The following is a 141,894-nucleotide window of genomic DNA, read 5'->3' on the forward strand; positions in this document are numbered from 1 at the left end:
ACAATACCTACATGTTTTGCTCACACTTTATAATGTTTTCATGCATTTTCCGGAACTAACCTATTAACAAGATGCCGAAGTGCCAGTTCCTGTTTTCTGTTGTTTTTGGTTCCAGAAAGGGTGTTCGGGCAATATTCTCGGAATTCGACGAAACAAAGACCAAATATCTTATTTTCCCCGGAAGGTTCCAGATCACCGAAGGAGAGTCGAAGGTGGGCAGCAGGGGGCCCACACCATATGGCGGCGCGGGTGGCCCCCTGGCCGCGCCAGCCTATGGGGAGGGGGCCCCGTGGCCCCTCCGACTCCGCCTCTTCGCCTATAAAGTCCCTCGCGACCTAAAACCTCGATACCAATTGACGAAACTCCAGAAAGACTCCAGGGGCGCCGCCGCCATCGCGAAACTCCAATTCGGGGGACAGAAGTCTCTGTTCCGGCACGCCGCCGGGACGGGGAATTGCCCCCGGAGTCATCTCCATCGACACCACCGCCATCTTCATCGCCGCTGCTGTCTCCCATGATGAGGAGGGAGTAGTTCTCCCTCGAGGCTAAGGGCTCTACCGGTAGCTATGTGGTTAATCTCTCTCTCATGTACCTCAATACAATGATCTCATGAGCTGTTTTACATGATTGAGATCCATATGATGAGCTTTGTATCACTATTAATCTATGTGCTACTCTAGTGATGTTATTAAAGTAGTCTATTCATCCTTCATGATGTAATGTTGACAGTGTGTGCATCATGTAGCACTTGACGTGGGTTATGATTGTGATCTCTTGTAGATTATGAAGTTAACTATTACTATGCACTCTAGAGGTTACTTTAATATGAACTCCGAAATTACTCTCCATGGTGTGACAGTGACAGTGTTTGCATCGTGTGTGATTCCTTTATGACGTTGTGGAGCTTGTTTACTCCGGCTTGAGGTGTGCTCTCGTAGCCCTACACGATGAATGGTGTTTGTTATCCAACAATAGAGTCTTTGAAAGTAGTACAAAGGAAGAGAACTTATTTATTTATGTGATTATTGTTGAGAGTGTCCACTAGTGAAAGTATGATCCCTAGGCCTTATTTCTAAGCATTGAAACACCGTTTCCATCAAGTTCTGTTACATGTTTGCTTGCTGCCATCTTTATTTCAGATTGCAATTACTACTTACAATCATCCATATTACTTGTATTTCACTATCTCTTCGCCGAACTAGTGCACCTATACATCTGACAAGTGTATTAGGTGTGTTGGGGACACAAGAGACTTCTTGTATCGTAATTGCAGGGTTGCTTGAGAGGGATATCTCTGACCTCTACCTCCCTGAGTTCGATAAACCTTGGGTGATTCACTTAAGGGAAACTTGCTGCTGTTCTACAAACATCTGCTCTTGGAGGCCCAACACTGTCTACAGGAATAGAAGCGTGCGTAGACATCACTTGACATAAAAGATTTTCCTCCATAAACCCCAGTGGGGATCAATGCCGAGGAAAGCCTCGCATACAGTGATGAAAATGGAGAGATGAAGAATGGAATTTGGGGTCAGCTGCCAGAGCTGGATCCCATAGAAAAACAGAAGGGAACGAAGAAATTCATGGGCAAGAAGAGAAAGCCCGTGAAATAGGAAGGCGACGAACATAACAGTGAAGCCTTTAGGAGGCTTTGGGCGAGAAGATGGACCTGGAAGATGAATGTCGTTGTCGAATGAAGAGATGAGGCCGAGGGTGCGCAGCCTGTTCACCTCGCGATTGGAAATGGTGGAGGCGCTCCAATCACGGCTGGCCTTGCTCGTGCCTGATGCGCTGGTGCTCTTCTTCTTGCCCATGGCGTTCGGAGTTCTTGAGAAAAGGGGCGGAGGTGAAAGAAGAGGTTGAAGGAGAAGATCAGCAGTGTGGAAGCGTAAAAAGTAAAAAACAATGGGAAGGCTCCTTATTTATAGCCTAAGTTGATGGGAAATCGTGGCCATAACTCCGAAGCCATCGTGGGACGTGGATAGAAATCCAGTCGTACACGTGTCGCTCTAAAAAGAAAACGGAACCGGCGGCCCATTATTCCCACGATGTGCGGAAATCGTGGAGATACCTCGGTCAACGCGCAAGCACTGGTCATTTCCTAAAAACTGCCCTCGCAGAAGTAGAGTGGGCCCATCAGGTCACGTCTTGTCAATTAAACCACATCAGTGGTGACGTCATCAGTGATGTCATGAAAGGTGTCGACTCTAATTGAAGCATCCGAGGAAATATTAAAATCATTGAGTGGATCAACTTGAGTCTATGCATGGTTGCGAACATCCGCACCTAGACTCGGGGGCTACTCCCATCGGGAGCGCTAGAATCGCACCCGATAAATTTGGACTCGAAGAAAGATCGAATTGTTTGGCTCGAGTCTGCACCCGGTTGCAAGCACCCGTGTCCAGACTCGGGGGCTACTCCCATCGGGACCGCTGGACGCGCACCCGACAAACTTTTTTGCACTCTAGGATCATGCCCGGGGACTTGATTCTGTGTAGAGTAGCGTTGTTTTGCCATCGACAGTTAACCAGCAAAGCTGGGCACGTTACTTAATATCCTTTACGCATTGCAACACTTACTTAAAAAATTGAAGCCCCGATGCAAATGTATCGGATGACCTATGAAGACCTGCAGAAAGCTTCGGCAGAAGAAGGCATTCGAGTGGCACAACTTGAGTCTACGCACGGATTGCAAGCATCCGTACCTAGACTCGGGGATACTCCCATCGGGAGCGCTGGACGCGCACCCAATAGAAGAAGATGATGATGTTACAAGGAGGGCAAGAATTATCAAGAGAGAAGAACATTCCGTGGAGGCATGCATTAGTCTCTACCCGAAATATCTTTGGCTAGACACTCGGGGGCTACTGACGTGGGCATTACTCTTCGGGTAACTATTATTGCCATATCCTGTACGGCCTAACTGGAGGCCCATGAAGATCCGACTGCACATAACCGAACCGAAAAAAACCTAACCGAAACCGAATTTCAGTTTTTATGGTTTTATGGTTAGGTTTCAGTTAGCAAAACATCAAACCGAAAGGACTTCGGTTAATTCAGTTTTTAACCGAAAAACCGTGGTTAAACAAAGAAACCAAACGTCTAACCTAGCATAGAATCGCGCACTCTAGGCCAGAATAACTTTGCTCAGATCTTTAATATAGCACGTAAAGTGAGTTAATTACACGTTAGCTGTTGTAGCGTGTTGGTATGTCCCTGGTTGTTCTATCGATAGGTTGCTAGTTCAAATCCTACATACTGTATATCTCATCTTGGTCAATTTTATTTTTTGTTTTTTCTATCCCTCTTTTGCAAAACCTTTAGTATGGTCATACAAAATATATATATATTATTGTTTGTCCGAAATTTCTTTATTTCTTGTTTCCCTCATTTCCAAAATCTTTAGTATGATCATACAAAATACAAAAATGAAATATATGACCATAAAAGTTAGTTTGTATTCTAAAATTCGCGTCAACTTTGGTTAATTTGGTTATTACCGAAACCGAACCGAAGTTTAATGGTTATTACTGAAACCGTACCGTATTTTTATACGTAACCATATTAACCGAAGTATTGAAACTGTATTTACCGTATAACCGAATTAACCGAACCGAATTAACCATATTAACCGAATGCGCAGCCGGACATGAAGATATCCGATGGCAAGGTGGGCCACTACGTCGGTGCCGAAGAAGATTCCTTGAAGAACAAGACGAAGAAACGAATCAAACAAGGAAAGTCTAGAACTAGGGTCTTTTGTAACCTAGTCGTACCCGGACAGATCTCTCGAGACCTGGCCCCCTATATAAGGGCCAGGAGAGGGGCTGCCGAGGGACAGAATCAATCTTAGCAACTTTAGCCACCATAAGTCTAGAGCTAGGTCCCCGTAGAACTTAGTCTCTCGACGAGATCACAACCGAAACCTTCGGCACCCCATTGTAACCCGATATTTTCATAATCAAAATCAGACAGGCAGGACGTAAGGGTTTTACCTTATCGAGGGCCCCGAACCTGGGTAAATCGCTTTCCCCGCTTGTTTGATAACCGATGTCTCGTGTCAGCCTACAGGATTCCATCTACCCTAAGCCCCAAACGGAGGGCATTGCCAAGGAGTACCCTCGACAATGCGACATTACATTTCATAAGGCACCACCTCCATCTCGATTTAAAAAATGAATATTTGATGGAGGAGGATCCACTAGCTTTATGGAACTCCCTCAAGGAGAGATATGACCAACGAAGAGCGGTAATGTTGCCGAAAGCCGAGAGAGAATGGTCTCTCATAAGGTTCCAGGACTTTAAGTCCGTTGCGGCATACAATTCTGCCGTGCATAAAATTAACTCCAAACTGAGATTTTGCAACAAGCAAGTTTCAGATGAAGATTTAATCGAGAAAACCTTATGCACTTTCCATCCCTCGATGAGGATATTGCAACAGCAATATCGTCAACACAAATACACGAAGTATTCTGAGCTTATATACACATTACTTGAGGCCGAGAAGCATGATGAACTTCTCATGAAAAATCACAATGCTCGCCAAACGGGTGCCATGCCGATCCCTGAACCACATGCTAATGCTCATTTTACTAATAAATTTGGAAACCGTAAGAGGAACTTTCGAAAATTCAAAGGAAAGTGGAAGAATAATGGTCAAAGGACAAATCGTCAATTTAAGGGGAAAGGTCATTTCAAGAAAAATGATCGAAATGACAACTCTCAAGTTTGTCAAAGGTGTGGATGTGCGAATCATCGTACAAATAAATGTCGTATTCCCAAGCACCTAGTGGACCTATACATGAAGGATGGAGGAAAAGGGAAGCAAGTTCATGGAAATAAGGCTGAAGCTCACTTCAATGCCGTTGAAGACAACCCTCAAGCTAGTCCTTCTCAAAGTGCTATTGAAGCAAGCCAAAGGATAACGTCATCCTCGATGAAGACATACTTGTGGACTACACCCAAGATGTTTTTGGAGACCTCAATTGATCTCCTAAACAATTGATGTCACTTAGCTATTTAAATACTACGATATATTATATATTGTATAACAATAAGTAGAATAAAGTCTTTCAGACTACTATTGTATTATGTGAATCAAACATAATATTGTAATGTACTTATATTTCGAATTTATAATATAAATACTATGTATGTAATTTGATGAATATATGAATAAATTAAATTTATTCTAAAATATTCTCTTTCTATTTTTAGAAATTTTACGGGAAAAATCCGATGGAAGAAGAATTATGTTTAGTGGATAGTGCTACCACTAACACAATTTTAAGGGAAACTAAATACTTCCAAACTCTCACTAAGAGAAAGGAAGATGTTATGACTATAACCGGGAGTAACAAAGCAATAATTGGTTCAGGAAGAGCCACATTCACACTCCCTATGGGTACTACTATTGTAATTCAGAATGCACTCTTGTATCCTAAATCAACACGTACCCTTATAAGTTTCAAAGATATCCGATCAAATGATTTCATCTTAAAACTGTTAAGATGGATAAGAAAGAATATTTACTTTTAACAAAAAGTGACGGATATGAGGAACAAACTCTTGAAAAATTCCCTTCATTTTCTTCCGGATTATACTTTACATACATTAAACCCGTACCTTATGTTGCGTACAAAATAATTTTTCAAAATCTTGATAAATTCAAGACTTGGCACGATCGCCTTGGTCATCCTGGAATAGTTATGATGAGAAAAATTATAGGCAATTTTATTGGTCATAATTTACCAATTAAAAGATTTCTCAAGTCATCAGATTTTGTATGCACCGCATGTGCTACAGGGAAATTAATTATTGGGCCATCCTACCTCAAAGTTAAAAATGAGTCACTTCATTTTCTTGAAAGAATTCAAGGAGATATATGTGGTCCAATACAACCTTTATCTGGACCATTTAGGTACTTTATGGTGCTAATTGATGCATCTACTAGATGGTCACATGTGTGTTTATTATCAACACGTAACCATGCCTTTGCCAAAATAATAGCTCAAATTATCAAATTAAGAGCAAATCATCCTGAACACAGGATTAAAACAATAAGAATGGACAATGCGACTGAATTCAGTTCACGCGCATTCAATGATTATTGTATGGCCTTAGGCATTCGTCTAGAACATTTTGTACCTTATGTTCATACTCAAAATGGATTGGCTGAATCTTTAATCAAAAGAGTAAAATTAATTGCTAGACCGTTATTGCAGAATTGCAATTTACCAACCTCTTGTTGGGGATATGCGGTTTTACATGCCGCAGATCTGATGCAAATCAGACCAACTGCATATCATGAAACTTCCCCATTTCAAATAGTACGATGCAATCAGCCAGGTATTTCCCACCTGCAAAAATTCGGTTGCGCTGTATACGTACCGATATCACCACCGCAGCGTACCTCCATGGGCCCGCATAGAAAAATTGGAATCTATGTGGGATATAAATCTCCGTCAATTATAAAATATTTAGAACCCCTAACAGGGACCTGTTTACAGCCCGGTACGCTGATTCAATTTTTGATGAGGATCATTTCCCGGCATTAGGGGGAGAAACAAACCACAAAGAATGCCAGGAAATAGATTGGAATGTAACACGCATCCAATCCTTAGATCCACGTGCTAAAGAATCAGAATCTGAAGTTCAGAGAATAATAGATTTGCAACACTTTGCAAATAACTTGCCAGACGCATTTACTGATCACAAAAGTGTCACTAAATCATATATCCCTGCAGTCAATGCACCAGAACGAGTAGAGGTACCAAATAAAACTACTCAACTCCCAATTGCAAATAAAAAGGGGAGAAATCTGGTCTCAAGGGAAAAGGCTTCTCCAAAGCCACCGCGAAAACAAAGGAAATCTATGATGGTAAATGCAAATCAACCTGAAGTTGATAGACACCAAGATGATGTTCAACATCAAGAACCTAGCATAAATGTGCACACAAATTCTAATGCTGGGACATCGAAACAACCAGACGCCGTTGTTATGGGAAATCACACGGTGCCTGAAGAAATCAATGAAATTTCCATAAACTATATCGATTCGGGAGAATCATACAATAGAAAGACTACACTTGTCGACACATATTTCTCCTCTAAAATTTCTAAAACCCTTCAACTGGATCTAGAGCCAAAATCTATGAAAGAGTGCCTCAAGTGCTCGGATTGGCCTAAATGGAAGGAGGCAATTGAGGCAGAACTGCGCTCGCTTAATAAAAGAGAGATATTCTCTAAAGTAATACCTACTCCTCAAAAATTCTTCCCTGTGGGAGCTAGATGGGTTTTCGTTCGAAAAAGGAACGAAAATAATGAGGTGGTGAAATATAAAGCGAGACTAGTAGCACAAGGGTTTACGCAGAGACCCGGTATCGACTACGACGATACATATTCTCCTGTAATGAGTGGAATTACGTTTCGATACTTAATATCATTGGCAGTACAAATGAATTTATCAATGCAGTTAATGGATGTAGTGACTGCATATCTATATGGGTCACTCGATGCGGATATTTATATGAAAGTCCCTGATGGACTTAAAATCCCTAATCCAAACACAAATCGCAACATGTATTGTGTAAAATTACTAAAGTCACTCTATGGCTTAAATCAGTCGGGTAAAATGTGGTATAACCGGCTTAGTGAGTTCCTTCTTCAGAAAGGATACTCAAATAATGATGATTGGCCATGTGTTTTCATAAAGAAATCCTCAAAAGGATTTTGCATCATCTCAGTTTATGTTGATGACCTCAACATCATTGGTAACGCGGCAGATATATCTGTAGCACGCAATCATTTAATGACGGAGTTTGAGATGAAGGATTTGGGAAAAACCAAATCCTGCTTAGGTTTACAACTTGAGCATCTTCCCTCAGGAATACTCGTTTATCAGCCCGCATATATTTAGAAAGTTTTGGAAAATTTCAATATGGATAAATCATATCCATCCAAAACACCCATGCTCGTTAGATCCCTTGATATGGAAAAGGATCCTTTTAGACCTAGGGATGATAACGAAGATGTATTGGGACCTGAGTTTCCATACCTTAGTGCGATAGGAGCACTAATGTACCTTGCTAACTGTACTAGACCAGAGATTGCCTTCGTAGTAAATTTACTGGCTAGACATAGTGCAGCTCCAACAAAACGCCATTGGGCAGGAGTAAAGAATATCTTTACATATTTACATGGTACTAAAGATCTTGGTTTATTCTATCAGAAAAAACAAGATATCACCTTAACTGGTTATACTGATGCTGGCTATCTTTCAGATCCTCACAATGCCAGATCACAAACAGGTTTTGTATTTTTATATGGTGGAACTGCTATTTCATGGAGTCAACAAAACAGACTCTAGTAGCAACTTCCACTAACCACTCTGAAATAATTGCATTATATGAAGCTTCACGGGAGTGTGTATGGCTTCGCAGAGTGATTAATCATATCCAAACATCATGTGGTATCGGTTCATTAGAATCACCAACTATTATCTATGAAGGTAATGTTGCATGTGTTGCTCAAATGCATATGGGATATATTAAAAGTAATGTCACAAAACATATTGCTCCAAAACTGTTCTTTCCTCATGAATTACAGAAAAATGGAGAAATTGATATTTTGCAAACAAAATCATGTGATAATCTTGCAGATTTGTTCACTAAGTCTTTACCAGCAGCTGCATTTCAAAAATGCATTCATGGCATTGGTACGAGAAGACTTAGAAATTTGCAAAGTTCAGGGGGAGAAATTTCCCAGGACTAAACTTAGTATTTATCATCCGATAATAATATATTGTACTCTTTCCTTATGAGTGCTCCAACGGATTTCTCATATAGGTTTTAATGATACAATTATTATACCAACGGTATATCGGATTCCTATATTTTCTCCTTATAATTTTACATGATTCGTTAGAGAATATCAACTCTACAAGGTCAAGAAAAGTCAGTTATTCAAGATCGAGAATCATTAGGATCTTACAAAGATTTTCCATCACTCCAGATATGTGAAGATTATCAAGACAATGAAGATTATAATACAGCGTTGTCCAAGGGGGAGTGTTAGGAAATATTAGCGTTAGATCTAGGCTAATATAGCAGTTAGGATTTCCCTTACATAACTACCTAGCAGTTAGATTTTTGTCCAATCGTTGTGCATTGTGAAAAGTTGCGTCCCGTCCGAACAGACGCATGTAAAGGAACCGACTTGTAATCCAACTGTTCGGCTACTATAAATAGCCAACAATCCTAATCAATAAAGCACTTCATTCTCTCAGTTCTTCTCAACAACAACTCGATGAGCAGGTAGAGCTTGACGCCAAGAAGTTTGGGTTCTGTGTGGCGTGTTCTTGGCGTTTAAAGTTGTCACGCCTTTTATTAGGCTATATTTGTTGATGAATGGAAACTCTACAGGTGTATAAACATTTACTAATTGTATGCATCTTCAATGCTTGTAACAAAAGGAAAAAAATAACAATCAACCACTAATGCACACTTTCTGATTTATTTTATTTGCAAAAACACCGGTCATGTTTGGGACAGTGATACCGAAAATTGGTTTGAAAGCTTACACGATTTCTTCACCAGTTTCGTCTAGAATCAGGAAGTGTGCGTCAGTGGTCCTCTAGTTTTTGATACGACAAACATCGTTTTGACTTACGTTTCAACCATTTCGCTGTCGATTAGATAGTGTAGAAACCGTGGACGCCAAATTCTAGAGGAAACGCGTGTACTCTGTTGACCAGAGACCAGCTAAGATCCTATAGACAGGTTCACATATTGCATAGAAAATGCAACACGGCACGGAGTGGTCAGTACCTAACTAGTCTCTAATGGAGGTTGCCTTCTCTGCGCTCGTAGGTGAACTCGCCCAGCGATCCATATCCTTCTTCATCGACAGACTGTCGAAGCCGGAGAAGCTAGCCATGCCGACAGAGGAGACCCTGCGGCGCAAGCTGCTGCGGGTTCACGTCGTGGTCGAGGAAGCGGAGGGGCGGCAGATCACAAGCCGATCCATGCTGGAGCAGCTCAAGCTGCTGCGAGAGGCGATGTACAGAGGCTACTTCGTGCTGGACAGCTTCAAGTACCGATCTTGCCAAGAACCAGAGAGCAACAAGGAGGACAACGATGGTGATATTGGTGTGACACGCTCTTTTGCCCTATCTAAGATCAATTCTGCGAAACGTGTTCAGTTGCTCCTAGGCAGAAGTAGCCGCGGTGCGATCGGGGAAGACGATCTGCGGCGAGTGCTCCTCCGCCTCGACGCCATCATCACCGACACGGGTGAGTTTGCCTCGTTCTTGGCTGGTTATCCTCGCCTGCGCCGACAGCCTCACGACACCTACATGCTGTTGGAGAGGTGCATGTTTGGCCGCCATGTGGAGATGGAGCACATCATCAACTTCTTGCTGCAAAGGGGCACTGGAGACCTAGAGGTCCTGCCCATTGTTGGCCCATCAAAAGCTGGCAAGAGCACCCTGATCGAGCATGCCTGCAACGACGAGAGGGTACGTAGGGCCTTCTCCAGAATCGTATTCTTCACCGAAGATGATCTCGGGGATGAAGAAGGGGGTACTATAAAGCACGAAAGCCGTCGCCGCGCCCTGAAGGACTGTAAGATTCTGGTTATTCTAGAACTAGAAGGAGATATCGACGACGATGCGTGGAGAAAGTCGTATGCAGCATCCAAAAGTTATCCTGCAGGTGATCGCAGGATGATTATTTCTAGCCGGTCCGACAAGATTGCAAGATTTGGGACAGCACAGGCTCTCAGGGTGCGATTTCTGACCCCAGAAGCATACTGGTACTTCTTCAAGGCGCTCGCATTCGGAAGCACGAACCCCGAGGCCGAACCGAAGCTTGCGTCGCTGGCCATGGAGATAGCCGCAGACCTGAATGGCTCCTTCGTAGTGGGGAACATCATCGCCAGCTTGCTAAGGGCCAATTTCAGCGCCAAGTTCTGGCGCATGGCAATGTCGACCGTGAGAGAATGCAGACGGAGGTACCCTTTCATGTTTGGTGCACTTGCACTTCCAGTGAGTCCATGGCAGCTAGCAGAACAGGCACAGTTTCCATTGATTGGTACGACTGGTCAGTGCTTGTCGATGTCTAATGATCGTCAAATAGTCTCTACTGGAGTTGAAGCTCCCCTGATAAAGATGCGGGACGTTATGACTGGAAGTGTGGTACTGCCTGATGGGAAATTTGAGGCACTTGCTTGGAAATCTACCATACCACCTTACTACAGCTATACTTTTACATGTGAGATGCAGAAGCCACGACCTGTTCCAGTCAGGAAGAAACGCGTTTATGATCTGACTTTCAACTGTTGAATTTGGTACTGTACGTCAGTGGGAGGCTTATGATCATCCCTCTCTTGTCTCCACAATATATATATGTATGTTGTCTGTTTATTTGTTTCCATAGTAAATAACGATGATACACGTTGTTTCATCTGTCCATTTCTCCCATATATTAATTGATAGAAATTTGTGATCATGAAAGTAAAATTTGTATAAAACTACTTCATATAAAGATCATTTTAAATTTGCATAACAAACATGGTTGCGTGGGTGGAGAATGGTTTTTCTACCGTGCACGGGAGGGTCCGGGTGCAAGTATCCTCCGTCGCATGTGTTGGAATAAATGCATCGGCTACCTTCTTATCTAATTATTATGCTGAGACCTTATCTAGCATCAGGGAGGGGTCGGCCTACCAGGAATGCAAAGGAAAAAGAAAACTATGATGGTCATATCTTGGAATTCAGGATTTTGAAATTTCTCTTCTACTTATTTAAGCACATGCAGGAACAAAAGAGTAAGTGTATGATGGTCATGCATGACAACAAGTGCAGAGCATGGCGAGATGGTTAATTGTCCAATAAGGAATTGGCCTAATGTGTTAAAATGAGACTAAATTTACTATATATCAAAGCTGACCCTATTTGCTAAAAGGAGAGCGTTTTGGCAACTGTTCATGGTAGTTTTCTATCCAATCAACTTTTGACGCGTGTGCGCGTTTCTACTGTGCACGAGCTCTCGGTTACGGTTAATTTTGGTCGTGTCCCACCGCTTATATCTAGAGAAATCGGCAATTCTCCAGGCCCGGTTTGACCGACCAAACCAGACCATCGCGAACTGTCCACCGTTTTGTTTGTGCCGCACGCCTCCCACGCCTGATTTTTCTCGCCTCAGGGGCGTCCAGCGCTTGGTGGTGCTCGTGGCGGCTGCGGCTGCGGCTGCCGATTTAGCCGCTGCGCGACCTCGGACGGCGGCGGGGCGTCGAGCTGGAAGCGGGAGAGTTGGAGATGCCCGCATCGACCACGGGTCCGGTGGCGATGAGCGGCTGCACGCGTCGAATCGCAGGTGTGTCGCCTCGCCGCTCTCTTCTCTACCTGACCTCTCCTTCCCCGCCTCACTTTCTCTTCTCTATCAGTTGAGCATGTCGACGGTTGTTGACGCGTTCTTGGATCCACAGGCTTCTTTCTTCGTGGCATCCGATTGCTCCGTGCCGCGTCATGAATTGCAGTTGCAGGATGATACTGCTGCTACGCCTGGAGGTCGGGGTAGGCCTCTGTCTCGTGGGCGTGGGCGCACTGGTGGATGCCCCGGCTCTTGCAATCTCCTTCCACGCTATTTGCCACCGCTTCCATAAAAGGAGCGGAAGGGCCTCACAACATTGTTCGGGCAATGGCAAGAAGGAGTCCCATGTGACTACAGATAGCATGGCCGACCGGCCGACTGGCCGGCAGTTTGGTGTCGACGCTCCGTCAATATTTCGTCCTCAATACAGTTTCCTCCATGCTATGGCCGGATGTAAGAATCATCATCAGTTTAATCTTGACACTACTACAATCTCTCTGATTTTGCGAATAACTATGGGATTGCTGGCGCTACACACATGCTCTTGGATAAATAAGTATATTGCAGATGTATACGCCTGGTATATGCTTGATAAAATTCCCAACCATACCCTTAGCTTCAAGTTCTGAATACCCTGCAAACAACATTTATTTTTTAGGTCCTGTAGATTAATCCACCACTCGATTGTTGATGCAGCATAGGAGGACGTGGTGTACCAATGGAAGTTTCAGCCAAATCAGTGGCCTGTTGTGGTTGGGTAATTAGGATATAAGTACTGTGGTTTGCAACAACAGATGCTGCAGGCACTTCCAATGGTATATTCCAGAAAGACAAGTAAGAACTTATTAGTTCAGTTGCTAAATTCTTATTTCAGTATTTTGTTAAACCAACAATCTAACCTACCTCTTCTGCAGTTCTTTGTTATAACCTGTCCGTTCTAAGTCATATGTACTTCCTCTTCAACACTATGATTTGTACCAGTTTTCAGATAAACAAATGTTCTTGACCTCTCTTTTCTTTAATAGGAATTCGTGGAAAATATTTCCTCTCAACATATTGTCAGTTCTAGCTTATGACTTTCAGGTGGATGATTGCTCAATTTCTGAACGGACTATTTCTTATGAATTACCTCAGGTATGCTACACTGCATCTCTTATATCCATGGAAAGAAAATGATACTCATACTGTGATTTCTCTTTCGCAATCATTTACATTTTTCAAGTTTCTTTTCTTCTTTGATAATTTGTTTAATTCCGAAGGAAGTTATGCTATTTGAAGAAGTGCTACACTGGTAGTTAGTTTTGGTTTGGAAAACCAGTTTCAGCAATGCCCTCGAATTTCAATTGAAAACTGTGCAAGCAGAGCAGCACTTATTTGCTTAATGGAATTGCAATTGTAGCTCTTTTGCAATTAATTCTTATGGTAAATTGAGGGTGTCATTCATTTAGATTGCTTCACAATATTTGTGCAGCAACAATGTCATAAGTTGGCAGAATGCAAGTTAAGACATTTGTTACAGTAGTTAAAATCATATTTCTAATTTTGCTATACTATGTTAAACCAACAAATTAATCTACTTTTTACAAAAAAAAATTGATACATTCATTGAACAAGTAATGATTTCAGGCGATGTATCAAAAGAGGCTCGCACATTTGATACAAAAACATAGGGGCATGAAGTATTGATGCTATCTAACAGATTTCGCTATGGGTCCATCAGATTTCATTTACATTAAGTTCTCGATGTTTCTTTTATCATGACACAAACGGTTGTATGTTGTTTGCTCCTTTCTCACCTTGATGACTTGATCATAGCATAGCAAATCTCAAGTTTAGCTACTTAATTCATTTCACTATAAAGTTGTGGCCTTATTTGCATCAGAAAAGGTTGAGGCCCTTGGCCGGTGTCATCAGCCAGATGGACAATCTAAAGCTGGAGCTTTGAGACAGACTAGATTCTTCTATGACTGATGTACATATTCCATCTATTTATCCGAACTATATCTCCTTTGAAGACAGAAGTCTGATATAATCGTTTCATCAGTGGTTGGCATCGCTACATGCTATACATCTTTGGGCAGACCATTTTGAACTTTATCAAAGAGAGTTATATTTTAGTCAGAGATTGAGGTTGCTATTGAGCCACAATTCCTTAGTGCTCCTATGAAACACTAATGTATATTACATTTGTATAATTGTTTTCTGGCAAGCTTCACATGAGTATGACTAATTGCCAAGTCCATTCAAAGTACTATGTAAAATATATGGCGCATATACAAAATAAAGTTACACATTGTGTGGTACTCCTAAAAAAGATCCAGTGTCGGACCTCATCTTTCTGCCATTGAAAGTTCAGATAATCCATCCTCACTTGGATATGCAGTGGTGGGAAATGACGTCGCTTTGCCGGCATCGTAGCCACATCACACATGCGCGGCGTGCCGCCGCGCGTAACTTCCTCTTAGTGCAGCAACCCTTTATTGTTCTATCAACCACACCTCTTAATTACTGCTGGACCTTCTATTCAGACTAATGGATTGTTTTCATAAGATTCAAACTGGCTGTGAGTAACTCATAGCAAGCTGAGAGGACAAATAATTGGCTATTGTCTTCTCCACTGTGTAGGTAATTAAAAGTGCAACGTATTGGCTTAATTACTTATACATTTCTTTGGGTACTTTCGATGTAAGAATATATATATGTATTTGTAGTGCAATGTTTTACTTCTCCATTTGAATGTCTTTCCTAAGGTGTCTTCTTTCCAGTAGTACAACCATATGCTATGCATTTCAGCTCCCAGGACACGCATACAGGCAATTCAGTCATGAAAACACTTTTGCAACCAAATCTAAAGCAACATTCCCCTAGATACACAGACTAGCAATTCAGCAGCAGAGACAGAAGAAGTGTACCAGGCCATCGATTCCTTCACGGCAGACAGTGCCGACGACGAGAAATTGATGCTCACACCGAAGTCGACGGGCGCCGCCCCCGCCCAGGTGTAGCTTCTCCACTCCTCCATCTCCATCAGGCCGAACTCCGGCTGGAGGATTGGCCCAGCGGTGCCTCTTCATCTGCCCCTTCCTCCACTGATCCACTCCTCCCTCTTCCTCGAGCCGAGCTCCACCTCGAGGAGGCCGGGCGGCGCCCCTCTATTTCTCTCTCCCTTCACTCCTCTTCCTCGGGTCGACCTCCACCTAGAGCAGGCAGATGACCACGGGCGCACTGCAGAGCCTCGCCTCCAGGCCGATTATCGTGACTAGGATGTGCATCACACTGGGCCGCTGTGGGCGACTGGGCGGAAGCGACGAACGGAGATAACCTCGGCATCGGGCGCAGGAGCACGGCGCGTCCGCCGGTCGCCTGAATTCGAGCTAGCTAGGTACTGTTACGTTCTTCTGAACACTACCGAGCTAGACAGAGGTAGGTGACGGCAAGCCGATCTACTCTTTTTTTTTTCTTTTCCTGAAACAAACACGGAAGCCACTCACTGATTCACCGGCGACACTCCCACTGCTTCCTTATTTCACACAACAGCGGCCATCGGCAATGTCACGTTACACTCTAAATGAGTCTAAAAAACGGCCCGCCTGCAGCCTTCTAAAAAAAATACGAAACCGGCTGTTCCAGCCATACGTTTTAGATGTTCCTTCATCAGTTTTTTTTTTTAAAATTAAACTCCAAGCCATGTGATAAACTTTTTTAATACAAACCCTTATTCACTATCTCTATGACTATCTATATATTACCACCATTTTCGGCAACTTTTCAACCTCTACACTAGCCACGTGTACAGAGATTCATAAAACATGCATCATATATAATACAGCATGAACATACTTAGAATATGCTCTTGGATATAAATAATGAACAGAAAACCACTGCCATCATAGCAACAACGCGGTTATTTTACTAAACACAAAGACAATTTCTACACTGAACGTAAGCCCTAGCCAATATGCTTCTCAGCTACTTGCTCAAACTCATGAATACCGTCATGGACTACCATCGAAGCAAAGTTCTTGATTTGCTGTTATGCTTGATCTGCAGCTCCTACGTGACAATAAACATATCCATGCTTTGTGTATTGTATCCACTCTAAAGACACCATAACTGAACAACAAAAAGAACTGCACATGAACACATGCCAAAAAATATACCCGCCATTGCCAGCCTCATATTAATAAAGATAAATTCCTAAAGAATACAAAATTCGCTAAACATTAACCTTGGCATATTTTGCCAGTGTGTTAGCCCCCCATGCAACAACACCATCAAACCGACGCACATCACTCTGCTAAAAAACAACAATGGTTGATGAACTATTGGCTTTCTTCATTATTAGACGATAATAACCATCATCAATAAAACATTTCTCCCATAACGTAGACAGCACGGGCGCGGCGTGCGCCGCGCCGCACACTTCCTAGTGACCATAAAGGAGGACCCTTCTCCCTTGGTGGGAGGGTGACTCATTGCTTGATCGGTGATCCTATGTACCATGTTCATGTATATGTTGTGTAAAATCAAATCAATTACTTCAACAGATTAGTAAAACGGAGGCCTTTCCTTTTCGATGTCTAGACTAGTGTATGGGTCTACTACCTGCCTATAATTGGTACGAGATGTACATGCCAAATACTGGTATTCTATAAATAAGAAGAAAAAAAACTACGGACTCTCCCTGTTGACTGACATTGTAAAATTAAACCATATTACTTAGTGGGTAAATTCATGACGATTGAAAATGGAAACACCACTAACGTTCAGTAAGATACATGGTGTCTACCATCTCCTTTGACAATCAAGACCTGTTTGGTTTCTAGCCACAATTTATCAAGTTAAAGTATGGTTAGCCATAAAAGTGTGGCTTAAAATATTGTAACCAAACTTTAGTAAAAGTTAGCAAAACAATTGACTCTATGACAAATAGATTATACATGCAATAAAGTGTGCAAAAACCAAACACATGCAAACTATACTATGGCAACCAAATTTTGGTTTGGAAAAATATGGTCGTGAACCAAACATCTCCTCAATTTTCTAGGTTATTTGAAGTCAGCAATGATAATTGATTCTCTACTGAGAGGGTGAGGTGGCTGAGAGAAATTGGCGATTAAGCTTCAAGAGGTGGCTAAATGAGAATTTACGCATATATAGGCCTCTCTACTGATAAACCGGTGGGGGTAGTCCTAAATGACGGCGATGAACCAATTAAAACGGAATGTACATGTTTAATTCCCATTAATTTATTTCAGGTTTACGTATAAGCAGAGGTGACTAGCAATAGTCCTAATATATCCTCTTGGCCCTTTTGGGCGGCAATATATCTTTGAAAATCAAAATTTTGTATGCTGATTTAGCACAATGGCATTGCCACAAAATATAACATGGGGGAATAGTGTATTGTAATGGGGGACAAATCATGTAACCCCCCCCCCCCCCCCCCCCATATAGAAAAGAAGCTCAAAATGAGTTTCAGAGCCCTTGCAAACAAAAGCATGAAGCCACCAAACGGCTGGGTCCAGAGAAGGAAGAAACTACAACAGAGTATTTTGTTTCTTCTAGCTAGTAAGTCTCCGAAGTGTAGGGCTCCACCCCTTCGATGCTCGAAAAGCTTCACTTGACACCGCACGGACAACTTGTCTCCCCATATGAGTGCATCGGTGGTGGGCCTATTCGCATGTCAGTAGGGGTGGAAAAATGGTAGCGGATAATCCGTATTATCCGACATTCGTATTTGAAAAAAAAAAAATGGAAGTGGTAATATCTGAATCCGGACGTCCCTGGAAATGGATATGTTAAAATCCGAATCTTTTTTACGAAAACAAATACAAATGTGGTATTAAATTTTGAAGCAAATATGGATATGAAAATGGTATCTATATCCAAATAAGATTTTTTGTTAGCCAATTTTAGTAATTCAACCCCAATATGCCAATTACCTAACCTAGAGAAACTAACAAATTAGTCAAATGTTCTTTATGTGATTGAATTTGAAACTACTATGTATTATATCAATATATTTATCTCTCCTACAATTTTATAGTTGGCTCATTATAAGATTGACTCTATTATTTTCTTACATTCGTATGTGCTCCGAATTGAGCAAACATCCGATTTGTAATCGTATTCGAGTAACATCCGCTCCAAACTGATATTCGGCAACATCCATCCATATTCATTTTAAAAATATAAAAACTAATATGGGAATGGCACTATCCGATCCAATTCTCGAGAATTGCTGAAGGGTATTTTTGTACAAGACTTTTGTTTTGCACCCCACACACACCCCCACGTGTTCTTTGCAAGCCGTGCCACTGGAGTGCATTGCGGTTCGTTTCCTTTAGAGTAAAGTCTATTTTAAACCTTAAACTTATAGATCGGGTTGAAGTCAAACCCTCAACTTCCGATCAATGAAATCAGCACCCTATACTTAACGATCCCGGCCAATCTCAATCATGTACCAGGGTGGACTATTTTGGCACAGCGAGAACCAGATAACCTCGGCAGAGATTCACTCTACACTCTGAGTGACTAAAATGGCCCAGATGTCATATTCATCTTCTACCTCCTCTCTCTCTCCCAATCATTTTCTCTACATAATCTGGACGTACCTAATTAATTCATTTTGACATGGGAGAAGTATGGGCTAGGCTGCAAGTAGGTGCACCCTACCCGTGGTGTACAACACATGAGTTTCCAACTTCCTTTGCGTGCCAACTCGCCATGGACCCATGGTCCACGGCTGCACGAGCTCTCCCTAGCCGCCCAAGTGGACCACCTCAACGAGCTCTAAATCTCCGATACTATGCCCTCGCGGAAGGTGCATATATTGTTCGTACACTCGAGGAAGATGCAGATCGCACGGTGGCACTACCTCCGCGCTCTCCCGTGTGGCCTCAGCGGGATGTACTGCAAGTATGACCATAATACGCGCCTCCGATCCTACCGGCACACATAGACAACACGAGTACTCGTCTTCCGTCGGGGGCGGCCTAGCTGCTGGGGGACGTTTGACTCGACGGCAAAAAATCTAACAAGAAGGCTAACAAGTGGAAAGGTTGGAAGAGGAAGATGAATATGACAGGTGGGACCGTGTAGTTGGCAAGAGTAGCTGTGATCCCGGTCGGTATCTTCATTTTCCTAGTGCGGCAAACAGCTACAGGGTCGAGGTTTGACCCGGAACCAGAAGTACAGGGTGCTGACTTCAGGGATTAAAAGTTCAAGGTTCAGTTCAGACCGTGTCTATGAGTTTAAGGTTTAAATCAAACTGCAAAATAGCCCACAAGAAGACCAATTGTGCAATCATATTAGTCACTCGATCAAATATGATCATCAGGTCTAATTTTTTTTTTGAAATAACCAATATATTAAGCTAGCAAGCCGCCTCATTAAAAACCTTCCAGTCCCCTTCGGTACCCTGGAAGGAAAAGAGTGCGTCAAGAACTTGCTGCTAAAGAATCAAATGAGTGTTACATCGCCCAGGAGTTTGTCCAGGAGGAAGCTAGGGGGTTCATCGACCCAGGTACAAGAAAGATTATGTAAAAAGCTCTCCCTAGCTAAAGTATGCGCTACTTGATTAGCATCTCTCGAAATATGACTAAAATTAACCCTCCCAATGGACACAGCCATGTCAACGCAATCTGCAAAAATCGCCGATGATTCACTCCACCAAGAATCTGCACCAGTACAGGCCTGAATAACATCAATCGAGTCAGACTCCGCAATGACATTGTTGCACCCCAGGGTGACTGCAAGTGATAATCCTTCCTTCATTGCATGTGCCTCCGCCATAACTACTGATTCAACATTTGCTAGAACCTTAGCCGAAGCCGCCACGAACTGGCCTTGAAAGTCACGAAGGACCGCTCCAACTGCTCCCATCTTGGAGTCATTGTGGAAAGAAGCATCCACATTCAGCTTAGTTTGTCTATTCTCTGGTCTAGTCCATCTATCTCCCATATTACTCTGTTTCTTCCCGTATGCCTTGGCTGCATTGGCAACAATACTCAGAATTGAGAATTTGCACTTATGAAGAGGAGGTACCGACTCCCCATTTGTACGCCGACGTCGCATCCACCACAAATACCAACAGGCTGTCAACACAACTTCTTTGCAATTAACGGACTGAAATCCTTGCAAGGAATTATCAGCACGGTTTATAATATTTTCCAACACAGCCGACCCCTCTCTGTCTTCATCCAAAGCATCCTCTATTATTTCATGTATTCCCATTATCTGCCACATATCAATAGCAACTGGACAAGTAAAAAGAAGATGCCTCATATCTTCCGCGTGTAAATTGCAAACCGGACATTCAACACTGGTTCCAACATGCCTGTTAGCGAGGATGCACTTGATAGGGACAATACCATGCAGCGATCTCCAAATGAATATTTTTATTTTCCCTGGCAATTTGAGCCGCCAAAGATTTTTCCAAACTGGGTTCATAGCAGATCTTCCAGGCAAGGACAATTGAGCCGCCCTATGGCCAAATTGGTGTTTCCACTGAAGATAGTAACCAGACCGCACCGTATATCGACCATGACTAGTCATTCCCCACGCAATAAAATCTTCGAACCCTTGATCATTGAGAGGGATTCGAAGAATTCTTCCAACATCCACCTGATTAAAAAGTTCATGGAGTAGCTGTACATCCCATTGCCCCGTAACCGGACTAATGAGTTCACTTACTTTTGTGTAGATCACATTATTTCGAGGGGAGATCACCTTCCTATCCGGGCTAGAGGGGATCCATGGATCAGACCAGATTTTAATGCTTTCTCCATTACCAACACGCCAAAGATAACCTCTTTTAAACGTTGCAATGCTTGCAACAATACTCTTCCAGGTGTACGAGGAACCCGCCTTAGGGCCAGCACTCAGGATGTCACCATTGGGATAGTATTTCGCCCTGAGGACCCTTGCACAGAGAGATTCCGGGTCCACAATAAGCCTCCAAACCTGCTTAGATAGCATAGCTAGATTAAAAGAATGAAAATCTCGAAACCCCATACCTCCTTCCTTCTTTGGATAGCATAGTTTCCACCATGCTAGCCAATGCATGTGTTTAGTATTTTCATCGTCCCCCCACCAGAACTGAGAAATCGTATCCATCATTCTCTTGCAAATTCCTTTTGGCAACAGGAACACAGACATGGCGTAAACTGAGATTGCTTGAGCCACTGCCTTCAGTAAAATTTCTTTCCCACCTATAGAGAGCATCTTTTCTTTCCAGCCATTAATTCTCTGAATAATTCTCTCAATGAAGTGCTCAAAACAGTCACTCTTATCAGCCCCTACCAAGGCTGGGAGGCCAAGGTACTTATCAGAAATAGCTTCAGTATCAATATGTAAAATCTGGCAAATCTCCGCTCTCATCAAGACATTAGTATTAGGTGAGAAATAAATGCTTGACTTAGCTAAACTCACCAATTGTCCTGAGTTTGCACAATACGTATCCAGCACTTGTTGCAAGGAAGTTGCATTATCCGTGTCAGCTTTCATGAGAATAAGGGAATCATCAGCAAAAAGGAGATGTGAGACTGACCACACCCTTAGCCCATCGAGGCCACCAACTTCTTCTTCATACAACAAAAGGCTAGATAAGCCCTCCGCACACAGCAGGAACAAATACGGTGAAAGGGGGTCTCCTTGTCTGAGTCCCCTAGTAGGAATAAAAGTATCAGTTTCTTCAGAATTGAATCTAACTTGATATTTAACAGATGTAACACAAGCCATCATTAGTCCAATCCATCTCTCAGCAAATCCCAACCTCCTCATCATGCTCTCCAGGAATATCCATTCAACTCTGTCGTACGCCTTATGCATGTCCAATTTGACCGCACAGGACCCTGTCAGCCCATTTCTTTTATTTTTAATAGCATGAACACATTCATATGCCACCAGAACGTTATCTGTTATAAGCCTCCCGGGAACAAATGCACTTTGCATTGGAGAGATAACATCCGGAAGAATACCCTTTAGCCTGTGAGCCAACATCTTAGAAATAATTTTGTAGATAACATTGCATAAACTGATAGGGCGGAACTGGGTGATATTCTCCGGTTCATCAACTTTAGGAATAAGAACAATAGTAGTGTCATTCCACCCCGCCGGAATAACACCAGTATTCAACGCTTGCAAGACTTCTTGGGTAATTTCAGCCCCACATATATCCCAGAATTTTTTGTAGAACACCGCATGAAGGCCATCAGGTCCCGGGGCTTTCAGGTCCCCAATGCTGAAAGCAGCCTTCTTTACATCATCAGCTGAAAACGGAGCCAGTAGAGATTCATTCATAGGATCATCAACTCTTGGGTGTATTTTCTCTAGCAGATTTTGATCAATCACCTGGACTTTCGAAGTAAAAAGATTAGTAAAATAATTGAGGATTAACGGTTTCAGCTGCTCCGTACCTTGAACCCAATCACCCTCAGAGTCCTTTAATTTAGTTATTGTATTCTTTTTCCGCCGAGCCGATGCAAAGTTATGGAAATAAGATGTATTACGGTCACCGAGTTGGAGCCAATTAACTCTGGATCTTTGCGCCCAGAAAATCTCGTCCTGTTCAAGCAGAATTTCAATCAGATTAGACATCTCCTTTGCTTTCTCCTCATTTTCAGCATTGATCGGGCCACTCATTGCTTTGTCAAGATCCCTCTGAGCTTTCCTTAGCCGCCGTTTCGGCTTCCGAAGGATTTGACTATCCCATATATGCAAAGCTTCATGCATGCGCCCCAATCGGCCCAAAACCCCTCCTTCATCAGTGGTCGACGCCGCTTCCCACGCGTGCACCACCTCTTGTCTAAAGTCTGTTTCTTGAATCCACTTCGCTTCGAAGCGTTTAGGTCCAGGGTTTACAGGGGGGTAAAACTCTTTGTAATCTGTATCAAGCAGAATTGGGCGGTGATCCGATTTAATGAACTCCAGGTTCTGGAGTATTGCACCTGGATGCATGGTGATCCACGCACCATTGGCCACCGCCCTGTCAAGACGTTGTCTGATTCTTCCCCGACGCCAGGTATAGCAGTCACCAGAGTACCCCAAATCTTCGAGAGAACAATCTTGTAATGCATCACGAAATGCTTGCATATACCTATAGGGGCGTGGGTTCCCTCCTTCCTTCTCCTCATTGAACAGAATCTCATTAAAATCACCCACGGGAGATTAGAATCGTGATGCAGCTCACGTAGTTTATCCCATGTTTTATACTTGTCCTCCCACCGGGGTTCACCATATATACCAGTAAGCCTCCAGATTTTATCTACCCCTTCAACCACACAAACATCAATATATTTTGGAGCTGAGAAGATCAATTCCACCTTAACTTCCTTCTTATAAAACATAATCAGACCACCACTTCTACCATCACTAGGATTAACAATTTTGAAATCCATCTTTAACCTCCTTTTTAGACACTCAGTCGGATAATCATCAAGGTGTGTCTCAGATAAAAACATCACCTCCGGGCAACATCGCTTCTGGAGATCCACAAGCGAACGCACTGTCGGGTCGTTGCCCAAACCCTGACAGTTTATGCCTAAGATCCTCATTGCGACCGGACGGGAACCTCAAGGGAACCCGCCGATCCTAGTGAAGGGGAGACAGCTCCATCCTTCTTTGTCCTCTTGTTACGATCCTTCACCGAGTTACCATTCTCATCAATCACTTCCTTATTAGCCAAATTAGCCTCTGTTTCGAGATCAACTGTTTCAGAATTTTGGTTTGTTTGTGGCACCTCTGAAAGTGCATGGAGCCCCCATGTGTGGTTTTGGTAATTAATGACAATCCCTATGGACTAATGTTTGCATTGAGTTATATTTGTAGGAGTTGTCCATAGGCAATGCTTGAACCATATGTTGGCTTCAAGGTTGTAATAAGAAGAAATTGATGAAGGATATCAAGTGTCAAGTATGTCTTGAAGATGAAGATGAAGTGAGTCCTCAAGTTATCTCAAGACATCAACATGATGAAGAATGAAGAAATGATGTGCAAGTTCAAGATGAGCCAACTCGAAGAGATCATATGCTTGAAGCTTGCCATCCATATGGTGTTCATGGATTTGAGAAGATGCGCCGAAGAAGAAGCTCTCCCATGGTGGATTATGGGGGAGCAATCTACAAGACTTCGTCAAGCAAGCACAATTAAGAAAGGCGTTCCATCTTGTTGCGGTCAAGACCATCATCATCAAGCTCAAGTGGAATGCGCAAGGTTAAGGTTTGCTCTTGATAGGGTTTCTTTCTCACCGGTCTCATGGTGTAGTTGGAGACCGGTTCTTAGTTTAGTTGCCGTACTATCAAGAGGGCTCTCGAGTGAGTAACTCGATCGTATCATTCGGAGAGAGCTCAAACCTTTGCATCCTTGCATCATCTTTCTTGGTTGTTATTTGGATCTTATCCATGTGATGTTTTAGAGCTTGTGCGTATTCTCATGACAAGCTCTAGTTCATCAAGAATGGTTTTTTGCTTGGGCAACTTGTTGCATTTTCGAGGTTGGAGGTTTTACCGGTATGTCTTTCTTAGATAGGTCAAACCTTTCATCATTTGTTTCTATACTCCTTTGCTGGACTATGATGGTTCCCTGCATGATCTTGTAGAGCTTGTTACTAGCTTCGAAACGAGTCCAAGATCATCAAAATCGGAGTCCGGATACTCAAGTTATGCTTTTTCTAAGTTTGCCAAAAAGGAGGAGTTTGGGCTGAGCGGTAGTACCGCCCGAGCACGAGCGGTAGTACCGCCCGTGCACGAGCGGTAGTACCGCCCGAGGTACCGCCCGTGGTACCGGAAAATGGCCATATGCCACAGTTTTGTTCCAGGGCGTTGGGGAGGTTCGGCCGGTACCTTGGCCGGTACCCCGGCCGGAGGCTCCGGCCTCCCCTCCCGGCCCGCGCGCCCCAAGCCTCGCCACGCTGCTCTACCATGGCCGGTAGTACCGGCCCTTCCTGGCCGGTACCTCCGGCCTCCCCCTCCCAGCCCACAGCGCCTCCAACGGGCAGAAAAATAGGGCCTGCTATTTAAGCCCCTTTCTCTCACCTTTTTGGGTTGCTTCTTCCTCCTCTCTTCTCAAGCTTTGCTCCACCATTGTTGTTCATACTTGAGCTTGAGATCTTTCTCCCCAACCAATGTTTCTTGCATCTACTTGAGAGAAAGTTTGAGGGGATCTAGATCCACACTTTGACCAAACCAAATCACCTCTTTGTGAGTGAATCTTTGGGATCTAGATCTTGGAGAATTTTGTGTTCTCCTCTTTGTTCTTCCTCTCTTATTCCCCCAATAGCTTTTGTAGCTTTGTTGGAATTTGAGAGAGAAGGACTTGAGCATCTTTGTGGTGTTCTTGCCATTGCATTTGGTGCATCGGTTTGAGTTCTCCACGGTGATTCGTGGTGGTGAAAACAAGGAAGTTGTTACTCTTGGGTTCTTGGAACCCTAGACGGATTCTAGGCCTTTGTGGCGATTTGTTGGGAGCCTCCAATTAAGTTGTGGATGTGTGCCCCAATCTTTGTGTAAGGCCCGGTTTCCGCCTCGAAGGAAATCCCTTAGTGGAACCGTGACCTAGGCCTTTGTGGCGAGGGTCACCGGAGATTTAGGTGAGGCACCTTCGTGGCGTTCGGTGTGTGGTGTGAGTACCGCATCTTGGGGTGAGGCCTTTGTGGCGTTGGTGTGCATCGAGCAACCACACCTCAAGGTGAGCCTCTTGTGGCGTTCGGGAGCACTAAGCAACCGCACCTCTCCACCGGAGATTAGCACTCGCAAGAGTGTGAACTCCGGGATAAATCATCGTCTCCCGCGTGCCTCGGTTATCTCTATACCCGAGCTCTTTACTTATGCACTTTACCTTGTGATAGCCATCGTGCTTGAAGTTATATATATCTTGCTATCACATACTTGCTTGTATTGCTTAGCATAAGTTGTTGGTGCACATAGGTGAACCATAGTATATAGGCTTTGGGCTTGACAAAGTAAACGCTAGTTTTATTCCGCATTTGTTAAGCCCATCTCGTAAAAGTTTTAAATCGCCTATTCACCCCCCCTCTAGGCGACATCCGTATCCTTTCAATTGGTATCAGAGCAAGGTCTCTCATTCTTAGGCTTCACCGCCTTGAGAGTAAAGATGTCGGCTAGAGGATTTGTGCACGATAACACTCTTATATTAGATGGCACAAATTATGATGTTTGGAAAATTTGCATGCTTAGTCATTTTCGGGACATTGACCCTCATATGGAGAAAATTGTAGATATAGGTTTTTCTCCTCCTATGGATTCACAAAATCTATCTTTAGAGGATGAGAAAAATTTATATCTCAATTCTCAAGCTTCTTATGTTCTTATGAATGCTTTGCGAGATGTAGGTCTTTTTCCATACTTGCCTTTTTGGAGCGCTCATGAGTTATGGACAAAAATTCAAGATAAATATGATGTGTCCAATATTATTAAGGATGATTGCATTGCTTCCACTTCCGGCCGTGATGTGTTCTCATCTTCATCCACTTCACCAAAGTGTGGTAAGACACAAGGTAATGATATGGTGAGTGGTGATGAAAATTGCAATATTGATATTGAGCTTACTATTGATGATTCTTCATCTCTATCTCATTGCAATGCTTCATCTTTGGACTTAAACACATCTAGCACTAGAAATGATTTACATGCTTGTGTTGATAGTCCTTGCATATCATGTGTAAGTTGCTTGAATAAATCTCATAATGATATGCTTGATTTGTCTTGTGGCCATGATAAAAATGATTCTATTCCCTCTAGTTGTTGTGTGTCTAACAATGTAGAGGAAACCAAGGATTCTATTAGTCAAGACAAGATCGTGAAAGGAGCCTCAAGTAACTCCTCATCTTTATCTCACGGTTCTCATATGTGCCTTATGGCCAAGGGTTCCACGGTATCTTCTACCATGGAACCTCATACTTCTCGTGGTGATAAGGATGAGGATGTTTATGAAGAAGAGGATTGGGTTGTCTCTCTACGCGATAAGGGTAAGAGTGTATTCAAGATTATTTGCAAAGATAAAATTGCTAGCACTCACTTCTTTGAAATCTTGACTACCGCTATTGAGAGCCAAAAACTTATTTGGATGCATGAGAACACCATTGATAAAAAGGGTGCTCTTGAACGAGAGTATGCCGATGATGTAGCATCTTTAAAGAATGAACTTGAAGAAGAACAAACCATCAAGGAAGCTCTTGAGGAGACCTTTGCTCTAGAATTGTCTAGAGAAAAGGAAAACCATGATAGAGCTCTTGAGATGGCAAATGAACTAAAGCTAAAAAATGATAAGCTTGTGTTTGTTAATGCTAAACTCCTTGAGGATTTTGAGCAACTCAAAAAGGGCTCAAGGGTCATTGAGAGTGCGCTCACCAAACTCACCGAGTCGCATGAGCAACTTAAAGCTTCTTATCTAAAAGTGCATGCCAACTTGCCTTCTCCCATTGCTATTAATAATGATGCTTGTGCTACTAACTCTACTTCTTGTGAAGCATCTATCTTGAAGGAGAATGTTGAGCTAAGGGCTCAACTTGATTTGCTAACTAGCAATTATGGGAAATTGGAAGAAAATCATGGAAAGCTTGCTAGCTCCCATGAGGATCTTCTAGCCTCTCATGATAGGCTAAAGTTAGCTCATGAGGCTATCATATCTAAGGCAACACCTTGTGAGCCTCATGTGGGTACTAGCACTACTACTCAAAATGTTATATTGCCATGTGCTAGTCCTAGTAATTCATCCACTCATAATATTGCTAAATCTTGTGATGAATTATCTTCCTTGCCTTGTTGCTCTAACAATGAAGGTTCTACTTCCTCTAGTACTTGTGTTGTTACTAACCATGTAGAGGAAATCAAAGAGCTCAAGGCCCAAGTCTCTTCTTTGAAGAACGACTTGGTAAAGGGTCATGAAGGGAAATGCAAACTTGATAAGATGTTAAGTGTGCAACAATCCCCCAATGACAAGAGTGGACTTGGATTCAACTCCAACAACAAGATCAAGTCCAAGAACAACAAGAAGAAGAAGGGCAAAGTACAAGTCAAAGACCCGGCCAAGATTGTTTGCTTCAAGTGCAAAATTGAAGGGCACCATGTTAGATCTTGCCCTTTGAAGAAGAAGCAAAAAGGAAGCGGCCTCAAGCTCAAACTCACATTCAACCTCAAGTTGAAGAAATTCCACTTCCCAAGAAGAATCAAGCCAATGCTCCCATTGTGGAGAAATCTAGTGAGAAGAAGGAGAAGAAAAGAACTTGCTACATATGCCGTGAGAAGGGCCACATCTCCTCCTTTTGCACTATTGGTACCTCATCCAACTCTATCACCGTTGATGATGTTTATTCTCTTCGTAAGGATGAGGGTGGCAATGTGTTTGCCAAATTTGTTGGTGCTCAAAGTGGTGTCAAGAAAAGAACCATTTGGGTTGCCAAGCCTATTGTGACTAACCTCTTAGGACCCAACTTAGTTGGGGACCAACAATCCAAAACTTGATCAATAGGTGCTTGTTGGAGGGCATTGGAGACTTGGCTACATCATGAAGAATTAAGGGATCTTCATCATTTATATTATCTCAAGCCAAGTCTTTTGGTTATCTTACTTCTATCATATACCCAATGTTCCCCCTTGCGGTAACATGTGCTCAACTCACTTATATTGAAAGTTACTCGCCCCTTTGCATGTGTTAGTTTTGTTCCTAACATGTGTTTGTATATGTTGTGCTTCCTACTTGCTTTTCTTGAGAAATCAAGTCTATGTATGTTAGGTTGTACACCATGTATTTGTGTTTGTGTTGGAGCCTCTTTGCATCTTGTTGTATCTTATATGGCTCTTATGAGAGATTAATGGACTATCCCATTTTGGGGGAGTGATATTCCTTTGGGAATTTCATGATCCTAAACAATGTGTGTACATGAGGAATATCACTTAGAATTGATATTGCAAGATTATCTAGTCTCTATGTGGTATGTCATCTTCATGAGAAATTCAAATTATAATGTCCATTAATATCTCTAGTTGGATCTTATTTGCCTCTTGTGAAAATAAATTCCTTATCACATTATGGGGGAGTAATAAGCTTTGTGCATATTACAAGCCTAGAAAATGTGAACATTTGAGGTTGTGTCACATAGAATCGATACCGTAAATTATCTCTCTCCTATGTGGCATGTTTGCTCAAACAAGTTCCAATTTGCTTAAATGGCTTCATTGCAAATACCTTTGTGGATCTTATTTGTGAAAGTTGTTCTTGGCATGGTCTTTCACAACTTGTCCCTCAATACATTTTTGGAAAACCATGTGCTTCAAGTCATACTATTAATTGCTTTGCATGTTGGTATGAATACTATTAATTGCTTTGCATGTTGGTATGAATACTATTAATTGCTTTGCATGTTGGTATGACTAAATGAAGCTATCAAGAAACTATCTTTGCATGATGGCTAACTCTTATCTTTTACCATATGCTTTATTCGTTGTAAATATGATCTCATGAATTCTTACAAACTACAACCGGGAAATATTTCCTAATACCTCTTGTCCTAGGACAATTGGTAATCTTTATGAGGTAGATTTTTATTGATCATATTTACATTGGCTCTTGTGTTCGAATTGCCTTATTTATTGCCATGAATTTGTTTTGCTTTGACTCCCATATGTCTTCCTTGCATCTTATGGATCTAATTTGTCTATTCAACTTTCTTGGCATTTTAGTATATATAGGTAGCGTGATGATCCTAGTTTTGTGCATTTTGTCTTCATATGAAAAATCCGAAATAATGCACTATTCTTGGGGGAGATCTTCTATAGTTGTTAGAATTCTTAACATCTCTTGATCTTTATCAAAAATTTGGTTTTGGGAGATATAAAATTTTCTTTTTGGTACTTTGTGCCATCATAAAAAGTGTCGAGGGTTTGGTTTATTTGTTGGAACCTTGCTCTCTTGGGAGTTGGTTATCTCATTCTTTGTGTTTAGGGTTAATTAGCTTCTTATAATGAGATAAGTCTTTGGAGTCAATATTGTGTTGATTTGATTCTTTGATACAATTTGGGCAAACATTGTCTCTTGATTTATTTGGTGTTTTGTCCAAATTGTATCTCCTTTTGGCTCTTGAAAGTTTTGTGCATGCATATTTAATACATGTATATCTTATGTCATGTGTTACTTTCTTTGATCCAATATATAGGGTAAACTCCATCAAATCCTAATTTGATTAAGATGTGCATGAAATTCAATTTCATATCTATATGCACATAGAATTGTGGAGTTTGTCCTATATGTTGTAGTGTGTCTAACTACTTCGGGCCCAATTAGTTTGGGGACCATTTTGTACTTACCTTTGTGTTAGGTACAATGGATATGCATTGGATGCTTGTCTCACTCTTGGAAAGAAGTGGTGACTCAATGGTAACTTGAGGCAAGCTAGGATGGTCAACGAACACATATCTACTACATCCACACCAATGCTATCGTGGTAACAAGTATCTTCTCATGCATACTTTTCTTGTATCCAACCTTATGGTTGCATCTTGCCATGAATCTCTTGATTTGCAAATGTTGTGCTTTTTGCAAAAGTCTTAATGAAACCTCTTTATTGTGAATGTGAGTAATTTGAGATGAGTGCATTTGTTGGGAAGTATACTAAATCATGCTCATGATTCATCCATCCCAACTATGCCTATCTAGCAATTTTATTGCATATCAATTCCTCAAGGCTCTCACATGTGCAATATCGATGATAGTGCAAATTGAGTTATTTGTTGTGGTATCCTTTCTTTGTGATACTTGTTGCTCCTCTCAAAGTATCTCAACTATCTTCTTTCCCGTGTTGATATTTGTGATATCTTTGATGTGTTTGTGGTTGAAGTTCATGAATGTACAATAAGATAAAATTGAGCCTTTGGCCATGCTATTACGCAAAAATTCTTATTGGTATATTGCATGAATTCATTTTGGATATCATACTACATGTCTTGTGTGTCTATTTTGTGTGTGCATGTTTCTTTGTGGATAAATATCTTAGTGATGTTGTCCACTTAGAGAAACTTATACACATAAGAGATGATACATCTCCATTTTATATCTTATTTATTTGTTGCATGTTGATTGGTCATGCTAAGCAATATAATTCATTGAAGACTATGATGATGCTTTTTGCTCATCCATATAATAGTCTTATAATATGCTTTATCATGCCTTTCACATATCCTCTTGGTTGAGCCTTTTTATTATGGTGCCTCTTACTTGTTGCTCAACTATTTATTTGTTGCAAGTGTTAAGCTTACTTTTCTATCTATGATCTATTGTAAATGTTTGTGTTTTAAATGATAATGAGGGAGTGAGGATTCCATGTTATGCATATTGTATTCAAATGCAACATCTTAATTTATGCATGTACCTTGGGGAGCTTCCTCATTTAATTTAGAGCACTATCTTTTGGTGATCATTAGAGTTTGATTCACTTGGTATACTTTGTTTTTGAATGATATTATGGGAGTGATGATTCCATGTTTGTGCACTTTATACTCCAATGCAAATTGTCTTGTTTTGTGCACAAACCTTGGGGAGCTTCCTCATATTATTTAGAGCAATCTTCTTGATCTTATCATAATATCTATCTTTCTTTTGGTATCTTCTTTGTGGTTCATTTGGTTGCTTGCTTCATTTGTTGAAGCGTCTTGACTTTTTTATCTTTTTGCAATCTTTGATCCTATCTATAGTGTGATTCCTTCCGAATATTCGTCATTGGATATGTGCTTTTGATTCCACTCAAATTATGAGAAATGCACACGCTATGGAGGAACTCTCACTATATTGGCCTTCTAAATTTTTCACCCATTTCGGCAATTGGTGCCAATGGGGGAGAAGTTTAGAGGGTTTAAGGGAATTTGGTTATGTCTTTGCTTTGTGCTTAAGCATGTGCCTTTATTGCATTGCATCTTGTTGCTTTGCATAGTTGAATACTTAGAGGAAACTCCACTAGGCTTTGAATGCCAATATATGCAATGAAAGTCAAGATCATTCACACATGCATATATTATGGGGGAGTTTGCTCTATATATTCAACTTGTTTGTTACTTAAATTCCATATATAAACCCTCTCAAAGAGATTGTCATCAATTACCAAAATGGGGGAGATTGAAAGTGCATGGAGCCCCCATGTGTGGTTTTGGTAATTAATGACAATCCCTATGGACTAATGTTTGCATTGAGTTATATTTGTAGGAGTTGTCCATAGGCAATGCTTGAACCATATGTTGGCTTCAAGGTTGTAATAAGAAGAAATTGATGAAGGATATCAAGTGTCAAGTATGTCTTGAAGATGAAGATGAAGTGAGTCCTCAAGTTATCTCAAGACATCAACATGATGAAGAATGAAGAAATGATGTGCAAGTTCAAGATGAGCCAACTCGAAGAGATCATATGCTTGAAGCTTGCCATCCATATGGTGTTCATGGATTTGAGAAGATGCGCCGAAGAAGAAGCTCTCCCATGGTGGATTATGGGGGAGCAATCTACAAGACTTCGTCAAGCAAGCACAATTAAGAAAGGCGTTCCATCTTGTTGCGGTCAAGACCATCATCATCAAGCTCAAGTGGAATGCGCAAGGTTAAGGTTTGCTCTTGATAGGGTTTCTTTCTCACCGGTCTCATGGTGTAGTTGGAGACCGGTTCTTAGTTTAGTTGCCGTACTATCAAGAGGGCTCTCGAGTGAGTAACTCGATCGTATCATTCGGAGAGAGCTCAAACCTTTGCATCCTTGCATCATCTTTCTTGGTTGTTATTTGGATCTTATCCATGTGATGTTTTAGAGCTTGTGCGTATTCTCATGACAAGCTCTAGTTCATCAAGAATGGTTTTTTGCTTGGGCAACTTGTTGCATTTTCGAGGTTGGAGGTTTTACCGGTATGTCTTTCTTAGATAGGTCAAACCTTTCATCATTTGTTTCTATACTCCTTTGCTGGACTATGATGGTTCCCTGCATGATCTTGTAGAGCTTGTTACTAGCTTCGAAACGAGTCCAAGATCATCAAAATCGGAGTCCGGATACTCAAGTTATGCTTTTTCTAAGTTTGCCAAAAAGGAGGAGTTTGGGCTGAGCGGTAGTACCGCCCGAGCACGAGCGGTAGTACCGCCCGTGCACGAGCGGTAGTACCGCCCGAGGTACCGCCCGTGGTACCGGAAAATGGCCATATGCCACAGTTTTGTTCCAGGGCGTTGGGGAGGTTCGGCCGGTACCTTGGCCGGTACCCCGGCCGGAGGCTCCGGCCTCCCCTCCCGGCCCGCGCGCCCCAAGCCTCGCCGCGCTGCTCTACCATGGCCGGTAGTACCGGCCCTTCCTGGCCGGTACCTCCGGCCTCCCCCTCCCAGCCCACAGCGCCTCCAACGGGCAGAAAAATAGGGCCTGCTATTTAAGCCCCTTTCTCTCACCTTTTTGGGTTGCTTCTTCCTCCTCTCTTCTCAAGCTTTGCTCCACCATTGTTGTTCATACTTGAGCTTGAGATCTTTCTCCCCAACCAATGTTTCTTGCATCTACTTGAGAGAAAGTTTGAGGGGATCTAGATCCACACTTTGACCAAACCAAATCACCTCTTTGTGAGTGAATCTTTGGGATCTAGATCTTGGAGAATTTTGTGTTCTCCTCTTTGTTCTTCCTCTCTTATTCCCCCAATAGCTTTTGTAGCTTTGTTGGAATTTGAGAGAGAAGGACTTGAGCATCTTTGTGGTGTTCTTGCCATTGCATTTGGTGCATCGGTTTGAGTTCTCCACGGTGATTCGTGGTGGTGAAAACAAGGAAGTTGTTACTCTTGGGTTCTTGGAACCCTAGACGGATTCTAGGCCTTTGTGGCGATTTGTTGGGAGCCTCCAATTAAGTTGTGGATGTGTGCCCCAATCTTTGTGTAAGGCCCGGTTTCCGCCTCGAAGGAAATCCCTTAGTGGAACCGTGACCTAGGCCTTTGTGGCGAGGGTCACCGGAGATTTAGGTGAGGCGCCTTCGTGGCGTTCGGTGTGTGGTGTGAGTACCGCATCTTGGGGTGAGGCCTTTGTGGCGTTGGTGTGCATCGAGCAACCACACCTCAAGGTGAGCCTCTTGTGGCGTTCGGGAGCACTAAGCAACCGCACCTCTCCACCGGAGATTAGCACTCGCAAGAGTGTGAACTCCGGGATAAATCATCGTCTCCCGCGTGCCTCGGTTATCTCTATACCCGAGCTCTTTACTTATGCACTTTACCTTGTGATAGCCATCGTGCTTGAAGTTATATATATCTTGCTATCACATACTTGCTTGTATTGCTTAGCATAAGTTGTTGGTGCACATAGGTGAACCATAGTATATAGGCTTTGGGCTTGACAAAGTAAACGCTAGTTTTATTCCGCATTTGTTAAGCCCATCTCGTAAAAGTTTTAAATCGCCTATTCACCCCCCCTCTAGGCGACATCCGTATCCTTTCAACCTCACCCATAGTTAGATCGAGGGTCCGCTTAGCCCCAGGTTCTCCATTTGTAGGTTTATCAACATCCATGAGTTGGCCTTTGACAGGGCTTGTTCCAGTATCTTTCAGTTCCTCTTTCTCAGCAAGATTAGTCTCTTTGTCATCTGTATCTTCACCACCATTAACCTGGGCCTTTCCATCAACATAGGCCAGGGCATTATGCCTCCAAGCAGTAGGGCCCTCACGCCGGCCATTCCCTTCTCTTCCTGGATTCCGTCCACGGCCACCTCCTGCTTCCCAATTGCCTCGGCCAGAACGTCCACCACCTCTACCAGTAGAGAACCCGCGACCATGCCAGGTATCCCAATCTGCCTTAAGGAAATCTCCCCACCTTAAATTATTCTCATCGTGTTCACCCATGCCACATTCAAGATGAAAGTGACCAATACGACCGCAAGCACCACAAAACCTCGGCATCTTTTCATATTTAATCGGATAGACTTCGCGCTCTCCTCCACGCGACATTGATACAAAGCGGCCCAGGGGAAGTCTCACATCCAATCGGACTTTAGTTCTCACAAAATTTCCTGCTCCAAGAACATCCAGCTGAACCTGTTCAACTTTCCCAACCTTCTTTTCTGTCAGATTAGTAATCAAAGAGACATTCCTGTATCCAATAGGTATTTTATGAATTTGGATCCATGTGGAGAAAAAATTCAGGTCTACTGTCTCCGGTAGTGTTAACCCATCATACTTTTCAATAGACACCACACTCTGCCTAAATAACCATGGACCGCCTTCTGAAACTTTTAGCCAATCTCCTAAACACTGACACTGAACAGTAAAAAGGTTGTTCTCCAGATGATGGAAAATTACCGTTTGTGCAGGGCTCCAAGCCGCCCGCATGTGCTGTTCAAAAGTCTGTGGACTGAACGAATTTGGGGTGTGAACCTTTGCCAACGCCATCCACTTCAGCCCCTCCTTCGGAGCTTCTTCTTCTTCTTCAAAAACTAGATCATCATACTCATCCTCTTCTATCCCAAGACGATGCAGCATATCATCAAGAGCTTCATCTTTCTTTTTACCCCATCCGCCCACAGAATTTGTGGAGCTATTCGCCGGCGAAGCCATCCTGGCTCCCAGATTGGTTTTCACCAGAACCCCTCTGACGCGCCCCTTACAGCCAAACTCCCGGAGACGAACGGCAGGAACGATCGATCAACACACAGAGACTCCGCGCCAGGAACGATCCTGGGCAGCGAAGGAAGAAAAAACCCTAATCGCCCCCGCAATCGCCGATCACGGGAGCCTTAGGTAGAAAAAACTGATCATCATGTCTAATTAATCTAAAACAAGCATTATTACACGGAAATACGCTCTTGATCCCTAATGCATATGTCCTGTCACTCAAAAAACATTTTAAAATGTTTTTTAAAAAATTGAATAAAAATTTCGAGCGTACATGTCCACATTTTAGGTGTGCACACTAATTTTCGTGAAAACCCGGCTTTTTTATGTCCTGTGTAAAAAAGATAAAGAAGCATCTCAATAAAATTTATTTTTAGCACCAAAATTTGACTTTTTTACACATGACATAAACTATATAGTTTTTTTTTGTGAAACAACTTTGTGAACATATAGAACATTGAGATGTACGTGCGACATTTTTTGACAATTTTTTTACATTTTAAAATACAGTTAAAACTCATTTTAAAAACGGGAGCATCTACTCCCAGGTGCAAAAATGTATTGTCCATTATTACACGTTTTCCAAATTGACCAAAGTATTGCAACACCTACAAATATAGATGGTTTGCCATATTTAGGCACGTGTTGGACATATCTCGGTTTACATCTAGGGACTGTCTAATTTACAGTCAGCTGTTTTTCAATTCATTTACACTCGTTTTTTTGGCCAATAGCGTGTGGCCACGTCATTTGTCCCATTTCTGTCCCTTTCAAAAGCGACTCCACAAAAACAGTTGTTTTCCAATTCGTTTGCACTCGTTTTTTGTTTCAGTCCTCAAGCTACCCACGTGTGGCCTAACATGAGCTTCACATTTGGGCCGAAGCCTCGTTCTCTGGTGGGCTCTGTTTCGTGTGTGCAGCCCAACTACAGAAAGCTCCCAACAACCCCCTCCTCCAAACCTCCACTGTACCCAGATTCACACCTTCTTCCTCTCCAAGAAAGACTGAGAAAAGAGATCACGTTCATTGGAGAAGCAGAGGAGAAAGACCAAAAGAAAACTAGATCCAGATTGAGAAGAAGAGGCATGGAGGAAGAGGAAGAAGAACAAAGAAATAGAAACTCATGCTTGGATTCTGATCTTACCAGGCCCTTGCAACCAACATCTGTCCAGGTCAGTTCACTTCCCAAAAACCAATCTCGCCCATGAGTTCTAGTATCTGATTGTACTTGGTTGCCCCACAAAAACTGTCTGAAGGAACACATCACCATTAGAACACATAGATCAGCTTGACAAAAGAAAAAAGCTTTACCAGTTACTGATGCATGAAGAACATTGTTTTGATATTTTGCTTCTAACATCTTGAATAAAGATTGTGTTGACAGCAGAAAAGCCTAGGAAATGCTAGAAATCAGTTGTTCAACAGAAAAGATGACATAACAACACATAGGCTAGGGACATAATTATTAGACCAAGCTACTGATCAACTGAGCCTGGCTTTCGCAAGATAGATCATTATTGTTACATCAGCCTTTTCTAAGCCTTACACATAAACAGAAAAAGTGGGTATTCTATTTCTTGGCATGTTTTATCAGGTGCCTCTCTACATCAGCATCTCTCTCTTCCTCCTCACGCAAAGCCACCTGGAACTGGCGGTGACGCCAACCACACGGAAAACGAGACCAAAAATCAGAAAAGAAAGAGAGAGAAAGATAGAGGTCACATACAAGAAAATGGATCCACAAAAAGGGATCTACAATGAAGGGAACGACGAAACCGAACCTTTGGACCTCATACACTCCTTTTCACTACCTCTGTCTTTCTCGATCAATCATGTGCCCGAATGTCGCCATAGAGGAGAGTCTTGTCGCCAAAGAGGAGAGTCTTGTCGTTCTTGAGCTTGATGTCGTTGTGCTTCCAGTGGCCATGCACGGAGTCGTACTTGAACATGTAGGTCTACGCATCACAGAATACACAATTAAGAGTTGGCAAACAGGCTTAGAGCACAGAGAATCGCTCATCCTGCAAATACTCATGCTTTACTGACGAACTGATATTTTGCAGAAACCAGCAGACAGTACTACTCTGTTTCCAAGATATGTTATCATAGAAAGAAAGAAAAAACTCTACCACTTGTTTGCATGCCTGCATGGCATACTACAGGAAATTACAAAATCTTTGCAAAATACAAACGACTAAACTCTAATCACAGTACTGAAGTTACATTATCTCCAATAGGATGTCTTTTTGGATTGCATAATGCCACAACACATACATGGACAAACGTACAAAAAGGATTAAATCACTTGCATGATATCTAGGTAGGAATAGTAGAGCATGCTGTTATTACAAATAAATAAGAAAATATCAGGTACATCGCACCCTCTTCTTTAGGATACCCGTAGGATCTTCTGGAAAAAATACCAAATAATTAGCATCTGAAACAATGACGAAAGTACCAAACCTTGAGTTTTAAAGTGTAAACACAAAACAGTAGAGATTTACAGAATAACAAAAGAGACATATTTACATAATAACAAAAGAGAGATCAGAAGAAAAATAGGTCGATACGGACAAATCAATAAACATGAAGTTTTAATATAATGAATAATCATGCCTTTTTGACTAACAAATATATTTTATTGTACTGAAAAGGAATTATATTATTTTGCAGGTTCAGAATGATGACTTCCAGAATACCAAAGCTGGAATGTTCAATGGATATAGTGATGAGCACGTGCCTTTACAGGTAACACAGCAAACTAAACAAAAAATAAAAGTTCAAAAGCTCTGACTTGAAAGAAGAAAACTAATATTTTCAAAACAATTGTAAACAAAATCGGAGCTGCACAGGAACATACCGTCGCCGGCGAACCCTCCGACCTCCTCCATCTCTCGATCTCGCCATCGGGCCAGCCTTCGCGGCGACGGGCGCGAGATGGGGCGCGATGGGGAGGCGCTGCTCCTCTCTTCCACCGCCCACGTCCTCTCTGTATCTGAGACTTGAGAATGACAGACACAGTCCCTGATTCCTTGCTACCCACCACCCAAAAATAACACGCGACGCGGATAAGCCCAAAAAAATTCAAAAAAGACAACACAAAAGGGCGACCCAATCACTAAACGGCTCAGACCCAACAGACATCACAACCCAGAAACCTGCCAGCCGAACGTAAAAATGCGCGTGCACGAATTACAAATGGGACACGAATACTTCCTCGCACACAAATCTCAAACCAAATCAAGCGGCCAGAAAAACGTGCGTGGATGAATTGAAAATCAGCTAGCTGTTATTTAGCAGACCCGTAGAATATTACAACGGCCTACTTGTCAAATATAGATGGATACATGGGTATGGGTTCTACGATCCCATACTCGTACCCACCTTACCCGATGGGTATGATATTTTTCCATTTACAAACTCATGGGTAATATTTTGTCTAGGGAAAGGGGCTGTTGGAGCGATATGCAGAGATGATCAAGACCTATTCCTGGGAGCATCGGCAGTTGTATACGATGGAATTCAGACGGATAGAGATCAGCTTTTGCATGTCACCGTGTGACATGCGGCCTAAATCCAAATTTAAATATTGCGAAAAAATTTGAAAAAAATCATGCATGTTCACAGCACATATTAAGATAACCCCTAAAAATTTCAGATCAAAATTCGAAACATACCTCAAGAAATAAAAAAGAGAAATCTATCATGAATAGTTCCCAAATTCAAATCTGAATTTCTCTGTACACTATTCATATCTGAGTTTCTCTTTTTTGTTTCTCGATGTACGTTTCAAATTTTGATCTGAAATTTTTAGGGATTATCTTAATATGTGCTGTGAATATGCATGATTTTTTTCAAATTTTTTCGCAATGTTAAATTTGGATTTAGGCCGCATGTCACACGGTGACGTGCAAAAGGTGCATGTCACCTGATCTGTGTCCATTCTAGACCCTGCCACTCTAGAAGCTCTGGGCTCCACCGCCCCACCCAAGAAACCAACCTCCTCCCTCGCGCCGCCCCTAGCAAGATCCTTCCCGCCGGCCGCCCCGAGGCAGATGTCCCACGCGCGCTCGTGACCCGCGGCGGCTATGGAACCACCAGCGGCGGCTGCGGCGCCACCGGTTCACGGCCTTCGATCCCCTCCTCCGCCCTCCGTTCCCGCCTCCTTCTCGCACCATGACGTGGTCGTCGTGGGCGGCAGCATCGTCGGGCTCACTGCCAAGATGGACGCGGCCGCTGGATGTGGCCTCGGGTCGACGGATCTGGCCGCCTCTATCTATTTCCCTAACCCTCCCACAGAACTCTCTCAGTATCTCTCTTTCTCTCTGCAGGCGCACCCTGACACGAGGTGGACGGAACTGGCGGCTGTGAGGTGAACGGTGCTCCTGTACGTGGTGAGGACATACTTGAATCTCTCTAGATCGATCTGCTGCTAATTATTTTTTAGGCTGCAACTACGGCTGAATTTTTGTCTGCTGCATGCGTTTATGATTTTTCTTTGTTTCATGTGAAGATATATGCTTGACTAAAGATTTGTAGAAGTAATTCGTTCTACATATGCGCGCAAAGGCTTTGTTCTTGAGTACTAGATGATGGCAAGCCAATCTTAGTGGTACTGCAGTGATGTTGTATATGTGTTCAACTGGTACTGGATCTCTGAATATTTTTCACCGTATTTTCATGCAAAGTGAGGCTTTAATGTTTATAGAACTGATTTTATGCAAGCCAATCTTAGTGGTACTGCAGTAATTAATGATCCTATTTAAGGTTATGAGTTCAGTTACTTGGATTGTAATATACGAAGAATTACAACCTCATGTAATGGACTAGGATCTGGAAGATGTATTGCTGCTCATATTGTAGTTTAAGGGAACAAATCCCCTGTGTTTGCAAGATGTTGCTCCCCATTTCTATGTTTCTACTTTCGAATCATATGTTGTTGATCTTCTAGTCTACTAGAAGATAATGGCAAGCGTTTTTCTTCAGGTTGTTCTGCACTAGAACCAACATTCCCGTTGGATATGTTTCTGGTCTTAATTTTCTGGACATCTTGACACGCATCTTTGGTAGTGTTAAAGCAAATCCGTTCAATTGTTGTTTTGGAAGGGCATGTCATTCTCCACTGTACCGATTTAACATGGTACATTACTAAATCTACTGGTGCCAATTCACCTTTTTAAAATCAGGATAAGCAATATGCATAAAACACTAGGCTGTCTCTTTTCTGTTGTTACCGAAGGTATCAGGTTGCTGTGAATAGTCACATGTTTTCCACTTGCCTGACAATTTTGTAGTAGTTGTGTTGCTTGCCATTTCCTTCCGATTCACTGACCTTGTGTCCTGAAAACTAACGAGTTCATTGAGTCTAGATCTGTATGGTCTTGTGTAGCAAATCATATGTTTATGATGCCCAAAATAAGTTAATAAAAATCGCAGCTACTACATTGTTACATTTTTTGGTTGATTTTTATGTCAGTTTGGCACCCAAATGTATAGCACGATCAAAGCTTTTGTTGTCTCTAAATTGTTTGGCCAATTACTATACTGAGTGAAGAGTTTGTTCTTCTATTAACTTGCAATTTTTTTATTATATACCCTCACAATCAGTCTATGGTACTAATAATGCTACATATGTTTCTATTTCTTAATTATCCTGTATCCTATGCCTGTTCCTGAATGTGGTAACTGGATCTAGGTGGCCTTATAACTCTAAAACATTAGTTAAACTGAATAATGGAACTCATAGATTTGTAACTGAGTAGTGAGTGTATGAGTTATAACCGAATTAAATATTTGAGCTATATTATTTGGTTCATTGTTATAATTGAATAAACATGAGCTATCTCACTGACCATTACACATCATGGTAATCTAATCTGAGCTATTTCACACTAGGAACTTTGTAGTACATTTATGTTTTCTTATCTTTGACCAGTATAATCTGTGGCCATTTCTGGCTCCCAATTCCAAAGTATGTTATTATATTCTTGTGCTGCAACCGAATCTTTGAATTTGGTGGAAAGCGGGAATGGTGTTTTGGCACATGGGAGCATATGCTCCCTTTATTTTGAAATGCATGTTACATACATTTTGTAATTTCAAAAAATTGAAACGAAAAATTCGAACGTACATCTTCACGTGCTACACGCTCACAAAGTTGTTTCATAAAAATCCGACTTGTCGTGTGACGTGTGTAAAAAAGACAAAATTCAATGCTGAAAATAAGGCTTTTCAGGAGATAAATTTTCTCTTTTTTACACAGACCACAAAACATATTGGTTCCTCGCGAAACTTGACGAACGTACGTATATTGTGGAGATGTACAAGTAGAATTTTTTGTCAAAATTTTTCGACATTTCGAAATATAATTTTTTGATAGAGGGAGCATATGCACCCGGGAGCCGAATTGAATTTCCGGTAGCTTACTAAGATGTGGCCATAATAAGATCTGTGCCTTAATTGTAGCTGTATTTGTGGTAAAAAAACAGACTGTATTGTGAGCAAGTTGTTGGGTCTTCTTAGACGCTGCTGGTATTCACTTTTGGGAGTACTTGCTAATATGTATACTCTCGGTTGCTACTGTTTTATTTTGTTTCTAGATGTTGTATGTTATTGCCACAATAACCATCATTTCCTCTCTTTTGCAACAGCTCCAGGTTGAAGCTGGAAGAATGAAGGCTTTATACGCAGTGAATTGTTTCTTAACTTGTTAAGAGTATAGTCATCTTTGTAGCTAATCATATCCTCCTCTGTTATCTGAAATATCGCATGATTCTAACATCTTTTTAAACTGTATTCCTGGGTGATGTGAACTATACCATTGTAATATATATATATTCTTATTTTGGTCTTCCTTTGTGAAAATTTATGCTCTGCTGACTTGAATACTCAAGATTCACTACTGATATGTTGAAAATCAAACAAATGCTATTTGGCCTATTAGAAGGTCACGCCCAAAACAATGCTGGACCAATATTGGACCGTAACTGTGTACGATTCAGAAAAGAATAACAAAATGGTCGAAAATGAAAAATAATTGGATAAGAAAAGGCTGTAGCCCAGAAATAAACTGGCAGAATTGTTGGGCTTGGCCTGTCAGATTTGATAGGAAAAAAAAACCTAAATTGGCTGAGATCTTGGCCCAGCCCATGTAGACCACCAAAACGGACTGGGCTGATTTTGATTAACGACGATGTCTATTCGTCGCAATTTTGCCATGTCAGATTATACACGTAGGATGTGATGAGGCTTGGCCAAATTGCCAGTGACAATCAAATATCGTCATAGACAACTATGCCGTTTTTAAGTAAATCGTCGTTGTAGTTGATTTCTGAAGCTCGGTTTTTTACGATCTGTTTTTCGTCATAGAATTGTCATATATGAAAATCGATGACGATCTATTGACGAAAATGGAGGGTCGTAGGTCAACATATTTCTTGTAGTGCTACTGCTCCTTGTCTGGAATTATCTGGTTGCGTGTATGACAATGAGTTATGGTTGTGCCTCTAGGGCACCTGGGATTCGGTTTATATAGGCGCCCGGATCCTAGGGTTTCTAAGGAGAGTCTTACCCAGATACAAGTTGCCTAACTACGAAATATTACATTGCCGTGCACGTTAAGGATCCACCTATCCTAACTTGTCGTACTAGATCCGACTTCCTTCATGGATCTTCATGGATCCGGCTTCTACCGCGGGCCAGGCTGGAACCACCTTCTTGTTCCCCGGCAAGACATACTCCATCTTTAATCAACAACAACTGGACCGTCCAGTGGACCATATGCCACCACCACCATCTGTGGGTCACCCAGACTTGCCGGATTCAGACCATGTCGATGGCATACCTATGAAGTGTACCCACGACACCTATGCACGCACACACGCACACCCTACTCCTATGAGCACCTTCAGAAGACTGAGCCGGCTGATTAGATCTTGAAATTGATGAAGTCACCACATATGCCTCGCTATCGACAAGAACATCGCCTCCCACTGAATATTCCGCCTTTATGAGGTACACATATGCAAACCTGGGGTTTGAACTCTGGTGGGCCGAAGGTACAACCACCCTCCTAACCATCCAACCTCAAGTTAGTTTTTTTTTTAATATTTTTTTTTCTATTTTTCAAATATTTAGTAGGAAGCTTGCCACCATAACAAGAAAAAGATCAATTCATAGGCGTAGTTGGGTGGGCTACCATCCACGGACATGGGTGTTTGTCCGGTTCACGCGCCACCACAAACCAACCAAAACGTAGGGCATCTTTAGCGGGCCGACCCATATGGTCTTCGTGTATCTGAAACGGTCCGCGCTGACACGGACCGGCCGCGCATGCTGCAGCGTGGTGACCCAAACAAACTGACCCGTTGGCTTTGATCCATCGGCCCACCAAATTTAGGAAATCGATGTGTTGGCGCAGACGATGGCCCGCTTGGAAGCAACCCAGCGGCAGAGGGCTGACCGGTGTGCGCTAGTCTAGCAGATGCGTCGCCGAAATAGGTGACTGCCGCTAGCACTGCAGTAGGAGGACGCCTACCTGCGCGAGTACTTTTGGTGCGCCTTCCTTGCCTGGGAGCACAAGGCGCGCCAGACGATCCGCGGTACGCAGGATTTCCAACCCTACGAGGCCGCACCCGACAACGAGCACGAGGTCGAGGACGAGGATGAGGAAGACGAGAAGATGGAGGACATGGCGCCTCCAGCCACTGTGAAGCTGGAGGTGCTCGTCCCCGATGACTACGACGAGGAGACGGCCACAACCGCCGCCCTGGCCGCATCAAAGGCTGACGAGGACTCGAAGTAGTCCTGGCTCGGGCAAGAGGACGTCATCCAACTGACGGCAATGGTGGCGGATCACGTTGCTTCCCTGCCACCACCACCACCACCATTGCCACCGCACGCGCCACCACAGGCGGTGTTGGACGGCCAGAAGGTCCCACCTCCTCCAAAATACGCGCCGCTAGCCACACCGCGCAGCTGTGGGCGCCCCCGCCCTTCGTCGACCTTGTCTCCGACGACAAAGAAGACGACGCTGCAAACTATGGTTTAGATTTTATTTTTAAGCTATGTAAATTAGTTCGAATTAATAAAATTTCTATCAAAATTTCGCGCGATTTTTAAAATTCATTCCAAATTGTTTATTTCTGGTGAATGGGCCAAATAGCCAGCGAACCGAATGGGTGATGCCGTTGCGCGCACTATCCTGGCCGGCCGGGCAGCGTCACACAATCTGTCTTCATTAATTAGCTTGTAGATTCATTGTATTTTAGGAAGTGTAATGTTACAGGAACTAGCTATGTTAGGTTGGCTATAGTGCTAGTATTTTAGATATCCACAAAAATGCTTATGTGGAATCTAATTAATGAGGAGAGATAAGATTAGAGTATCATAGGTAGATATTGTATCATAGCAAACGTTGCGAGAAAAACTAATGCTAAATAGATCTTGTACACATATTTGTATTGAAAATTAAAAAATAATAAATTTAGAAGATTATGATAGTACTCTATAATACCACCCACTATAGTGATAGTATCATAGACAAATATCATATGCATGATACTACTATATGATGCTATGCACTATGAACAGCCTTTGTACTCTATCCTCCTCTTTCCTCATTAACGCCACATAAGCAAATTTGGTGAGTTGGATACTTAGTTACTAGTGAACTTACTCCCATATACAGCCATCCAAACAGCTCAACGATGTACTCTGACTGTGGCAATTTCTTGCATTTCCTGTCAGTCTCTGAACACGCAAACTGCAAGGTTCATTGCAGAGTGACACGTGGGCACTCCTTGGTGGTCCTGACAAACATACATGACTGTCCACCATGGCACAGCGCCTTATCCGTCTTCGGAATCCCATCCACCCAATCACGATCCAGCTCAACTGACACCATTCACACAAAAGAAATCCAAAACAAAATGGAAGCGGCCGAGGAACTCCGGTGATCTCTGACCCTCACAAACTCCCGTCTCCTCCCGCCCCGCGGCAATGGAGACCCTCCTTTCCCCCTCCGCATTGCTCACCCCTCTCCGCGGCTCCAAGAAGCCAGCTCCCCCCGCCGTATCCTGCTCGCTTAAGAAGCAGACGCAGGTGGGCGTGGCTTGGCGTGGAGACGGCGCGAGCGGTGGCGTCGGGAGCTGGGCGTCGTTCTTGCACCACGGCCTTGCCGCGGCGGCGCTGTCCCTGGCCCTCACCCTATCGCCGGCGCCCGCGCCCGCGGTGGCTTCGGAGTACGACGTGCTGAACGACGGGCCGCCGGCGGACACGTACGTGGTGGACGACGCCGGCGTGCTGAGCCGCGTGACCAAGTCCGACGTGAAGCGGCTCGCCCGCGACCTCGAGGCCCGCAAGAACATCCGGATCAACTTCGTCACCGTCCGCAAGCTCACGGTACGTGCTGCTCCGATCGTCAGCTCGTCGCCGGCCGTGAGCTAGCTCGCTCATCACGCTCTTGCATTTGGTATGTGTGCGTGCAGAGCAAAGCTGACGCGTTCGAGTACGCGGACCAAGTGCTGGAGAAGTGGTACCCGACGGTGGAGGACGGCAGCAACAAGGGCATCGTCGTGCTCGTCACCAGCCAGAAGGAGGGCGCCATCACCGGCGGCCCGGACTTCGTGAAGGCGGTCGGCGACGCCATCCTCGACGCCGCCGTCTCCGAGAACCTGCCAGGTACGTAGTACTTATTTCGTTACTAGCTTCACCTTCCTCTTCCCATTCCGTCGGGGAACGCAAAACTGACTACCGTTGCTTGCAGTGCTGGCGACGGACGAGAAGTACAACGAGGCGATCTACTCGACGGCGCAGCGGCTGGTGGCGGCGATCGACGGGCTGCCGGACCCCGGCGGGCCGGCGTTCCAGGAGAGCAAGAGGGAGTCCAACTACAAGAGCAAGCAGGAGACGGAGGAGAAGCGCGGCCAGTTCACGCTCGTCGTCGGCGGCCTGCTCGTCATCGCATTCGTCGTGCCCATGGCGCAGTACTACGCATACATCTCCAAGAAGTGAGCGGCGTGCACTGTACAGTAATTTTTCGATTCCCCCATTGGAACTTTAGAAGTGAACAGAGAGGTGATCAATACAGGCGCACGCTCGTGTGCAGTGTTCGGAACCTCGCGAGATTTACAGGAAACACTTCAGTTTTCTGCATGATGCGGAAGAAAATTCTCAGCCAAACAGGAGTTAACTAATTTTTCTTGCGCTACCCCAACTGGGTTACTAATATGGATGCTAATTTCTTGCCTCAGAATCTCTCCTTCAAAACTTGCGTGCTACAACGAAATCTTTGGTAATTTTGCACAAGTAGGGCATGACAGGATTTGGGCAATTGAAAACAAGCTATATATGGTTATTGACAAGTGATAAATACATCATTTGTGAGGAGTAAGACAGTACATTGCCTTACTGATTCAGTGGAACTAAAGTTACCCACACATTAGAATCTCGGCTTCAAGAGGAACGGCATCTTCTCAGAGAACGGAGGATCCGAGTATTTTCCAGTAAGAATCTGTGATGTAACATGGAAATTTGCAGCTTCCGTATAGTGTATTCCATCCCAGTTGACATACTCAGTACTGTCACTGCATCCTTTTGCAGTTACAAGATTACCATTCACGGATTTCGTCTGTCCACACGGTACTCTACCATCGTAGTTCAGGGGTGGCCCTCCATATCCGCAGCAAGCTTCGGTGGGACTCTCGAACCCTGTAAAAGTTTTGAAGTGGAAATGATAAAACTATACTTGAATTAACTCTACAAAGATGAGGTAGCATGAACACTGTTATAGTCCAGCAAAATGTAAGAATCCACACCACACCAAAGTCAAAGAACAAAATAAGGCTACCCGCAACAACAACAAAAAAGAACTAAACAAGGCAGGGTGAGAAATGGGAAAAAAACTAAAGCGTCTTAATTTCCCCTCTTTCACTGGGGTCTTGTTCAGGAATCATGGTGATATTTCATGATAAGTCTTCTATGTGAAGCATGATTAGTGTTCTTGAAACATATGTTCGTAGTAATGCAATATACAGACAAATCCAAAATGTTTTCTGATGCACTGGTTATCGATGTCCAGAGAATGCGGTAAAGTCTATTGTACATACCATATCTAGAGTAATTGGCGACCAGGCTGTATTTGACGGAGTAGATATCGACGTAAGTGATATCACTTCCAGGAAATTGACCTCTCAGCTTTGTGCAAAGTGCATGCAGCTGTAAATTGAAAATCTTTGCAGCACGATTGTGCTTTGCCACACAATGATGTTCATCCAGTTGTGTTGGATCTTTGCCCCAAAGATCTATGTTCTGAGGTAAGCAGCCAAGAGGTCCTGTGTTGTGAATCCAGAATTTCCTGGCACCTTGCTCGTATAGTGTCTGAAATAAGAACGCAGACCACAAAAAGGTCTTAATTAACGATATAAACCCTTAGTGTGTGGAGCACTTACTCAAAAAGTATATGTGGAAGAATATATCAAGATCCATTATACAGAATCTGAGATCTATATTGGCTAGATCATTTTTTTATGACCTATATTAACAATGTAATTACAAAAATGCACTGAAGCAAAACAAGAAAACTGACGAGACCATGCCCTAAAAATCCAAGAATCATGAAACACTGTATAATTACAAACCTTGAGCCCAGATTCAAATTCCAACAAAATAGTCGGAATAGATGCAATGACTTGGTCCTCTGTTTTTGAATAAAATGCACCAGCAAGGTCATTTTGACCTATATCAAACATATAGAGTCCCTTCGAAAAGTAATCCAACTGAGGAATAAAATGCCTGTACCTATCTCCTGCAAAGTATAATGGAAAAGCAGGAACGTCACTAATAAATTTCAATTATTGAAATGAAGAGTTTCATCGTCTGGGTTGGTTAAAATCGAAAGCATTGGATGGTTATCCATTGTATTGAGGGGCTCATCATTAACACATCATCAGTTGATATATATTCTTATAAACTATATCCACACAACCGAAGCTTGCCCGACCATTCAAACAGCATATTCCTAGACCTAGTACAACATCAAGTGATAAATTTTACAATTGCACTCAGAACAAGAATTCCAAATGTGGTATGAATGTTAGTTCTTGTTCCAGTCTAATTTACTCTCATGACATAATAAAAAACTTAGTTGCTCTTTCACAAACACAACATTCAGTCAACATTTGTCTACTTGCTCATTCTGATGGTTCAAATTGTTTAACTGAGATCTTTCCTGAGACTAGAGTTTTTGCACAGTCTTTACGACAGCTGGTAAGTCACATCCTACTTTACATTGAATGGTTCAATTAAATATTAAATCCTTCTATCATACCACAGAAGACATTTCTATTGTGTTTAGCATTCCGCAATATACAAAGGTGTTGATACAAGACAATCTGTTAAGCTGCCATACCTTTAGAGAGCAGCCTAGTGACTTTTTCCTTGAATGCAAAGAATTGCTTAATCTGAAGACCAAAGGAAAACGGGCTGACAGATGTTGCAGTTGCTGGAGTAATCGAACAACCAGCTTGAGCAAAGTTAACACCAGCCCGAAAGTTAGGTGCACCAACAGAATCCAAGTATGAATTGAGGAACGGCATATCCATCGCATCCACTACATTCAAGAAACAAATATCAGATTACAGACCACAATACTTTGTTCTTTGACAAAAATGAGAATAAATAACTTATCAATAAAATCAACATTCAGTGGGACCAGCATTTCTACCCAAATAAAAATGCAATAGCCCGCTAAAGCCCTCCTAACATAAGCAAGCCAAATTAATGGCTCAGCTTATTGATATATCTTTGCATAAATTTGATTTGTGCCAAGGATTCGTTCCGCTTAGTGTTGTGGAACCACGGAATTCAAGCTTATAATTTAGTGATACTGATCAACAGCCTAATTATGGCAAGTGCGTAAAGAAAACTGTGCAAGCCATTTGTTTGCCTGTGAGCTACTCCTCCAAACTATTATTCATTAAAAACTCCCATCATCATCACATGGCCTCATAATGATTTAATTGCTCGAAGTCAGCTGCAAAGCACTGGAGTTAAATGAAAGCACATGATAGGTTCCACTCACTTCAGCCAGGAAGGTAGGCAGCCAAATTGCGATCTCACAAACTAAAGCTCCCTACAGGTCAAGATTAAGAACGAACAGCAGTAACCCAATTTTCCCCTATCACGGTGAACTCCATCAAGAAGCAGCAGTTGCTTTCCCCGGAGATCCGACCGAATCTCTCCACCAATTCAGGGGCACCAAATCGCACGAACTGGACCCTCGAATCCAGCACGATTGCACGAGTGCAGTGTTGGAGCAGTGTATGCAGCTGCAGCAACGAAGGACCAGTCGCAGTGATGCGTCAATCTCCACTGCTAACCACCGCCCTGGGGCGGGGGCATTTGACCTCTCCGGCCTAACTAATTCGCACTTTTCTCCACCCACCGCCGGGACCAAGTGGGCGCACGCACTACCTCCAAAGATCGACGGCGAGCAGCAGCATCCGTAAACCGATTGTTCTTCGTGTTGCAACATCACTAGTACTGTATCAATAATCCCGCAATAACGAAGACAACGATTCCTTTCGTGCAATTCAGCAATTAGAGAGGGTAAGCAGTTCTTGGTCGTGGCGCGATTCAGATGGCGAAAACCACTTCGGGAAATCAATCAATGGAAACTGAAGGAGATGGGGTGCTCACTGAGGAAGTCGAGGATGAGGCGGCCGTCGGAGAAGCGGCCGGCGGGGCCTCCGAAGAAGGTGGAGCCGTAGGGCGGGAGCATGGGCTCGAATCCGGCGGCGATGCGGCCGCCCGTGTCGGAGTTGGAGTCGCCGAAGTTGAAGGCGGCCGGGTAGTCGAAGTCCGACGACGCACGGCAGACGCCGCCGAGGCAGAGGACGGCGGCGAGGAGGAGCGCCACGGCGCTACGCGTAGGAGGCATGGCCGCCGCGGCTGGAATGGTGGCTGGAGGTTGGATGGACCGAGCTGCGGCCAGCGGCCTTGACCACCTCCCTACGCCACTCCGGCCGTTGCACTATCTTGTACTCTTGCGATTCGTGCTTACTCCAGCCATGCGAGGGCGGGGGATGGGCGAGAAGAAGAAGACGGGACCGGGCGGTTGCCAAAGCTTGAAGCTTTGCGGTTTTGGGGAGGCGCAGATCTTTGATTTGAGATTAGGGATGACCGGAAGAGCATTAATGATTAAGTGGTGTGTGCTCCAGTGGTGCCTGCTTAGGAAGCTTGCGTTTGCACTTTAGCCCTTGTACTGATAGCATATTCTGAGGATTGCTAGGGGACAGAGACAGGATATGTCTACATCATATCATATGCCCTCATGGGGGGCAAGTAGTAATTGTGGAGATTTGAGGAGGTATACACCGAAGATAAGGAGTGGGCTAAAAATTATCCGAATCTTTTCTTGGATAGCGTGGCCTATTTGATCTACTACTGACTACTGCACGTTAGACTAGTCACAATGCATAGTATCATATAGAAGTATCATGTGTATGATACTACTATATGTTATTATGTTCACAATGTATGGTATCATATGCTAGTATCATAATATTTTTATATTAATTGATTTGTAGAATCTCAATGCAAATGTATGTACAAGATTTGTTTGACATTAAATTTTTTAGTACTACGTGCTATGATACAGTATCTACCTATGATACTACTATTATCTCTCTCATCTTTAATTGCACTACCACATCAGCTTTTTGCATGCATGTGATGCATGATACTACCTATGATACTCCCATTGTGAGTAGTCTTATGTTTTTCTCTGCTAGATTTCTGAATTCGGATGCTGTTAGAATGCCACAACAATGCCGCACGATGTATTTCCTCTATCTCATAAAAGATGCACTAATGACTTAATTTTGTTAAAATATGCATGTATCCAGATGTAACTTATCGTACATGTACACATAAATTTTGAAAAAGTTCAGAGATTTTTTTAAGAACAGAGAAAGTATTTTTTTTTGAAACGGAGGCAAAAGTTTTGCCTTATCCATTTATTAAGAAGAAAATGCACAGTTTTTAGGAGAAAACCGGACGAAAACCATACAACAAGACACTACGGGGCCATACCCCCACGCGCCACGCTACAAGGGCAAGCCCACAAACCCACAACTGATACAATCAGACGACACACTCGCCAAGACTGGCTAGCCATCCAACCATGCCGGAGAGAAAGTATTTTGATTTATCTAAATTCAGAACCATCTGGATAGTGTCTAGATACATTTAAATTTACACAAATGTAAGGCATATTTTATGGAACGGAGGGAGTAAAAGAACGTGGCTTTGTAAGTCAGGAGATTGGGAGGTGGCGCCAAAAACAAAACCCATCTAGGGTTTCCGTTCCCCTCTTCGATGGCGTCGTCGGTCCGCTCCACCTCCGGTGGCCTTGGGGCCTTGGAGGTGTGGTGGACCATAACCCTCGTCGGTGGGAGTGTTTCCGTGTCTTCTTCGGGATGGTGTGGTTTCAGATCGGTCTCTTCCGATCTACTACATGGTTGCTGCTCTGGTGATGGTTCTTTGGAGCCTTAGCACGACAACTTTTCGCCTATCTACTACGATAAGATTTGTCTGACACCAGTGATGGAGGGTTGAGGATGGTGGTGTGTCTTTGGCTCGTGCAGTCGTGCTAGTGTCTGTAGTTATCGCTAGGTGGTCCAAAGATATAGTTGTAATTTTCATTACTTTGGGCTGTTTATACTACTTTTGATGATTAGTAAATAGATCGGACATTTTTTCAAAAAAAAAAACATGGCTCAACTCTAAGGGCATGTACAACGGGGGCGCTATCTGCGGGCGCTAGGATGGAAATCCTGGCCGTTTTGCTCTATTCCCTATCGAGTCTGGAATTTCCTTTGCGTCGGCGCGTGAGGTTGCGCCGGGCGTCAAGCGAGATTTTCTCGGCGTGCCCAGATTTCTGGGGAGGCGGGCGCTACCAAGGACGCGAAGAAATTAGCCAAAGCCAAATCCCCTTTCCACTTGTACCTGCACATTGTCTCATCTACGTCCCTGACGAAGAGCGCAGCGTACGCAAGGTCGCTCGGTAGGAAGATGGAGTCCTCCACCAGCACCACACGCCCCTCGACACCAGCGGCGCCGCATGCACCCATCCACCACCAGCGTCGTCCGGCTCCGGCGTGCTGCGCACCACGACGAGGAGGTACTCTGGCTGCCTTTACGAGCTCCATGAATCTGCGTGAGGAATTCACTCCGTCGTGGAACTCCAACACAGTGCCCACAAACCATTGCCCCGGCCGTTGATTTCAGCTGGGCCAGAAGGAGATGGCGCGCCCAGCGTTGGAGAGACGAGCGCTTATTTATTTTTCTTACTTGCATATGGCGTCCATGATTGGCGTCTTGTGTTGCATGAGAAGTTGCTTAAGTGATTTCTATTTTACCAACCTTTATTATTTCATCCATAAGCGTCTAGATAAGCGTCTACCATTGTAGATGCCCTAATAGAGAAGAAAATACCATAAGGAGTTCGGTGTGAAATTGCACGTAGTCCGTTTAACTGTAAACACCACCTGATCACCGTGGTGAGTCCTGAATTTGCTGGCTGGTGCGGTGGCAAGGTTGCAGGATGCAACGGTTAAGTGGCAGTGGAGGTGTGGTGCGCACAGGGCGATTTGCCTTTGGTCACTGTCTTCTTTGCTTTGTGATACACTTTTTATGCTCGTAATATCGTCTAGCCCCGCCACCATCATCCGCACATGGCGCGAGCAGGGCAGCAGCAGACGCGCGCTTAATGAAACCAAGAATGAATGCGTTGATGTTATCGGGGCCATCTGTCAAGATCTGACCACGACGAGCCCGCAGGCAGTGTAACTGCATCTCTACGTCCATCTGTGCTAAGCTGTCCGTCCATAAAAAATTATCAAAAAATTATCTAAGTTTAGATGCATGTACACACTAAAGAGTGTCTAGATATATTTAAATTTAATCAACTTTACGACATCTTATTACAGACAGAGTCAGTATACTTTGCTCGCCTTGAATTGGCCTGACTCGCCTGTACACCGATGGTGAGACTATGCATGTCGGAAATTGACATATATGTGAACCTCCTCTAATTTTCTTCCAGCGGACTATATGGCTTTACCAAGGAGGAGATCATGATGATGACCTGCTTCCAGCTATCGATCTTGCTAGAGGCGAGGGCGAGTTGCGAGGCATGCATAGAGTCGACCACGAGGAAGATCAGACGTTCTGTCAATGTTACTTTCTGTAATTTACTGACTGAACTGTCATTGTTGCTTGCATTACCGGTCACCACGCTTATGCGTAGCTTTAGCATGGTGCAGAAACTCGCATGCCGTATGAGCCTGGCACTGGTATGTCATCTGCGACTCATCCGATTCGTATTTGAAGAACACGAGCTCCTCCGCTAAGCCCCATCGCTTCCGTTAGGCATCCAGTACCACCGCACCGCCATAGCCGGAGGAGGACTGGGTCTGCACCGCGACTTGCCGCGTGTGCCGATGGCCGAGCTCGACGTGCAGCCGCAGACCTTGCAGGCCATTAAGCCAGCATCAACACACCAGAGGAGGGCACTTCAGCTTATCAACCAGCCGTGTGGGGCGCGGCGGTCGGGGCGGCAGCTGAGGATGAAGGCGTCGGTCGGCATCACGATGTGGCCGTCCGGTGGCACCGTGCGCATAATTCGGCGCTGCAGCAGTCATAGGGACGGGAACGTCCCTGCCATTGCCAGCAGCCGCAGGGTCACAGGAACAGGGACGGCGGCGTCCATGAGTGGGAGCTTTCCGGCGGCGCCGCGTGGAGAACTCCGAACGGCGACCCGACACCGTCGAAGAGACCGAAGCGAGGCAGGAACCATGGCGGTGAGACACGGCCGACGCAGCAGGCGCATCTCCTCTCCACTTATATCCCGTCCTCCACCGCGCCACCAGCATCCTGGAGAAGGAGAAGAGAGTCATGAGCTCATCTTCCAAGCCATCAGCCGCCCTCGGGAGAGAGATGACTGCAAGAGAGGAAGAAGAGGGCGTCGGACCTATCGAGAGCACGGGAGAGAGAAGGGGAAAGATGAGGGCAAAGAAAACTCTGGAATCGATCTATCGTGAAGATGGGAACCGCTTTTACTCCTGCTTTGACCAAATCAGCTTTTTTTTTTGCCGCTTTGAACAAATCAGCTAACCGGGAGAATGCCTACCGAAGCAGGAGGGGAAGGCCAATAACCGGTAGTCCAAAGCCCATCGGTCCAAATAAAAAGGTCAAAAATTACCAAATCACGTGGAGGCAACCGAAAGGAGCCGGTAGGCGAGGGATAGGCAGGGCAATCCATATGAATCTACAATGTTTGAGAAGGCTATCTACAGTGACAATCCCTGTCGTGTCAAGTTTTAATTGGATAAAATGTTACCATCAACAGCCCAAACTGCTAAAATTTAAGCATATGAGGTCAGCTTTTATATAGGTAATAATATACATGTACTTACCTTCCAAAATCGATCGGCCCCTTACTTTTCTGTCCCGTATTTCGCGACTTTTTCGCCCCGTATAAAAAACGCTGGTAGATACACCGTTCCATCTAGTAGACCCGTATTTGACCCCGTAAATTCGTAAATTTAAAACCCCGGGAAACTTGTTCATTCATAATTCGTCGATCATACATACGAATCGACGTATATACATACAAAATGCGCGATCATGGATCGCGACTTCTAGTCGGAGAGGTCGATGATGTACCCGTCGGCCTCCGCCTCCGCCTCCCGCAACTCCGCCTGCTTCACGGCGGCGATGGCCGCCGTCCTATCTTCCTCCTCCGCCCTCTTCCTCTCGGCGGCGTCCTTGAGGGACTCTTGAATCGCCTTCAAGAAGGCGGGGTCCTGGTCCTCGTCCTCCTCCTCCTCCTCGCCGGCGAGCGGAGCTCCTCCGCCGCTGGTGCTCCCGATGCTCGCGTTCCATGCCTCCTTCACCCGGCGTTGGCGCTCCCACTCGGCGCGCCACTCGTCGAACTTGGGGCCACTCATCGGCTTGAGCGGCGGGTCCTCATTGTACCAGCGGGATGAACGCGGCGCCGTCGTACTTGCAGGCCGCACGGCGGCTCCCGGCGGCGGATCTCTTGCATTGGAGCCGCCGCGCATCCTCCACGTTGTCCGGCGAGCGGGATCGCTTTGATCCGCTCGCCGACGAGGCGGTACTGCGGCGGCGGGCGTCCATGCCGGAGCTAGGGTGGAATGCGGCGCGGGGGAGTGAGGAATTGCTCGCCGGAGCAGGATGGAGGAGGCGGCGGCGCACGGTGGAGCTATGGTTGCGAGTGAGGGGTTAACCCCTCACTCGCACGTTCGCCCGGTATAAGTAGGGGGCGGCGGGGCGGATTTCCTGGGCCCCGTATTCCGCCGAAACGGGCCGGCCCGAATACGGGGCCTGCTAGACGGCCCAAACCGCGCCTGCCCCGTATCTTGCCAGAATTTTACGGGGTGGGCGGGTTATAAGGGCCCTGTTAGACATGCTCTTAGAGCGAAATCTAGAAAGCGGCAGGTCTGTACACAAGCAGACCTGGCAAACCCTAACCACAAAACCAGTTTCCTCTGGTTTCCTACCTTTACTTTTTCTGAAACCCCAGCTTCCTACCATTTTGTCATCTGCCTGCCACTGTCTATCTCGGATCGCCATTACCTGCCGGTTGTTGCGCCGGGACTGCATCAACAAGTCCCTCTCTGACACTAGTGCTACTAGTTCAGCTAAATAAATTGGACACTACAAAAACTTTGTTTCTACTTTGACCACACTTCTCTACGATTCAACCTTTGTTTATTCATCATTACGATACAACAAAACTCAGTAGTGTCTGAATATACTGAAAAGACCCGGTCAATTCATACCTGTAAATCGTTAGCTTGTTGCGGCTGCTACATTCGATAGAGTAGGTATTATCTGTTGAATAAACCACACATACTAGTATATCTTACATAGCTGTATGGTTCCTAGTTGACATGAATGTTTTCCTTCAGGTACATCTATCAAGCGATCTGATGTGAAAATTCCACTTCTCCATAGTACATGGGTGTATTTCAAAAGAAACCCGCAAATTTGCAGGCATGGCATATGTTTGCTTAATTAACCGTGCTTTGTATGGTTTTTGCATCCGGTTTTCCTTATTAACTGGACCAATTTCTCTCTTCTTATAATGCAATGAGGGAGCTCCCGACCTCTGACGAGATTCCGTCAACAAAAAAAATACACTTATATGAGAATTTTTTAATCTAGGAAAATAAGGGGATATGTGGGATATCTCGGGATTATCTCGTCCAAACCGCAATAAGAAAACGGATCATCGGGGATTTTTCGGGATTTGGGATAACCTCCTCCAATCCCCTAAAATACAATAGAAATATAAAAGGCCTCAAAGTGTTGGACCGATAAACCCACATCCCATATTCCCATGTGGGATTGTATTTGGAAACTAAATGTTCCCACCAAGGTTATCGTTTGACATGGATTATCTTTGAGGAACAACGGGGCCTGTTAGAAGAGAATTTCATTGCAGCAAGCAATTGCAAACACGGGCCAAAGAACCGTATTTTGTTTGCTCAGACCCGTGATGTAACAAAATTGTTATGGGTTCTGATTGTTTGGACATGGTTGAGATAATGAAGAATTAGCTCATTTTATTTCATTTTGAGGGATCATGAATTAGCTCATTTTGGTAAAGGCCTGTAACCAATTCTGTTAGATGATCCTCCCCTGTATATTTTACCTCTTCTAATCTCTGATGGCCTCTGAGGTTTGGTTTGGTGTTCTGGAACCTGTTGATTCAGGTCCTGTGGGTTTGGTCATGGAACAGTCTCTTTGTTTTATGCGTTTCATTTAAAATGAAATTGGGAGTCTCAACAGGTTCCAGAATTCAAACCCCAAGTTCTTCCTGCCATGGTCTCAGATCAGCTTTACCTGCCGGTTGTTGCGCCAGGAACCTTGGACTCACTCCCTACAGGGTCCCTCTCTGCCCCTACTAGTTCAGCTAACTAAATTGCACAGTACAATAAAAACTTTGATCACAGTTTCAACTTGGACAACACTTCTGCAGTTCAACCTATGCTTATTAATCATTACAATACATCAGAATGCAGTACAGTGTTTGAATACTTCACGGACCTGGTCAAGCCGTTTCACTAGTACATCTGTGATACTGAATTGATACCTCTGCTTCAGCTTTGACATGCACACACAGAACTATGATGTTCGCAAACAAGCCAAATGACCCGACCGTATAGTCAAGTGGGGATCACAAAATGCTCTCTATAATTAAGACATCTGACTTCTTCACTGTTGGCTAACCATATTTTGCTCCTTGTGCCAACTGACAACTCTACTGTAGGGCAAATCTCCACCGAATATGTCTAGGGCACTGCCGACAGTAACATCAACTCCGCTGTTGCCTGCCTGCTTTATCCTCTCCAAATCGTCCATCGTTGACACGCCCCCAGCGTATGTTGTAGGGATCTACAAAACGGAAGATAAATTAGTGACCCATGTTGAGTACATGTAAAGATAAAGCGACTCTTAAATATAAAATTGAACATCTGGAATGAAATGTATAATTAAATTTCATTTCTAAACACATTCGAGTCAATAAAATCAAACATGGAAATATGGCTGAGCAACTAGTACAAAGTGTTTGATTCAACTCGCTACGCCGCATTTGCTCTCCAAAACAATGCACACGCCTTTTGTTTTCATCTTTTTTTGGGTGGTTGGGGGCAAGTGATTGATTTGTTCATGATACAACAATTAGATGAGAACTACAAGATGCAGTCACAGTGAGAAAACAAATGATACTACCTCATCTGAGATTTGCCTAAATCTGGATGTACCTAGACGCTATTTAGTGTATAGATACATCCAGATTTAATCAAACCTCAGGCATCTATTTATAGATGGAGGGAGTACAATAGTTTAGAACAAAAAAGAAAAGGCAAAAAACGGAACAAAAAACTTGAAACTGAAGTATAAAACTGTACATACAGGTGAATGGCGTCCCAGTAGCGCCACAAGTTCCTCATCAATTCCTAACCTGCATTTCACATAATAGCTTAGATTAGACTAACTACTAAAAATAAGTTTTTACACTGCCATAACATGATGATCAACAGGAAGACATGTCAGCTGATATCTGGTCTTAGTGAGATTAAATACTTAAACCTGGATAGATAAAAAGTGCACTACTGAAGAGTAATAACCAGTAAACCACAGATCCGTGCAGATTAAAATAGTAATGAAACTCGAGAGGAACTGTGGCATACACACCATCACATAAGTAATAGATTTATTATGGGAAGTTAAAATGACAGGACAATTATATCCCATCAAGGGTGACTATACTACACAATTTCAAAAGACAAATTAAATAAATGCAGAAGGAATATGGTTCACCTTTTGCCCTCCACATCAACTCCATGGACCAAAAACTCGTCTGCGTAGGCAGCAAGATGTTCTAATGTTGGCCCATCAACAAAGACATCACTGAACTTCTGCCATCTGTCAGTCACGATGGCATATCTGCCATCCTAACCAAAAACATTTTGTTAAGATAAATCAAAGATAGAAATAGCTGCCAGGAAGATAGCAGAAGCCATCAGAAACGATTGTGATCCAGTCTCAAGTTCACTATTTATGCATTGAGCTTATCTATGCTCACCATAACTGTTTCATTTATGACAAGGCAACACACTATGTTCGGATGACGAGGGGAAACAGAGAACAATGCTCATGTAAGTTGCCTATATGGAATTCAAAAGGTGATCCAGAAGAAAGCAGTATTGTAAATTAATATTCAGCTTAAATTAGCACTAATGTTCAGCACATTAACATACTTTTTTTTGCGGGGATCACATTAACATACTTAAAAGTTTGAATACAAGATAATGTGCATACCTTTTTTCGACAACTAAGGTCCAATACAAGCCTTTGCTTCCCAACAAGCTCCACAAGCTGTGTCAGCCTTTCAATGTTCATTTTGCCATCACTAAACACATACTGCATAAAAGACTCAATACATAAGTTGCAAATATTCAGCTGATGAAATCTCTATAAAAACTGATTTAACAGATGGAAAAAAAATCCAGGCCTTGAGCAGCAGGTGCCAACCAGCTGGTTCTGATTTTTATTTAATCCAATCATTTTCAACTTCAAGGAACATGTTATAACTAAAGCTAACTCTTGAGGCTCTTAGGGAGATTTTGCAGCCAAGAAAAACAGGCAGCCATGATCAGAAAGCAATCACATTGGCAATGAAGGAGTAGCCAAAAATGTCACAAAAGCAACATTCACAAGGTGCAGAAGACAATTGGTAACAATCGTGGATAAGTGAGATCAATAGAATTTATAGGTCACCATGTTCTGGCATCATTTTAGGTTTTAGGGAAATAACAATATCGGTATTGAAGAAAACTTAAGTTTAACATACTGACCAAACAAGAGATGGATAGGAAGTGGACATATGCCTAATCTTACTACATGAGTTATTTTACACACATAAATTCAATAAACAGACGCATAAAAGGTTTCATGGCATGAAGAAACAAATATAATGGCATTATTTACACAAAAGTAGAGCATGGACACGTACAGAAGTTACAATCACGTGACTTGCCCCTTCATTAAGGTAAGACATTGCATTCTCCAAATTTATTCCACCACCAACTTGCAAACCACCTAGTATTATGATAGCACATGTTTATGGCAATATGTCAAATTGATGGTATCCCATGGCTTACAATAGAAACGACAATACTGCATGAGCACCATTATCAGATGTACAAAACTATCCAAGGCAAAAGCTGATAGAAGTAGCCTTAAATAATTGTAAACAACAATACTACGGGGGCCTTGCAGTGATCTTAAAGAAGGTTTTGACCAGATAAGAACTTGAACTGAACATTAGCATTAGCGGTGTCAGGGGGGTTTCCTGTTCAAGTACTTCTAATTGTAGTACCCAACAAATAACACTCTTTATCAGACTCAAATGCTACCTCATATAGGCTCTGATAAATAAAAAATTACTATCCATGTGTGATATATCATATAAGCAGCACCATAGAAAGATCCAGATCCCATTAAAGGTGACAAAGGACAAATAAAAGCACATTTTCGTTTCAAAGATCTCACAAATAACAGTGGTCAACAAACTATTGTTGCACAGTTACACATGAAACAAACCAAATGAACAATAGTAGTTATGGTATATTGGTATGTATCAACTAATAATTAGACAACAAATTCTCACCAGGATATGCATGTAGCGCTTCCAGCGCAGCAGAACGGCTTGCATCGTCGCCACCAAGCATTATGACATGCCCACCAACAAGTCCATCTTGTTTATAAATACTCGCAAATTCTGCTGGAGGCTTGTCCGATTCAAAATTAGTCACTAGTACCGTCCCATCATCTGATGTATCACGCAGAGTGGAGCCAACAATCTGCTTAACTTTCCCCTAGGAGTTTGCAAAAATAACCTATCAGATGAACTATATTCAGAAACATATAGCCGCACAGATAAATGTTTGTTTGGTGAGCACAATTTTATCACTATCAGTCCACTTGTGAATCACACCGCAGCAAAATGATTAGCAATCACGCGAAAAAACGGTCATCGATTTGAACGGTCATGTCAGAGTATGATTCGACTGCTAATCACAACAGTGAAGGGTACCATTCCTACTGGCCACTGACCTTGTGAATGTCAATACACGGCCTGAAGCTAACCGAGCACACGACGGCACGTCCTCCTGCCAAAACGCACGGCCAATATCATAATCCCGACAGAGCATCAGACAAAGTGACAATGCATCTCAAGCCACAGAGGGATCCGAAGGGGGGAAGACATACTTGACACGCCGGATCTCGCCGGGGGCACCGAGACCCGCGAGCTCGCGCAGCGGGGCTGCGGCGCCGCGCACGGTGGCTGCGGAAGCCTCGCCGCGCACCTCGACGCCATCCGGAAGCTCATCGACGGCGGCGGCGGGGTAGGGTTTTGGTTTTTCTCTGTCTGTTCGGGCGGTGAGAGGCCGGGTGAAGTGGGTCAGACAGACTCGGACTAAACCAAGCAGCAAAGTTGAGAGAGTGTCGGACGCTATCGCATCCGACGGTCCAGATGCGGTCATCTCAGATCGGACGGCCCTGAGCGTTGCGTCTCCGGGCTATTAACTCCCGCAGCTAGCTCACGGAGCGAGCCATCCATCGATTAGGCGACTCGGCGGAAGGACTCGCTCGCTCCCCACCGCCGCCGCAGCCGCAGCCGCCGCCGGCCGACGAGGATGTTCTTCCACATCGTCCTGGAGCGGAACATGCAGCTGCACCCGCGCCACTTCGGCCCGCACCTGCGCGACAAGCTCGTCGCCAAGCTCATGAAGGACGTCGAGGGCACCTGCAGGTAGGGTTTCCGTCAATCCTCGCCTCCGCCCGCCCGCCCCCTCCTCCGGCTCGCCGAACGGGCGCTGAATCCGGTTGGCTGTATGTATCGCAGCGGGCGGCACGGGTTCGTGGTGGCGATCACGGGGGTGGAGGAGGTCGGGAAGGGGCTCATCCGGGAGGGCACGGGCTTCGTCACCTTCCCCGTTAAGTACCAGTGCGTCGTCTTCCGCCCCTTCAAGGGCGAGATCCTCGAGGCCGTCGTCACCATGGTCAACAAGGTGGGCTTTTACTCGACTGCTGTATTGTGGCCTTCTTATCCGCAGGCGTGATGTGCTCTGCAGTGCCCGGTTTACTGAACTTCGATTGCTTGGTTCTGCAGATGGGGTTCTTCGCAGAGGCTGGGCCTGTGCAGATCTTCGTGTCAAATCATGTGAGTGAACTTGTGTGCTTTTAAGTGAACCTGCTTTGTCAAATTGGTGGAGTAAATCGATACACTTCAGAATTCCCTATGTGGTCAATTATTCAGTGCAAGCTCTTACATCCGATTTGGATGTGCTTCTTGCCGACCTTGCACATTCTGGCTTACTGGGTGTGTTATTCTGCTTTTGTATGCAGCTGATTCCTGACGATATGGAGTTCCAATCTGGTGATGTGCCAAACTACACAACTTCTGATGGATCGGTATGCTTATTTTTGTACAAGTGGTTCCTACTGTTCTTCTCATCGTTGGTAACTACTAGCTAAGTGTCACTTGCATTACTACAGACTTCACCAGTACATTCATGCTTAAAACAAATAAAATATTTATTTAGATTAACGAATATCCCTTTTAACCTTTATATTTTGTAAGCATATCAAATTTATTCTGGCTTTTGCTTTCTAAAGATGGTAATGTTTGTTTAGAGTTGCATAAGAGGTTGTTTGGCTTGTTGAAGAATTAAAGCAACACGATATTACATGTCGAATGACTAACTACTTATTTTGTTGGTTTGGTGAGAAAATAAAGAAAAGAAACAAACTCCACGAGAAAAATAGGGGATAAGAAAGCCCACGAGTCTGTGTATTTTCTTTTGTGTGAAAGAGCGAAGTTAGCACCATACCACTGCCGCACCACCACCATGACGAACTCCCTTTTATATTATAATAGTACACATGTACACTACTGGCAGGTCATGTTCACTTGTTATTTTACTCTTATTGGAGCATCTTTGAAATGATATTGTGTGTGCTTGTAAAAAAAATTAACAATCTAATTGTTTATTCACAATGCTATAAGAAATTATAAATGCTTTAATGCATATATGAATTGGTATATATAAATAAGCTCTCAAAAAATTACTATTAGGTACTGGGTATCATTATGAAATAGAAAAGGATTGTTCTGTTGAAAGCGATTTGCTTTAGTCATTCTTTTGTGCTAAGTGGGAATTGCTTGTTTGTCTGGTTCAGGTGAAAATTCAAAAAGAAAGTGAGGTTCGTTTGAAGATCATAGGCACCCGTGTTGATGCGACAGAAATTGTAAGTCTTGTTACCCTTTCTTTTGCGGAAGTTTCTGAAATCGAAGTGCTCAGTTTTTAGAAGTACGAGGCAGGACTTCTGTGAGTTGTTGATTTTAGACTTGACGATCAAATTCCATATGCAGTACTATTGATATATAATAATAACATCAAAAGAATTGTAGTCTCCAATTGTCTATCAGTCTATGAAGAGGCATGTGTAGGTTTTGGGGCAAATAGTGACTTGATTCAAGTTAATTAATTAGTCCGAGATTCATATGATTATGAATTCAGGTAGATAGGATGGTGTCTATGTAACTGTTGTGTAAACTTTAAAGTGTTCTTTCTTCTTTCATATGCTATAATTACCAGAGGTATATAACTGATACGGAGTACTCTAATCCTGTTTAGATTCATAATATGTGGGTTTTGCCAAAATGTTGAATGCAACTTACTTGATTTCTATCTACTGAAACCATAATTAGATACTCCCTCAGTCCGGGTTTGTAAGCCCCCCTCGAATTTTAAGCCCAACTTTGGCCATCAAATTATGACTTATTTTCCATAAAAAGTTTGCTTTTTGGATTCATATTTTCAAAATGTTTTCAAAGGCATTATTTTTTTGGCAAATAACTCAATTTTTTGTTAGTTAAATTTATGGTCAAAATTCAAGGGGCCTCACAAGCCCGGACAGTGCGAGTACCAAAAACAAGGCAATTTCGTCATGAAGCTACAGTTGTATTTGTATCCATTCTATTAACACCTTTTAGGCTTTGAGATGTGCAATTTCTTATAGTTTGATCATTTTTTGTCTCAGTTTTGCATCGGCACGATAAAAGATGACTATCTGGGTATTATCAGTGATCCTGGTGCAGCATCGTAAATGATCCAGACAAGACTGCAGCCTTACGATACTCTTCAACTTCGACATCCTGATGCATTGTAACGTGAAGAAAGACTGCAAGAGAAATGGGTCATGTATTATCATAACTAGGATCTTTAACTGTAGTCAATGAGCCACAGTAGTGGTTAATTATTGGGATTGAAGCAGCTGTCTGAACCTTCTGATAAGATTGCACAACTATGTGTTGCCAAACCACTTATCTTACTGCATCCGATGATGGTAAGACTGCAAGAGAAATGGGCCCTGTATTATCATAACTAGGATCTTTAACTGTAGTCAATGAGCCACAGTAGTGGTTAATTTATTGGGATTGAAGCAGCTGTCTGAACTTTCTGATAAGATTGCACAACTATGTGTTGCCAAACCACTTATCTGACTACATCCGATGATGGTCATTGTTGGCAATCAGATCTTAACCGAACGGAAGTACAAGTCAATGCTATCAAATGAAATGAACATATCTTTTCATGACATAGATTTGAATGGCATTCATGGGATAGTGATACACAGATATTTGAGGTTGTCCCATCTGGCAACAACTGTACTAACAGACACCTTTCGCTAAGACAGTTAGACTAATGTTAGCTGTAAGCGTTACATTATCAGCTCCCACAAGGTAATGTGTAGATACCTGCACAAAGAACAACTGAGATCAGATGATGCAATATAAAACCATTGAATTAACATTAAATTTAAACCCTCTTTGGGATATAAAACACATACAACTCACCTGCTTAGAACCTGAGGTTAATGTAATCACTTTTCAGATGTCATTCTTTTCTCCAGGAGGGAGCCATGATGTACACATGGAAATCACAAACTTGTTTCCACCGACATGATCATGCTACTGCTCTGTTTCCAATTCACTTCAAATGCTGCTCCAAGATGTTCCAAAATTGATTTTGTAAATCACAATCTAGAAGTGTTCCTGAAAGATTTGAGAAGGTGCTAGTAAGCTCGCGTGAAGACCATGATAGGAAATATGTGAATAGCTCTTGAATATCTGGTACCATCAAGCCAATCTATCTGAAAAGGAAGCCAGGCCCATTAAGGCAAATAGGCAAAGCAACGAAAATGCATCCACAATGCGAAATGAGGACTCCGTGAGAAAGTAGATCTTGTGGTTGTTAGGGTCACCACGGTATCCTCGCGCAATCATTGCCTGCACAAAACAGAAAGAATCAGAGGTTAAAGAGGCGAAGCAACAAAAGATTACAACTGTATCAGTCTAATACAAGGACTCCATTTCCATCTAAGTACTACGATCTAGACAGTTATGTGCCTGAAAATGTAATATGCCAACTATGATATAATCAAGTTTCACCATTCTTATGTCAATGAGACTACAGAAGAGCGCCTCAATTAAGGATGCAGCTGTGCTCGATGTTCCTTTTCTCTAAGCATTTTTTGCGTAATTAAGTTCAAACAAAAAGCCATCCAAATTCCAGACAGCTAAGTGATCACCTATGCGATTTCTACCCCATTTTGGCCCAAACTCATTTCTGATACACAAACAGTGAAGTCCATGCCTGGTTCAGTTTTCCTCAGACATCCAACTCGACAACACAACCAGGAATGGTTTGTCATAAAAAAAGCTAATGTCGTGTGCCCTTAGAAATGGACCTAAAGACAGATATGATAAGTATCTTTTATAGAGATAGTGTAGTGATTCGTACACAGGTATTAGCAATGGTTGTTAAGTGTGTACAGATGTGATTGGCACGCTGGTGTGAAAGACACTTGTGTACATACGTGTCTAATTGCAGTAAACATCTATAATGGTGAGATGCACAGGGGAGAGGTTGCACAGCAACGACTTGAGATAGAATAGTACTAGGTGAAGGAAGGCACTGCTTGGGGGAGGACTAGACCTGAAATAGCGATCAAGGAATACCACAGCCAGCCAGCTAACAATCAAATCTACAGTAACTTTCTAGGTAATAAAGATAACCTTACAAACAATATAAGATCGTACCACCAATACAAACAATAGTTGATAGCTAAGTAATATTCAGCCAGTTCTAACAAAGTAGAAACATTCCGAGCTTGTGGCCACTGTTGCTCCTGTTTGGCAAACCGTCTAGGTTGCACGTAACACCATATGCTAACGACAGGCTTATGGACTTTCAGTTCAAATTCTTATCCTTCACAGTGACAGGAGAACACTTCCAAATCTGAGATCAATGTAAAAGACCATGTGAATTTGGTTATGAAAAGGGGAAATGGCCTGCTACCCTGGGGATAGCTGCTCCCCCTAATTCCACTGTGCAACTGATTGCTTGGGGGATACATGCTGGCGTTGTTTAGCATCTACTGTCATATAGGCTTATAGTAACTATAAAGTTAAGAAAGTTTTCTGAATCTTGAGTCTAATCAAACATCAAATATTAGTGCATGCTGCCAAAGTACTCAAGATATATGATCCTATTAATGCCAATCTTAGACTCTTAGTAAATATGTGTGACCAAGTACTGCTAGATGGATCGTAGAAAATTGTAATAATTAGTTCGTAAAACAACACATGAACACAATGGATCACACTCAGCCATGTTCATAAATTCACTTTTCTGAGGATAGTGAAACTTCGAAATAAACTGACCTTGGATACTTGCTCCGCATGATCAAATATATTCTTGAAAATTCGCTGGACATAGTTGAAGAAAACTGCAAAGATGATATTAGTGTGAAAGTTCAATTCAACGTTTTTCCACATAATAATATGTAAAGTAGTCGATTCAACCCTGATAGCCAGGTTAGAGAAAGTACATACTATCTATTGTTTCCATAGTGGCCAGATTTTTCCAATCAATCCGACGTGTTACGATTGCCAGTGCTGAATTGCGAACCTAGTACAAATTTTGAATAATGTTATTCTTCAAGGTTTGGTCTCAAATAGCAGTGTGTGTGTAGTTAGGAAAAGGTAAAATCAGTGTTCAGTTTGGCAATTAGCCTACACTTGCCTCATCAAATACTAGATTAATGAACCTCAAAGATAGTAGCAGTGTAAGTACTATCTCGGGTACTGGCACACCAATAAGCTTCAGCGGAATCATAAACCACCACAAAGCAGAAGCAAGCTGCTCAGGAGTGGTCGTGGTCAAGCAGAGACTTGCACTTTGGAATATCTGCATCCAAACAACAAGCATTTCCATGAACATCTCAATTTGCATTACTTGAATTTAAAAAAACAAAAAACAGTATATTTTGCACTCAGGACGTGTCTGTCTGCTGTACTTCACCAGCTAGAGAATGCAAAAGGCATTAGAAAGCAAAAGATAATGAAGATTTTGGGTCAGAGAAATATTAGGCAAATACTTAGATGAAATGGAGGAACATACTGCAAAGGAGAGGCATGCCGATGTACTTGCAACTGCTAGGCCTTTCCTTGTAAACTGTAGTGGCCCTAGTTTCATGATTGTGTAAGAATATCCACTCAAGGAACAAGGAATATTCGGCACACCTAGAACAGATGGGGGAGGAGTTCTTGTCTGTAGTAGGGAAGGCGCGCCATCGGCACCAAATCCCAACATTATGAATATGATGCCTGAAAGAAGAGTAACCCTTCCAAGTTGATCCTACAGAGTAAATATACAATTTAATTTATGGATACAAGAAAAGCAAGTGCATTTCAAGAAGAATATACTTAATATACAAGACAATAAATGCTATGAGTAGAATGGGTACATAAGGGATAAGATATAAGTAAAACATGATTGCTGAAACTGTCTAACTTAAAGTCCTGCATCAGCACCAAAAATGACAGTAAATTAACTACAGTTTGCTATGTTAAGAGTATCGGTTTTTATTTGTCATGTACATGTGGGGCCCTAGCAAGGCAGCAATAGGAGCAAATCAGAGTATATGGCGGCAGCAATAGGAGCAACTTCAAGTAAGGATATACCATGTCAGAGCCCCCTAGCAACTTAATGTGTCCAGACTCCAGAAAGATTCTATCATCATGCATGGGAGTTAGGTTTTTGGGCTATAGGTGACAGTCCGTGAGCAGGAACTACACCATATGCGAATGCAACATAGTTTCCAGGTTTTTCAGATTGGTCGGTTGATCCAGCGGTTTTTACTGATTATACCGAATATCAAAACCACGGAGTCTGTCTCACCATACCAAATACCAGATTCCTATCGAACTGAGTTGATCGGCTCAATTCGGTAGAAAACTGCACAGCCCTATGTTTCAGTTTAGACTAGTCCTCGTGCACTCCCTATATTTGGCCCTTAGCCTAGAACATGAAAACTAAGATTGAATCCCTTTTGACTTACACAAACCATAAGCTTCAACGTGTATGGAAAATTATCGATGCAAATGAACATCATAAGGAAAATTCCAAGTAGCTGGGAACGATCAAAATTTTAAACCAGAATTGGATATGCATGTAAGAACGAACAACATACCTTCCAAACATGATTTGGCAGAACCCACATTGAAAGAAGAGCAAGGCCAGCTACCAAACCAAAGCGCATATAAATATTTGACCTGGCTGGTAGGACAACAAGGGCCAAGAGCCACACCTGCAAACAGAAATAGCTACATTGTTAGAAGCAGCAGGAGAGCAACAGGTACAAGATGATGCAGTTGATCATTTAACTTAAACTAAAGTACTTCATTTATCTCTCATGTTCCCGAGACGATAACACCAACTAACATTACCAAGATGAGAACACCACCTAACATTACCAAGACGATAGCACCATCTAAGAGAAGTAGACCAGCCGCGCGCAATAAAGCATGTGTGATGTCTGACATGCCATATTCCCCCTCGCTCTAAGGTAGAAAAAACAAGTGGTCAACCAAGTGAGAGACCACATAGTACATAGACCATTTAATTTCTCCTGTTTCATTTGACTTCCTTATTTCAATTGATTACAAGACGACATATAGGCTCAGTAAATCCTTCTCTCCGAGTATTCAACATTATCAAGAACTATATTCACAGGTCCAGAACTGCTCATCCAACAACTTTTTGTAATGTTATAAACTTATAATGATGGGCAATAAAATTGACACATCGTTTTCTTCATTTTACTAGTTCATAACCCAGGGGAGACATTTTCACAAAGACCTGGCGTGCATCCTCTCTGAACCGGCACCATAGAAACTGGTGGTAGTTTATCCGAAATGCGAGTGAGGGCAGTTTACCAGCTTGACGCGGGGGTCGACGGAGTGGAGGAAGGTGCGAGGGGAGTCGACGAACTGGCAGATGGGCGTGGCCGCGGCGCCGGAGATGAGCCGGAGGACCTGCTCGGGGCCGACCCCGCCCACTGCGGCGCGCGGGATCCACGCGGCCCACCTTGCCGCCGCGCCATTCTTATCCCCTGAGGACGACGACGTGGAGGGGGCTGCGGGCGTGGCGGGGTTGGAAGCGGAGCACACGAGCAGGGCGAGGCGGGCGCTTCTGCTCCCCGCCCTTGGCTTCGCCGGGAGGTGGAGCCAGTTGGGATTGGTGCTGGTTCTCGCCGCCGGGAGCGCGAGGGAGTGGAAAGGGCGGAGCTGGACGGCGGCCATCGGTGGCTCGCTCCACCGGAGGGCGCGCGCCGCCGGGGCAGGACGGCGGAGCTTTTTTGCTTGGGAGACGTGAGCGATGCAGCTCGAGCCTCGAGCCCGAAGAAGAAGCAGACTAGCAGGATTTGCAGCTGCTGGCGCAAACCGGCCGGCTTGAGTGATTTTATTTTCGAAATATACGTTTTTCGTGTGTGTACCAGACGTGTTTTCAAAATTTGAACACATTCTGGAGCTAGATCAGGAGTTCAACCATGGTGTGAAATTGTTGGTATCGTATTCGTATGGAGGAAAGAAACCTCTGTTAAAAACTTAAAATCGGTGATTCGGTCTTTACAACCTACTCTATGAGTTGCTTTTAGACAAAAGGAAGAAAAGCCCAACTTTAAATTAACGAAGTTATCAAGAGGTCAGGAATTACGCAAGGCAACCACAGACGAAAGATACAAAATGCTAAAACAGCTTACAACAACATAAACAAAAGATTAAGACAAGAACAAATCATCTTAAAGTCGTCGATGCACTCAACCACGATTTTTGTATTCCTTCGTCTCCTCAAGAGGTGAGCCATCGCCTGACCATCCTAATCCATGACTATAAAGGGAACCCTGCCCTCTAGCTCTGACTCGAAGGCCGCCTAACAGTTGACCATGGAGATGTTCACCCTAGAGCAAAGGAATGGACGAGAAACCTATAGGACTAGACACTAAGCCCGCCACTTGACTGCATCGAGCTCACCAACGGAAGCCTTGCCACGGACAAGGATGCACCTACAAGGAGAGGAAGCTGCTTGGTGTGGGTGATGATGGAGAAGGCACGATGAATAAGAGTTTTTGTCACACCACATAGCGCCGGAACGAAACCTGCAAGGAGCACCATGCTCTCGCCATCCCATCACACCTCTCCAAATGGGGGAAGGGAAGGCTTCCCCTCCCTGCTCAGGTATGAGGGCACCGATCCGCTAGCGGGCATGCAGAACGAAGAAGCCGAGTAAACCCACAACGATGCAGGAATCCTAGACCAAAAAGCTCAACGCCATCACCATGGATCGAACCTCGACGCTGACAACTGGAACCAGAGCAAGCCCACACCCCCTCTTACCCAAAGCGGCACATTCAAGAAGGTGACAGGGCCCAAGACACCGCTGCCACTCAATCCAGATGATTTGGGATTTCCTTTCGGGTAAAGAGTGGGGGAGGGAGGGAAGGGGAAAGTACCTCAACGGCGCCTCCAAGGAAGAAGACGTCTGCCCAAAGGTGCCGCGGCTGGTGCAGACAACTAGGGATTTCTCCCGGTCCTTGTCCCACCTCAAACACCTAACCGCGTGGCAGATCTAGCGGCTAGAAGCCACCGAAGTTTAGCGCTAGAAATGTAGGGCACGCTCGGAGGAGGAGTCCCTTCACATCTGGATCAAGAGCCGACAAGCAGCCCGAGCGCCATGGCTAATACCCTTGTATCCTCCCCATCCACACGACCAAGGAGAAGGCCAACACTGGTGTGCGTTGCTTGTTGCAAAGCCAGCGCCACCTCACCCCGAGGTTGTTGCATGTGCGTCCGGAGTCTACAACATGGGCGCAGAGACACGAGATCCTCGCCAGTACCTTCCTTAGCAGCCACATGGCTTCCCAGCAGTCACCTATAGCAGCGGTAGAGTTGGGGAAAAACTAGTGAAGGAGGGTGGGGGTTCTAGGGTTTGGGTTGCCGCCTGAGTCGCCCCAAAGGGAGCGCCGCAAGAGGAGCAAGCCTTATCATGGAGCAGCCGCAACGGAGCAGAGAGGGCAGGTTGAGTAGTAAGAAGTGAAGAAGTTCGGGCCCTGATGGCGTGTAACACACACGTTCGTTGGGAACCCCAAGAGGAAGGTATGATGCACACAGTAGCAAGTTTCCCTCAGAAAGAAACCAAGGTTTATCGAACCAGGAGGAGCCAAGAAGCACGTTGAAGGTTGTTGGTGGCGGGATGTAGTGCGGCGCAACACCAGGGATTCCGGCGCCAACGTGGAACCTGCACAACACAACCAAAGTACTTTGCCCCAACGAAACAGTGAGGTTGTCAATCTCACCGGCTTGCTGTAACAAAGGATTAGATGTATAGTGTGGATGATGATTGTTTGCGAAGAACAGTAAAGAACAAGTATTGCACTAGATTGTATGCGATGTAAAGAATAGGACCGGGGTCCACAGTTCACTAGAGGTGTCTCTCCCATAAGATAAATAGCATGTTGGATGAACAAATTACAGTCGGGCAATTGACAAATAGAGAGGGCATGACAATGCACATACATGATATGATAAATATAGTGAGATTTAATTGGGCATTACGACAAAGTACATAGACCGCTATCCAGCATGCATCTATGCCTAAAAAGTCCACCTTCAGGTTATCATCCGAACCCCTTCCAGTATTAAGTTGCAAACAACAGACAATTGCATTAAGTATGGTGCGTAATGTAATCAATAACTACATCCTTGGACATAGCATCAATGTTTTATCCCTAGTGGCAACAGCACATCCACAACCTTAGAACTTTCTCGTCACCGTCCTGCATTTAATGGAGGCATGAACCCACTATCGAGCATAAATACTCTCTCTTGGAGTTAAGAGCAAAAACTTGGCCAGAGCCTCTATTAATAACGGAGAGCATGCAAGATCATAAACAACACATAGGTAATAGATTGATAATCACCATAACATAGTATTCTCTATCCATCGGATCCCGACAAACACAACATATAGCATTACAGATAGATGATCTTGATCATGTTAGGCAGCTCACAAGATCCAACAATGAAGCACATAAGGAGAAGACGACCATCTAGCTACTGCTATGGACCCATAGTCCAGGGGTGAACTACTCACTCATCACTCCGGAGGCGACCATGGCGGTGAAGAGTCCTCCGGGAGATGATTCCCCTCTCCGGAAGGGTGCCGGAGGCGATCTCCTGAATCCCCTGAGATGGGATTGGCGGCGGCGGCGCCTTAGTAAGGTTTTCCGTATCGTGGCTCTCGGTACTGGGGGTTTCGCGACGGAGGCTTTAAGTAGGCGAAAGGGCAGGTCAAAGGGCGTCACGGGGGACCCACACAGCAGGGCCGCGCGGCCAGGGCCCAGGCCGCGCCGCCCTGGCGTGTCGTCGCCCCGTGGCCCCACTTCGTCTTCTCTTCGATCTTCTGGAAGCTTCGTGGCAAAATAGGACCCTGGGCGTTGATTTCGTCCAATTCCGAGAATATTTCCTTACTAGGATTTCTGAAACCAAAAACAGCAGAAAACAGCAACTGGCTCTTCGGCATCTTGTTAATAGGTTAGTGCCGGAAAATGCATAAATACGACTGATGACGCGTAAAGCACACACTCGTTGGGAACCCCAAGTGGAAGGTGTGATGCGTACAGCAGCAAGTTTCCCTCAGTAAGAAACCAAGGTTTATCGAACCAGTAGGAGTCAAGAAGCACGTCGAAGGTTGATGGCGGCGGGATGTAGTGCGGCGCAACACCAGGGATTCCGGCGCCAACGTGGAACCTGCACAACACAACCAAAGTACTTTGCCCCAACGAAACAGTGAGGTTGTCAATCTCACCGGCTTGCTGTAACAAAGGATTAACCGTATTGTGTGGAAGATGATTGTTTGCAGAAAACAGTAGAACAAGTATTGCAGTAGATTGTATTTCAGTATAGAGAATTGGACCGGGGTCCACAGTTCACTAGAGGTGTCTCTCCCATAAGATAAACAGCATGTTGGGTGAACAAATTACAGTTGGGCAATTGACAAATAAAGAGAGCATGACCATGCACATACATATCATGATGAGTATAGTGAGATTTAATTGGGCATTACGACAAAGTACATAGACCGCCATCCAACTGCATCTATGCCTAAAAAGTCCACCTTCAGGTTATCATCCGAACCCCCTCCAGTATTAAGTTGCAAAGCAACAGACAATTGCATTAAGTATGGTGCGTAATGTAATCAACAACTACATCCTTAGACATAGCATCAATGTTTTATCCCTAGGGGCAACAGCACAACACAACCTTAGAACTTTCATCCTTTGTCCCGGTGTCAATGCGAGGCATGAACCCACTATCGAGCATAAGTACTCCCTCTTGGAGTTACAAGCATCTACTTGGCCAGAGCATCTACTAGTAACGGAAAGCATGCAAGATCATAAACAACACGTAGATATAACTTTGATAATCAACATAACAAGTATTCTCTATTCATCGGATCCCAACAAACGCAACATATAGAATTACAGATAGATGATCTTGATCATTTTAGGCAGCTCACAAGATCCGACAATGATAGCACAATGGGGAGAAGACAACCATCTAGCTACTGCTATGGACCCATAGTCCAGGGGTAGACTACTCACTCATCACACCGGAGGCGACCATGGCGGCGTAGAGTCCTCCGGGAGATGATTCCCCTCTCCGGCAGGGTGCCGGAGGCGATCTCCTGGATCCCCTGAGATGGGATCGGCGTTGGCGGCGTCTCTCGGAAGGTTTTCCGTATCGTGGCTCTTGCACCGGGGGTTTCGTCACGGAGGCTTTAAGTAGGCGGAAGGGTAGGTCAAGAGGCGGCGCGAGGGGCCCAGACCATAGGGCCGCGGCCAGGCAGGGGCCGCGCCGCCCTATGCTCGCTGCCTCGTGGCCCCTCTTCGTTTCGTCTTCGGACTTCGAAGCTTCGTGGAAAAATAGGCCCCCGGGCTTTGATTTCGTCCAATTCCGAGAATATTTCCTTACTAGGATTTACGAAACCAAAAACAGCGAGAAACAAAGAATCGGCACTTCGGCATCTTGTTAATAGGTTAGTTCCAGAAAATGCACGAATATGACATAAAGTGTGCATAAAACATGTAGATAACATCAATAATGTGGCATGGAACATAAGAAATTATCGATACGTCGGAAACGTATCAACGACATATAATGTGTATAAAACATGTAGATATCATCAATAATGTAGCATGGAACATAAGAAATTATCGATACGTCGGAGACGTATCAGCATCCCCAAGCTTAGTTCCTGCTCGTCCCGAGCAGGTAAACGATAACAAAGATAATTTCTGGAGTGACATGCCATCATAACCTTGATCATACTATTGTAAGCATATGTAATGAATGCAGCGATCAAAACAATGGTAATGACATGAGTAAACAAATGAATCATAAAGCAAAGACTTTTCATGAATAGTACTTCAAGACAAGCATCAATAAGTCTTGCATAAGAGTTAACTCATAAAGCAATAAATCAAAGTAAAGGTATTGAAGCAGCACAAAGGAAGATTAAGTTTCAGCGGTTGCTTTCAACTTATAACATGTATATCTCATGGATAGTGTCAATGTAAAGTAATATAACAAATGCAATATGCAAGTATGTAGGAATCAATGCACAGTTCACACAAGTGTTTGCTTCTTGAGGTGGAGAGAGATAGGTGAACTGACTCAACATAAAAGTAAAAGAAAGGTCCTTCAAAGAGGAAAGCATCGATTGCTATATTTGTGCTAGAGCTTTTATTTTGAAAACATGAAACAATTTTGTCAACGATAGTAATAAAGCATATGTATCATGTAAATTATATCTTACAAGTTGCAAGCCTCATGCATAGTGTACTAATAGTGCCCGCACCTTGTCCTAATTAGCTTGGGTTAACACTGATCATCATTGCATAACATATGTTTCAACCAAGTGTCACAAAGGGGTACCTCTATGCACTTTGTACAAGGGTCTAAGGAGAAAGTTCGCATTGGATTTCTCGCTTTTGATCATTCTTCAACTTAGACACCCATACCGGGACAACATAGACAACAGATAATGGACTCCTCTTTTAATGCTTAAGCATTCAACAACAGTTAATATTCTCATAAGAGATTGAGGTTTTATGTCCAAACTGAAACTTCCACCATGATTCATGGCTTTAGTTAGCGGCCCAATGTTCTTCTCTAACAGTATGCATACTCAAACCATTTGATTGTGAAAACCGCCCTTACTTCAGACAAGACGAACATGCATAGCAACTCACATGATATTCAACAAAGAGTAGTTGATGGCGTCCCCAGGAACATGGTTATCGCACAACAAACAACTTAATAAGAGATAAAGTGCATAAGTACTTAATAAGAGATAAAGTGCATAAGTACTTAATAAGAGATAAAGTGCAACCTCTCCTTATCTTAGTTTAGTGTTTTATTGTGCCAAGTAAAGTTTTTGATAGAAAAGTAAGTACTAGATTTGGATTACTGCGCAGAAACAGATTTCTTTGCTGTCACGAATCTGGGTCTACCTCCCTGTAGGTAGCTCAGAAAATTAAGCCAATTTACGTGCATGATCCTCAGATATGTACGCAACTTTCATTCAATTTGAGCATTTTCATTTGAGCAAGTCTGGTGCCATTTTAAAATTCGTCAATACGAACTGTTCTGTTTTGACAGATTCTGCCTTTTATTTCGCATTGCCTCTTTCGCTATGTTGGATGAATTTCTTTGATCCACTAATGTCCAGTAGCATTACGCAATGTCCAGAAGTGTTAAGAATGATTGTGTCACCTCTGAATATGTCAATTTATAATGTGCACTAACCCTCTAATGAGTTGTTTCGAGTTTGGTGTGGAGGAAGTTTTCAAGGATCAAGAGAGGAGTATGATGCAACATGATCAAGGAGAGTGAAAGCTCTAAGCTTGGGGATGCACCCGGTGGTTCACCCCTGCATATATCAAGAAGACTCAAGCGTCTAAGCTTGGGGATGCCCAAGGCATCCCCTTCTTCATCGACAACATTATCAGGTTCCTCCCCTGAAACTATATTTTTATTCCATCACATCTTATGTGCTTTTTCTTGGAGCGTCGGTTTGTTTTTGTTTTTTGTTTTGTTTGAATAAAATGGATCCTAGCATTCACTTTATGGGAGAGATACACGCTCCGCTGTAGCATATGGACAAGTATGTCCTTGGTTTCTACTCATAGTATTCATGGCGAAGTTTCTCCTTCGTTAAATTGTTATATGGTTGGAATTGGAAAATGATACATGTAGTAATTGCTATAAATGTCCTGGGTAATGTGATACTTGGCAATTGTTGTGCTCATGATTAAGCTCTTGCATCATATGCTTTGCACCCATTAATGAAGAAATACATAGAGCATGCTTAAATTTGGTTTGCATATTTGGTTTCTCTAAGGTCTAGATAATCTCTAGTATTGAGTTTGAACAACAAGGAAGACGGTGTAGAGTCTTATAATGTTTTCAATATGTCTTTTATGTGAGTTTTGCTGCACCGGTTCATCCTTGTGTTTGTTTCAAATAAGCCTTGCTAGCCTAAACCTTGTATCGAGAGGGAATACTTCTCATGCATCCAAAATACTTGAGCCAACCACTATGCCATTTGTGTCCACCATACCTACCTACTACATGGTATTTTCCGCCATTCCAAAGTAAATTGCTTGAGTGCTACCTTTAAAATTCCATCATTCACCTTTGCAATATATAGCTCATGGGACAAATAGCTTTAAACTATTGTGGTATTGAATATGTAATTATGCACTTTATCTCTTATTAAGTTGCTTGTTGTGCGATAACCATGTTTACTGGGGACGCCATCAACTACTCTTTGTTGAATTTCATGTGAGTTGCTATGCATGTTCGTCTTGTCTGAAGTAAGAGAGATCTACCACCATAGGGTTAAGCATGCATATGTTAGAGAAGAACATTGGGCCGCTAACTAAAGCCATGTTCCATGGTGGAAGTTTCAGTTTTGGACAACAATCCTCAAATCTCAAATGAGAAAATTATTAATTGTTGTTATATGCTTATGCATAAAAGAGGAGTCCATTATCTGTTGTCTATGTTATCCCGGTATGGATGTCTAAGTTGAAGAATAATCAATAGCGAGAAATCCAATGCGAGCTTTCTCCTTAGACCTTTGTACAGGCGGCATAGAGGTACCCCTTTGTGACACTTGGTAAAAACAATGCATTGTGATGATCCGGTAGTCCAAGCTAATTAGGACAAGGTGCGGGCACTATTAGTATACTATGCATGAGGCTTGCAACTTGTAAGATATAATTTACATGATACATATGCTTTATTACTACCGTTGACAAAATTGTTTCATGTTTTCAAAATCAAAGCTCTAGCACAAATATAGCAATCGATGCTTTTCCTCTATGGAGGACCATTCTTTTACTTTCAATGTTGAGTCAGTTCACCTATTTCTCTCCACCTCAAGAAGCAAACACTTGTGTGAACTATGCATTGATTCCTACATACTTGCTTATTGCACTTATTATATTACTCTATGTTGACAATATCCATGAGATATACATGTTACAAGTTGAAAGCAACCGCTGAAACTTAATCTTTTTTTGTGTTGCTTCAATACCTTTACTTTGAATTATTGCTTTATGAGTTAACTCTTATGCAAGCCTTATTGATGCTTGTCTTGAAGTGCTATTCATGAAAAGTCTTTGCTTTATGATTCACTTGTTTACTCATGTCATATACATTGTTTTGATCGCTGCATTCACTACATATGCTTTACAAATAGTATGATCAAGATTATGATGGCATGTCACTCAGAAATTATACGTGTTATCGTTTTACCTGCTCGGGACGAGCAGAACTAAGCTTGGGGATGCTGATACGTCTCCGACGTATCGATAATTTCTTATGTTCCATGCCACATTATTGATGTTATCTACATGTTTTATGCACACTTTATGTCATATTCGTGCATTTTCCGGAACTAACCTATTAACAAGATGCCGAAGTGCCGATTCTTTGTTTCTGCTGTTTTTGGTTTCAGAAATCCTAGTAAGGAAATATTCTCGGAATTGACGAAATCAAAGCCCAGGGGCCTATTTTCTCACGAAACTTCCGTAAGTCCGAAGGAGAGACGAAGAGGGGCCACGGAGGGGCCACACCCTAGGCGGCGCGGCCCCCTTGGCCGCGCGGCCACGTGGTGTGGGGCCCCCGTGCCGCCTCTTGACCTGCCCTTTCGCCTATAAAAAGTCTCCGTGACGAAACCCCAGCACGAGAACCACGATACGGAAAACCTTCCGGAGACGCCGCCGCCGCCGATCCCATCTCGGGGGATCCAGGAGATCGCCTCCGGCACCTGCCGGAGAGGGGAATCATCTCCGGAGGACTCTACGCCGCCATGGTCGCCTCCGGTGTGATGTGTGAGTAGTCTACCCTGGACTATGGGTCCATAGCAGTAGCTAGATGGTTGTCTTCTCCCCATTGTGCTATCATTGTCGGATCTTGTGAGCTGCCTAACATGATCAAGATCATCTATCTGTAATTCTATATGTTGCGTTTGTTGGGATCCGATGAATAGAGAATACTTGTTATGTTGATTATCAAAGCTATGCTTATGTGTTGTTTATGATCTTGCATGCTCTCCGTTATTAGTAGATGCTCTGGCCAAGTTGATGCTAGTAACTCCAAGAGGGAGTATTTATGCTCGATAGTGGGTTCATGCCTCTGTGAATCTGGAGGAGTGACAAGAACCACTAAGGTTATGGATGTGCTGTTGCCACTAGGGATAAAACATTAGTGCTATGTTCAAGGATGTAGTCACTAGTTACATTACGCGCAATACTTAATGCAATTGTCTGTTGTTAGCAACTTAATACTGGAGGGGGTTCGGATGATAACCTGAAGGTGGACTTTTTAGGCATAGATGCAGTTGGATGACGGTCTATGTACTTTGTCGTAATGCCCAATTAAATCTCACTATACACATCATGATATGTATGTGCATGGTCATGCTCTCTTTATTTGTCAATTGCCCAACTGTAATTTGTTCACCCAACATGCTGTTCGTCTTATGGGAGAGACACCTCTAGTGAACTGTGGACCCCGGTCCAATTCTCTTTCTTGAAATACAATCTCTTGCAATCTTGTTCTACCGTTTTCGCAAACAATCATCTTCCACACAATACGGTTAATCCTTTGTTACAGCAAGCCGGTGAGATTGACAACCTCACTGTTTCGTTGGGGCAAAGTACTTTGGTTGTGTTGTGCAGGTTCCACGTTGGCGCCGGAATCCCTGGTGTTGCGCCGCACTACATCCCGCCGCCATCAACCTTCAACGTGCTTCTTGGCTCCTCCTGGTTCGATAAACCTTGGTTTCTTTCTAAGGGAAAACTTGCTGCTGTGCGCATCATACCTTCCTCTTGGGGTTGCCCAACGAACGTGTGAAATACACGCCATCAAATACCACAATAGTTTTTAAGCTATTTGTCCCATGAGCTATATATTGCAAAGGAAAATGATGGAATTTTAAAGGTAGCACTCAAGCAATTTACTTTGGAATGGCGGAGAAATACCATGTAGTAGGTAGGTATGGTGGACACAAATGGCATAGTGGTTGGCTCAAGGATTTTGGATGCATGAGAAGTATTCCCTCTCGATACAAGGTTTAGGCTAGCAAGGTTATTTGAAACAAACACAAGGATGAACCGGTGCAGCAAAACTCACATAAAAGACATATTGTAAACATTATAAGACTCTACACCGTCTTCCTTGTTGTTCAAAACTCAATACTAGAAATTATCTAGACTTTAGAGAGACCAAATATGCAAACCAAATTTTAGCAAGCTCTATGTATTTCTTCATTAATGGGTGCAAGGTATATGATGCAAGAGCTTAAACATGAGCACAACAATTGCCAAGTATCAAATTATTCAAGACATTTTAGAATAACTACATGTAGCATTTCCCGATTCCAACCATATAACAATTTAACGAAGAAGATTCAACCTTCTCCATGAATACTATGAGTAAAGCCTAAGGACATATTTGTCCATATGCAACAGCGGAGCGTGTCTCTCTCCCACACAATGAATGCTAGGATCCATTTTATTCAAACAAAAACAAAAACAAAAACAAACAGACGCTCCAAGCAAAGTACATAAGATGTGACTGAATAAAAATATAGTTTCAGGGGAGGAACCTGATGATGTTGTCGATGAAGAAGGGGATGCCTTGGGCATCCCCAAGCTTAGACGCTTGAGTCTTCTTAAAATATGCAGGGGTGAACCACCGGGGCATCCCCAAGCTTAGAGCTTTCACTCCTCTTGATCATATTATATCATACTCCTCTCTTGACCCTTGAAAACTTCCTTCACACCAAACTTCAAGCAAACTCATTACAGGGTTACTGCACAATCAAAAATTCACATGTTCAGAGGTGACACAATCATTCTTAACACTTCTGGACATTGCACAAAGCTACTGGACATTAATGGATCAAAGAGATTCATCCAACATAGCAAAAGAGGCAATGCGAAATAAAAGGCAGAATCTGTCAAAAACAGAACAGTCCGTAAAGACGAACCTGAAAGGGGCACTTAACTTGCTCAAACGGAAAAACTCAAAACTAATGAAAGTTGCGTACATATCTGAGGATCACGCACGTAAATTTGCAGATTTTTTTGGTTTTTTTACAGAGACTTCTGCGCGAATTCGTGACAGACAGCAATGCTGTTTCTGTGCAACAATCCAAATCTAGCATCAACTTTACCATAGAGACTTTACTTGGCACAAAAACATGATAAGGAGAGGTTGCTACAGTAGTAAACAACTTCCAAGACTCAAATATAAAACAAAGTACTGTAGTAAAAACATGGGTTGTCTCCCATAAGCGCTTTTCTTTAACGCCTTTCAGCTAGGCGCAGAAAGTGTAAATCAAGTATTATCAAGAGATGAAGCATCGACATCATAATTTGTTCTAATAATAGAATCAAAAGGTAACTTCATTCTCTTTCTAGGGAAGTGTTCCATACCTTTCTTGAGAGGAAATTGATATTTAATATTACCTTCCTTCATATCAATGATAGCTCCAACAGTTCGAAGAAAAGGTCTTCCCAATATAATGGGGCAAGATGCATTGCATTCAATATCCAAGACAACAAAATCAACGGGGACAAGGTTATTGTTAACCATAATACGAACATTATCAATCCTCCCCAAAGATTTCTTTTTAGCATTATTAGCAAGATTAACATCCAAATAATAATTTTCAATGGTGGCAAGTCAAGCATATCATGGATTTTCCTAGGCATAACAGAAATACTTGCACCAAGATCACATAAAGCATTACAATCAAAGTCATTGACCTTCATCTTAATGATGGGCTCCCAACCATCTTCTAACTTTCTAGGAATAGAGATTTCAAGTTTTAGTTTCTCTTCTCTAGCTTTTATGAGAGCACTTGTAATATGTTTTGTAAAGGCCAAATTTATAGCACTAGCATTGGGACTCTTAGCAAGTTTTTGTAAGAACTTTATAACTTCAGAGATGTGGCAATCATCAAAATCCAAACCATTATGATCTACAGCAATGGGATCATCACCCCCAATGTTGGAAAAAATTTCAGCAGTTTTATCACAAGCAGCTTTAATAGCTTTTAGCAATTTCAGGCAGTTTTGCACGCTTTGCACTAGGAGTAGAAACATTGCCAACACCAATTATTTTACCATTGATAGTAGGAGGTGTAGCAACATGTGAATCATTATCATTACTAGTGGTGGTAATAGTCCAAACTTTAGCTATATTATTCTCTTTAGCTAGTTTTTCATTTTCTTCTCTATCCCACCTAGCACGCAATTCAGCCATTAATCTTATATTCTCATTAATTCTAACTTGGATGGCATTTGCTGTAGTAGTAATATTATTATCAATGTCCTTATTAGGCATAACTTTCAATTTTAAAAGATCAACATCAGAGGCAAGTCTATCAACCTTAGAAGCAAGAATATCAATTTTATCAAGCTTTTCCTCAACAGATTTGTTAAAAGCAGTTTGTGTACTAATAAATTCTTTAAGCATGGCTTCAAGACCAGGGGGTACACTCCTATTATTGTTGTAAGAATTCCCATAAGAATTACCATAACCATTACCATTAGCAGAAGGATATGGCCTATAGTTATTACCAGAATTGTTCCTATAAGCATTGTTGTTGAAATTATTATTTTTAATGAAATTCACATCAACATTTTCTTCTTGAGCAACCAATGAAGCTAAAGGAACATTATTATGATCAACATTAGATCTACCATTCACAAGCATAGACATAATCACATCAATCTTATCACTCAAGGAGGAGGTTTCTTCGACAGAATTTACCTTCTTACCTTGTGGAGCCCTTTCAGTGTGCCATTCAGAGTAATTTATCATCATATCATCAAGAAGCTTTGTAGCCGCCCCCAAAGTGATGGACATAAAGGTACCTCCAGCAGCTGAATCCAATAGGTTCCGCGAAGAAAAATTTAGTCCTGCATAGAAGGTTTGGATGATCATCCAAGTAGTCAGTCCATGGGTTGGGCAATTCTTTACCAAAGATTTCATTCTCTCCCATGCTTGAGCAACATGTTCATTATCTAATTGTTTAAAATTCATTATGCTACTTCTCAAAGATATAATTTTAGCGGGAGGATAATATCTACCAATAAAAGCATCCTTACATTTAGTCCATGAATCAATACTATTCTTAGGCAAAGATAGCAACCAATCTTTAGCTCTTCCTCTTAATGAGAAAGGAAACAATTTCAATTTTATAATATCACCATCTACATCTTTATACTTTTGCATTTCACACAATTCAACAAAATTATTAAGATGGGCAGCAGCATCATCAGAACTAACACCAGAAAATTGCTCTCTCATAACAAGATTCAGTAAAGCAGGTTTAATTTCAAAGAATTCTGCTGTAATAGCAGGTGGAGCAATAGGTGTGCATAAGAAATCATTATTATTTGTGGTTGTGAAGTCACACAACTTAGTATTTTCAGGGGTATTCATTTTAGCAGTAGTAAATAAAGCAAACTAGATAAAGTAAATGCAAGTAACTAATTTTTTTGTGTTTTTGATATAGAGAGCAAGACAAGTAAATAAAGTAAAGCTAGCAACTAATTTTTGTGTGTTTTGTTTAAGTGCAGCAAACAAAGTAGTAAATAAAATAAAGCAAGACAAAAACAAAGTAAAGAGATTGGATTGTGGAGACTCCCCTTGCAGCGTGTCTTGATCTCCCCGGCAACGGCGCCAGAAAAAGAGCTGATGGCGTGTAGTTGACGTGGGAGTTAGAAATCTTTGTGCTGTAGCTTTTCTTCAGTTCCCCGGCAACGGCGCCAGAAAAAGAGCTTGATGGCGTGTAACACACACGTTCGTTGGGAACCCCAAGAGGAAGGTATGATGCACACAGTAGCAAGTTTTCCCTCAGAAAGAAACCAAGGTTTATCGAACCAGGAGGTGCCAAGAAGCACGTTGAAGGTTGTTGGTGGCGGGATGTAGTGCGGCGCAACACCAGGGATTCCGGCGCCAACGTGGAACCTGCACAACACAACCAAAGTACTTTGCCCCAACGAAACAGTGAGGTTGTCAATCTCACCGGCTTGCTGTAACAAAGGATTAGATGTATAGTGTGGATGATGATTGTTTGCGAAGAACAGTAAAGAACAAGTATTGCAGTAGATTGTATGCGATGTAAAGAATAGGACCGGGGTCCACAGTTCACTAGAGGTGTCTCTCCCATAAGATAAATAGCATGTTGGGTGAACAAATTACAGTCGGGCAATTGACAAATAGAGAGGGCATGACAATGCACATACATGATATGATAAATATAGTGAGATTTAATTGGGCATTACGACAAAGTACATAGACCGCTATCCAGCATGCATCTATGCCTAAAAAGTCCACCTTCAGGTTATCATCCGAACCCCTTCCAGTATTAAGTTGCAAACAATAGACAATTGCATTAAGTATGGTGCGTAATGTAATCAATAACTACATCCTTGGACATAGCATCAATGTTTTATCCCTAGTGGCAACAGCACATCCACAACCTTAGAACTTTCTCATCACTTGTCCTGCATTTAATGGAGGCATGAACCCACTATCGAGCATAAATACTCCCTCTTGGAGTTAAGAGCAAAAACTTGGCCAGAGCCTCTACTAATAACGGAGAGCGTGCAAGATTATAAACAACACATAGGTAATAGATTGATAATCACCATAACATAGTATTCTCTATCCATCGGATCCCGACAAACACAACATATAGCATTACAGATAGATGATCTTGATCATGTTAGGCAGCTCACAAGATCCAACAATGAAGCACATAAGGAGAAGACGACCATCTAGCTATTGCTATGGACCCATAGTCCAGGGGTGAACTACTCACTCATCACTCCGGAGGCGACCATGGCGGTGAAGAGTCCTCCGGGAGATGATTCCCCTCTCTGGCAGGGTGCCGGAGGCGATCTCCTGAATCCCCCGAGATGGGATTGGCGGCTGCGGCGCCTTAGTAAGGTTTTCCGTATCGTGGCTCTCGGTACTGGGGGTTTCGCGACGGAGGCTTTAAGTAGGCGAAAGGGCAGGTCAAAGGGCGTCACGGGGGACCCACACAGCAGGGCTGGGCGGCCAGGGCCCAGGCCGCGCCGCCCTGGCGTGTCGTCGCCCCGTGGCCCCACTTCGTCTTCTCTTCGGTCTTCTGGAAGCTTCGTGGCAAAATAGGACCCTGGGCGTTGATTTCGTCCAATTCCGAGAATATTTCCTTACTAGGATTTCTGAAACCAAAAACAGCAGAAAACAGCAACTGGCTCTTCGGCATCTTGTTAATAGGTTAGTGCCGGAAAATGCATAAATACGACATATAATGTGTATAAAACATGTAGATATCATCAATAATGTAGCATGGAACATAAGAAATTATCGATACGTCGGAGACGTATCAGGCCCAAGCATCCACACTGCATCACTTGAGTTGTTTTAAACTCAAGGGATTGTGCTCCAAATTAAATTCGAGTATGTCTAAATGTGCCTAAATATGTTGAAGGTTTGGGTTCTCCGGATTTTGAGCTTTTCAATGATGTTATGCTAGGTAAGAAAGCTTTGCGCCTACTCTGAATAGTCCCGCTCTCGTACTTAAGGGAAAATACTATCCTAATGATGATATTTATCATATGGGCGTTCGAAATTATTAACCTCTTGGATGGAGAACAAGAACCATGAACAATATTTCTTCATAAGTTATTGTTAACTCCCAGTCAATCATTTTTTCGTTTCACAAAAAAGATATATTAGTATCGCAAATATACCACTTGTATCCAACCTCTGCACAAATAAAATGTCTAAATTAAATACATTAAGAATGCACACAACCAAAAAGAAAAAAGAAGAGAAAAAAGGCCTACTACAACGAACAACCACTCGCAGCCACAACACACAAACCACCACCAAAAACAGTACCCGGACTAAAAAAGTGATTCTCCAAAGTCTCCCTTCAAAAAGAAAACAATTTATAAGCATCGTCGTAGCCCAATCCACGCATGTTTAAATCTTCACTTATGCTGTGTTTGGATGCATAGAAAGTGGGCATGGAATTGGAATTTGGCCCAATTCTGCAAATTCTGCCGTTTGGACTGTCCTCGGAATTGATATATGGAAAGATGACTAAATTCCGAGCTGCCCACCTCCCGTGCAAATAGAGCGGCCCAACTTTCCGAGGTCTCAACCTCGGAAAGGCTCGGAAAGTTTCCCCGCCCGTCTCCCTCCTCGCGCGACTGCCCCGCCCAGCCTCCCTCGCGTCCTCCTCGCGCCCGCCGCCGCCTCCCTCCGGCCTCCCTCCCGTCTCCCTCCTCGCGGCCTCCGCCATGTTCCCCTGCCCTCCCTCCAGTCTCCGCCGCATGCCCCTGCGCTCGCCGCTGGTTTGGACTCCCACCGCCGGATGCCCATGCGCCCACCGTCTCTTCCCCTCTCCGGCTCGGACGCCCGCCGCCGCATGCCCCTGCGCCCGCCGCCACTTCCCCTCTCTGGTCCAGACTCCCGCCGCCGCATGCCCCTGCGCACGCTGCTTTCCCCCGCCGCCGCATGCCTTTGCGCACGCCCGTCGGTAGCTTCTCATGCGAGCCCGTCGACAGCTTCTCCTGCAAGCCCCGTTCGTGCCCTGCTCCGGCCGTTCTAGCAGCTCCCTTCCAGATTCAATAGGAATACATGATTTATTTTTATGTTTAAAATTGCCCAAATTCAACAAAATATAAAATTCCATACTTTGTACATCCAAACAGGATTTAGAATTGGTTACACCATTTGATTCCAACCTCAAATTCCAAACACATCCAAACAATAGAATCGAATTAGGAGCCAATTACTTTCCATCTCGGATTTGGAATCTTACTCCAATTCAATTCCATGCCAACTTTCTATGCATCCAAACACAGCATTTAGTGAAAAGTGCAAGCAACCTGGTGAACAGTGCGAGTTGCACACATTTCTCATTTCATTACAGTTACGTTGATTCTTTAAATCAGTTGAGATTTATGAAAATTTCAGTCTTGACAGATGGACAGACTCTTCTTTGTATTGGATAGCTATTGTACAGAGTGCGACCAGCCAACAAATTAGGTAGCACTACCCCTTAACCAGTCAATGAAGATACACGATTCAACTATGTCGATTACATCGTAACAGCACAACATATTCCATAACTCATAAATCATCGCTCGATTAAAGAACACCCATGAGACAATTTCGCGGCACGCACACACACAGCGACACACACGGTATAGCACAATATGTATATATCCACACGGCACACGCGAACAAATCCCTCCCAAGATGATGCACCTCAATTTATACACACTTCATCGACGACGCCGATGGCCTGACTCTGCAGCTCGATCAAACTCTGGCCCTGACTCCCATGGGCGTCTCCACGATGGCCGCGTTGGCTCCGGCGTGCAGTGAGCCGACGCAGAGCAGCTGCGTCCCCGCCAAGATGATGGTGAACGTCTCCAGCGCACGCTGCAGGCACGAACGAACTCCGTCAGGTTCCACAACAACAAGATCGAGAAGACAGATTCTGAAAGCGGAAAAACAAGATTGTTGATAAATGTCCATTGTTTCGAGTGCTTACCAGGCTCGGGGGCCTCCAGCCGATGCTGATCTCCTTGCACGCCAGCCTGCATTCCATGATCAAAACGTATGTGTGTTAGGACCAAGTGCTGAGCTTAATTTGCAGAGACTGAAATGGTTCTTGGTTTCGCTTATTTACCCCATGGCGAGGAGGGTGAGTGTCCAGGCGACGATGGCGGAGGCGGTGGCGGACATCATGCTGGCGGGGTGGCCCTCGGTGACGTCGCGCAGTCCGGTGAGCGAGGTGGCGATGCCGACGGCGCTGGCGAGGAGCGCGAAGATGACGAAGAAGCCCGTGGCGAGGTTGCCGATCGGGAAGTAGATCGGGAACAGGCGCACCGGTGGCGTCGCGCCCTTCACTGCACGCATCCACTCCAAGGAACACAGATCAGTTAACACGAACATATATAGGTTTCAGTCAGCGATGGTGCTTGCTTGCAGTTGATCGCTTACGTGAGTGGGCGCTGTCCTCGATGCTGTAGTTGATGGCCCAGCCGGCGATGATGGCGACGACGATGTACATGATGAGGTTCAGGAACAGGAAGCCCGAGGCCAGCGACCTGATGCCCCCGTTCGCCATGCTTTGCTTGCTTAGCTGCTGATCGAGATCGATGTGCCCTGTGCGTGCGCTCGCCCTGTGTGCGCTTCTGCTGTTGCTATCGTGCTGTGGTGTTACGGCGTGGTGATCGGCGACCTATATAGACGCCACGGAAATGCCAGGCTGGTTGGCGGCATACTAGAAGACTATGTTGAGTTGTAGTCGTAGTATGTCATTTTTTCGATGGTTGATTCTTGTATCAATTGTCGGTCATGCGTGAGTTGTAAACAATACTTTTTAGAACCTTTGATTAATAAATGGCCGTGTGCATCGTCATGATGCAGAAGCCGGGGTATACCCCCATTTCGAAAAAAAAAAAACGGAAATGCATTCTTTTATCAGTGCAAAGGATCGTCGTGCAGCTAAGAGATGCGTATGTTGAAGCCACAGGTACTCCTCGCTTGCTTTGCAGTTAAGCCAGGTATTCTTTGCTTCGGGTTCCCTGCTTTTGCTCTCTGCAAGGGACGGATCTCCATGTACTCTCCGCCTACGGGATCAGGAATTCTTTCCTTCGCCCAAGTGATCTACTGATTGACACCGAAAATCTTTAAGTTTGGACCATGGATTGGAATTTGGATTGCATAAGTTCTTTTCCTTCTTGCAGGGCAACGCCAGCCTAGTAGTGATCCGTCAGAACTTCAAACCGTCTTTTCAGAAGGAAACCACATACACAGGTTATTTGCACAAAGCTCTAGTTTGGAGCATGGATTGGATTGCATAGGTTCTTTTCCTTCTTGCGCAGAAACGCCAGCCTCCAAATGATCCGTCGGAACTTAAACGATCTTTGCAAAAACACACGCATCTAGAGGGTGGAGATTATTGGTTCCCGGGCACTAGTGATCCTGTGTTTCAAATAATTAAAAAATCATATTTATTTTTATCTTTACCTACTAATAAAGGAAGTAAGGTTTCTCCCCAAATTTTCGTCCATTTTATAACTGCCCCTGTTGTTTCAGCGAAATTACAGACATTGCCACCCTTAAGTGAAAAAACGGTTCACATATTGCTTGTGTTATTTTGTCCGTCGCGTTTGCTTTTTTCTTTTTGAGGGGGACCCGTCGCGTTTGCTGTGGGGTTCTGTCCATCCGACTGCCTTGTGCGGCTGTGCGTGTAGCTATTGGACCGTGTTGCTGATGGACCATTCATTGCGTGGCATAGACCATCAGGGAAACCGACTCGTGCAGTCGTGTGACGTTCAGAACTTGCCTTGATTTCTCATCGATTTTCACCGGTTTATATACGTAGTAGTATCTGGAACTATCAACAAGCCGCGTTGGGAAACAATAACAAGCAGAAGCACCATCGTTTGGTCTGAGATCCAACCAACGATCAAGGAAGGATAAAAGGAGGAATTTGCACGACTCCATGACGCTAGACTAGACGGCTCTGCCATGATGGATTTGGGGAAGAAACGAGAAACGATTGACGGTTTGTAAAAGAAGAGGAAGGAAGCGAAACAAATACATGATGGGCAACGCACAAGCGGTCGGTGGAGCCTCCATCCGACTGCCTTGTGCGGATGCGCGTGTAGCTGTTGGGCCGTGCTACTGATGGGCCATTCATTGCGTGGCATAGACCATCGGGGAAACCGACTCGTGCAGTCGTGTGACGTCCAGAACTTGCCTTCAATTCTCATCGATTTTCACCAGTTCATTATACGTAGTAGTATCTGAAACTATCAACAAGCCGCGTTGGGAAACAATAACAAGCAGAAGCACCATCGTTTGGTCTGAGATCCAACCAACGATCAAGGAAGGATAAAAGGAGGAATTTGCACGGCTCCATGACGCTAGACTAGACGACTCTGCTATGACGGATTTGGGGAAGAAACGAGAAACGATTGACGGTTTGTAAAAGAAGAGGAAGAAAGCGAAACGAATACACGGTGGGCAACACACAAGCGGTCGGTGGAGCCTCCATCCGACTGCCTTATGCGGCTGTGCGTGTAGCTGTTGGGCCGTGTTGCTGATGGGCCATTCATTGCGTGGCATAGACCATCAGGAAACCGACTTGTGCAATTGTGTGACGTCCAGAACTTGCCTTGATTTCTCATCGATTTTCACCCGTTCATATACGTCGTAGTATCTGGAACTATCAACAAGCCGCGTTGGGAAACAATAACAAGCAGAAGCACCATCTTTTGGTCTGAGATCCAACCAACGATCAAGGAAGGATAAAAGGAGGAATTTGCACGGTTCCATGACGCTCGACTAGACTGCTCTGCCATAACGGATTTGGGGAAGAAACGAGAAACAATTGACGGTTTGTAAAACAAGAGGAAGAAAGCGAAACGAATACACGATGGGCAACGCACAAGCGGTCGGCGGAGCCTTTGCCGGCAGGCACGTCGCGTCGTCGTGGCCGCGTTGGTAGCACAGCTGCGCGGCGTTGCGGCGCATAAGGGCATCTCCAGCGGCGCGACGCAAACGGACGCTGAGCGACCGTTTGCGTCCGCTTTGACCGAAAATGCGTCTGACACCCTCTCCAGCGGCGCGACGCAAAGTGACCGGGTCGTCCGCGGAGACGCAAACCTGGCCCAAATATGCGTCAGGTTTGCGTCTCCGCGGACGCTCGGCGGTCGCGCCGAGCGTCCGCTCGCTTTCCCACGGGCCCGCCTGGCAGCGACCTAGGTTCGATCGGCCTCGAATTCACAACGCGCGCCGGTGTGGCAACCGCGGCGATCAATGGAGCGCCGAACCGCCGCGGAAGAGCAACCGCCGGCCTCTTCGTTATACGCGTCGCCGTTAATCCGCGCACATTATAACCCCCGCGTATACGGTAATTCAAGTTCAACCGCCTCCTTCTTCTTCCTCTTCTTCTTCTTCTCCAACACCGGCACACCATGAGCGACTACACGCTGCCGTCCGACTCGGAGAGCGAGGGCAAGTCGCCCGGATTTCTGCATTGGTGGGAATCCCCTGCGACGCCAAGCGATCCGGGCTCCACACCCAGCGACCCTGCCTCCACGCCGAGTGAGGACGAGGAAGACGGAGGCGGCAATGGCAGCGAAGGCCAGGAGGAGGACGGAGGCGGCGCTGCCAGCGACGCCGAGGACGAGGAGGAGGGCCAGGAGGAGGAGGAGGACTCGTACAGCAAGTTCGCCCGGTTGGAGGCGCAGGAGGCGGCGGACGACAAGGCGGCGGCAAGAAAGAAGTCCAGGGCGCTGGCGCGGGCGGCGCGTCGTCGTCCGTTCACCGACGACGACGACTGATACGTCTCAAACGTATCTATAATTTCTTATGTTCCATGCTAGTTTTATGACAATACTCACATGTTTTATACACACTTTACATCATTTATATGCATTTTCCGGCACTAACCTATTAACGAGATGCCGAAGCGTCAGTTCCTGTTTTGTGCTGTTTTTGGTTTCAGAAATCCTACACAGGAAATATTCTCGGAATTGGACGAAACGAACGCCCAGGATCTTATTTTTCCACGGAGCTTCCAGAAGACCGAAGAGGATACGAAGTGGGGCCACGAGGTGCCCTAACCATAGGGCGGCGCGGCCAAGGAGGGGACCGCGCCGTCCTATGGTGTGGGCCCCCCGTGCCTCCTCCGACTCTGCCCTTCCGCCTACTTAAACTCTCCGTCGCGAAAACCCTATTACCGAGAGCCACGATACGGAAAAAGTTCCAGAGACGCCGCCGCCGCCAATCCCATCTCGGGGGATTCAGGAGATCGGCTCCGGCACCCTGCCGGAGAGGGGAATCATCACCGGAGGGCTCTACATCACCATGCCCGCCTCCGGACTGATGCGTGAGTAGTTCATCCTTGAACTATGGGTCCATAGCAGTAGCTAGATGGTTGTCTTCTCCTAATTGTGCTATCATGTTAGATCTTGTGAGCTGCCTATCATGATCAAGATCATCTATTTGTAATGCTACATGTTGTGTTTGTTGGGATCCGATGAATATTGAATACTATGTCAAGTTGATTATCAATCTATCATATATGTGTTGTTTATGTTCTTGCATGCTCTCCGTTGCTAGTAGAGGCTCTGGCCAAGTTGATACTTGTGACTCCAAGAGGAAGAATTTATGCTCGATAGTGGGTTCATGACTCCATTGAATCTGGGACAGTGACAAAAAGTTCTAAGGTTGTGGATGTGCTGTTGCCACTAGGGATAAAATATCAATGCTTTGTCTAAGGATATTTGTGTTGATTACATTACGCACGATACTTAATGCAATTGTCTGTTGTTTGCAACATAATACTGGAAGGGGTGCGGATGCTAACCCGAAGGTGGACTTTTTAGGCATAGATGCATGCTGGATAGCGGTCTATGTAATTTGTCGTAATGCCCTAAGTAAATCTCATAGTAGTCATCATGATATGTATGTGCATTGTTATGCCCTCTCTATTTGTCAATTGCCCAACTGTAATTTGTTCACCCAACATGCTATTTCTTATTGGAGAGACACCACTAGTGAACTATGGACCCCGGTCCATTCTTTTACATCTGAAATACAATCTACTGCAATCTCTGTTCTCTGTTGTTTTCTACAAGCAAACATCATTCTCCACACCATACGTTTAATCCTTTGTTTACAGCAAGCCGGTGAGATTGACAACCTCACTGTTAAGTTGGGGCAAAGTATTGTGATTGTGTTGTGCAGGTTCCACGTTGGCGCCAGAATCCCTGGTGTTGCGCCGCACTACACTCCTTCACCAACAACCTTCACGTGGCCTTCATCTCCTACTGGTTCGACAACCTTGGTTTCATACTGAGGGAAACTTGCTGCTATACGCATCACACCTTCCACTTGGGGTTCCCAACGGACGTGTGCTTCACGCGTTATCAAGCTAAATTTCTGGCGCCGTTGCCGGGGACCTGAAGAAAAGTTACACCACAAAGATTTCTATCTCCCACGTCAACTGCACGCCAGCAAGTAAATTTCTGGCGCCGTTGCCGGGGAGATCAAGACACGCTGCAAGGGGAGTCTCTCACATCCAATCTCTTTACTTTGTTATTGTCTTGCTTGACTTTACTTTATTTTCATCTGTTTTGTTTGCTTGTTTATATCAAAAACACAAAAAAATTAGTTACTTGTTTTACTTTACTTAATTTAGTTTGCTTTACTTATTTTTATTACTGTTAAAATGAATACTCCTGAGAACACTAAGTTGTGTGATTTCACTAGCACCAATAATAATGATTTTATATGCACTCTTATTGCTCCACCTGCTACTACAGCAGAATTCTATGAAATTAAACCTGCTTCACTAAATCTTGTTATGAGAGATCAATTTTCTGGTGTTAGTTCTGATGATGCTGCTGCCCATCTTAATAATTTTGTTGAACTTTGTGAAATGCAAAAGTATAAGGATGTAGATGGAGACATTATAAAACTGAAATTGTTTCCTTTCTCCTTAAGAGGAAGAGCTAAAGATTGGTTGCTATCTTTGCCTAAGAATAGTATTGATTCATGGACTAAATGTAAAGATGCTTTCATTGGTAGATATTATCCTCCTGCTAAAATTATATCTTTGCCTAAGAATAGTATTGATTCATGAAACCTATTGGATTCAGCTGCTGGAGGTACTTTTATGTCCATCACCTTAGGCGCCGCAACAAAGCTTCTTGATGATATGATGATAAATTACTCTGAATGGCACACGGAAAGGACTCCACAAGGTAAGAAGGTAAATTCTGTTGAAGAAACCTCCTCCTTGAGTGATAAGATTGATGTGATTATGTCTATGCTTGTTAATGGTAGATCTAATGTTGATCCTAATAATGTTCCCTTAGCTTCATTGGTTGCTCAAGAAGAGAATGTTGATGTGAACTTCATTAAAAGTAATAATTTCAACAACAATGCTTATAGGAATAATTCTGGTAACAACTATAGGCCATATCCTTCTAATAATGGTAATGGTTATGGTAATTCTTATGGTAATTCTTACAACAATAGTAGAAGTGTACCCTCTGGTCTTCAAGTCATTCTTAAAGAATTTATTAGTAGACAAACTGCTTTTAACAAATCTGTTGTAGAAAAGCTTGGTAAAATTGATATTCTTGCTTCTAAGGTTGATAGTCTTGCCGCTGATGTTGATATTTTAAAATTAAAAGCTATGCCTAATGAAACTAAAGATATTAAGTCATTTGCTACAGCAAACGCTATCCAAGTTCGAATTAATGAAAATATTAGATTGATGGCTGAATTGCATGCTAGGTGGGAAAGAGCAGAAAAATTTGCTAAAGAGAATAATGTAGCTAAAGTTTGGACTATTACCACCACTAGTAATGATAATGCTTCACATGTTGCTAAACCTCCTACTATCAATGGTAAAATAATTGGTGTTGGCAATGTTTCTACTCCTAATGCAAAGCGTGCAAAATCGTCAAATCGTTAAAATCGCTAAACTGTTTGTGATAAAACTGCTGAAATTTTTCAAAATATTGGGGACAATGATCCCATTGCTGTAGATCATAATGGTTTAGATTTTGATGATTGTCATATCTCTGAAGTTATTAAGTTCTTACAAAAACTTGCTAGAAGTCCTAATGCTAGTGCTATAAATTTGGCCTTTACAAAACATATTACAAATGCTCTTATAAAAGCTAGAGAAGAGAAATTAAAACTTGAATCTTCTATTCCTAGAAAGTTGGTGGATGGTTGGGAGCCCATCATTAAGATGAAGGTCAATGATTTTGATTTTAATGCTTTATGTGATCTTGGTGCAAGTATTTCTGTTATGCCTAAGAAACTCTATAATATGCTTGACTTGCCACCATTGAAAAATTGCTATTTGGATGTTAATCTTGCTGATAATTCTACAAAGAAACCTTTGGGGAGGATTGATAATATTCACATTACGGTTAATAATAACCTTGTCCCCGTTGATTTTGTTGTCTTGGATATTGAATGCAATGCATTTTGTCCCATTATTTTGGGAAGACCTTTTCTTCGAACTGTTGGTGCTATTATTGATATGAAGGAAGGGAATATTAAGTATCAATTTCCTCTCAAGAAAGGTATGTAACACTTCCCTAGAAAGAGAATGAAGTTACCTTTTGATTCTATTATTAGAACAAATTATGATGTTAATGCTTCATCTCTCGATAATACTTGATTCACACTTTCTGCGCCTAGCTGAAAGGCGTTAAAGAAAAGCGCTTATGGGAGACAACCCATTATTTTACTTCTGCACTTTTGTTTTATATTTGAGTCTTGGATGTTGTTACTACTGTAGCAACCTCTACTTATCTTTACTTTATTGCATTGTTGTGCCAAGTAAAGTCTTTGATAGTAAGGTTGATACTAGATTTGGATTACTGCGCAGAAACAGATTTCTTGCTGTCACGAATTTGAGTAGATCTCTCTGTAGGTAACTCAGAAAAATCTGCCAATTTTCGTGTGTGATCCTCAGATATGTACGCAACTTTCATTCAATTTGAGCTTTTTCATCTGAGCAAGTTAAGTGCCCCTAAAAAATTCATCTTTACGGACTGTTCTGTTTTGACAGATTCTTCCTTTTTTATTTCGCATTACCTCTTTTGCTATGTTGAATGGATTTCTTTGTTCCATTAACTTTCAGTAGCTTTGGGCAATGTCCAGAAGTATTAAGAATGATTATGTCACCTCTGAATATGTGAATTTTTGATTATGCACTAACCCTCTAATGAGTTTGTTTTGAGTTTGGTGTGGAAGAAGTTTTCAAGGATCAAGAGAGGAGGATGATACAATATGATCAAGAAGAGTGAAAAGTCTAAGCTTGGGGATGCCCCCGTGGTTCATCCCTGCATATTTCAAGAAGACTCAAGCATCTAAGCTTGGGGATGCCTTGGGCATCCCCTTCTTCATCGACAACTTATCAGGTCACCTCTAGTGAAACTATATTTTTATTCCGTCACATCTTATGTGCTTTACTTGGAGCGTCTGTTTGCTTTTATTTTTGTTTTTGCTTGAATAAACTCGGATCCTAGCATTCTTTGTGTGGGAGAAAGACACGCTCCGCTGTTTCATATGAACACTGGTGTTCTTAGCGTTACTTTTAATGTTCATGGCGAAGGTTGAAACTGCTTCGTTCATTGTTATTTGGTTGGAAACAGAAAATGCTTCATGTGGTAATTGGTATATTGTCTTGAATAATTTGATACTTGGCAATTGTTGTGCTCAAATAGATCATGTTTAAGCTCTTGCATCATGTACTTTGCACCTATTAATGAAGAACTACCATAGAGCTTGTTAAAATTTGGTTTGCATGATTGGTCTCTCTAAAGTCTAGATATTTTCTGGTGAAGTGTTTGAACAACAAGGAAGACAGTGTAGAGTCTTATAATGCTTGCAATATGTTCTTACGTAAGTTTTGCTGTACCGGTTCATACTTGTGTTTGCTTCAAACAAACTTGCTAGCCAAAGCCTTGTACTGAGAGGGAATACTTCTCGTGCATCCAAATCCTTGAGCCAAAACCTATGCCATTTATGTCCATCATACCTACCTACTATATGGTATTTCTCTGCCATTCCAAAGTAAATTACTTGAGTGCTACCTTTAAAATTTCATTCCTTGTCTTTACAATATATAGCTCATGGGAAAATAGCTTAAAAACTATTGTGGTAAAGAATATGTAGCTTATGTATCTTATTTCTTATAAGTTGCTTGTTGAGCGGTAACCATGTTTCTGGAGACGCCATCAACTATTACACCTTTGTTGAATATCATGTGAGTTGCTATGCATGTTCGTCTTGTCTGAAGTAAGGGCGATTTATCATGATTAAATGGTTTGAGTATGCATATTGTTAGAGAAGAACATTGGGCCGCTAACTAAAGCCATGGATCATGGTGGAAGTTTCAGTTTGGACATTAATCCTCAATCTCTTATGAGAATATTATCTGTTGTTGAATGCTTATGCATTAAAGAGGAGTCCATTATCTGTTTTCTATGTTGTCCCGGTATGGATGTCCTTAGTTGAGATCTATCAAAAACGAGAAATCAAATGCGATTTATCTCCTTGGACCTTTGTACAGGCGACATAGAGGTACCCCTTTGTGACACTTGGTTGAAACATATGTTATGCAATGATAATCCATGTAAATCCAAGCTAATTAGGACAAGGTGCGAGCAATATTGGTATTCTATGTATGAGGCTTGCAACTTATAGGATGTCTTATGCATAACACATATGAATTATTACTACCGTTGATAAAATTGTTTCTATGTTTTCAAAATAAAAGCTCTAGCACAAAAATAGTAATCCATGCTTCCATCTGCGAAGGGCCTTTATTTTACTTTATGTTGAGTTAGTTTACCTACTTCTTTCTATCTTAGAAGCAAATACTTGTGTCAACTATGTGCATTGATTCCTACATACTTGCTTATTTGCATTCATCATATTACTTTGTGTTGACAATTATCCATGAGATATACATGTTGAAGTTGAAAGCAACCGCTGAAACTTATATATTCCTTTGTGTTGCTTCAAAACTTTCTACTAAGAATTTATTGCTTTATGAGTTAACTCATATGCAAGTCTTATTGATGCTTGTCTTGAATGTACTATTCATGAAAAGTCTTTGCTATATGATTCAGTTGTTTAGTCATTGTCTTTACCATTGCTTCGAATCACTTCATTCACTTCATATGCTTTACAATAGTATTGATCAAGATTATGATAGCAGCGTGTCACTTCAGAAATTATCCTTGTTATCGTTTACCTACTCGAGGGCGAGTAGGAACTAAGCTTGGGAATGCTTGATACGTCTCAAAGGTATCTATAATTTCTTATGTTCCATGCTAGTTTTATGATAATACTCACATGTTTTATACACACTTTACATCATTTATATGCATTTTCCGGCACTAACCTATTAACGAGATGCCGAAGCGCCAGTTCCTGTTTTGTGCTGTTTTTGGTTTCAGAAATCCTACACAGGAAATATTCTCGGAATTGGACGAAACGAACGCCCAGGGTCTTATTTTTCCATGGAGCTTCCAGAAGACCGAAGAGGATACGAAGTGGGGCCACGAGGCGCCCTAACCATAGGGCGGCGCGGCCAAGGAGGGGATCGTGCCGGCCTATGGTGTGGGGCCCCCGTGCCTCCTCCGACTCTGTCCTTCCGCCTACTTAAACTCTCCGTCGCGAAAACCCTATTACGGGGATCCACGATACGGAAAAAGTTCCAGAGACGCCGCCGCCGCCAATCCCATCTCGGGGGATTCAGGAGATCGCCTCCGGCACCCTGCCGGAGAGGGGAATCATCACCGGAGGGCTCTACATCACCATGCCCGCCTCCGGACTGATGCGTGAGTAGTTCATCCTTGGACTATGGGTCCATAGCAGTAGCTAGATGGTTGTCTTCTCCTAATTGTGCTATCATGTTAGATCTTGTGAGCTGCCTATCATGATCAAGATCATCTATTTGTAATGCTACATGTTGTGTTTGTTGGGATCCGATGAATATTGAATACTATGTCAAGTTGATTATCAATCTATCATATATGTGTTGTTTATGTTCTTGCATGCTCTCCGTTGCTACTAGAGGCTCTGGCCAAGTTGATACTTGTGACACCAAGAGGGAGTATTTATGCTCGATAGTGGGTTCATGCCTCCATTGAATCTGGGATAGTGACAGAAAGTTCTAAGGTTGTGGATGTGCTGTTGCCACTAGGGATAAAACATCAATGTTTTGTCTAAGGATATTTGTGTTGATTACATTACACACCATACTTAATGCAATTTTCTGTTGTTTGCAACATAATACTGGAAGGGGTGCGGATGCTAACCCGAAGGTGGACTTTTTAGGCATAGATGCATGCTGGATAGCGGTCTATGTAATTTGTCGTAATGCCCTAAGTAAATCTCATAGTAGTCATCATGATATGTATGTGCATTGTTATGTCCTCTCTATTTGTCAATTGCCCAACTGTAATTTATTCACCCAACATGCTATTTCTTATTGGAGAGACACCACTAGTGAACTGTGGACCCCGGTCCATTCTTTTACATCTGAAATACAATCTACTGCAATCTCTGTTCTCTGTTGTTTTCTACAAGCAAACATCATTCTCCACACCATACATTTAATCCTTTGTTTACAGCAAGCCGGTGAGATTGACAACCTCACTGTTAAGTTGGGGCAAAGTATTGTGATTGTGTTGTGCAGGTTCCACGTTGGCGCCGGAATCCCTGGTGTTACGCCGCACTACACTCCTTCACCAACAACCTTCACGTGGCCTTCATCTCCTACTGGTTCGACACCTTGGTTTCATACTGAGGGAATTTGTTGCTATACGCACCACACCTTCCACTTGGGGTTCCCAACGAACGTGTGCTTCACGCGTTATCAACGACGAAGACGCCATTTCTTCTAGTTTCAACTCCTCGACGGGCGCGTCGTCCTCCAGTTCCGACGAGGAGGTGACAAGCAAGAAGCGTAGGAGTTTCGACGACGAGGGAGGGCCTTCTAACTAGAAGGCCAAAAAATAGTTTTAGTTTATATGTTTATAATTTTCTTCTTCTTTGTATGTTAAATATGTTTGAATCTAGTCGATTGAAGTATCCGGTTAATTGTTTAGGCTATAATCTATTCGATTCGACCAACATGACATCATTGAGTATAACTTTTTCACGTTTAAAACTTGATCATTGAACAAAATTGAAAAGAAGTAGCACAAAAAAAAAATTTGCATGTCTAAAATGCATCGGACCGCTGGAGGTAGCCCCAGATGCAAACGGACATTTCGCCCCTCGCGGTCATTTTAGCGTCCACCAGGCGACGTAAACGGACGCGAGCGGACAATTTAGACGTCCAAAATGCGTCGCGCCGCTGGAGATGCCCTAAGCACAACGGCAGCGAGGTGCGGGGGCTCCACTGTCCAACGGCAGCGAGGTGTGGGATAGCCAGGTATCCGTGCTCGTTTAGAGTCAGCGAAAGTAATTAAACATTGTTCCTGGTCCATCCTCACGGATTTGCCTATCTTCTTTCAACATATTCATTCTTTGTTCTTTCTATTTAGTTAAGATATCCAATTCGGCTGCAAGGAGTAATTTTTAATTATTCAAATATTTAAAAAAAAATTATATGTACATCTAGAAAATCTGTGTGTGTTGGTATAGTTTCGTAAATTTTTTTTATGATTATTATTAATGTAAAAAGACAAAACATGTCTTATAAAAAGTTTTACTTTTTAGCATCAATTTTTTTCGTACAGTCAAAATGACAAGTCGGTTTTTCATGAAAAAAGTTTATGCGCACGTAGCATGTCCCATGTCAAGATGCACACATAAATTTTTCATTTGGAATTTTTCAACATTTAAAATTACACCAAAGAAGCATTTCAAAATAGAAAAAATATGCATCATAGATCCGAAACATCCTATAAAAATTAGTTTATTCTGCAAGATTGCTAGAGCAGCATCTTTATTTTCTATTTTGGAGTTAACATGTTTTGTATTTTCGCAGCGACGCGGGCATTGTACTAGTCTATATCTATACCTAATAATCTATACCTAATAATAAAATACGAAGTGTTTCCGTGATTTGGTTTCGTCCGTCGCGTGTATTTGTTTTGGTCCGTGGCGTTTGGCTTCCATTGTCTCGCAAATAATTTAGTTCTGCACGATTGGTCCGTGGATGGCGGCCGTATCCAAGATGATCGAGTACATCGGAGATAGGGGAAGCAAGAGGACTAAGAGCATCTCCAGCCACGTCCCCCAAAGCGTCCCCCAAACGCATCCGGATCGACCATTTGGGGGACGTGTTTCATTCATGTCGCGTTTGGGGGACGTCGCTCCCCAACCGCGTCCCCCAAACGCCACCCCATACTTTAAAATACTTTTTTTATTTGGTATATAGAAGAAATATGTAGGTTAAATAATGCTGCTAATATTCAAAGCGGTGCAACATACACAAATTACATATAAATTTTTTGAAAAATATAAACAAATTTACATAAAAAAATTTAAACTACTTTCTTCTTTGATGGCCCCACCTCGTCGTCCTCACGGTGGCGCTTCCTGTTCGTTACCTCTTTCGAAGAGGCGGTGCCGTCCGACGCATCGGAGGAACTTGTGTCCTCCTCGTCGTCGACGGAGCTCGCCGGCTGCGCCTCCCGTTTCGCTTTCGCCTCCACCTTCGCCCGGGCCGCCGCCGCCTCCTCAGCCTTTTCCTCCTCCTCGGCCTCGTCGTCCTCCTCCTCCTCCTCCTCCTCCTCCTCCTCCTCCTCCTTATCCTCCTCCTCGGCCTCCCATTCCTCGCCGCTGTCCGGCGGCGTGGAATCATCGCCGCTGCTGGGCGTCCGGACTCTGTCCCACCAATGGCGCCATCCTGCAGGCTTGCCCTCACTGAAGGTGTCTGATGGAAGCCCGGAGAGGTCGCTCATCGTGAGAAGCTTGGATGAATGACGGCCGGTTGAAGATCCGAAAGCGCCTACGTACGGGTCTTATTGAGCGCGGATGAACAACGACACAGATATCGAAGAGACCGGCGGTTGCTCTTCCGTAGAGTTCGCGCTCTATTCCGCAGGTTCGCGCGTCGATCAACACGGTTGCCAATGCGACGGTTCCACTTCCCGTCAGCTGCATCGTCCCTAGGTAGGCGGTGGTTGAGCGTCCGTCCGTGAGACGCTGACGTGTCGGTCCCGCCACGCCTTGCCTCGCATTTCGGTGTGTCCGGCGTGCCCCGAGCGTCCCCTGTGTAGCGGGGACGGACTCGGAACGCCGGACCATATCGAGCCGCGCCGGACAAAAAGAGGCTTTGGAGGACGCGGTTGGGAACGTTTTTTTATCCGGCGCGCCTCAAATCCCTTTGGGAGACGGTTTGAGGACGCGACTGGAGATGCTCTAAGAACTCGTATCTCCGTCAAAACCTAAGCTTCCCTATGGCTCGACTCCTATGTTTTAGAATTCATGGAACACAACGATGTATGTTGCTGCTGCCAGTAAGCTCCATACGCACCGGTCAACAGATAGCTTCAAAATAACGTCGTCTCGGTAAAACATGTTGGCAGATATTATACGGGATTCCCTGATATATGACAGTACGAGTGCTTCTTACAAATTCCTTGATGTTGGGAGATATTTGAACTTTCGATTTAGAGAGTGATGTTTTGACTTTTAGGTACATATGCTCCTTTTATTTTAAAGTACATCTTGATACATTTAATTTTTTTTAAAAGAACCCAAACAAAAAAATTCACGTGTATATATATCTTCACATGCTACTTGCGCACAAAGTACTTACATGAAAATTGACTTGTCGTTTGGTCTATGTAGAAAGATAGATTTGGTGCTACAGGCTTTTCGTGAGACATATTTTTTCCTTTTTACATCGACCATAGAAATATCCTTTTTTTACGAAACTGTATGAACACGCGCGATGTACAAGTGATACTTTTTGTTGGATCTTTTAGACAATTACAAATATTTTTTGGATGGAGGGATCATATGCACTTGGGAGCTGAAATAAATTTTCTGATTTATGTTTATGTACTTTGTGGGTACTACAATGCCAACTACTTTGCAAACTGAATTCGCTAAGAACCACGCTATGCTTCCCTAAAGATTTGTACTTCTTCTATTATGAAAAAAGGCGCTCAAGTTTTTATAAATATGGATGTACCTATAAATATATCTATATACCTCAGTATCTAGATATAGTTGAGAAGTTTTTTTTAGAAATGGACACAATCTATATAACTATTACTTTTGCTTGTGATTGCAGAAAATTGATCACAACATTGAAACAACTAATGTATTTTCATCGGGCACAACATTAGTAGATATTCCCAATAAATTTTCAGTATAATATTTTTTACAAAATTTAAAGAAAGTACAAAATATTATCGCGTCAATATTTTATCTAATGTTTATTTTTTTCGTTCAACCGTTGCGTGGGGCATTCTTCCTAGTATAAGAAAAAGATCTGAAGGAAGAACGAAGAAGGAAGAGAAAAAAGGATAGGAAGAAATATGCAGTAAGAAAGGAAGCAAGGTCAACATTTTCCAAACCATGTTTTATTAATATCTTTGTTTCGAGTTTTGTTAAAATACGAGAAGAGCGAGGGAGGATTTTTATTAAACCATACAAGAGAAAATAAAATAGAGTTTATTGTAAATAATTTTGGGTTTTGATAAAAATATGTATGGTGAGAGATGCATCATGCCATGATTATGCCCAAAAGAAAAAAAGAACAAGCAGAACTAATTTGGAAATATTTTTTTCTGGGACGTTACACACTCCCCTCGTGCCACCACAAAGTTGTCCCGCTGCCTCCTGCACACGTACGACACCGTGATGCACGGCTTTCTGTTCATCTCACCGACGACGAGGCCCACCACATGTCTACGACTCCTGGCGTGTCCGGCGTGTACAAGGACACGGTGTACTACACCCAGACGACCAGATCTCTGGGCTTCATCGGCCTCCACGAGAAGTTTGGCGCCTGGTTAGAATCAGAGTTCAACATCGGCATCATTGTGGGCTTCGTCGACACCGGCATCTGATCGAGCGCACTAGCTTCAACGACAGCTGGCTCGACCACATCTGGTTCACCTGGAAGGGCAACTGCGTGGACAACCAGGGCTTCAATGCTAACTTGTACAACAAAAAGCTGGTTGGTGCCAAGGTCTTCATCACAGAGCACGACGACACCCTCACGCCCTGGGACATGTCCGGGCATGGGACCCACGTCTCCGGGACAGCTGCCGGATCGGAGGACCGTGGCGCGAACTTATTGGACTTCTCACGCAGGACCGCTTGGGTCGTACCCCCCCAGATCTGGGATCGCCGTATACAAGGCGTGTATGGGGAGAGGCAGTTGTACAGGCTCGAGTATCACCGCAACCATCAACGTCGCGGTAGGCGACGACGTCGACATACTTTCGCTCTCGCTCGGCATGAGATGACGCTCCAGCTAGCGGGGGCTTGGGACCAGGGAGATCAAATGATTGTGGAAGCCCTAGGATGATACAATACTAAGGGCCCCATGTTCACGATTGCGGATCTTCTCTACAGCCAGGGGGGCTCTTGCCATCCCCCCCCCCCCCCCCCAATAAATTTCTTAAAGATAACACCACCCCCATTCTTTTTGTGTCTCCCACCCCCTTTCTTTCATGTTAGTGCCCGAGCTTGCTTCTCTATCCCCATCTCCTTTCTTTTCATATTTGTGTATATATATTTTTTAACATTTTTCTATTTTGTTATGAAATGGAAAGGGGTGAGAAGCCCGGTTCGAAAAAAAAGTGGTACGGTTCCTCCCCAAGATGACCAGGTGGACGACGATGCTTCCCCACGGTGTGGCAAACCTCAAGTACCCTTCATCGGTATGGTCTTCAGCGGTGGCAACCGCTTCCGCACAATGATGCAGACGTTGATCAAGGTCTGCGTACAACCCGAGACGTACACGGTGGCAGTTGTGGCGCTGGAAGGGTCATGGTAACTGAATCATGAGTGAAGCTGATGGAAAGGTCAAGCTACACTGGGCTTGGGACCAGGGCTTGTCAAAAGATTGTGGAAATCCTAGGATGACACAACACCAAGGGCTCCTTGTTTACGATGGCAGAGCTTCTCTACAGCCAGGGAGCTCTTGCCCCCCCCCCCCCCCCAGAGCTTCTCTACAGCCAGGGAGCTATTGCCCCCCCCCCCCCCCCCATAACTTGATCACACACAGAAAACTTAAAAATATCAGTATTTCGTGTGAAAAATATTACACTAATAAAAAAGAAAATTCAATAGTCCATATATTTGATAGACCCATGGATAATAAACACTTATCACGAACAATGAAATGCGATAATAACTTTATTATTATTGCCTTTAGAGCATATCTCCAACAAAATTGATCACCTTTGCGGACGGTATTCCCATTCTGAAGTGGTGCAAGAAATCCATTTTCTTTATGGCAAGGATAAATAACATTCATCTCTAATCGGCAAGGATAAACAACATTCGTCTTTAATTGGTTTATCTCGAGGGGGAGCAGGGGAGATTGGCTATGGAGATTACTTTTTTAAATAACACAAGAATAGTGAAGGCCGTTTCATCTCATTTTTAACTTCATTTTGTTTCTCTTCTCTATCCTAGTTGTTACACACGGAAAAGAATACTTCCATCCAAAATCAAAATCAGTTCTGAATTGTTTTTTTGCGCAGCCAGATTTAGTTGTCATTAGCCGTGTACAATGCTGGAATGACGCCACATCTTGCTTCCACTAGTGAGTTTAATTTTTTTTTGAAAATAATCAGATGTAGTTATCTCACAAACGTGTAAAATATAAATTTTCAATATTTTGTATTTTTCTACACAAAAGTGACAAATTTTGATAAAATTTTGACAAATATGTGGATCTGAGTATGTATATTTTCAAATTTCCAAATTTTATCAAAATTTGTCATTTATGTGTAGCCCACATTACAAAGAGTTTGGCATTGATTTTTTTTCTCATTTATGTGTAGCCCATAATACATCATTGAATATCCCAAATTTTTTAATAATTTCATTTTTTATTTTATTAAAACAAAGAGATCACCAGAGCTGGTACGTGAGAGCACCCAAGAGAGGCGATTAGGAGGCGACAGCCACAAATCCATCTAGGGTTTCGTTCTCTCCGCCTCCGGTGGCCTTGGGCGGCTCCTTGCTGGCGGAGAGTTTTTGTTCTTTACTTATGTTGTTTTTCATTGTCTTTTTTTTAGGATGGTGAGTCGATAGCTACATCCCGAAGTCAAAATAAGGTCCTCGTGCCATATCCTCGCTTCGGTTGTGCGTTTGGCACAAGCGAAGGGTGCGTGGAGTCGTGTGCCCGACGGATCTCGCGGGATCCGATCAATTTTCACGTTCATTGTTGTGGTTTCATGTCAGTATCTTCCGATATACGGTTGTCATCATTGGCGATGGTTGCTACTCTGGTGCCTTCGTTCTTTGGGGTCTTATGCACTACAACAAGATCTACTAAGTGAAGTTTTTCCTGGCTCCATTGATGGAGGGGTGACGATGACGGCGCACCTTCTGTTTGTGCTAGTGTCTGTAGTCATCGCTAGCTGGTTCGAGTATGTCGTTGTGTATTCGACAGTACTACGATGAGGGATGCCTCACGGAGGGGAGAGCCATGGGACGATGAGTCACCAGGACGGAGATACACGAGTTACCCAGCTCCGGGACCCTCACGACGGTGATGAGGCCCTACTGTTGCTTGCTAGAATTATCATGCAACAAATACAAGTTTACAATGAGTTGTCTCGTGCCTCTAGGGCTCACATGATCTAGCTTATAAAGGCTCCGGATATAGGGTTACAACGATAGAGATCCAACTGGATACGACTAGGTCTAAGCTACGCTAAGTTATCTTGTTGTGCACTTCAAGGATCCGATCGACCTTTACTATGGGTCAGATCCGACTACTCCTTATCGGGATGGACTCTTTGATATTGGTTTTCCAGCTCGGGTTGAGCCATAGCCCATAGGCCTCACCACCATCTGTGGGCCGCCCGGTCTTGCCGAAATTAGGACCCATCATGGTATACCTAGTTGGCATTTCCACAACAGAGTACCTATTTTCTGAATTTCTTTTACCAGAGCCCAGGAACCAATGACACTTTTTTTTAGATTAGAACCAATGACACTGGGTACCACTAGACAAAGACCAACCTTCGCAAAGGGAAAAATAGACCCACTACGAAACGACGCGTGGCAACGAGTGCGTTCTTTCCGCTCCGCGTCATCCCGCGCCGCGAGCGTACGGCACCTCGCGCATACGTCGTCCGGCACCGCGCGCGTGCTTCGTCCAAGGCCGCGCGCGTACTTCCCCGCGTGCGTATCTCACCTGGTAGTTTACTCGCGAGCACGTCGTCCATGCACAGGCAGGCTAGCATATGCATGCAACCACATCTCTCGCTTAGTTTCCAATACGGTACACTTACACATAATTATAACCGTATACAAACACACGAGTACAGTTGTGTAGAAGCACGAGCACAGTTACATACAACATACGAGTACAGTTGCAAACACGTGCGAGTACAAGTACAAAAGCGCACACAAACAGGTACAATTGCTCACACGATCAAGTACATGTACATAAGTACAGTAGCGTACACGATCAGGTACAATCGCCCACACGAGCAAATGCGTGTACACGAATACATGAACAGAATCTGATCACGTACACGAGATGAAATACATACACGATCAGTCTGATCGCTCACACGAGCAGTACGATACAAGACACGAGCAAGTACATGTACATAAGTACAGTCGCACACACGAGCGAGTACAGTCGCGCACACGAGTAAGTACAGGTAACACACGGACGAGTACTAAAGGGAAAAACTGCACCAAACACACTAAAAAACAGAGGTACTTATCAGTTGAAACACGAGTACAGTTAGGTACAAAGCACAGGTACAACCATACTACCATTAGAAGTACGAAAAAAAAGTATGCCGGAACCTATCAATATGGGATCTAGTTTTGAAGATCTCGACGCGAGGATCTCAAAAGTGAAAACGGTTTGTAATTTGGACTTACGGTTCTCAAGATATTTCATTTTAAAAAAACGAATCTAGAAAATAAAGGGAAAAACGCAGCCCCCTTTGCCTTCTCTCTCCTCCCTCATCCCCACTTTGCTTCTCGTTGCGACACGTGGCGAGCAGGGAGACCACTTCCTAGAGATTTTCTGGCACCACAGCGCGCCACTTGTCGCGTGCGGAACGAGTTGTCTTCCCTTTGCAAAGGTCGGCCTTTTTTTAGAGTTTTCGAATGACACTTGATCGACAGGTAGAAGAGGTTTTTCAAGGATTGAATAGTATGATAGTGGGCCGAACTGGTTTCCTCTCCTCCTGGCCTCCTGCGCATATACCAGGGACTATAGCGATGTAGTGGGCCGTATGGGCCCCATTCTAGTGGTAGCCGAGCTGAGGAGTCCGAAGACACGCAATGGGCCGGATGGAAGGAGAGCAGCCCACCTAAGAAACACAAGGTAGAAATCGCCTGAGGTTCCGAGAGACTCCCATCCTAAACGCTCACAGAAACACAACTGCTCCGTCCGTCGTCGCGTGCCCAACCTCCACCGTCCCCCGCGCATCCCGCCGCCGCCGCCGACGATGGGTCTCTGGGAAGGCATGTACAAGCTGGTGATGCGCCGCAACGGCGTGTACGTCACCTTCGTCGTCGTCGGCGCCTTCGCTGGCGAGCGGGTAAGCCGCCCCTCTTTCCGATCTCCCCATCTCCAGATCTGCGCGTCCTCGCGCCCTGTTCGATTCGGCCTCGTGATATAAACGATTTGATTTGCCTGCAGCTGGTGGATTACGGCGTCAACAAGGTCTGGCAGATGAACAACCTCGGGGTAATATTCTCTCGCCCGGGCCCGCCTCTCGTTTCTTCCTTTGACCTTGCTTGATCCGTGGGGTGCTAGATCTTTCATCTCTGATTCGCATAGTAGGGATTACAATCCACAGTCGTTCGATCAGAATGGTGTATGCCCAATTTTGTTCTATTGCATGATACAAATGGAAATAGTCTGTTGAGTGGTTCTTATTTTTCCTGCGAAATGACGGGATTTACATTGCTTTGATTGATTGCTTCTGTTGATTTACTTTGTTTGAAGTGCGATGCCACCTGGAAGGACATATAGGTGCATCATTCATCTTTGCAGCACCAACTGAATCACTAAAATAAATCGAAATGGCTATCTAGTTTATTCTGAATATCTCATTGAAACTATTTTTAAGTTGAAAGGTTGTGGTTTTATTCATGTGATTGGTCATCTTGTCGCATAGCAAGCAAATGAAAATAAATGTTCGGTTGGCAATGTAAAATAACTGCCGGTGAATAGCTAAATTCAGCAAAACCATGGGATGTACACAATCTGGCTCCATATTATTAGTATGAATTGGATGGGAGGAAATGCATATCTGATAGGATATTAACCATTGACTCATAGTAGATGAACTAGTGCGTGTGGCTCGCAAATGTATGCATAGCTTTTGCAGTCATTGAATCACAACCATAACATACTTTTGACCATGTTTCTTCTGGTGAAGTTTCTATTACCGTCTGTGCTGATTAATCCTTCTCATATGTCCTAGCATGCTATTATATGCCTATGTAGTAGTAGTAGCATCTAACGAGTTTTTCAGTAACTATAGTTCAGTAGTTCTTTCATACATCTCCTTTAACCTATATTTCTGAACATAAGACTACATCATATAATTTCAGTTAGCAAACCTTTTGAATTTCTTTCGTACATCCCCTTTAGCCTAATTTTCTCACTGTCAGGTGCATAGCTTCTGATTCTGCATATTATCAGTAGTTCTTTCAGACACACTAGTCTCTTGTATATTTCTACACGCTAGAGAAATGAATGTGCATGCATTAGCTCAGCATTACCGGATGCTGGTGGAGCGCTTATTGAAAACTAGTTCATTGGTACTGTATGTTGGTATCACTGTTCACTCATGGATTATGATTTTGTAGAGCTTTGTGTTATTTAGTTAAATTACATGCTAAATCTGTCAAATACTTGTGGTCACCTGGTTGACAATTATTCATCATTTGGAAATGCAGAAACGGTATGAAGACATAACGGGTCTGGGGCAAAGGCCGGTTGAGGAGTGAAAACATCGAAGGGCAGACTTCCCATGATCTTCTGTTCGACTCATAAATCTCCATGTTTTGGCATTTTCCTTTGGCACAATAATATTGTAAAACTCCTAATTCAATCATTTTGAGCACGGAACTATGTCAGAAACCTGTTCCACAGCCATGTGATTGTTATGAATGGTCTATCTGGAATCAGTTCAAACTCTATCCAAGCTATCAATACGAGTTGTTTCTCTTTTTCAATTGTTGTGTTGTCGTTCATCTCATCTGGACATGCTAATCAATGTTCGGAAGGTACCTTTGTTTCCTTGCTTTCCTGGTATCATCTTAAGAAGAGTTTTTGTTAGCTGCTGGCAACTTTGGATTCGTTCGGATCTTATAAATAAGATACTAGCGAGGGAAGTCATTTGATAAAGATTAGAAAACTATGTTTGTTGTTAGGCAACTTTGACTGTAACTTTACAAAAATCATTGCCGTTTGTGCGTTGGCAAGAAATCCCTCGCAAGTCACAAATGAACCTAAAACATGCAAGTTGACAAGTTCAGGTGTGGCTTAACCAAACTGAAGATTCATTTGGTCTGGACAGCTTGATATGCTTACGCCTTGCGCTCATCAAGGAGATCGATCACAAATCTGGTCGTGCTATTCGCTCTTTCGGCGCAGGCATGTCACCATGTATCGTCCTTTTGATTCGATTACAGTGCAGTACTGTGGATAGTATATAAACAGTAGAAGCGAGTACCTAATGAATAACATCATCCGTCGTAGTCTAGGTGGTTAGGATACTCGGCTCTCACCCGAGAGACCCGGGTTCAAGTCCCGGCGACGGAAATTTTGCTAATTTTGTTTTTGGCTTATCGTTTATAATCTTCCAGTTTGTGAAGTGAACTTCCATGTTTACTCATCACTCGCAGGACCTGTATCACTTTCTCTTTTAGTCGCACGTTATTATGCTTATAGGAAGTTGCAGCTGAATCAAATTCATTTTTTTTTCTGTAAAAGTCAGGCCTTGTGCTGCACTCAAATAGAAAAATACAGTAGTTTCCTAGTTTACAAGGGAAACAGAAAACCATAGAAAAAGAAACTGCGTGCCTAAAATTGCGCACATGGCCAAGCTAGGCGTTGCAAGATGTGCAGTGATGTCCAATTTATAGAGAGACACCGAACTAATTTATTGAGCACAACTGGAGACGATCAGTGTTCTCTAGGATTCGTGGAGCGAAAGCTCTTTGTGCTTCTTCAGATACTTGTTGAACCACGTGACCATGTCCTTACGGGCTTCTTCCGCTGTTTCGACGGCGAACGGATCGTTGGCGTCGTATCGGGAAGCGAAGCTGTGGCCCACGCCTGGGAATATCTTCAAGAAGTGGTCAATCTGCCATTTTGCAGATTAAATTCAGTGTTTGCTCAATGCTAATTTGGTAGAGTAATAGCTGTAAACTTTACAAAAAAAGTGACCAGAGCATACTGAAACTAAGATTTGCAGATAGGAGGTATTATGCTGGTGACTGAAGAATTATGAGCTTCGATGAACTCAGAAGGGGGCAAAGAAGTAAGTAGACCAGATATCAGAATCAGATGAAATGAAACTAGTAAGAACCTACCCTTTTGTTCTGATATAACGCCTGTTCAAACTGGTGCAGCAGTGGCGGTGGAGAAATGCCATCAAACTCTGCTCCGAGAATCTCGATGGGGTGTTTGACCTCTGACATGCCATAAACTGAAGTTAGAGAAAATGATATGCAGTGTGCATACTCTTGGTGAATATGAATTTTTAAGAAAAATGTCTACTGAAAAAACCCTAACTAAGTGAAAGGGAAATAAGACACACCCTTCATGTCATCGACGGTCACTAGTGAAGGATGCAAGATGACAACTACTTCGATCTCTGAAGACTTTGATAGCTCCACGGCCACCTTTGCTGTTATGGAAGACACAAATGGAGTAGTTTGTTCAAGAATGGCAGAAATTAAGTAAAGAAGACCCTCAGTGTTCGTGTCATAGGTGATAGGTGTAAATTAACTCACCACCCCAGCAGTAACCTCCAACGCCAACTGCAGATACCCCTTGTTCCTTTAGCGCAGCAATAAGCGCTTTGGTGTTTTCAGTTGCTTCAACCTGTAATGGCAATCAAGAAGGTTGAAACTAGTGCTGTTATGTTTCATATTCAGAGATTGAAACATTGAGATAAAAAACTGCAGAGTTTATCATGATTAAGCGTTCTTTTCCCAGCAAAATTTAAGTGTGCTTGATAAAATTCAGAAGATATCAAATATTTTCGTACATTGTGCTGGAAGTGTGTATCTTTTTTTCATAAATGTGCTTTCCGAAACGGATGGCAAGAGCTATGGGCAGAGTAAAAGCAATACAAAAGCAGGACGATATAGGAAATCCAACGAACCGGAGAGTGGGTTTTTATCCACTCTTCAAATGGAATCTTGGCCTCGTCAGTGTAAGGGTCCCCATGCAACAGATCAGGAACCACGACCAGGTATCCTTCATCTGCAACTTGATCCGCTATTTTTGAACATAAGTTATACATTGTGTTAGCTTGGCCTCACAAAAGTGGAATTGAAATTGCAGGCAGGATGGAACAAGTTAGGAGAGAAATAAGCAAAGGAGTTTTTCTTTTGCAGCCAATGCAACATGGTACGTACCTCAGTTTAGGTGCTTGGAAACCTGCAGATAAGTCGAAGAGTGGGGATCACAATCACATACGCATATCTTCTTTTTGGAAAAATGGAATAATACTCACCCTCTGCATCAATTGATGCGCACAAAAATTTATTAAAGAAGTTCAATATCCAAGTTACTACAATTCAGGATCACACAGAGTCGAAAATAAATCAACCATCGGAGAATAAAAGCATATATCAACTAAACCGTACATACGCATAGCATGGTACTGTCTATTTGTTTACTAGCTCCGTTCCTTATGTTTTTTTTCTAAACGTCAAACTATGTAAAGATTGATCAAGTTTTTGGAAAAAAATCATAACAATACAAAATTGACACAATTTCATACAATTTTATAGTTACTGATAGTTCTTCCTAAAATTTCGGTCAAACTTCATTTAGCTTGACTCTCTTAAAAAAAAACTTATTCATGATGGAGTATTTGAGAACCCATTTTTTGAGGACACATCTTCAAGAGCGTATCATATTTCGTAGAAGAAGAGGCCAAAACACCAATACAGCTATAAAAGGCTATCTGATAGAAATACGGCGGCCACAGGGCTGATACAGTCTGTTTGTTAGCCTGGAATTAAGAAGTTAACTTACCGTAGTAGTCGGAGGCGAGGATGATGGCGTGTGCAGAGCTGCGGGGTCCGGTCACGTAGGCCTGGAGGCCACCGAGGTCGGCGACGAGCTCGCCCGCCTCGTCGCCCGCGGCCGTCAGGTCGGGAGGGTTGTCAAGGCACGACAGGTGCGAGCGGGTCGGCGACGGGAGCACGAGCCGTGAAGCCGGAGCAGCCGGGGCGAGCGCTGCGGCCAAGACGAAGAGTAGGCACGTCAGCAGGGACGACCGCACCGTCGTAGCAGCGTCCATGGTGTCCTGGTGGGTGAGCGAAGTGAGGGCTCACCGGCTTTTGCCTGGTCCAACGGGTAGATAGGGATCGGAGGTGAACGAACACTTGAGACTTGACTGGTAGCTAGTGTGTCGCGTCAAACAACGTGAGGCGTTATTTTCCTTATTTAAGGGGATGTTTGGTTTTAGGTTCTGACTTGGATATTGTTATATGTTTACGCGATGACAATTGTTAACAAAATGTTATACGCGATGACATATTGCATACTAGGAGTACTTTGCTATTTAATCATGGCAACGATGACGTTTTAGCATGATTAAGGATGAGACAGAGAGGTGACAAAAGTATTATGCAGGATGTCAGCATCTAAAACGATATAATCATGAAATAGATTCTATGTGCAATTTTCTACAAATTACCAAATAAAAATACACCAATAGAGCACATACCCAAACTTTTGGGTGGCGGGTTCAAGCAAGGTGCGAACCCAGCCTTTCCGTCTACCAGATTCAGGGGCGCCTTGGCGCACGACCCCGTGGCTCTCACACACGTTTCTATTTTGTGTGATACTTGTTGTAGTACATAAGGAAGAGACACAAAGGAATAGATAAAATGATTCTCTTATTTCATTGTCAGTGTGGGAGATCCATTCATTGGTAAGGATACTGTGAATATCACAATATTTTGTTTGCAAATTAACATCTTACATTTTTGTAATTCATGAGGATAAATATAACCCATAAGCAATACAAGTGATATTATCTTGGTAGATAACGATTAGTGATTCCAATGAATCTCCATATGATCTTAAATGTGGCCAATCATTCAGCGAAGCCATACACGTCTTGCTCCACATGATCTCAAATGTGGCCAATCATTCAGCGAAGCCATACGGCTTGTGATGTTTCAAAATATTACAAAATGATCACTGGAAGGATCCATTTAGAGTCTGTTCTGAAGACTTTTTTATGAATACTCTTCCAGTAAAAACTGGGATCATATAGTTAGCCACTATCATATATCACACCTTGGTCCCATCTTGATTTTCATACTAGATTTAATCAAGACTTTTGTGTCTTGGATATATTTGAGAATATTCCATACACAAACTTTATACCTTTCGAGGAATTGCACTCTCAATAAATTGCCAACAAACATAATACCATGTTTGACGTATAATGGAAGACATATGAGTGCTCCAATGGTAGATATGAAACTTCAGGTCCATCTATCACTTCACCATCTTCCCTACCTCTCAAAGGATTTGTATCTCGTATTAGGTATAATATGACCATATGTGTTTTTGATATTATATATCCATATTGAATTTTTCAACATTTGAGAGATACGAAGACTAATATACATTTATTCATGGGGAACAAGCTCAAGTTAAGAACTTAAGCACAATTTGGTTTGACCCAAATCTCCATCTTAAATGATCATGTGTATCTCTAATGTCTCGCAATGGCGTGGCAAGAAGTGGACGTGGCCTGCTACCCGGTGGGCAGGTTGCCTTGTCTTGAATGCCTGGCGCGGAAGCCAGCGCCGCCCGCGCCAGTTATGGTGCACGGAACCAAGGCAGCGCCATTACCGCGACGCAGAGAACCGTCAGGATGCCGCCTGCCTGGCTCGCAGAAGCAAAGCGAGCAGGTCACCGTCAAACGGGCCCAAGGGCGAAGGGCGTAGACATGCTCATGTTAACCGTGCTATGTCAACGACTTGTGACCCAAATTGGGGCCGCAAATGAGTCGCCATGGACAGGGCAGTCATTATGCGGCAGCCACTGGCCTGGAGTATTGACCTCAACATGTCCATTTTGATGCAGACACTGCGGCCCGTTTGCTTCCGGCCGATGAAGATGCCTTTACAACTTCCTTACATAGCAATGCCTCTGGTGGACGTGTGCACGATGCAGAGTAACCCGAAAATCTCTTCTGGTACTAGCCTATTAAGTTTGCCCGAGGTTCTAATGGGGAAAGATCTTCCTTTTGCTACTAGGTGGTCTGAGGAGATCTGGCTGTGAAGGTGGTGGGTCATGTGCTTGGTAAGATGGTTTTGAAACACATCCATGATCTAATGGACTATGTTGCCTGGGGCAATGTTAAGGGTTTCAGTTGGTTTTTCATATAAGCGACTGAGAATACTCTAGCAGCTTGTTTCTTCCCCAACCTCATGTAACCAGGATCAATCAATAGGAGACAAGTTCTGGTTCAGTACAAATCAATCTTGCTGGAATATTGGTTCTGTTCATCCTGTGATCGAGAACTTAAACAGTTGATACCAAAGGTAATTTCCTGGCTCTCTCTAGTTATTGATGTTAAATGTAATAGGTTATATAGTTTTCCGTATTGTATGTATATACGGATACCTCTCCTTGTACTAAACCTAAACCGTCCTTTGTGCCCCATATATAACACGCAACCCGTATGGACTCAAGTACGGTTCGAGTCATTGTATTTGACATGGTATCAGAGCCACTCTTCCCATGACCTAGCTGCCGCCGCTGCTGCTCTTCAGCCGCCGCCACTGTATAGCATCAACATTGCCGCCGCCACCGAGATCCTCTGTGCCGCCGCCGCCAAGACACAAACAAGCAGACAACCAACAACCAAAAACCCCGAGCTGCTGCTGCCTCAAAGCCTCCGCGATCACCAGAACAACCTCCATCGTCGCCGTCGCTGAAGACGCCACCGCCGGACATCTACAACATGCAGTTGCCGTCACTGCTGTTCGCAGTCACCGCTGCTGCTGGATATCATCCCTCTACATAAAATCACCAAACCCTAGTTTAAGATCGGACCACCATGAGCTCCTCCTCGTCAAGCTCAACCCTGGCTGCTGCCCTAGGCAGTCCGCCGATGCAACTCCTCACAAGGAACAACTTTCTGCTATGGCAAGCCCTGATTGTCCCAGTGTTCCGAGGCGCCAAAGTCATGGGCCTCCTTGATGGCTCGGATTGTGCACATATCAAGACCATTGAAGTTTAGGATTGATACGTCTCAAACGTATCTATAATTTCTTATGTTCCATGCTTGTTTTATGACAATACTTACATGTTTTGTTCACACTTTATATCGTTTTTATGCATTTTCCGGAACTAACCTATTGACGAGATGCCGAAGTGCCAGTTCCTGTTTTCTGCTGTTTTCGGTTTCAGAAATCCTAGTAAGGAAATATTCTCGGAATTGGACGAAATCAATGCCCAGCATCTTATTTTTCCACGAAGCTTCCAGAACACCCGAGAGCCAGCAGAGGGGGGCCACAGGGCCACCAGATGACAGGGTGGCGCGGCCAGGGCCTGGGCCGCGCCCCCCTATTGTGTCACCGCCTCGTCAGCCCTCCGACTCCGTCTCTTCGCCTATATAAAGGTCTCTGACCTAAAACCTCGAGACGGAAAAGCCACGGTACGAGAAACCTTCCAGAGCCGCCGCCATCGCGAAGCCAAGATCTGGGGGACAGGAGTCTCTGTTCCGGCACGCCGCCGGGACGGAGAAGTGCCCCCGAAAGGCTTCTTCATCGACATCACCGCCATCTCCATCAACACCACCGCCATCTTCATCACCGCTGCTGTCTCCTATGATGAGGAGGGAGTAGTTCTCCATCGAGGCTAAGGGCTGTACCGGTAGCTATGTGGTTAATCTCTCTCTCTGTACCCCAATACAATGATCTCATGAATTGCTTTGCATGATTGATATCCATATGATGAGCTTTGTATCACTATTAGTCTATGTGCTACTCTTGTGATGTTATTAAAGTAGTCTATTCCTCCTTCACGGTGTAATGGTGACAGTGTGTGCATCGTGTAGTTCTTGGCGTAGGTTATGATCATAATCTCTTGTAGGTTATGGAGTTAATTATTACTATGATAGTATTGATGTGATTTATTCCCCCTTCATAGTGTAAAGGTGACAGTGTGTATGCTATGTTAGTACTCGGTTTAGATTGCAAAGATCTATTATGCTCTAAGGTTACTTAAACATGAATATCGAATGTTGTGGAGCTTGTTAACTCCGGCATTGAGGTGCTCTTGTAGCCCTACACAACGAATGGTGTTCATTATCAAACAAGAGTATATGTAGCACAAAGGAAGAGAACTTATTTATTATGTGATCAATGTTGAGAGTGTCCACTAGTGAAAGTAGGATCCCTAGGCCTTGTTTCCAATACTGCAAACACTGCTTCTTTACTGTTCTACTGCGTGTTTACTTCCTGCAATATTACTACCATCAACTGCACGCCAGCAAGCACTTTTCTGGCGCCATTACTACTGCTCATATTCATTCATACTACTTGTATTTCACTATCTCTTCGCCGAACTAGTGCACCTATACATCTGACAAGTGTATTAGGTGTGTTGGGGACACAAGAGACTTCTTGTATCGTGATTGCAGGGTTGCTTGAGAGGGATATCTTTGACCTCTTCCTCCCTGAGTTCGATAAACCTTGGGTGATCCACTTAAGGGAAACTTGCTGCTGTTCTACAAACCTCTGCTCTTGGAGGCCCAACACTGTCTACAGGAATAGAAGCGTGCGTAGACATCAAGGACTCGGATAGGAAGAAGGTTCAGGTGGAGAACCCTGCATACGTGACCTAGATTGCCCGGGACGAGCATGTGTTGCGTTTCCTCTTGAATTCGCTGTCACCGGAGTTCCTGTCGCATGTGCTCGGCATGGACACTACTGCTACTGCATGGGCTGCTGTCAATGCCATGTTCAAAACAGCATCCCGCACTAAGGCTCAACACTTGCGTGAAAAACTCAATGTCACCAAGAAGCTTACCATGACAGCGGATCAATATTACACCAAGATGAAGGGTTTTGCGTCCGAGCTTTCAGCACTTGGAAAACCTGTTGGAGATGATGAACTGCTGGGTTATCTTCTGCATGGTCTGGACAAGTTGGAATACAACTCTCTCATTACGTCGGTCCACGGAAATTCGAGCACCACCATGGATGATTTCTATGAGCAACTCTGCGGATATGATATGCGCAACGGTGTTGAAGAGAACGACATGTTTGTCTCCTCGACAAACCTGGCTCACCGTGGCTATGTACCCCCACGTGGCCGCACTCCTCCTCCTTCTCGTGGAAGTGGTGGTGGTGATCGTTACCGATACTATCGAGGAGGAGGTGGTGGTGACCGGTACCGTGAGCGTGATGATAACCGCAACTCTTGGCGCCGTGATGAGCTTCGAGAAGATGACCGCACTTGGCGCCGTGATGATCGCCGAGATGATGATCGCCGTGGGGATCGGCGTGATGAGCATCGTGACAGACGCAATGAAGGTGGTGGACACCGCTTTGACCGTGTACCCACCAAGTAGCTTGATACTGAATGCCAAATCTGCAAGAAACATGGACATCCTGCAAATGAATGTTGGTGGCGTTATTCTGATGACAAGAAGAAGAGGGATGGTGCAGAAAAGGGAGCACATCTTGCCTCCTATGGTGTTGATACAAATTGGTATGCTGATTCTTTTGCCACATATCACATTACCAGTGAGTTGAACAGGCTTCACATTGCCAACAAGTACCATGGGCAAGACAATGTCCGCACTGCTGAAGGCACAGGTTGCACATTAGTCACATTGGTAATTCAATAATGATGATGGGAATAATGAAAATGATGGTGAATCAAGTTCAAATATACTCGAGGATCCACCATCCCCGGTACAAACTATTGGAGCTCGTATACGTCTTTACAAAGGTATACGTAATCCAAAGAAATATACTGACGGTACTGTTAGATATGGTATGTTTTCTTCTACAGGTGAAGGAGGGTCAGGCGAATGTTCTCCACGCTCTTCCACCTCGGGAGGAGGCGACGGGGACCGTGCATGTGAGGAGGGACCACGTGCTACCTCGGGACAGGACGATGCGGGCGTGTGGTGGCCACGCGATGGAGACTGGGCGCCAGAATCTGCCTCAGGATCCCGGTGACCAGGAGAACGTCGGAGAGGATCACCATCGTATTCAGCGCCAACTTCATCTTCTTCTGCCTGAGTTTCAAATGCAATTTCTGGATCATTTTCAAGAGCATTTTCACCGCCGTTTGTTTCTGTTGTTTCCTCAATCTGCTGCACATCAGTAATTGGCACAATAATAGGCACATGATTATCAATATTTTGTGTACCCTCTGGTAGAAGCAATATTTGTTGTTTGAGAAGGGCACCGGCATTAGGATGAAGGGAGGCAACAGGGAAAACATTTTCATCGAACACAACATCACGGGAGACATATATTCTACCAGTGGAGACATCAAGATATTTGACAGCCTTGTGAAGGGGACTGTACCCAAGAAAAACACACCGTTTGGAACGGAAGGCAAGCTTTCGTTTGTTGTAGGGGCGAAGATTGGACCAACAAGCATAGCCAAAAGTTCGAAGGGCATCATAGTTAGGTGTGACATGAAGGAGACGTTCAGTAAGGGTGTCAAAATCTAGTACTTTGCTGGGAAGTAAGTTTATCAGAAAGGTAGCAGTGATAAAAGCCTCATCCCAAAATTTTAAAGGCATGGAAGCATTTGCAAGTAATGCAAGGCAAACTTCAACTATGTGACGATGTTTTCTTTCAGCAGAACCATTCTGCTGATGAGCATGTGGACATGATACATGATGAGTGATGCCAACTTTTTGAAAGAAACCATTTAATTTCTCACACTCGCCTCCCCAATCAGTTTGCATGGTAATAATTTTTCTATCAAACTTGCGCTCAACATATTGCTGATAATTAAGGAAAGCTTAATAAACATCAGATCGCTTCTTAAGTAAATATATCCAAGTAAATTTACTAAAATCATCGATAAAGCTTACATAGTATGCATATTTTCCCACAGAGAGAGGGGCAGGACCCCATACATCAGAGAATACTTGCTCCAAGGGAGTAGTAGAGACACTAGAAGACACATGATATGGCAACTGATGACTCTTGGCTAACTGACAAGAATCACAAACATATGAAGTACTCTCTGGGGTGTAAACTATTTTATTTCTCCTAAGAACTTGTTGAACCACAAATGAAGAAGGATGTCCTAAACGGCGATGCCACGTAGATGATGATGTCTTTATTGTGAAGAAGGCATGCTTGGAAGTCTCATGAAACATGGGCACCAAGGGTTAGAGACCACCATAACTGGGGCCCCTAAACAGAATTCTTCGAATTGCTTGGTCCTTGATTAAGAAGAAAGGATGAAACTCAATAAACACATGATTATCAAGAGTAAATCGATGAATGGATAAAAGATTCTTGGATGCATTTGGAACATGAAGAATATTGTTGAGATCAAAGGAACCATGAGGGCTCCACCCGTGGTCGCACCCCACGTGGCTCTGCTGCTGATAGCGGGAGCAGTCCTGGTCAGTCCCCATCGCCTGCCCATGCAGAGTCTGGATCTTCTGCGGCAGGAAATAGTGGGGGAGAAAATGTTGCTCAAGAAGAAAGTGGTGAAGAAAATTCTGATGGAAACAACAATGATGATGGAAATAATGAAAATGACGGTGAATCAAGTTCAAATATACCCGAGCATCCACCATCCCCGGTACAAACCATTGGAGTTCGTACACGTCTTCAGAAAGGTATATGTAATCCAAAGAAATATACTAACGGTACTGTTAGATATGGTATGTTTTTTTCTACAGGTGAACCATGCACACTTGTGGAATCCCTGAATGATACAAAATGGCTTAAAGCTATGCAAGAAGAGTATGATGCATTAATTGAAAACAAGACATGTCATCTTGTTCCTCCAAACAGCAGCATAAATTTAATTAACTGCAAATGGGTATATCGCATAAAGAAGAAAGCAGATGGATCTATTGACAGATATAAAGCAATGCTAGTTGCAAAAGGGTTTAAGCAAAGATATGACATTGATTATGAGGACACCTTTCGTCATGTGGTTAAGATTGCTACTATCAGAACTATCATGTCTATTTTCGTGTCTCCTGGATGGAGTCTACGGCAGCTAGATGTCAAGAACGCGTTTCTTCATGGTGTTCTAGAAGAGGAAGTCTATATGAAACAACCTCCAGGTTTTGAAAATCCTCACGCTCCGCACTATATTTGCAAACTTGACAAGGCTTTGTATGGACTGAAACAGGCACCTCGAGCATGGTACTCTAGACTCAACGCCAAGTTGAGTGATCTTGGTTTTATTCCCTCCAAGGCTGACACATCATTGGTTCTCTATAACAGATTAGGTATCATTATCTATGTGTTGATCTATGCTGATGATATTATGGCAACAAGTTCTTCTGATGATGCCATTCATATTCTGCTTCGAGCTCTCAATAAAAAAATTGCCATCAAAGATCTAGGTGATTTACACTATTTTCTTGGCATTGAAGTCAAGAAGGTGTACAATGGATTGGTTCTAACACATGAAAAGTATGCTACTGACTCTTGCAAAGGTTGGCACACCTACACCTTTGAACGGTTGTCTCTTAGTGATGGTGTACCTTTGGACCCTGAAGACAACACTCAATATCGCAGTATTGGTGGAGGATTCCAGTATTTGACATTGACACGTTCAGATTTGTCTTATTCTGTGAACAAAGTCTGTCAGTTTCTTCATGCTCCTACGACAGAATATTGGTCTGTTGTGAAACGTATTCTTAGATATATAAAAGACACCTCAAAGATTGGAATTACATTTGTTAAGTCCTCATCTACACTCCTCAGTGCGTTTTCTGATACAGATTGGGCAGGTTCTATTGATGATAGGCGATCCACTGGTGGCTTTGCTATATTTTTTTGGACCAAACCTGGTATCTTGGAGTGCCAAAAAACAAGCCACAATGTCAAGGTCCAGTACTGAGGCTGAATACAAAGCTCAGACAAATGCTATAATAGAGTTAATTTGGGTCGAGGCTCTTCTTGGTGAACTTGGTGTTAAATTGAAGAAAAATCCATGTTTGTGGTGTGACAATCTAGGTGCTACCCATCTGTCTGCAAATCATAGTGTTTCACGCTCGTACCAAGCATATTGAGATAGATTTTCGCTTTGTCACGGAAAGAGTTGCTAATAATCTTCTGGACATCAGAATTTGTTTCAAGCAAAGATCAAGTTGCAGATGGTTTCACAAAGGCTCTTCCTATAAAACAGTTAGATGAGTTTAAGCCTAATCTAAACCTCAAGGTTTAGATTAAGGGGTATTAAATTTAATAGGTTATATAGTTTTCCGTATTGTATGTATATACAGATACCTCTCCTTGTACTAAACCTAAACCGGCCTTTGTGCCTCATATATAACACGCAACCCGTATAGACTCAAGTACGGTTCGAGTCATTGTATTTGACAATTGACACTTCTTTTGTTAGCCAAATTTTCGGAAGAGCCAAGAAATTATCTGCCTTTTCCTTTTAGAATGTGTTCTTAGCAGGAGTTTTCTGTATAGTACGTATATATAGATACCTCTCCTTGTACTAAACCTAAACTGGCCTTTGTGCCTCATATATAACACACAACCCGTAGAGACTCAAGTACGGTTCGAGTCATTGTATTTGACAATTGGCACTTCTTTTGTTAGTCAAATTTTCGGAAGAGCCAAGAAATTATCTGCCTTTTCCTTTTAGAAAGTGTTCTTAGCATCAAATAAATCCCTGACCTATAATTGCCCTCGGCTGCAAGGTTCCTGCCATGTTTTTGAAGTTATTAGGTATAGTTTCCTAGAGTTGCTTCTTTGTTGCCTAGAGTTGTCAGGTTTTATTATATTTTTTGCGATGGTTGTCAGATTATATTGAGTTATACATTTGAGATGAGGATGTATTCCTACCAAACCAAATGTTACAGAACAAGTAGCAGAATGATTTGTTCATGTTTGAAATTAGAGATTTATTTTCCTTGGTTCACACTCTAATATTAGGTATAGTTTCCTAGAGTTGCTTCTTTGTTGCCTAGAGTTGTCAGGTTATATTATATTTTTTGCGATGGTTGTCAGATTAGTTATACATTTGAGATGAGGATGTATTCCTACCAAACCAACTGTTACATAACAAGTAGCAAAATGATTTGTTCATGTTTGAAATTAGAGATTTATTTTCCTTGGTTCACACTCTGTCTAAGTTCTTGCAGAATATCAGAGTTAACAACTGAATACACGCTCAATAAAATCTTTAGTCCCTTGTATGATGGAATTGATCTTCTATGGTGCTGATTTTCTAAACTTTGTTGGTTCAGGTGTCTTAGATGCTCCCTTCCATCCTCTTCCACCACGGTTGTCGAAAAATTCAGCTTTTGACACAATGCAGAGCTAAGTGTGTGTAGTATGAATGTAGTACACCACGAGTGCTTGTTTTAGCACGAGGGAAAATTACCACCTGAAATTCTTTGAACGAATTTTTAATTGAAAGTTGTGACGACTAATGATTAAGGTTACTGTTCTACAAATACTACCTCCATCCCAAACCTTAAGGCTTATATTTTTTTTGAAAAGTCAAACCAAATAAAGTTTGACCAAACATTTAGAAGAATATATCAACAAATATAATATTTTTTAGATATCACACGAAAATATATTTCATTATCTATCTAATGATATTGATTTTATATTTTGCATGTTAATGATTTTTGGTAAAAACTTAGTCAAATTTGACATAATTTGACTTTCTAAAAATAATATAAGCCTTAAACTTTAGGATGGAGGTAGTATTACACTAGCGCATTGCTGGTATACGGCTTAACGAAGTAATTATATACAACTAGATGATACTCCACGCATTGCCGCGAAAACTTATGGAAAATGTGTTGTATAATACATTTATAGTTTCAACTTGCATGGTACTTTTGCAATTGAAACTTTGCGATTGAAAAAAGATTTTTGGCTGCACAAATATCAAAGATGTAGAGAAAACCTTACTGTATCATAAATTTGTATACATGTTCTCTTAATCGACATATATCACACTTTTAAATCCGACTACATATTTACGTGGAAATATAATAAGTTAAGCTACTTATACTATGAACAGTGGCTTCCCACATAGAATTGGAAAAAAAATGAGACATATGATTTGCAAGGATGAATGGAAGAACAGTTATTTTTTTCATCAAATATCTTCATGACAAAGGTTTGCAACTTACATAGCCTGACGATTCGGCAGAGCCCTTGTTCAATAATATAGACACGATCCCTTGAAAGGTAATTGCTGCTACAAATAAGCTGGGTACGCTTAAGTGCTCAACCAATTAATTTATAAGAAGAAGCTTCATCGCCATGCAAAGAATGTGGAGCTTGGACCGTGTTGAAGTAGAAATACAGAAGCACCATCCGGAGGCAAATAATTAACCAGCATCAATACAGATAATAATGTATTCGGTCTAATCAGACGCACAAATAAAATGAGGTTGGAATGAAGAAGACCACCCAGAGCATGTGGCCTGTCTCATCAGACGCACAAATAAAATGAGTTGGGACCGCAAAACATCATCCGGATCGAGCATGTAGCCAAATCAATTTGTTCACTGAAAAGACCCATAAATGGAATATGTGGGCTTTGGTGGAATCAGCAATAGCCATGGATTGCTCCAACCTCCATGTTTATCGACTTGGGAACAAACACCCTGGCTGGGATTCTTCTGTGACTAACTATCGAAGAAGCCATAAAATCAGAAAAAAGGAAATCCCTGTGTGCGCACAAATTGCAGCACTCCTAACAATTTCCTTGAATACTGCTGGCCGCCGCTGGGTGGATCTCCAGCTGCGCCATGATGGTATGGTTGAGAAGAAAAAGAGCAGGCTGACAAAGTCAGAGAAGTGGGGAGATGTAGATCCAAGAGGATGGAGGAGGTCAAATAATCGTAGATAATGACGGGACCATGGTGAGTAGTAAAGATGCGACAGCCGCTTGTCTGCCTCGTTAATAAGGTCGATGTTTCGTTTCCATCTAAAAAAGAGGTAGGTGCTTCGTTTCCGTAAGAGCAATTCCAATAGTGCAGCCGGGTGCTGGCTATAAGGCCAGCTATAGTCAGCTTATAGCTAACTTGTACAATAGTTGGCTTTAAGGATTGATAACTTTATGTGTAAAAGATCCATCACACATACTCACAAAGTGCCTAGGAGCACGTGCAAGAGCTGGCTCTTGCATGAGAGCCCATCTCTCTTCTCTCTCCACTTCTCTCTCATCCACCTAAGCAAAACAACACTATTTTAATTTTTATAGCCTGCTGAGTCAGTCTTATTGTACTTGCTCTAAGAGCAATTCTAATAGTGTAGCCAACTATTGGCTATAAACAAGATGACATGTCATCTATAGCTAAGGGCATCTCTAACTGGCGACGCAAACGGTCGCTCAAAGGGCATCTCTAACGGGGCGACGCAAATGGACGCTGAGCGACCGTTTCCGTCCGCCCGGGCTGAAAATGCGTCTGGTACCATCTTCAGCGGGGCGACGCATCGTTACCGGGCGGACCGCAGCGACGCAAACCCGACGCATATTTGCGCCTAGGATGCGTCGCGACAGACGCTGCGCGGACACACCAAGTGACCGCTCGCTTCTCCACCGGGCCCGCCTGGCAGCGAGCCTGTATCGAGGGCATCGCTTCCGTGGTCATCGCTTTCGCGTCTGCGCCACAGCCTTCGCCATCAATGTCGCGGCTACCTCTTCTGCACGCGCACTGGCGGGCAGCGGCTAGGGCTTCTACGGCGCTGGCGTACCACAACGAGGAGGCCAAAGACGACATCGACGACTGTCGCGTGCGACTTCCAGGAATGGTAGTTGGCCATGGCGTAGGGCCGGAAGTTTGAGTACCCGGACAACATGACGGACGACGAGATCGCGAGGCTCGGCGTCCTCGTCTCGGAGAACGACCGACCTGTGCAGCAGCCGCTGCCCCGGTACGCCACCGGCATCATGCTGTCGGGCCTGTCGGAGGAAGAAGCCCTACGACTGGCGCTACAGGACTCGGCCACGCCACCGGTTCAACCGTCGCCTCCACCTCTGTCGTGGATGTGACCACGGCAGATGCTAGGGGGGTAGCACTTCGTTGATGCGAGGGGAAGGGAACATCGCCATCTACGGGTCGAGGTGCAAGAGACGCAAGGGTTTTACCCAGGTTCAGCCCCTCCGGAGAGTAAAAGGCCTACGTCCTGCTAGATCTTTATTGCTCAGTGGAGAATTACAATGGGGGGGCTCAGTCGGCGGCCACGCCGAGAGCTTACAAGGGGAGATTAGATCTTGAGTAAGGTGTCCTCTAGGGTTTAAGCTCGGGGGTTTATATAGGCACCCCCGATCTAGGGTTACATGGAGATAACTCCGAATCGTATCAGTTGCTACTAATCCGGGATCCGCTAACCCTCTTGCAAGTAATCTCCCTTATCTAGTCGCGTAGATCACCTCCTTGGGGTTACGGCCCAGTCGCCATAGAGCCCAGTCGCTTGGGCGACTGGCGGTCCTCCTGGGCCTTCGTCTTCATGGCGAGTGGGACTGGCGACCCACCCCCTATGGGCATATCCCCATCAGTAGTCCCCGAGCGCGGTGGTGATGAAGCGCGGATCTAGAGCAAGTCTTGGAAAGGCACAGTGATGGATCAAGATGAATTGCCGCCGGGCTCCTGAAGATAAGGTTGCAAGCTTGGCGCCAGTCTCCAATCGCCAATGCTTGGTCAGTCAGTCGGCGTGGGCCAGTCGTCGTTTGCCAGTCGGCGTATGACAGTCGGCGTCAGCCAGTCGTCGTTTGCCAGTCGGCGCGCATTCGCCATAGAGACACGTGGAAGAGCCAACGGCTAGATTTCACGTTGACCGAGGCACGAACCGTTTGCATCTTTGTTGACCGTTGGGCCTGACGTGACTGCTAACGGCTAGCTTAACGGCTATTCAGCCGGAGCCGGCGCAGATCTTGACCGTTGATTGCGGGGCGGCGATTCCGGGGCGAATTAACGAACGGATTTCATTCTTAATCTAGGCGAGTGCGGGCGGTATAAAGGGTCGCCCCTGGGATTAGGGTTCACCGCTCCCCCGCATTCTTCTCTTATCTTCTCCTCATCTCATCCTCACTCCAAGCTCCACACGCATCCATGGCGGCGAAAGGCTGGGGCAAGTCGAAGGTCACGCGGGAGTCTCTCCTCCCGTACGTCGCTTCCGGGGTCATCCCGGAGTTCAAGCAAGAGCGGTGGCGAGTTCCGCCGGCGAACGAGGTGGAACCCCTCCCGCGGCCCGGGGAGTTCGTGATCTTCTTGAGCTTCCTCGACCGCGGGTTCGCTCTCCCCACCTCCGATTTCCTCCGGCAGTTGCTGGCCTTTTACAGCATCAAGGTCTCCGACCTCGGGCCGCACAGCGTCCAACAGATTTCACTGTTCGTGGCGCTGTGCGAATGCTACTTGGGCTGCCCGCCCTACTTCCCACTGTGGGTGTCAATCTTCCACGGGCGGGCGACTCGGGCCAGCAAGAACAGCGAGGCGCTCATCCCGAACGGTGGGATCACCTTCCAGGTGAAGTCCGGGGAAAGCTTTATCGACATGGCGCTCCCCAAGAAGGCGCAATCGCTGTGGCGCCGCTTCTGGTTCTACGCCAAGGAGTACACTCCCCCCGGCGAGGTCTGCATTCCTCAGTACAGCCCCGAGCCCAGCATCCCGCGGCGCCTCAATGTCCGGTCGCTGCCGCGCGAGCAGGAGGAGGTGGTGAAGGAGATGCGCCAAGCGATCCAGGCGCTGAAGGATAGCGGCCTGACGGCGGTCAATATGTACAACTGTTGGCTCGGCCGGCGACTGATCCCCCTGCGGTGCCGAGCTCACCCCATGTGGGAATACCGGGGGCAGAACGACTGCACCCGGTCGACAGCGACTGAGTGGGACGAGAGCGAGTACCGGAAGGCGCTCGCCAAGATCACCACGGCCACCTTTACCTCCTTCGAGGACGGCCTGCAGCCCTACTCCGAAGACACTCCGGCGCCTCAGGTAATGCTTTGTATGGCGACTCCGCACGGCTTGGCCGCGTTTCTTCCTTTCTGACTTGTTCCTTTGATTCGACTATAGCGCTGGCAGAAGATCGCTGACCACCTTCCCCCCCTTGCCGGGAAGGAGCCTCCTGAAATGACCGAAGGCGAGGAGGAGGAGGTCGACGACGAGGAGGACCGCACCGAGTCGGACTCCGAGGCGCGGGACTTCATCATACTCCCGCGCGGGTCGAAGAGGGGTACCGAGTCCTCGTCCCAGGGCGCAGCTGGAGAGGAGGCGACCTCTCGCCCGGAGGGCGAGGCGGAGCCTTCCAAGGAAGGGGCCGAGCCGCTGTCGAAGCGACTGCGCCCCACTCTCCTGGAGGGTTCCATGAGGCTTCAGCGCCCCTTGAAGGACGCGATCGACGCGGGAGCTCGGGCCGGTCCAGGCGTAAAAGCGATCCCCACGGTGAGGTAGGTGCTCCTTGTCGAACTTGTTCTCCTTGCGGCTGGATTGGGTGTCGATTCACCTCGTCTCCCTGTAGGTCCAAGAAGAAGACCTTGGCGAAGCCGCCCGCGGCTGGGGTGGCGGCCACGAGGGTGGCTGAGGCGAAGAAGAAGGCCGCGGAGAAGAAGGCGGCGCCATCCGACCTTGGGGGCACGGGGTCGGCTCCGGAAGAACCCGTCACCGCGAGCCAAGCTGAGAAGGTGAGCACCAGCCGCGCCGAGCCCACCGCCGAAGTCTTTCCTCTACCCAGCATGGTTCGCGGGGGCATGGCGAGTGCGGCGACGGGACCGGACGTCGTTCCACCCGTGGTGGAGGAGGGGTCGACGGACGTCGGGTCGACCGAGGGGCAGAAGGCGCCCGAGGTCGAAGAGAGCATCGTCGAGGAGGGCGGCCTCTTGGAGCCGCTGAAGGAGCGCCGGTCCAAGGCCGCTAGGGACCGAGCCCCGCACAGTGATGCCGACACGCGGGCGGGCGAGGTGCCGTCGACTGAGGCGGTGGTGCAAGCGGAAGAGGCGACCGAGTCACGCCATCCGCCGCCTTCTACCTTGACTTTCACCGAGCTCCACACGGCGCTTGGTGAAGCACACGTGGTGAGTGTCTCTGAACTCGTAGTCTAGTCACCCCCAGTCCCCGAGGGTCGACTTGGTCTGAAAGGGCGAGTCGAGTCTCCTTTTTGTCCGTCTGTTTTTCTTTTGTTTACCTTGGCATTGTTTTTGGATTTTCGCAGGCGGAGGTTAAGCGATTGACCGCGCTCGTGGAGGAGGCGGCGCAGAAGAACCGGAAGCTGATTGCTCTGGGTAGTAAGTCATGCCCGCTCACCTTCCTCTCTCGGTATCACTGGCCCTGACTTCCGTTCTCACCGTCTTCTTTTTTTGTAGCAGAGGCGCAGGCAAAGGCTCTTGCCGAGGCTCGGGAAGGATTCGTCAAGGAATCTTTCTACCGTGAAGCCGAATTCCGGGCGCAGCAGGCCGAAGAGGCCCGGAAAAGGGCAAAAGCGGAGGTGGCGGAATTGACGAAGGTCCTGGAGCAGAAGGGCCGGGAACTGGAAGACGTCATCGCCGAGTACAAGGTAAAGCTGGAGGCCGCGACTGATGCGCGGGACTCCGCGCGTGGGGCTGCCGCGTCTCTGCGGGAGGAGGTTGCGGCCTTGAAGCAGCAGCACGCCAAGGAGCTGGCTGCGGAAAAGGAGGCGTCCGAAGGCATCGTCTTGGCGGTGCAGGCCGAGAAGACCAACTTCGAGGCTTTCGTCAGAGAGATGTCGCGGCAGATTCTTGGTAAGTTCCGGTCTTCGCGCTTGCTGTTTTACTTGCCGGGGATTCGAGTATCCGAGCATGGCGAGCCGGCTTCGGGGGCCAGTCCTCGAGCGTGGCGAGTCGGCTTCGGGGGCCCGTCCCCGAGCATGGCGAGTCGGCTTCGGGGGCCAGTCCCCGAGCATGGCGAGTCGGCTTCGGGGGCCAGTCCCCGAGCGTGGCGAGTCGGCTTCGGGGGCCAGTCCCCGAGCATGGCGAGTCGGCTTCGGGGGCCAGTCCCCGAGCATGGCGAGTCGGCTTCGGGGGTCAGTCCCCGAGCGTGGCAAGTCGGCGTTGACGAGGAGTTCTCATTTTTTCTCTTCCTTGTGTTGTTGGTTGCAGGTACGTGCGACTTCGTGGAGACGGCGACTCCGCGGGAATGCCTGTCGACCGCGACGGCGCGTATCATCGCCTGTGCGGGGGAGATACTGGCCGCGCTCCAGTACCTGAGTCCGCGGGAGGTGATTCCGCGGGACACGCCGTCCGTCTTCAGGGCCGTGTCCAACATTCCGGCCGTTGTTGACTGGCTTCGCCGCTCCTCCTGCCGTGTTGGCATTACCATGGCTCTGAGCATGGTGCTGGCGCACTACTCCGAGGGATTCGACGTGCGAGTTCGATGTTGCCGAGGTGCTGCGACTAATGGATGCGGTGCGCCCCTTTGCCGACCGGGTACTGGCGACTGCGGACTTGGAGACTCACATCCCCAGCCAAGCGGCGCCTGGGGACGCGGAGAAGGAGCCAGGCCCGGTGGACTACCCCGCGGAGCGCCTCTTCCATGCCGCGGCCACCGGCTCATTGTCTACTTATCCGGTCGTGCTGTACACGCCGAAGTTTCGTCACGGCGATGATGGTGTCGAGCCTGTCGTAGAGGGAGCTCCGGGATCGTCCTCGTAGTTTTCTGAGTCCCTGCGTAAGAAGTAGCTTGGATTCCCGCGAACGGGTGTCAGTTGTGAATAAAGTGATAACTTTTGCTTAAATAAAATTCGGTGGTTGCTTTTGAATTTGCGTTATTTTTGTGGCGGCGATGCGTTGGAGATGGTTCCGACTATCCATGGCCTTCAGGCCAGTCGCCTTGCGACCCCGATGAAGGCTATCGACTTGACTGTTTTCCTTTTCGAGCTGGGCGTCCCCAGTCGCAGTACGTAGTCGTTATAGTACGAATAGCGGCCTCATGGGTGGAGTAGCGGTGAGTTGTAGTTTGCGCTGTTCGTATGTAGCGCGCCACTCGTCGTGGCTCGGTGAGCCAGTCGCTAGGCGACTCCAAAGGGGGTCATTGCGGGCGTATTTTCCTTGGCGAGCCGCGGGTCCGTTTTGCGGGGTCCCTAGTCGAAGTACTTAGCCACGCAATTCGCCAGCCTAAGGTAGAGGAGGGCATTGGTGTGCTGTATAGCGTAGCACAAGACGGTCGCCGTGGCCCGTGGGGCTGGCCGGGCATGCGGCCCTGCTGTGGGTTCCAGTCGCCGTTTTCACCCGACGGCGTAAGGGGTGGTGTGTGGCCGGACCTGGTGTTGTGTCCGGTCACGCCGCCATGCCCTTGTTAGCCTGGCTACTTGGCCGATCGTGGACTTCGCTCTTCCAGCAGCGGCGACCGGAGGTCTCTCAGTACCGAGTCGCTTATTGCGGCGACTGGGCCGGTATGTACCGGGATGAGAGATGGGGATATCTGGCGGGTGAAGGAGAGGCAGTCGAAGCTGGAGATCAATATGGTCGGCGATTTTTATTAACCTCTGAATTTGCGGGCTACATTTTTGTCCTTAGGTGTAAAACCGTCGGAGGAGGTTGACGTTCCAGGGGCGCTCCACCTCTTTGGTGAGTGGCTCGCCTTTGTCGTCCTTGCGGACGTCGATGAGGTAGTAGGAGTCGTTGCCGAGTACGCGGCTGACGGCGAACGGTCCTTCCCAGGGCGGGGACAGCTTGTGCATGCCTTTCTTGTCCTGGATTAGCCGGAGTACCAGGTCGCCGACTTGGAAGGAGCGACTCCGAACACGGCGACTGTGGTAGCGACGGAGGTCCTGCTGGTAGATGGCAGTTCTGGAGAGTGCGAGGTCTCTGGCCTCGTCGAGGAGGTCGACGTCATCTTGGCGAGCTCGCTCGCTGTCTTCTTCGGCGTAGTTGGTGACCCGAGGCGAGTCGTAGGCGATGTCCGTAGGCATAACGGCTTCGGCGCCATACACCAGGAAGAAAGGCGTGAAGCCGGTTGACCTGTTTGGCGTTGTGCGGATGCCCCATAGTACTGAAGAGAGCTCTTCTGCCCAGCAACCGGCTGCGCGCTCCAGGGGCACGACCAGGCGCGGTTTGAGTCCGTGAAGGATGCTCTGGTTTGCTCTTTCTGCTTGGCCGTTTGACTCGGGGTGGGCGACTGAAGCGAGGTCGAGTCGGATGCCCTTCTCTTCACAGAAGTCAGCCATCTCCCCTTTGGCGAAGTTGGTGCCATTGTCGGTTATGATGCTGTGAGGGTAGCCATATCGATAGATAAGCTCGCGTAAGAACTTTGTGGCTGTCTTCCCGTCGCACTTCTTTATGGGCTTTGCTTCTACCCACTTGGTGAACTTGTCCACCGCAACCAGCAGGTGAGTATATCCGCCGGGGGCCGTTTTGAATTTCCCCACCATGTCCATGCCCCAGACGGCGAAGGGCCAGGTGAGGGGAATGGTCTTTAATGCCGACCCAGGCATGTGCGACTGGCTTGCGTACTTTTGGCACCCGGCGCACGAACGGACGAGAGCGACTGCATCTTCGTGGGCTGTTGGCCAGTAGAAGCCGTGACGAAAGGCCTTGGCGACGATTGAACGCGCGCCTGCGTGGTGGCCGCAGTCCCCTGCGTGGATGTCGCGCAGGATGTTGCGCCCTTCTGAGGTAGCGACGCATCGTTGGAACACTCCCGAGACACTGCGCTTGTATAGTTCATTGTTGATGATGGTGAAGGACTTGCATCTGCGCACGATGGCCCGTGCTTTGGCTTCATCCATTGGCAGTGTCTGGCGCTCGAGGTAGCTTATGTATGGTTCGGTCCAATCGATGCTGTCGGCGGTGAGTGCGACCAAGGTGGAGTCGGGAGCAGGTGGCTCGGCAATGTCCAGCTCTCGGGGTGCGCGTACCGAGGGGTGGCTGAGGATATCCAGAACGACGCCCGGAGGAGGTTGGAGTCGCTTGGACCCGATTCTGGCTAGCGCATCGGCTTCTTCGTTCTTGCGCCTGTCGACCCATTCGACGACGTGGCCGGTGAAGCCAGCGCCGGCTTGGTCGACGGCGCGCTTGTATGCGATCATGTTGGCATCGGTGGCGTCGCAGGTGCCGGAAGTCTGGCTGGCGACTAGGTCGGAATCGCCGAGGCAGCGCAGCCGTGTTGCGCCCATCTCTTTTGCGACTCGCATACCGTGTAGAAGCGCTTCGTATTCGGCCATGTTGTTGGTGCAGGGCTCGAATCTGAGTTGTAGGACGTACTTCACTGTGTCGCCCTTTGGTGATGTGAGGACGACTCCCGCGCCCGCCCCTTCGAGGTTTTTAGAACCGTCGAAGTGCAGTGTCCAGTGTTTAAGGTCCGCGGGGGAGCTTGGCTGCTGGGCCTCTTCCCAGTCGGCGAGGAAGTCGGCGAGTGCCTGAGATTTGATGGCATGGCGAGACTCGTAGGTGATGTTGTGGACGCCGAGCTCGACTGCCCACTTGGCGATCCGGCCAGTTGCGTCGCGGTTGCGGATGATGTCGGCGAGTGGTGTTGAGGAGACTACCTTGATGGGGTGCTCGTGGAAGTAAGGGGCCAGTCGCCTCTGGGCCCTGAGGACTGCGTACACCAGCTTTTGGTAGTGCGGATACCGCTGCTTGGATTCGATTAAGGCTTCGCTGATGTAGTAGACCGGGCGTTGTACCAGTTGCTCCCTTCCCTCTTCCTTCCGTTCGATGACCATGACCGCGCTTATAGCGCGGTTCGACGTGGCGACGTATAGGAGCATAGTCTCTTTTGGCAGCGGGGCCGCGAGGATAGGGGCATTCGAGAGAGCGTGCTGGAGTTCTTCCAGGGCCTGCTGCGCCTCATCTGTCCACCTGAATGATTCCGACTTCTTGAGCAAGCGGTAGAGTGGCATGGCCTTGTCTCCGAGTCGGGGTATGAAGCGACTGAGGGCGGCGACTCGGCCGGCGAGTTTCTGCGCGTCGACTAGGCAAGTCGGCTGCTTGGTGCGCATGACTGCCAGTGTCTTCTCCGGGTTGGGCTCGATGCCTCGTTTGGAGACGACGTAGCCTAGCAGTTGTCCTGACGGAACCCCGAAGGTGCACTTCAAAGGGTTGAGCTTGATCTTGTACCGCCGTAAGTTGGCGAATGTTTCGGCGAGGTCACTGACGAGGTCGGTCTGGTGAGTCGATTTGACCACCACGTCGTCGATGTAGACATGCACATTGCGGCCGATCTGGCTTTCCAGGCAGCTATTCATGCACCGCTGGTATGTTGCTCCGGCGTTCTTGAGGCCGAAGGTCATGGACGTGTAGCAGTAGGCACCTAGGGGCGTGATGAATGCTGTCTTCTCTTGGTCTTCCTTGGCCATCTTTATTTGATTGTACCCGGAGTACGCATCAAGGAAGCATAGCGACTCGGACCCGGCGACAGCGTCGATAATCTGGTCGATTCGCGGTAGGACGAATGGGTCCTTGGGGCACGCGCTGTTGAGGCTTGTGTAGTCGATACACATTCGCCACGTCTTGTTTTTCTTTAGCACCAGGACTGGGTTTGCCAGCCATTTTGGGTGTTTGATTTCGATGATGAAGCCGGTAGCGAGTAGCCGGTTTACTTCTTCGGCGATTGCGCGTCTCCGTTCTTCTCCCACAGGGCGCATTGCCTGCCTAACGGGTCGCGCGGTGGGATCGACGTGTAATTTGTGCTCAGCAAGTTCTCTCGGGACACCTGGCATGTCAGACGGTTTCCATGCGAAGATATCTCGATTCTCACGGAGGAACTTGATGAGCGCGCTTTCCTATTGGGCGGACAGGCCCGTCCCAATGGTAACTTGCCTACTTGGATCGTTTTCTACAAGATCTACTTGGCGAGTGCCTGTTGCGGCCTTGAAGGTTGCTGCAAACGAGTCGAGCTCGGTAGGCTTCTCCAGGATGGCGGGGTCGTTGCGGTCTACTGGGTACTTGGCGAGCTCGGCGGAGTTGTCTTGTTCATCGGCGATGACGGCGTCGGCGAGCTTGGCGCTGTCGTCCTCGCATTCCAATGCCATCTCCGGATCGCCGTGGATGGTGATGACGCCTCGAGGCCCTGGCATCTTCATCATGTTGTATGCATAGTGTGGGGTCGCCATGAAGCGGGCGAACGCCTGTCGGCCGAGTACGCAGTGGTAGGAGCTGAGGAAGTTCACCACCTCGAACGTTATCCGCTCGGTGCGGTAGTTCACGGGCGTGCCGAAGGTGACTGGCAACGTCACCTTGCCGATCGGGAAGGCTTTCCGCCCAGGGACGATGCCGTGGAACGTAACCTTGGTGTTCTCGAGGCGTGAGTCTGGTAGACCAAGCCGCTGGAAGGTTTCGTAGTACATAATGTTGATGGAGCTTCCCCCGTCCATCAGGGTTTTTGGTAGCCAATAGTCGGCGACCTTGGGCCTGACGACTAGCGCCACTCGCCCGGGGTACTCGATGCGGGGGGCGTGATCTTCGCGGCTCCAGGTGATGCTTTGCTCGGACCAGTTAAGCCACCGGGGCACGTCAGAAAGTATGACTGCGTGTACCGCCACTGCCCTTGCGAGGACCTTCCTGTCCCGCCAGTCGCCGACCCCGGTGAAGGTGTGGAGCGAGCCGGCGCTGCGACCGAAGCCCTCTCCCTTGTGCTGGTCTTGGTCTTTGGCGCGGTCTTTGTGCTGGTTACCGCCGTCGTTTTCCTTGGCGCGGCGGGCTCTTTCTATCTGCTTCAGGGAGTAGCAATTTCCCGTCGTGTGATTGGCGGGCTTGCCCTCCTTGCTGTGATAGATGCATGGTGCGTCTAGGAGGCTGCGGGCGTCGAAGCGCTTGGGCTGAGGCCGATCCTCCCGTGGTGCGCGAGTGTCGCGCCGGAATGATTTTGGCTCGCGCTGCTCGTAATCGGTGGTGGCGACCAGCTCGTTGTGTCCTCCCTCTCCGCGGCGCTTGCCGTTGTTAGACCGGCCGGCGAATCGGTAGTCGCCACGCCGAGGCTCCGTGTGCGCAGGGCGGCAATTGCGTCGTTGACCGTACTCGTCGTCCGAGTCGACTGTAGGGTCTTCGTCGGCGTAGCGGGTGGCGATGTCGAAGAGCTCGGAGATTGAGATATTATCCCTGCTGACGCGACGGAGCTTGGCGCTTAGTGGTTCGTACCGGCAGCAGCGTCGGAAGCAATAGATTGTCGTGTCCGTGCTGATGCCGCTGGAGGTCATCCACATGTCCTGCCAGCGCTGCACCCACCGGCGGGTCGACGCGCGCGGGCCTTGGACGCAGCGATCCAGGTCTTCTATGGTTGTGGCACGGGTGTATGCGCTGGCGAAGTGCTGGATGAATGCGGCGCGAGCTTCTTCCCAGGAGTCAATGCTGTTGACGGTGAGGGTGTTGAACCAGTGGCGATTGACGCCGTCCATCATCAGAGGCAGGTAGCGTGCTGCGAGTAGCTCGGAGTGGCCCTGGATCCCCATTGCCATGGCGTACGAGTCGATCCAGACGGTAGGGTCGATGTGTGTGTCGTACTTCTCGATGTCGCGGGGTCCTTTGAACCCCACAGGGTACGGCTCGCCTCTGATCATTGGCCCAAAGCAAGCGGGGCCGATTCGGGTGAACGCGCTCTGGCGCGGGGCTTCATCGGCGTGGCGGTCGTTCAATCGATTACGCGCCCGCCATTCTTGGTCGTTGACGATGTGGGTTCGGGCGTCGACTGGCTGTCCGTTGGCGGCGACCATCACCCGCGCGGGGCGTGGCTCGATTCGGTTGTTAGACGAGTGGGCCGTGCGCGGTGCTGGCGGCGGGCCGTTGTTGGCGTTGACGATTGCGCGGTTTGCCGCGTCCGACGACGCCGCGCGACTGACGGATGTGCGCGAATAGAGTCGCCCTTGCGAGTCGGCTGCGGCGTGCTGCTGCTCCAATGCCTTGGCTACCAAAGCCTTGGCGTGCTGGACGAGGATTGCACCGTCTCCCGTTTCGGGGATTCTTGCGAGGACGGCCTGTGCAGCTGCAACGTTGTCGGCTGGAGACGAGTGCAGTGGTAGGCCGTTGGCGTCGACTTCTGCCCGAGGAACTTCGGGTGGTGGCGGTGGGGGTGGCGGAGGTGCTCCGCGCGCCGCTCTATCTGCAGCAGCCCGACTTCCTTCCGGGATGTCAGGGTTCTGGATTCGGGCGACCCGGATTTCTCCGTCTGGGTCGTCGAAGTTAAGGCGCGCGCTGGGGAAGTCGTTTGCGCGGGCGCGCTCCATGCGCCGGCGGTTTCGCTGCTGACGATAGTGGGATACGGCTCTCACTTCATCTTGCTCAAGGCGAAATTTCTGCCTTTCGGCGAGCTCCTTTTTCCTCTGCTCCTCGAGGGCCGCCCGGTGCGCCTCGATCTCGGTCGCGGTGGCAGTTGCAGGGAGGGGAGTGGTGAAGGCGTCGATTGGGAGCTCTTCTTCACCCCCTGCCATGAAGACTGCGGTCGGGTAGCGGTAGCGCGGGGCCTCGACGGAGTCTGAGTCGGAGTCGCTGCCGAAGAGGGAGAGGATGGAGTCGTCCTCGAAGCCACCTTCGAAGTCGCTTGGGTGGGAGACCAAGGAGATAGAGTCCTTGGTTGACGCCGTGGCAACAGAGCGGCCAGTCGGAGACGCAGCGTTGGACCCAGCAACCGACGTTATAGCGATGATGTCGGTGAAGTCGGCGTCGATCGCGGCGATGACGGAGTCGATGGCTGGAACGGTGTCGGTGGAGTCGGCGGCTGGGACGGTGTCGGCGGAATCGGCGGCTGCCGGGGCAACGGTGGAGTTGGCGGTTGGTGCCACGACCGCCGACTCGGCGTCGTCTTCCAGGGCCGTCTGAGCCTCCGCGTATACCTCGCCGGTGACCGGGCGAGTAGCAGTGAGGAGCTGCCCCGGTGCGAAGGGGTCGTGCGACCGACCGGAGCGAGGCTCAGAGGGATCGCTGACGCCGGCGAGCCCAACGAAGAGGTTGATGGAGCCGATCGGCACCATCCAGGCGTGCTTGAGAGGCGACGAGGCGGGCCGGTAGGTGCTTGGTTGGATGTGGAAGAAATTGCAGGTGGCGATCATCCTGCCGGAAGCAACCGGCCGCCGCACTGGTGAGTAGGGCCTCGCCGTAGCTCGGAGGCTTGATGTCCCATGCCCCACGGTGGGCGCCACTGTCGTGGATGTGACCACGGCAGATGCTACGGGGGGTAGCACTTCGTTGATGCGAGGGGAAGGGAACATCGCCATCTACGGGTCGAGGTGCAAGAGACGCAAGGGTTTTACCCAGGTTCAGCCCCTCCGGAGAGTAAAAGGCCTACGTCCTGCTAGATCTTTATTGCTCAGTGGAGAATTACAATGGGGGGGCTCAGTCGGCGGCCACGCCGAGAGCTTACAAGGGGAGATTAGATCTTGAGTAAGGTGTCCTCTAGGGTTTAAGCTCGGGGGTTTATATAGGCACCCCCGATCTAGGGTTACATGGAGATAACTCCGAATCGTATCAGTTGCTACTAATCCGGGATCCGCTAACCCTCTTGCAAGTAATCTCCCTTATCTAGTCGCGTAGATCACCTCCTTGGGGTTACGGCCCAGTCGCCATAGAGCCCAGTCGCTTGGGCGACTGGCGGTCCTCCTGGGCCTTCGTCTTCATGGCGAGTGGGACTGGCGACCCACCCCCTATGGGCATATCCCCATCAACCTCCGCCGTACAACCCATGGGGGCCCCCACCTCAGGCCTGGGCTCCTCCACCTCTGCCACAGGCCTGGGATCCTCCACCTCCACCACAAGCCTGGGTTCCTCCACCTCCAGCACCGTCGACGCGTCCAGCGTATGTTCCGCCGGTTCCTAACTGACCGTGGGTGGTACCGGAGCTCGTCGTGATCGACAACGACGAGGAGAACCATTAGGCGCATGCGTTTAGGTTTTTTTTTTCAATGTCTTTTACTATGTAAATTATGTTTTCATGTTATAAAAAATGGAAATTCGAGAAAAAATGTGCCGTGCCGCTGGAGCCACCCTCTGACGCAAACGGACGCGCGGTCGATTTCGACCATTTCGGCCGACGCAAACGGACGCGCGCGGACATTTTCAGACGCTGAAATGCGTCGCCCCATTGGAGATGCCCTAACATGTAGCCAACAAGTACAATAGTTGGCTATAAGAATGTACTAGTTTCTCAATGGATGACCCACATTTGATTCACACAAGTTGCCTAGGAGCACGTGCTAGAACTAGCTCTTGCATAAGAGCTCACTTACAATCTTTCTCCTCTTCTCTCTCCTCCAACTAGACATAAATATCCGTATTGGGGTCTCTGCCTTATGTTGGTCTATATGGAGGGTCAGAAATGATATCGTTTTTAACAAAAAAAATCTTATCATTTTTTGCAGGTTATCCATATGGTGTCGCATTGGGTTCAGCTCTCGCCGGAGGGACAGAGGGATGCTATACCTTCTGGATGCACACGGCTCCAGATGGTCGCTCAGGATATTTGGTCACAGGCTGGTTGGCGGCATTTTAGGAGACAACTTTGATGTGTTTTCAGAGTAGTTCTGGCATGTTTCGCTGGTTGATTTTTGTATCAATTCTTGGCGATGGTTGAGTTGTAAGACTTTGATACTGTTGGAATCTTTTAAATAAAAGGCCGTGTGCATCATCATGATGCAGAAGCCGGGGTTTCATCCTCATTTCGAAAAAAAACTAGACATAAATATATTATTTTAATCCTTGTAGCCAGTTGATTATAACTTATTGTACTTGCTCTAAAAACGTGGTTCAACAGCTGCGTGTAGTAGGGGACACGGAAGGACATCAGCAATGATGAAAGCCAATAGAAATAATTGTGGTGACGTGTCATGCTTGCATGTTAAGAGAAATCAAATTAGTGGGTTGCTTCTACTTAGATATTATAGATTACACCCCTAACAGCAGTAATTAGAAGGAGAGGCTTGTCCTTAGGCCTGACTCTGGCCCATTTAATGTTAGCCACTAGATCGGCATATATACTACACACTTAATGTGTAGAATTTGTCTCAAAAAAAAACTTAATGTGTAGAATGCACCATAAAATCTTTCTTTGCTAAACAGAAAATCTAAATACTGGAGCTATTTTCTAACCAGTTATATATACTATATGGCTATCAGTCGGTCGATCACAAGGACATCATACACAGTAGCAATTTGTTCCAAAGAGTCGTGATAGAAATGCATGAGCGAGAAGACTTTCCGCTCTTTTATTAACTCGTTGTTGACTCGAGGGAGCTTTGACAGTAGAAAGCTCCGGGAAAAGTTACACGGGTGATCACACGTACCCGAATCACAACGCACAAGTTTACGATAAGAAAAAAGATCTAGAAAGGAAGCCCGCAAGCGGCAAGCTTACACAGTAAAGGGCTGGCCGTTTTCACTGCTGCGCGGCGAGCCCAGCCGAGAGCCCCCAGGCGAAGGACCTCTGGTTGTCGCAGTCGAGGTTGGGCCCGTAGCTGACGCCGAGGAGGTCGCAGTAGCGCTTGTAGAAGCCGATGCGGTCGGCGACACGGGGGTCGGGGCCGATGCCGCACTCGAGGCCTCCGTTGATGATGTTTGTGATGACGCCGTAGCCCGGAACGCGGTTGGCAGCGATGTCCGCGGGCGTAGGGGTCCACTGGTCCGTGATGACGTCGTGCGACGACGGCTTGTTCCCCTGCGGGGTCATCCAGAACCACAGCGCCGTCTCGAACGACACCATGTCGTCCGTCTCCACCAGGTCCGGGTTGGACAGAAGGTCCAAGCCGAGCGCGCGCCCCGCCTGGCCGTAGTTGTAGTTCCATGAGAGCTGCATGGGCCCGCGGCCGTAGTACCGCTTGCCAGGCGCGCATGGCCAGTCCGAGTTGCTGGTGTCGCAGTAGTCCGACGACGGGTTGACCTCCCGATTGAAGCAGTAGCCCCATGCGTATGGGCCGTCAGGCGCCGTCGGCCACCCGCCGGTGGTCTCGTGGGACGTCTGGCCAAGGAACGCGGCCACCTCTCTCTTTCGCGTGTCGGTGCTCAGCCCCTCCGCGAACTCCGGGAACTTGGCGGCCGCCTCGAGGAACCTGTCGTAGGTGTAGAACCCGCGGGCCGGGCACGCGGCGTTGTTGCGGTGGAGGAGCATCTCCTCAAAGAGCTCCCTGGACAAGATGGACCCCAAGCCAGGGCCGGCGGGGGGAGAGGGGACGGCAGGGGGAGGGGGGATGGTGGGGGGA

The 141,894-nt window shown here is 45.1% G+C and overlaps 10 protein-coding genes, 3 long non-coding RNA genes and 1 other non-coding gene across 15 annotated transcripts in view; 8 read left to right on the top strand and 6 right to left on the bottom strand.

The window, feature by feature from the left end:
* The first annotated feature begins 9,837 nt into the window (after positions 1 to 9,837).
* On the top strand, positions 9,838 to 11,337 carry LOC127335471 (putative disease resistance protein RGA1). Its single transcript, XM_051362126.1, has one exon. The coding sequence runs from the start codon at positions 9,838 to 9,840 to the stop codon at positions 11,335 to 11,337; it is 1,500 nt and encodes a 499-aa protein (XP_051218086.1).
* Positions 11,338 to 12,283: 946 nt separating this feature from the next.
* Positions 12,284 to 14,660, top strand: LOC127314945 (uncharacterized). 2 transcript variants are annotated; one of them, XR_007860051.2, is made up of 5 exons: positions 12,284 to 12,370; positions 12,483 to 12,820; positions 13,064 to 13,201; positions 13,393 to 13,501; positions 14,250 to 14,660. It is a non-coding gene; the product is annotated as an uncharacterized lncRNA (long non-coding RNA). The 2 variants fall into 2 exon arrangements; XR_007860050.2 differs by having other exon boundaries at positions 13,064 to 13,501.
* Positions 14,661 to 39,921: 25,261 nt separating this feature from the next.
* On the top strand, positions 39,922 to 42,828 carry LOC127314938 (uncharacterized). The gene is made up of 2 exons (XR_007860049.1): positions 39,922 to 40,372; positions 42,629 to 42,828. It is a non-coding gene; the product is annotated as an uncharacterized lncRNA (long non-coding RNA).
* Positions 42,829 to 45,903: 3,075 nt separating this feature from the next.
* On the top strand, positions 45,904 to 47,094 carry LOC127314930 (UPF0603 protein OsI_019212, chloroplastic). Its single transcript, XM_051345480.2, has 3 exons — positions 45,904 to 46,379; positions 46,466 to 46,658; positions 46,744 to 47,094. The coding sequence occupies exons 1-3, from the start codon at positions 45,978 to 45,980 to the stop codon at positions 46,989 to 46,991; spliced, it is 843 nt and encodes a 280-aa protein (XP_051201440.1). The 5' UTR covers positions 45,904 to 45,977; the 3' UTR covers positions 46,992 to 47,094.
* Positions 47,095 to 47,301: 207 nt separating this feature from the next.
* LOC127314921 (GDSL esterase/lipase At1g54790) lies at positions 47,302 to 51,163 on the bottom strand. Its single transcript, XM_051345471.1, has 5 exons — positions 50,676 to 51,163; positions 49,387 to 49,587; positions 48,617 to 48,783; positions 48,086 to 48,356; positions 47,302 to 47,687 (listed from the first exon to the last, which is right to left on the bottom strand). Exons 1-5 carry the CDS (start codon positions 50,914 to 50,916, stop codon positions 47,419 to 47,421), a joined length of 1,149 nt encoding a protein of 382 aa, XP_051201431.1. The 5' UTR covers positions 50,917 to 51,163; the 3' UTR covers positions 47,302 to 47,418.
* A 6,876-nt stretch (positions 51,164 to 58,039) lies between these two features.
* LOC127314911 (1-(5-phosphoribosyl)-5-[(5-phosphoribosylamino)methylideneamino] imidazole-4-carboxamide isomerase, chloroplastic) lies at positions 58,040 to 62,043 on the bottom strand. The gene is made up of 8 exons (XM_051345459.2): positions 61,848 to 62,043; positions 61,692 to 61,747; positions 61,246 to 61,453; positions 60,589 to 60,674; positions 59,895 to 59,996; positions 59,394 to 59,527; positions 58,986 to 59,034; positions 58,040 to 58,463 (listed from the first exon to the last, which is right to left on the bottom strand). Exons 1-8 carry the CDS (start codon positions 61,966 to 61,968, stop codon positions 58,284 to 58,286), a joined length of 936 nt encoding a protein of 311 aa, XP_051201419.1. The 5' UTR covers positions 61,969 to 62,043; the 3' UTR covers positions 58,040 to 58,283.
* A 157-nt stretch (positions 62,044 to 62,200) lies between these two features.
* Positions 62,201 to 65,105, top strand: LOC127314903 (DNA-directed RNA polymerase II subunit RPB7). Its single transcript, XM_051345450.1, has 6 exons — positions 62,201 to 62,391; positions 62,485 to 62,650; positions 62,752 to 62,802; positions 62,988 to 63,053; positions 63,822 to 63,890; positions 64,686 to 65,105. Exons 1-6 carry the CDS (start codon positions 62,276 to 62,278, stop codon positions 64,749 to 64,751), a joined length of 534 nt encoding a protein of 177 aa, XP_051201410.1. The 5' UTR covers positions 62,201 to 62,275; the 3' UTR covers positions 64,752 to 65,105.
* LOC127314899 (protein ABCI12, chloroplastic) lies at positions 64,701 to 70,434 on the bottom strand. The gene is made up of 9 exons (XM_051345439.1): positions 69,928 to 70,434; positions 69,183 to 69,299; positions 68,111 to 68,347; positions 67,733 to 67,897; positions 67,543 to 67,618; positions 67,372 to 67,436; positions 65,783 to 65,934; positions 65,503 to 65,700; positions 64,701 to 65,403 (listed from the first exon to the last, which is right to left on the bottom strand). Exons 1-7 carry the CDS (start codon positions 70,291 to 70,293, stop codon positions 65,785 to 65,787), a joined length of 1,176 nt encoding a protein of 391 aa, XP_051201399.1. The 5' UTR covers positions 70,294 to 70,434; the 3' UTR covers positions 64,701 to 65,403; positions 65,503 to 65,700; positions 65,783 to 65,784.
* LOC139831074 (uncharacterized) lies at positions 69,408 to 70,630 on the top strand. Its single transcript, XR_011745379.1, has 2 exons — positions 69,408 to 69,724; positions 69,818 to 70,630. It is a non-coding gene; the product is annotated as an uncharacterized lncRNA (long non-coding RNA).
* Positions 70,631 to 87,718: 17,088 nt separating this feature from the next.
* Positions 87,719 to 88,883, bottom strand: LOC127314889 (membrane protein PM19L). The gene is made up of 4 exons (XM_051345427.2): positions 88,651 to 88,883; positions 88,337 to 88,556; positions 88,199 to 88,244; positions 87,719 to 88,086 (listed from the first exon to the last, which is right to left on the bottom strand). The coding sequence occupies exons 1-4, from the start codon at positions 88,775 to 88,777 to the stop codon at positions 87,964 to 87,966; spliced, it is 516 nt and encodes a 171-aa protein (XP_051201387.1). The 5' UTR covers positions 88,778 to 88,883; the 3' UTR covers positions 87,719 to 87,963.
* Positions 88,884 to 108,732: 19,849 nt separating this feature from the next.
* LOC127314883 (cytochrome b-c1 complex subunit 9, mitochondrial) lies at positions 108,733 to 110,580 on the top strand. The gene is made up of 3 exons (XM_051345413.2): positions 108,733 to 108,932; positions 109,034 to 109,081; positions 110,302 to 110,580. Exons 1-3 carry the CDS (start codon positions 108,840 to 108,842, stop codon positions 110,350 to 110,352), a joined length of 192 nt encoding a protein of 63 aa, XP_051201373.1. The 5' UTR covers positions 108,733 to 108,839; the 3' UTR covers positions 110,353 to 110,580.
* A 516-nt stretch (positions 110,581 to 111,096) lies between these two features.
* On the top strand, positions 111,097 to 111,169 carry TRNAE-CUC (transfer RNA glutamic acid (anticodon CUC)). Its single transcript has one exon. It is a non-coding gene; the product is annotated as a tRNA-Glu (tRNA).
* Positions 111,170 to 111,431: 262 nt separating this feature from the next.
* On the bottom strand, positions 111,432 to 113,988 carry LOC127314875 (endo-1,3;1,4-beta-D-glucanase). Its single transcript, XM_051345404.2, has 7 exons — positions 113,621 to 113,988; positions 112,995 to 113,017; positions 112,740 to 112,862; positions 112,366 to 112,456; positions 112,170 to 112,259; positions 111,943 to 112,043; positions 111,432 to 111,713 (listed from the first exon to the last, which is right to left on the bottom strand). The coding sequence occupies exons 1-7, from the start codon at positions 113,886 to 113,888 to the stop codon at positions 111,543 to 111,545; spliced, it is 867 nt and encodes a 288-aa protein (XP_051201364.1). The 5' UTR covers positions 113,889 to 113,988; the 3' UTR covers positions 111,432 to 111,542.
* Positions 113,989 to 140,867: 26,879 nt separating this feature from the next.
* The window catches only part of LOC127314857 (chitinase 2-like), a 1,281-nt gene continuing 254 nt past the window's right edge, over positions 140,868 to 141,894 (bottom strand). Inside the window, exon 1 of the mRNA XM_051345389.2 lies at positions 140,868 to 141,894. This exon is cut by the window's right edge and continues 254 nt beyond it. Coding sequence (XP_051201349.1) covers positions 141,075 to 141,894 — 820 coding nt within the window. The 3' untranslated portion in view covers positions 140,868 to 141,074.

Source organism: Lolium perenne, chromosome 1 (genome assembly GCF_019359855.2).
Source record: "Lolium perenne isolate Kyuss_39 chromosome 1, Kyuss_2.0, whole genome shotgun sequence".
Taxonomy (NCBI): Eukaryota; Viridiplantae; Streptophyta; class Magnoliopsida; order Poales; family Poaceae; genus Lolium; species Lolium perenne.

Coding starts and splice junctions, on each gene's coding strand:
- LOC127314911 (XM_051345459.2), bottom strand. CDS start 61,968: ATGAGCTTCCGGATGGCGTCGAGGTGCGCGGCGAGGCTTCCGCAGCCA. Junction 59,997..60,588: donor GTCACGTGATTGTAACTTCT/GTACGTGTCCAT, acceptor TCTTTTATGCAG/TATGTGTTTAGTGATGGCAA. Junction 59,035..59,393: donor GTTGATGTGGAGGGCAAAAG/GTGAACCATATT, acceptor TGTGAAATGCAG/GTTAGGAATTGATGAGGAAC.
- LOC127314883 (XM_051345413.2), top strand. CDS start 108,840: ATGGGTCTCTGGGAAGGCATGTACAAGCTGGTGATGCGCCGCAACGGC. Junction 108,933..109,033: donor GCGCCTTCGCTGGCGAGCGG/GTAAGCCGCCCC, acceptor ATTTGCCTGCAG/CTGGTGGATTACGGCGTCAA. Junction 109,082..110,301: donor GGCAGATGAACAACCTCGGG/GTAATATTCTCT, acceptor TTGGAAATGCAG/AAACGGTATGAAGACATAAC.
- LOC127314921 (XM_051345471.1), bottom strand. CDS start 50,916: ATGCCTCCTACGCGTAGCGCCGTGGCGCTCCTCCTCGCCGCCGTCCTC. Junction 48,357..48,616: donor AATTTGAATCTGGGCTCAAG/GTTTGTAATTAT, acceptor TTCTTATTTCAG/ACACTATACGAGCAAGGTGC. Junction 47,688..48,085: donor CGCCAATTACTCTAGATATG/GTATGTACAATA, acceptor AAACTTTTACAG/GGTTCGAGAGTCCCACCGAA.
- LOC127314903 (XM_051345450.1), top strand. CDS start 62,276: ATGTTCTTCCACATCGTCCTGGAGCGGAACATGCAGCTGCACCCGCGC. Junction 62,392..62,484: donor GACGTCGAGGGCACCTGCAG/GTAGGGTTTCCG, acceptor TATGTATCGCAG/CGGGCGGCACGGGTTCGTGG. Junction 62,803..62,987: donor AGATCTTCGTGTCAAATCAT/GTGAGTGAACTT, acceptor TTTTGTATGCAG/CTGATTCCTGACGATATGGA.
- LOC127314889 (XM_051345427.2), bottom strand. CDS start 88,777: ATGGCGAACGGGGGCATCAGGTCGCTGGCCTCGGGCTTCCTGTTCCTG. Junction 88,557..88,650: donor CGAGGACAGCGCCCACTCAC/GTAAGCGATCAA, acceptor GGATGCGTGCAG/TGAAGGGCGCGACGCCACCG. Junction 88,245..88,336: donor CTCACCCTCCTCGCCATGGG/GTAAATAAGCGA, acceptor CATGGAATGCAG/GCTGGCGTGCAAGGAGATCA.
- LOC127314930 (XM_051345480.2), top strand. CDS start 45,978: ATGGAGACCCTCCTTTCCCCCTCCGCATTGCTCACCCCTCTCCGCGGC. Junction 46,380..46,465: donor TCACCGTCCGCAAGCTCACG/GTACGTGCTGCT, acceptor GTGTGCGTGCAG/AGCAAAGCTGACGCGTTCGA. Junction 46,659..46,743: donor CGTCTCCGAGAACCTGCCAG/GTACGTAGTACT, acceptor CGTTGCTTGCAG/TGCTGGCGACGGACGAGAAG.
- LOC127314899 (XM_051345439.1), bottom strand. CDS start 70,293: ATGGCCGCCGTCCAGCTCCGCCCTTTCCACTCCCTCGCGCTCCCGGCG. Junction 67,437..67,542: donor CACTATGGAAACAATAGATA/GTATGTACTTTC, acceptor TCATCTTTGCAG/TTTTCTTCAACTATGTCCAG. Junction 65,935..67,371: donor ATGCGGAGCAAGTATCCAAG/GTCAGTTTATTT, acceptor TGTTTTGTGCAG/GCAATGATTGCGCGAGGATA.
- LOC127335471 (XM_051362126.1), top strand. CDS start 9,838: ATGGAGGTTGCCTTCTCTGCGCTCGTAGGTGAACTCGCCCAGCGATCC.
- LOC127314875 (XM_051345404.2), bottom strand. CDS start 113,888: ATGGACGCTGCTACGACGGTGCGGTCGTCCCTGCTGACGTGCCTACTC. Junction 113,018..113,620: donor CCTCGCCTCCGACTACTACG/GTAAGTTAACTT, acceptor ACTTATCTGCAG/GTTTCCAAGCACCTAAACTG. Junction 112,457..112,739: donor GGATAAAAACCCACTCTCCG/GTTCGTTGGATT, acceptor TTGCCATTACAG/GTTGAAGCAACTGAAAACAC.